This window comes from Sphaerodactylus townsendi, linkage group LG09 (genome assembly GCF_021028975.2).
Source record: "Sphaerodactylus townsendi isolate TG3544 linkage group LG09, MPM_Stown_v2.3, whole genome shotgun sequence".
Classification (NCBI taxonomy): domain Eukaryota; kingdom Metazoa; phylum Chordata; class Lepidosauria; order Squamata; family Sphaerodactylidae; genus Sphaerodactylus; species Sphaerodactylus townsendi.
In genome coordinates, this window is record NC_059433.1 from 88683654 (window position 1) to 88805258 (window position 121605).

Genomic DNA, 121605 nt, shown 5'->3' on the forward strand with positions numbered 1-121605 from the left:
GAGACGCAGTAGCTCAAGAACTGGCGAGCGAATCGCTTCTCAGCATAGTATAAAGGGCCTTGTTATTGTTGCTGTCTGTGACTTGTCAGTTTTGCGCTAAGCAAGAGATGGAGATGGACATTTAAACAAATATCCGATGCTGAATGGTAGAGCATTTGTTTTACCTAGGTTCAGTTACCTGCATGTGGTGGTAGATGATGAGAAAGACCTCTATGTAAGTGCGCTGCTTCCAGTCAGAGCAGGCAGTATTGACCTCGATGGGTAAACAGCTTGACTCAGTTTAAGGCAGCCTTATCAGAGTGAAATTTTGCCCAGAAAACCTGGCCAAGGCTTTAGGATGGGGCTGCTGTAAGGGATTTTATGAAGCCAAACTTGGGCAACAGGGTTTTTTTGGCACCTAAGCAAAATACACCCATACTCACCAGGGCCTTTGCTAAGAAGATAGTGGTTGCAGTGTTGCATCTCCTCATGTTGAATGTTATGTAGCTTGGTCATACAAATGGCCCTAGAATGGTGCACTGTGGAGCTTCTCATCCAGTTATCATGATAAGGTGTTTATAGTTTTACTTTAGAGACAAAACATTTGCATGACCTATGAGGTTGCATAAGCAGGGTGGCAGGGAGAACATTTTACATTTATACTGGTCCTTCTCAAATGATACCTGGGCAGCAGACCATGTTTGTTTTCTTGTAAGAGCTCAGACAGAGTTCTCAGAGATAAGTGCAGAAAACTGAAACTGAGAATGTTATGAGCAAATGATTCCACACTACGAAAGGGACCTTTTTCTTTTTTCCCACTGATGGGTTAAACAAGAGCAGCAGCTGTCCTTCAGTCATTTTTCATTTGTTTATCCTAGTTAGCAGTAAACTATTGTGAGATCTGGACGGGGGTAGTAAGGTAATCAGAAGCAACCTCAATTGGTCCTGAAAATGGCAAGAAAGCACAGACCACTGTTACGGATGAATCCTTTGGTTTACAAACAAGGTCTGCATCCATATCCCGGATGAGATAGGAAGAGAAGCAGCATTCAGATGTTTCGCCTTGGTCATCGGTGGCAATATCCTGTCAACCCAGTCCCTGCTGTGTGTGCCACATCTCTTCTCAGCACTGCCTTTGGAGCTGTGTGCAAAATACCTTCGGATCCTAAGGCAAACGCTTATTGGTCAAATTTGCCTTTGGTAGAAGTTTTAAATTGCTACTCTGATCTTTGATCAGTCTAGAAAGTTGCTGAACATTTCAAAACAATTCACTAGAAATATCAGTTAGAAAGAAGCGAGCTTCCATTATGTTTTGCCAAGCCCAAATGCTCATGTGTATTCTGTAGTTTTTCACTTTTGTGTAGCTGTCTCCCAACATCTGTTTTGTTGTAGAAAGCAAACTGCAGAGAGTGCACAGTCCAAGAGGGCTAGGTGTGTGCAGATCCAACAGCTGTGGTCAGAGAAAGACCCCTAACAGGACCACAGTAAAACCTGATCCTCAGCTGTCCAAGATGTATTATCATAAACAAGTGCTAAATATTTTTAATTAATATTCAGTTACAAAAAAGAAAAAACTAAAACAAGAATACAGATATATTTTACAGTATCCACACTGATTGTATATAATAAATTGAACAGTACAAGATGGCTGAAATGTAAAGTTTTGAATCTATATTATTACTTCAAACTGTTTCAGAACTACAAAAATTGTCTGAGTTCAACATACTCAGGAAACTTCACACACACACACACAAAGAATTCTCTGAACTTTTATACATCACATATAAAACCATTGTGTTCAGATAATTTCAAAGGAATGTGAGGTAAACGTCACACATGTTCCCATGGAGCCAATGTTAATAAATAGATCAATTGATTAGTGTTGTTAAACGAGATACTCAAATGCTTCTAAAGAGTGTTTTTCTAGGAGAAAGATCCATGTCGCAGCAATGTATTGTGTCCCTGTCTCCAGATTTTATAAGCATCGGTTTGAATGTTCACAGAGCATTTTTATATTTACAAGCTTTGGTCCCCATTCATTGAGGTAATCAAAATTTAGATCTTCCTCTATGCTGCAGGTGTCTAAGGAACTCACGCTTGCAGCTGAAGAACATAGGCCCTCTAGGCAATAGAAATGCATGGGGCCTGCTGGAAGACTGTGCACATCATTGTCTGCTTCCTGTATTGTCTGAGTCACATAATGTTTGAAGTTGGGACACTAGTAACCAAAGAACTAGAGTCTCTTCGGGATTTGTGAGTCATGGGTGGGTTTCTTTGTAGTCCAGAATGTGATTTGAGGAGTGAAGCAGCAGTCCCTGATGAAAGTTGGGGCATACTTTGTAGACGTTTCTTTAATTCATCTATATTATAAGCATTCTGGAAAAATGCAAACAAAAAAAAGGAAAATTACTAATACTAATGTAGCACTTTCCATTTGCAAAATGCTTAAGTCTTTGTTGGGAAGGATCCAAAGAATTACAAGAGGAACTCTACTTATGGAACAAAACTTCCCTTCCACCCTCTCAGTTTGTTGGTTTCCCCAAAAAGCCACTCCAGGATTGGCTGACATTCAGGAATATTATAGGATGTGACAGAAGCACTGCAGCTAGAAGGGGGAATCCATAAGCATCAGGACCCCTTTGTGACACAAGGGAAAGTGCCTTCTAATCATGTATGCCAGGGGCTGAATTCACTATGTTTGCCTCCCAAATGTGTTAGGAAGAAAGGTCACTACTAGCTCTTATTTTACAGATGGGCTTGCAACAGACAGAGATGGTGACCTGTCCTCAGTCCATGGAAATTTAAATTTGTCAAGTCCAACTTTCCAACCCTCAAACAACACTAATTCTCAAAAAAAAATATCATAGCATAGTTTTAGGAATGTCTACTTGGAAATAAATTTCACTAGACTCAGTGAGGCTTAGGCAGAGGCGTAGCTCCACGGGGACGGGGGAAGGACCACGATGCACCGGGCATGCACCCCTGTGGGGGTGTGGAGGGGGCGTTCCAGGGTGGGGCGGGAGTGTTCCAGGGCGGACACATCGGTGCACCGGGTGCTTTTTCCCCTTGCTACGCTTCTGGGCTTAGGACCCAGTAAATGTGCGAAGGATTGCAGCCACAGTCAAATAGTTAGCATGTAATACATATTACTTTTCCCCAACCTGCCAACATGCACTTTCTAAGAGCATCACAGGCACTTATAAAACTACCAACCCTGAGCTTTTCCTACCCCCTACTCCCTGCTGAAAGTGTGCAGATTAATCAGCAGATATAAACTACGAAAGTCATGTACTTTATGATAGAAAAGCGTTCATACCATAAATATAACCTTGACAGCATGCATATTTTTTTTCTATTCAATGATCAAACTAGATATTTGAAAAAAAAACATTCAGAGTTCTCAGTTGTCAGGAAGTGGCTAAAAAAGGGCCTAGGTTGATTTCAGAAAACAAGGACAGAGGGGAAATATACAGGAATGTTTTTCACTCAGAATTGCTTAAGCTCTGAAAACAGTCATCTCCTCCTTCAGAGGTGGTGATGGTGGCGGAAAATGCCATCGAGTTACTGCCAACTTGGATTTTCAACCCAAGAGAGGAACAGAGGTACTTCCTGGATGGTCTCCCAACCAAGTAGTAACCAAGATTGATCTTACTTAGCTTCTGAGATCTAATGGGATCAGGCTAGTCCAGGGGTAGGGAACCTGCGGCTCTCCAGATGTTCAGGAACTACAATTCCCATCAGCCTCTGTCAGCATGGCCAATTGGCCATGCTGGTAGGGGCTGATGGGAATTGTAGTTCCTGAACATCTGGAGAGCCGCAGGTTCCCTACCCCTGGGCTAGTCCAAACCATGCCGGTCAGAGCCCTTCAGATATAGCAACCAATAAAAACTGAATACCCTAAAGCTGAATGCTACATTTGGGGGTGAGGGGGTGTGTATGTCAGGAAATGCTACATTTTATAGCAAAACTAAGAATTCTCTCATTCTGCCTCTGACTGTCTTGGATGTTCCAAATATAGTGAGACTAACACCATTTGTGGGGTGGTAGACTAGTTTGCTAGTTTTGAGGCCCTGACAAATGCCTACCTGGCTATGTCAGGCCTGGAGCCCTCCAAGGGAATTAATAATAAAAACATGAGATATGAGGGAGCTCTGTAGGAACCCAGTAAGTACAAAACCTAAGATAAAACGGTCATTGAGGGGGGATGGGTGAGAGTTGGAGACAGATAAAAATCAAATAAAAATGGGATCTTATTTCAGGGAAGTGCTATTTGCCATCACCATTTTTACGAGACTTTGATTCTCCTGTACCTCCCTGCTCTTAGCTGTTGTTGTTTCAACCAATCAAACTCACAGCCTGTGCTTGGCCCCATTAGCCAAGTCTGGAAACATACCAAAGTTTCATAAGCTTCCTGTTTTGTTAAAATGTTTTCATGATGGGCTGCAATGCATACTTGGGTATGCTGCAGAGAGCACGGGAGCTGTGAGTTTCACACACATTACTGCCAACATGGAGGAAAAAACTAGCTATCAGCAATTACTTCATTTTTCCATCCCTCCCCTCCCCCAGGCAAGAGTTTATAAACTTTTTCTTAATTCTTTCAGAAGGTCTCTAATTTCTAAATCTTTGCTGCATATTTTAATATGGACTATGATGTGTTTAAGATGCTATAGTGATGCCATACCAGGTCATGCAAAACCATACCGGGTCATGCTCCCCTCCTCCCTCCTCATTATAATGGAATATATTTTCTCTAACATCTTCCCAACTTTCATGTTCCTCAGGAATGTAGTAAATTCCTCCTTTCCGAAAACTTGATCTCCCCCATTGACTCCATACGGTATAAGAGACTAATAAACCTAGGGGAAAAAGACATATTTGTTACATGGGGGCCTTTACAGTATACTAATTCAATTTCCATAATATGAAAACAACCTGATAAAACAAGAAGACATTTAATGTTTATATTTCTAGGGAAGAAATGCAGTGGTTAATTTAAGGGTACAGTAAACAAAGGTACACTCTTCAGGAAGGTTGTGAATTATCTCTATCTTACATTCAAGCTTCATTAAAAGGGTATTTTACTTACCTACAGGGATCCACTAGGACATTTAAATAGAAGGCATTTTGGCCAGTCTCTGGCCTTTCACCAATCCTGAGTAAATAAGACACCCAAAGTAAGTAAAACACTGTTTTAATGAAGATTAAAGAGGTAATATAATTATTTGAGCCATTATGTTTCTGAGACACATACAATGTTTTGAGGAGGTGGTAAATGTCATTTCAACACAGTAAATGTATTTAAAGTCAAGTTCAGTTTTGCATTGCATTATTCAAAGTTAATCTAATGAGGCAATCCTAGAGATGTATGTGGTGGTTCCTCAGGGACCGTGGGGGAAATGGCTGCTGATCTGAACTCCACCTGACACACCAGACAAAAGAAGCCCTAAGTACGCATATGGCTCCAAATCACAGCTTTAATGTCTTATGAAAAAAGACAGTAAAATCAGAAATGACATTAAAGGCATAGTAAACAAAGAAAAGGAAAAGTACCCAAGTAGATTCAGAAGAACAGTAAGCAGTCTGTGCTTATCCTGTTTTGTAGATATCATTTGTTTATGCAGACTCTGTACTGAAACCAGGAGCAATATCCCAAGCTAGGACCAGCCAGTGGAGGTCACTTTTCACCCCTTTCATCTGATAGGGGGAGGTGAGTAGGGAATCTATTAGTTGTCTTTAGCTCCTGGCTACCCTGATCTAGACAGATGTCTCAACAGCTATGAAAACTAAGAACATCTGACCCTAAAGAGTGCTTGAATGGGGCAACTTCTTAGTAAGCCACTTTTAATTCAGTATAGGTATTAGAGTATGGCTAGGAGACAGAAGAAATATAGCAAGCCATATAGCAAGTTTTCATTCTAATACATGGGCCAATCTTTGCCAAAAACCCACAAACAAACCTGAAGAGTGAGAAAGGAGAGCAACAAAAGAGAGAAAAACTTTGCCAGGTCTCCACAGAATATCTGCATTAGTTGTTAAAAATCAGTGCAGGAATTCAGAGGCTTCTATTATTCAAGTGTTGATAATTCAACAGGATCACAGTCTGGATTAAGGTAACGTGAGAAGGGCCAAATTCTCCTACCTAGAAAGACAAGCAGGCACATGCTGATGGCCAAGATAGAACCAGAACTGAGTCCCACTGGTCTTCCTGCTTTCACAGGGCCGACTTCACACCATTTTCCTTTATATCCTTCAGGGCACTGGCAGACATATTTGTCTCGGGACTGTGCTACGCAGGTACCTCCATTTCTACAATTCCAATGTCCACAGGGAGATGATGTGCACTGTTTAAGGCCTGTAAGACTGTCTGTCACTTCCACTTTGCCAGCAGGACACCTAAATGGAGAAACCATTTAAATTGTTTAAAATGAGAAGAATGTAAAATTTTACCTCAGATATAAGAGCATCTGTTGTTGGAGACTCAGTAGAGAAGAAGAGAGAAGAGTTTGGATTTATATCCCCCCTTTCTCTCCTGTAGGAGACTCAAAGGGGCTTACAATCTCCTTGCCCTTCCTCCCCTCACAACAAACACCCTGTGAGGTAGGTGGGGCTGAGAGAGCTCCGAGAAGCTGTGACTAGCCCAAGGTCACCCAGCTGGCGTGAGTGGGAGTGTACAGGCTAATCTGAATTCCCCAGATAAGCCTCCACAGCTCAGGCAGCAGAGCTGGGACTCAAACCCAGTTCCTCCAGATCAGAATGCACCTGCTCTTAGTGAGTAGTAATGAGTAGTAAGAGTAATGAGCAAAACTCTACCAAAACTATGAGGTTGAGGATCCTAATTAGGGCTCTGTTATAGTTGGTTTGTATGTAGGGGTGGGAGTTCCATCCACCCAAACCAGGAAAAAACCCTGGAAAAGACCTTGTTGGTAGTTTTCGGGAAGATTTCCACCCCCCAAAAAAAGACAGCAATAAAAGGAAGCAAAAAAAAAAATCTGATCTTGAAAAATGCTGAAACAATTTTTTTTAAAAAAAGGGAAAAGAAAGGCTCTTTTCCTCATCCACAGCCTAGCCAGCTCCAGTGTTGAACTGTGTGTGGTGCCTCTGAAATCCATATGGACTTTGGAGGCAGAGCCCACAATGTTGGACCTTGCCAGGCCGAACCCGACATTCCAAGCAGATCAACACTGCATCCAAATAGGCCCAGTCCTCAGTTGAATGCTGGGCTTGGCCTAGCCAGGCCGAATGTTCAGCTTTGTGCCTGCCTCTAAACTCCAGCGGGTGGTCAAAGCAGGCGTATTTCTTGGTTTTGGATTTAATAACCCAAAAAAGGTTTGCGATATGTAGTATTGGTTTTTGGTTTTTTTAAAAAAACCTCTGAGTCTACTCAACTCAAACCCCCAAAATATTGAAAAAGGCAGTCACTCTATTGGTATGGCCACCCTCTTAGAGTTATTTGCCAGAGAGATGTCCTCCAGTAGTGCGCTGTCTCTCCCCCCCCCCCCCCACCCCACCTGGGAACTTTGTGATGCCCAAAAAAGGTAGTGTAGTTTCATCTTGCCCTCCAGACCCACCATTTCCTCTCTCCGGAAACCAGCTCCAGTATTATTCTGTGTATTCATTTGTCACAGAATCTATGCAGGTGCAAGAAATGTTTGGGGAATAGATGACATTTACAAGGCTAGATAGACCTAGGTCAATTCCCCATGGGGAAAATCATCCTGGGATGGGACTGGGACCATAAAATACTAGTACCTTTTGATCCCGGTCTGTCACTCCCCACTGCAGCCGAGGTCTGGAGTTGAAACTGGGATCAGAGCCCGGGATCATCTCAGTGCCTCCTCTGCTCTTTGTTCTCAATTGGTTGTTGCTTTAGGGCAGGAATGTGAACGGGCGTTCCTTTTTTTGATTGTTTTTTTTAACGTAACGGCTATGTGGCTATGTTGTCACAAAGCATAGAGCTTCATGGCCAAGAACAGCACACAAATGTGCACCTATTAGTTGCATGGTCGTGGCTTCGTATGCAAAAAGGCGCATTCCTGCCCGCCCTGAGTCTCCCGTTCTGCTCATGCCCAGTAGACTTAGCTGTGATTGGCTGCCAGAACAAACGGAGACTTGGGGCAGGAAAAACGATTCCCCATGATACCGGGCTCATCCCATGTTCACCAGAAAATGCCAGAAAACATGTACCTTCCTGGACGTTTCTGAAAAACTCTCAATGAGATGGGTATTGCAGGGCTGACATGAGACTAAGCCAAATTTGACCCAGGAGCTGTGGGGAGTTCTCCCGTTGTCCCGGGACACCTACCAGGGCTATCACATGTTATTTCCCCCGTGGGGAATCGACCCTAGACAAGCAAATCTGTCACCACCTGCCCACTGGTGTGCAGGAAATCCAGTACAGCGGGCAGCAGAAGTGTTTTGTTCTTGTTGAATGATCAGGAAAGAGAGACAAATAATGCAATGCTGTATGAAGCATGAGGCACCCAGGCTGTCTGCCATTCTGCAGGAAAGTAAGGAATTTTGTTTGTTCACAGCAAACTGTTCTGGATGACTCTAGTTTAGCCTGATTCAGATATAGGCATTCATGTAACAAGCCCTAGGCATCTAAAGAGCAAATACACAAGTTCATAAAAGTAGCCCCAGAATAAACAGGTCACAGGAAAGGAGTTCCTTCTGACAAGAAGCTCTCAATCAATACAACTTCCCATATTTATAGGATCATAATACTTGATAAGAGTGCACGTTCTTGGCTAACTCATCATAATTTAACTTCAAACACCATACAAAGTTATCTGTACTTAAAATGCATAGTTCATTCTTGCTACTTTTTATCTTAACAAAGTCTATTTAAATACAGTATTACAAGTGTTCACCTTCAACCAGCATGCCCATCTTTGAATTATGAACTCACTTCTGAGAAGCAAGACATACTCACCATTCTGAGACACTCTCTGTTCTTGGGCCTCAACAAATAATATCTACTGACAAGGGGTTAGATATCTTCTAATATGATCAAAGCTACATAACTGTGTAGTATTTTGCTTCCAGTCCCTCTCCAAGGCTATTCTGTTCTGGGTCCCTGAACTCACTTTTCGGCATCTTTAACTGAGAGGCCAAGCTACTTTTCTTCAGTGAACAGATGCGTCCTTTTATGATTTTTTTGGGTCAAGTCTAGCAATTGTTCATCAATATTTCTGGCTATAACCTTACAAGATGAAATAATATTTGAAACAGATAACTAGAGGGCATACCTGCACTCATACTTCCTCCACAGGTCTACACAGTGGAAAGGACTGTAGCATGGCTGATTGCTGCAAGAGCTAGAATGGCAGCCAACAGTGATGCTGTGTTGCTCTACAATGAAAGTGTATTCAGTGCTTTTACCATCCGCCAGAAGAGGCTGGCCGTTCAGCCGAACATCCCGCATGCAGCCTGCAAGGAGACAGCCAAAGAGAAAAAAGTGGAAAAGTGGCATAGTGGAAGTGGCATACAGTCTCTTATAACAGTGGAGGGGCTCCATTTCTGCCTCAAGCCATGTCATGTGTGGCCCAACAGCCACCATGCTATTATGTCATAACTAGCATGATTGCTCTGCATGACTGGAAGCAGACCTGAGATGTCACTCCAATGGAACGGCACAACTTGGGAACTTCAATGAAAGGAAGGACTATTCCTGCCTGATGTGACATTATGCCAGAGGCATGGCAAGGGGGGAAGGCGTCCAGTGCACTGGTGCGTCCCCCGCCCCGCCCCAGAACGGCCCCGCCCCGCCCCAGAACCCATTGTGCACCCCCCCGGTACCCTTGGAGCTACGCCTCTGCATTATGCAAAGGTGTTCCATGGTGCAAGACCCAAGTGTGATCAAGCAGCAATAAGAACCAATCTCCCAATTTTTCCTACTCCTAAACAGATGGCATCACCAGTGCAATCTTAGATAGCTAATCATTTTAAGTAACTTGTTGCAACTGCATTTGATGGGCAAGAATGGATACAACAAAAGTTCAGAGATAAAGCACATTTTGCATGAGTTAAGGTTATGTGTGCTACATCTCCGGTTAAGGACCTCAGCACGGATGGGAAAAGAGCCTGAGATCTTGGAGAACGGTAATCAGTCAGAATAGACAGTGCTGGGAAAGATGTACCAATGGACTGGCTTGGTAGAAGGTGGATTCTCATAACAGAAGTGGGATAGAATTGCTCGGCTTGCTTCTGGCAGTGCCAACTGGGCACTGCTGGAACAATACACAGCCTCACACCTGATGTTAGTAGCATGCTGCTTTTCAATTGTTCCCTTTCAAGAGATCTCAGTCACATCACATACCTTGGAAATCACTTTCTGAACGGTTAGTAAGACGGTTTCCCAGCACGATGCTTGTCAAATCCACGTCTGACTGTCTGTTTTGTCCCAGAATAAAGGATGTCTCATGATCCCCTCCACCATCATTAATTCGTAAAGAAAATTCATTGCAATACTTTTCTAGGGTTAGTACAACCCAGTGGCCGTTATCTATGCGTACGCTGCTTAGCTGAAGCACGCGATCCTCTTCTTCTAAACTGAAGCTCACTCCAAAATGCCCACTAAATACCTGTGTAGACACAGAATTAAGAGTGTTATAACACTTGTATAAGACACACAAGAAACATTCATTAAAACAAAAATGTCTCATAATAGCACGCTGTTTTTCCATGGCTGAAAAAGCTTTGCTCAGATCCCAAGATTAAAGATAGAAATCATTATGGCCAAGGTTTGTGGCTTCTCATTGAAGTAGGTTTTTAAAAGATCAATTTTTAATCAACATACTGTGTGAAATGTTATCCTAGCGGATAATAATGGATGAACTGCTCACCTCCATTCTAATATATCCGTTTCCATCGGCAGAGGTCATACTGAGAAGAGTACAGGAGGACATTCTTGTGCGTACCATAAGCTGGACTTGTATTTTGTAAGAATAAAGTTTGTTTTTCAGTTCATAATGAATCCAGCTATCCCTTCCAAAAGTCCACTCTGGAAGAACTAGACATGAAAGAACACAGGAAATGTTGGGTGTAATACCAATGTAATTCTTCTCTCTCTCTCCATAAGTGCCTACAGTGGGTTTTAAAAGGTTCTCTTTTTTCCCCACATGAAAATATTACCATGCAAGAGGATTTGCCGAACTGATATTTGTCAGAGTCCAGACTGGTGGGCAACAGCCCTACATTCCCAGGCTTGGCAAAGCAATTGTTGAGTCCCGCTAGCCCACGATCAAGGCCTGGTCAAAGCCAGATGTCATCACTAATCTCTGCACTGACAAATTTAATTCACCTTTCTCACATCTTGGTCCTGTGTAGCCAGTGTTACAGTCACAGGTAACAGAGTTCCAGTCACCCACGCATTTGCCATGGATGCCACAGGGGGGAACTCCAAGTTTCTGGCACAGTCCATCAGTCAATGAGCAACCTGGTGCACTGTTTAAGGATTCTGCGGGATGCTCTAAATTGTACACCTATTAAAAGAAGAAACAGGCCAGAAGTACCAGGAGAAACAGCAGCGGTTACATTTGGCTGCTGGAGAGGGAGGCGGAACACTTAACTTCATTGTGATTTTACCTGGCTGTCAATGATGACATTTCGTATGCAGCCAGTAAATCCGCTGAAATGCTTTTGTGAAGCATGGTACGGCAGAGCTTTCTTAACACCACCCAGCTGAAGAGGTTGATGAACATTGAGAAATCTACCAAAAAGTGGAAAACATGCAAATCTTGAATATTTTGTTACTTGGAATCCCAGTTGTGCATGGCTACGTCATTAGCATAATCTTCTGTCATGTAACATAGTCATTCTTTTCAAGATACCAGCGTGATGTAACTTACAATATAATGAACAGGATCCACCACTCAGTGGTACAGTCCATACTCCTCAAGTATCAACCCATAAGTGCTCTACTTCTATTGCTTCCTGCGTCATTTCCCCTTCCCTTCTCTACTTAAGAGGTTGCTTCAACCTGGATGTTTTGATCCAGGATGGCATCCAAATTGGAGTAAGGTTTTTTTTTAAAGCATCCAAATTATGCATTCTGGGGTTTTTCCTTCTGATGTGATCTTTTCCAAACCTGGTTTGATATAACCCTTTTTTGAAAGATCACAGCACATTTGCACACCATATAGACGAGAATGAATGCATTTTGCAAGGTCCTGTCTGCTCTGCCATTATCCTTGCCATAGCCTGGCGTAACCACCATTTCCTGCCTCCATTACCAGAGGCCTTATCTTTTGGAATCAGCAATTGCAAGATCAGTGTAGAGCAACAGAAGGATAGCAATGCGTTGACATGATCTAGCTGGTCCTGTGAATTCCCACTTTCATTTTGCTTTTAATACAGGCTCTGGTCCTTTTTGTTGCAGAGATATAAAGCATAGAGATTTAATTTAAAAAAACTGGGAATTAAAAGGAAATAGCAGATTTTGGTAAACACATTGTCATTATGTTGTTGTCATACAGCGATCTAGTGACTGCTGATTTTTTAAAAAGTTGGTCATACAGGGTGGTGGCATGATGGAAAGATCCTCTTCATTTACAACAAGGAATCCATGGAGAATTGTCACCAAGGGGAAGCAATCTATGATACAGTCATGCATTTGAGCCAGCATAATCACACTACATTTCTAAACCAAAGAACAAAAACCAAGATTACAGGCCCACACCAGAGTTTTTCACCTGTCTAGGTTCATCTTTCATTAACTCAAAAAAGGGTTTACCACCATCCAATTTCAAATAATGCCAACTTCTATGTTAGCCAGCCATTATTTGCAAAAATGAGTCTCTTAGTGAGTGTGTATTGGAGGAGGACTGGAACTAGAGCCCACCCCTATTACATCCTGTTTTGCTATCTTTACTTGGCTACCAGGTCCAGGTTTCTTTCAGCTGTTTCAGGCAGCCTAGCTTTATGCACAGTCGAGATAAAATATCCTCTCTCTGATGTTGACAAGCATATTACTTTATTATGGAATATGCTTATGTACTAGCCAATAAGAAAATCCCTACGAATTATTTCGCTCAGCATTACATATGCTGGAATTTATGCTGTCTTAGCCCCAGAAATTGTACAATCACTTTCCATTTTATTGTGCTTTTATTGTTTCATTTATAACAAAAACAACTGCCCAAGCAGTGATATCGTAATAGGCTTCAGCCATATACAATAATCTTTACCTACCTACCTACCTACCTACCTACCTACCTACCTACCTACCTACCTACCTACCTACCTACCTACCTACCTACCTACCTACCTACCTACCTACCTACCATAAACGAAGAATACTTAAACAGTCATTGTAACATCTGAACTGGGCCTTCGTTACAATTACATGTTCTCCCTAATTTTTTAAATTTAATTTTTCAAAATACACAATTGATTGAATTGATTGAAAGAAAAGAAAAATACAATAGAAGTTATCACTCATAAGAGACACAGGCACACAATTTCTCTGTATTTTGTTAATGTTTTTTGTCATCCCCTATCACCTTCATACACCACATCTAAAGTTCCCTTTAAAACAGTGGTTCTCAACCTTCCTAATGCCACAACCCTTTAATACAGTTCCTCATGTTGTGGTGACCCCCAACCCTAACATTTATCCATTTTACACATGGAGAACACTGATGCAGAGAGTCTTAGGCGACCCTTGTGAAGGGGTCGCGACCCACAGGTTGAGAACCGCTGCTTTAAAATAAATTAATTAACCTTAGCTTACAGTCCCCATCAACCAGAACTTTACTTTGTTAACCAAGCTCTTATCAGCAGCTTTCATTTTTGCAGCTTCAATTTTTACCTCTCATTTCCTGGAGTTTCAGAAGAAACTTTACAGACAGAGTGATCTGCTTTTGACACTTTTTCCAGTTCACCATCGCTATTTGCAACTGAAACATTTAGACAGTGGTCCAAGATCAGCTGTACATTCTAAAGTGGGACACACACATATTATTTTTAATTGTCTTTACATGAAAATCACGGTATCGTTTACTACATTTACGGTGATCACATTTGCGACACTAATGTTCTCAATTAAATTTGATAATTTAATTTTTATTCTTGATTTGTTTTCCACAATGGACAAATATGGGTATCCTTCTTGGATTAACTGTCAATGAACCAGCCAAAGATGTCTTCTATGCAGCCCTAAGCAAAATTACATCTTTCTATACCTATTGAGCAAATAGCTGACCCTGTCTATACATATATCAGGGTCCCCAACAGAGGGCTAATGGGCATCACAGCACCTGCTGACATCTTTCCTGGTACCCACCAAATGTTTTCAGAAAATGGGCAGGACCACGCAGGGCTTTTTCCAAGCAAGGCTTCTGATTGGCTGTGCAGATTTTTAAAAAAGGTGCTTCAGCAACAGCTGCCACCACAACATCTTTACTGCAGTCTGTTCATTTTAAAAGACACCCTGTTAAACAGAACTCCTGCCTGATATATTGAAAGTTACTATGGAGTTATACATAATCTCACTGCCTGACATACTATAGTTGACTCCACCTACAGCTTCGTTGGAAGGAAATTTAGTAAGTGCACTTCCAATGTCACACATCTCAAATATTGCTACAGTTGTATGCAAACTTACTTTTTGCAATGAAATATTTTCTGTATAGCAAAAAGTAACTTGCAAAGCTTTCCTCAGACAAAAACCCTTGAAGAGACGACTAAACGCTAAAAATCAACAGCTAAGAGAAAACTTTTGGTTATATTCCACACTTGCCTTTCCATCATTTATTATTTTTATGTTATGCCAACGACGATCAGCTACATTGATCTCCTTCGACAGCTGCAGGAAGAGCGCCCCTGAGCCGTGGCTTATCGTTAATGATGGAACACCTTCCAAGAGCTCTACTCAAAACAAAACAGAAAGACTAATGATGGACGGTTCTCTTCCTTAACATAAACATGAACCATTCCAAATCTAAGCCTTTGTTGGGAGGGGAACTTAAGAACATTTTGCTTGTGTGCCAGCTGCAAGTTGAGAGCCAGCGTGGTATAGTGGTTAGAGTAGTGAATTCCAATCTGGAGAACCGGGTTTGATTCCCCACTCCTCCACCTGAGTGGCAGAGGCTTATCTGATGAACCAGATGTGTTTCTGAACTCCTAAATTCCTGTTGGGTGACCTTGGGCTAGTCACAGTTCTTCGGGGCTCTCTCAGCCCCACCTACCTCACATGGTGTCTGTTGTGGGGAGAGGAAGGGAAAAGAGCTTGTAAGCCACCTTGAGTCTCCTTACAGGAGAGAAAGGTGGGATATAAATCCAAACTCCTTCTCCTCCTCTTCTTCTTAACAGCTGCTATCACCACAATACATTTTCTTAACATTCAGTATATATATGATTACTAACAGCAGGGAAAGCACATAATATGTAGCAAAATCGAACAAACAAGAACACTTTTGGGTTTGTGTACATCCAGTGGGAACTGGATATGAAATTCCCTCAAGTCTATAAAGCAGTGTACAGAGACTTGAATGAGTATGTGAGTATACATACACAGCCTTGACACTGTTTACTCAAAAGTCCCACTTAGGTACAGTAAGTCATTGTGCTCTGGATCCTGTATATCCCATCTTGAGCTTCTCCTTCTCACTAAAGAATTACCAGTGTTTTCTTAAAAATAAAATTAGAGATGTGAAAGTCTGGGGGGAAACCCGGGAAAATACGATTTTCTTCCAATTTCCCCTCTGTCTAGGACTTTTTAAATTTTTCTGATGAGGTACTGGGGGCAAATCTCTGGTTAAATATTTTCTCTTATTAGATTGAGTAAAATGCTTTCCAAAGACAAGGCTTTACTCACTTGAAATGCATTGCATCAACACTTTTATGTAACAGTATCTATAGTATTAGATAATTCCTATATACACTGTAGAAATGCATATTTTCCAAGGATGTTTACTGTTCAGATGTGAATGGTTTTGGCCACAATGAATACAACACTATGAGTCTGGTAATATTCATGTTTTCTAAGGTATAATTTAGTGTTTTCTATGTTACAGCTGCCCTGACTTGGATAGCCCAGGCTAGTTCAATCTCATCAATATCAGAAGCTAATCAGTGTTGATCCTGGTTAGTATTTGCCTTGAAAACCTAACAGTTACCATACGTTGCCTGCTGCTTCATGGCAATAAGTAAATGTTATACTCGATTTCTTGACAGACGTATCTGCTGGCAGTCGTACCTACTGTGTTTGTATGCCAGGGTGGGCCATGGTTCAAATCCTGGCATCTCCATCTAAAAGTATCAGGCAGCTGGGGATATGAAAGACTTCACCCTGGGACCCTGGAGAACTGAGCCCATCTGAGCTGCACAGACAGTACTAGCCTTAGAGGTTGTTGGTATTTGGCAAGTGCCAGTCACACAACCCAGTAATGAAGGAGTTAATGTTGTGCATGCTAATTAGTTAGTGAGGTCAGAAGTCAGTGACCAGGTAATTGACCCCTATTGGTCAAGCAGACCAGGCATGAGATACATGCAGGTCTGCACAAAGGCAATAGGTACATATCCTTTGTATCCTGTGTAACAGACTTCCCTCTGTGATACACCTCTGAAGATGCCAGCCAGAGATGCAGGTGAAACGTTAGGAACAAGATCCACCAGACCACGGCCACACAGCCCGGAAAACCCACCACAACCAGTTGAATCTGACTGTGAAAGCCTTTGACAATATATATCCTTGGTTCACTCTCTGCACATGCTCTCTCTAGTAGCTTATTAGCCATGTGATAGCCAAGCAGAAGCTAGCTAATGGAGCTAGCCAGTTAGAAAGATATTTTCTTATTTTGTATCCAAGTTTATCCTTCCCTATTTTTATAGTTAGTAAACTTTGTTTACAGTAAGCAACTGCCTCTGCCTGTTTATTGCGCAAACTCTGCATTTATAAGAAGCGTGATATAATAATCACAACTGAAATTCACATCAAAGGTCCAATGGACTGATTCTGTATAAGACAGTTCCATGTGCTTGTGTAAGAGAGTCTGATTATTTTCTTGAAACACCCTCCCCACATTTTTTCGTAGCTTGACAATTTCCATAAATTTTACATCACTGGTTACAAGCATTTATGACAAAAAATTCATAGAAATTAAAGGGTTGGTTGCATGTACATACTAGAAAAGGAAGAATAAGTATTTAACCTAGTGCAATAAAGTCCTCCACTTCCCCAGGCTTCACATGTGCTACTGGCCCGTTGTAAAGCAGAAGGCCATCGGCCACTTCAGTAAGGAAATCCACAGAGATATGGCTCTCAAAGCAAGGCTTGAGGGGTGGGAACCAAGCGTAGCCGTGTCCTCGGAAGGTGTGCTGTGTCTGCTGGCATTCAGGCCCATGAAAAGCCACAGGGCACTTGCAGCTGCAGAAATAAATTGGAACGTTACCGCCTTCAGTCTCTTTCACATCAAACTCAAACATGTGCAGTCAAATCTCTGCAGCAGAAAATTGCCTCAGACTTTTAGGGAAAGGCCAGGCTGCCTATTACTCTCTCTACATCTTATCCATTTCTAATTTTATTTTACAAGACAATAATCGATAACTAGAAGAGATATCAGCACCCCACAACTCTATGTGCACTGAAAAACATTACAGAACTTTTATGCAATAAATATTCAAGCTAAAGGGGAAGGGGTTCCCAATTCTTCTTGATTTCAGTGTAGTGACTAAACCTCGTGTTTAAACAAAGGACTACAGATATCACTTTACATAAGAACATAAGAACTAGCCTGCTGGATCAGACCAGAGTCCATCTAGTCCAGCACTCTGCTACTCGCAGTGGCCCACCAGGTGCCTTTGGGAGCTCACATACAGGATGTGAAAGCAATGGCCTTCTGCTGCTGCTGCTGCTCCTGAGCACCGGGTCTGCTAAGGCATTTGCAATCTGAGATCAAGAGGATCAAGATTGGTAGCCATAGATCGACTTCTCCTTTACAAAGCACAGTGTTGCCATCTAGCTTTCTGGAAGTATATGACAAACTTGAGGGCTACTTCACATGATGCAATTTTTTAGCAAGCATATGCAGGGTTTACACTCAAACTGCAAGTTATAAAGGGCATATCAATGGCTTTGAAAGATGTGAAAGGAGAACAGTGATTTGACAGAGCTCTCTGCTGGGACACATGCTTTTGATTCCTGTATTGCATGAGGTGGCTACCAATCTTGATCCTCTTTGATCTGAAATTGCAAATGCCTTAACAGTCCAGGTGCTCGGGAGCAACAGCCACAGAAGGCCATTGCTTTCACATCCTGCGTGTGAGCTCCCAAAGGCATCTGGTGGGCCACTGCGAGTAGCAGAGAGCTGGACTAGATGGACTCTGGTCTGATTCAGCTGGCTTGTTCTTATGTTCTTAGGTGGCACAGTAGCCATTGGCCACATGTGAGCATCTCTTAATGCAGCAGTTCCCAACCTGGGGTACATGAACCCCAGGGGTACGCACCACATCATTTGGGAGTACATGAAAAAATTATGCAGTGGGTTTGCTAATATGGGGGTACAGTTTTAGGAAAATGGGTTGCCAAGGGGTACACGAATGAAAAAAGGTCAAGAACCACTGTCTTGGTATATTCATGCAGGGGCACATTGGCCACTCTGGCTAATTCTGACTCTTCCTGGGGCTGAGTGGAGCAGTCTGGGCCTGGCCAGACCAATGGTGAGGGGGGCCACTGATACCAGGATGGGAGCACCTGGGGGAGTCGTAATAGAGCAAGCAAAGCTGCTCTTTCTCCCACCCACCTCCTTTGAGAGTGCGGAAGAGGGGCATTTTTCCTCCCAGACCACCCTGCATTTATAACAATATAACATAACCAGGTTATTCTGTTTCAGAGGGCCAGCAAACACTTCCAGAAGAAGACACTGTGGGAAGAAGACTGGACTGAATCTTGTGGATACATTCAGCGCCAAAAAGAGAAGTTTGCAGCTAATGATGCACATATTCAAAAAGTAAATGCCTGAGTAGTGTAGTGTAGTATAGTATTGTCATCATGAACTCACTGAACAGGTCTATGGAAAGCCACCATTTCTCACCCTTACAATATGGGCAATAAGAATACTGATCACCCTACAACATCCGTTGTAAAGATTACCGAGATTGTGAATGTTAACCACTTTGAACATGCTAAGGTGTTATACAGGTACTGATGAATGATTACTACCACTTCTATCATTCTTCTACCATAGGAGCAGCAGTGGCGTAGTGGTTAAGAGCAGGTGTACTCTAATCTGGAGGAACCGGGTTTGATTCCCCGCTCTGCCACTTGAGCTGTGGAGGCTTATCTGGGGAGTTCAGATTGGCCTGTGTACTCCAACACACGCCATCTGGGTGACCTTGGGCTAGTCACAGTTCTTCTGAGCTCCCTCTGCACCACCTACCTCACAGGGTGTTTGTTGTTTGAGTCTCCTATAGGAGAGAAAGGGGGGATATAAATCCAACTCTTCTTCTTCTTCTTCTTTGACTTGCTGTTTAGGAAAGATTTGAACAATCATGACCCAACATACTAACCTGTAACCCTGGTCTGTGTCCATACAGGTACCACTATTGAAACACGGATTTATCTGGTATGAGGAACAGGAACGGTGCTTTCTCTCCCGAGCCTCACAGGAGCACTGGAAGCTGCTCATCACTGTCACGGAGGCCAGCAAAATACTCCCAGAAGAGGTTATTCGGGGAAGAGGACTGAATTCATTCCTGCTGATGCATCCAGTGCCGTGAGAACAGTTTGCAGCCAAGCACCCATCTATGCCTACTTGGCTGATGTTGATATTCAAGACAGTCTCCAGCTGTGGGTAAGATGTAGTTTCAGTGCCTGCTTTTTAATATACATTTTAAATAATTTAAACATTCACAAGATATCTAGGACAGCAACACCAGCCTGATTATGGGTGAATGAATGAAAATACAAGCTCTTTTGTCTTTGTCTCTAAATTTGAGTGCATACAGTTGCAAGTCTCCTTCTGTATATGAAGAATAATGCACTTTCAGTCCACTTTCACAATTGTTTGCAAGTGGATTTTGCTATTCCGCACAGTAAAATCCAGGTGCAAAGTGCACTGACAGTGGATTGAAAGTGCATTATTCTGCATGTGCAGAAGGGGCCTAAGAGAAACACATTAAGTACAAATTAATGAACAAACGGAGCAGCACAGTGAAGGGAGGAGATTTTGCTTAGATAAGTAGTATAGAGAAGGAATTTTTAATCATTTCCCCATCTGCTATCCCCCCCCACCCCCCCAAAAGGTAAACGTTGTGCCCCAGTGGACCTTTGAAGGATGGAAGGTTGAGTCAATCATGAGCCGGCTACCTGAAACCGACTTCCATCAGGATCAAACTCAGGTTATGAGCAGAGCTTGGACGGCAGGACTGCAGCTTACCACTCTGCGCCATGGGGCCCCTGCTATTTCCAACCTGAGACATTATTCCCAAGCTGCTTTGGTGTCCCCCCAGGGAAGATCAAACTATTTGGGCCACTGCAGGGAGACAAAATTAATAAAGAACAGGCAGAGATTCTTCAAACACTACATCTTCCCTCAAAACTGTCCCTGAAACAATTTTATTAAAATTAAAAATTTTAAAATAAACAGAATGCAAATTAAGCTGTGCAGCTTTGTGTGTAATGCACAAAGGCCATATTTTTTTTTAGTAAGAATGAACTGCTGGGTGGGTGTTTGCCTGGTTAATATCAGGCACCAGTGACCATTTCTGCCCAATGGCCATGTCAGCAGGGGCTGATCTGAACTGTAGTCCATGAACATCTGAAGCACTCGAGTTGGACACCCCCGGCCCACAGGAATGTAACAGCTCTTCTGGGAACATTGCTTCTTATGAATGATGGACTAGTGATAATTGGAAGATATTTGACATGAAAAAAAGGGAAGGAAAATGTATACCCGTGCTTTGGCTGCAGCAACGTTGCCATTGAGTTTTTCTGCTTTATAGTAGGATGAGCCGTGAACTGCAAACCACACATCTACTTCTCGCATTTCATCCAGGCTGTTCATGACACTGAAAATGTGGACATTTTCAAGCTGGGCTGGTATGATTTCAGAAAAAATCTTCTTCATTTGGTTGTACATACTTTCACTCACAGACGACTGATATACAAAATCTTCTGCAGTGATACCTATAATATATATAAATAAATTTCCTTTCCTAAGGTGGTGAAGGGGGAAGGAACATAATATCTGAGCATGTGTGTGCTCTGCCTATGCCTTAGCTGACCAAATGCAAATAAGAACATAAGAACATAAGAACTAGCCTGCTGGATCAGACCAGAGTCCATCTAGTCCAGCACTCTGCTACTCGCAGTGGCCCACCAGGTGCCTTTGGGAGCTCACGTGCAGGATGTGAAAGCAATGGCCTTCTGCTGCTGCTGCTCCTGAGCACCTGGTCTGCTAAGGCATTTGCAATCTGAGATCAAGGAGGATCAAGATTGGTAGCCATAGATCGACTTCTCCTCCATAAATCTGTCCAAGCCTTTTTAAGCTATCCAGGTTAGTGGCCATCACCACTTCCTGTGGCAGCATATTCCAAACACCAATCACATGTTGTGTGAAGAAGTGTTTCCTTTTATGAGTCCTAATTCTTCCCCCCAGCATTTTCAATGAATGCCCCCTGGTTCTAGTATTGTGAGAAAGAGAGAAAAATGCCCAGTTCTGTCATCTCAGGTTCCTTCCATGCAAGGTTCCCCCCTCCCCTTAAATGGAAAGCAGTTTGTGTCCCCCACCCCCGCCGTCCCAAAATTTTTGGGAGCTTCCATGGGGTTCCTGAGGCTTCCCTGTACTGCATTGGTAAGGGCACTGAACATTTTATTCCTGGTCTGAATGCATCCTTCATTCAATTTTCTGTATTTTATTATTACATTTTTTTCTCCTTCTGTTCTTTGTAATATGCCTTGAGTCTCGGGAGCAACAACACCTCCCAAAGAAATATTTGCTCTCAAACCCACCCTGAGTCAACTCATTAAAAAGAAAGAGCAGAGTATATTAAGTAATGCTGGGAGCCGATTTGATATGCCACAGTCTCTAACAATAGTAGGATATTTTGGCTGTTGGTTAATGGGGGAATGAGAAGGGACTCTCCCGATGTAGAGTGCATTACACCTGATGGTTGGTTAAAGTATTAGACTCTCTTAAGCCAGTTTTTCACGGCGAAATTGCACCAGTGTGAGCACGGGGAATACACCTGTGCATTTGAGGATTCCTCAAGGCTCCCAGGGCTGCAGGGTGTCTGCCCCTCTGTTGCCCCAGCGCTGCCCCATGGTATTGCCTTTGCTTCAAGGTGGTACTTTTTAAATACCCCTGTGTGACCCCAGTGCCATGAAAAACCACAGGAGCAGATCCATGGCAGAACTTTTGTATTTTTCCCGCCTTGCCATTCTGGCCTGCCCAATGCTTTCCACGCTGAAAGTGTGAGCCGGAAATGCAAATGGCAAAGATGGGTGTGTGTGTGTTTTGATCACATTAAGCAGAGGCTTGTGTGCAGCTTCCCAGCTATTAGCGTAAAAGTGCTCCTTCCTCCTAAATCAGGGGTCGGGAACCTGCGGCTCGCGAGCCGCAAACGGCTCTTTAGAGCCTGTGGTGCGGCTCCACGCCCCTTCCTGGGCAGCGGGGGAATCCGCCCCCTTCCCACGCGCAGAGACTGCCGCCCGCCGTGCCGCCGTCCCCACCGGGGGGAGAGAAGAAAGCGGCCTCAGCGCCACTGTCCCCCCCCCCGGGAGAGAAGAGAGCGGCCCTTCCGCCGCCATACACCGCCTCTCGGGGAGAAAGCTGCCGCCTTCCGCCAGCTGTCCTCTCGAGAGAAGAGAGCGGCCTCCTCGCCATGCTTACTTTAGGAGAGAAGAAAGCTGCCTCTCGCCCCCCCGGGGGAGGGAACAAAAGTGGTTTCCTCCGCGACTCGCCGGGCCGGCGGACAGAAGAGAGCTGCCTCGCTGCCGCTGCCGCCACTGGGAGAGAGAAGAGAGCGGCCTGCAAGATCGCTGGCCAGCTCTGGTGGGAGAAAAAAGCGGCCTCCGCGCTGCCGCCGCCACCGCCCCCCGGGGGAGAGAAGAGAGCGGCCTCTGCGCCGCTGTCCCCCCCCCGGGAGAAGAGAGCGGCCTCCGCCGCTGCCCCCGGGGGGGAGAGAAGAGAGCGGCCTCCGCACCGCCGTCCCCCGGGGGGGGGACAAAAAAAGTGGCCTCTGCGCCGCCGCCGCCGGACAGAAGAGAGCGGCCTCCACGCCGCCGCCCCCGGGGGGGAGAGAAGAGAGCGGCCTCCACACCGCCGTCCCCCCCAGGGGGGAGAGAAAAAAGCGGCCTCCGCGCCGCCGCCGCCACCGCCCCCCGGGGGAGAGAAGAGAGCGGCCTCTGCGCCGCTGCACTGAGAAGAGAGAGCGCTCTCCCCCCCCCCCCCCGAAGAGAGCGCCTCCGCATCGCCAGTCTCGAGAGGGAGAGAAGAAAGCTGCCTCCGCTCGAGAGAAAGCGCCCGCCCTCCCCCGGGGACCGAAGTAAGCGGTCGCCGCGATTTCACTGGCTTCAGGCGGTTGGGGGAGAGAAGAAAAACGGTAAGCTAAGCACACCGCCAGGTCATTGCCTGCCTGCCCTGCAGAGGCAGAGGCGGGAGGAGAGAAGAAAGCGGAATCCCCCCCCCCAAGGGTGCGGCTCCATGAATTTTCTTTTCCGGGGAAAATGGGCCCAAATGGCTCTTTGAGTCTAAAAGGTTCCCGACCCCTGTCCTAAATGGAGTCTTTCACTGTAGCCACTGCAGAAGGACTGCTCCCCACCCACACCCCCGTTCACATGCTTTCCTCCAGTCCTGCCTGGGAAAGGCAGACTGATCTTCCTTCCCCCCTTCTCTTTCTAAATCCATGGTTTCTCCCTCTGTGAAAGGAAATGTGAGAGAATAACGCAATTTGAGTGACACAACCAGTGGCCAATCAGAATGTGGGAAACAGGGCAAATGAAAAAAGCCCTGTGCCCGTGAAGAAACAGCTGGAGCAGCGTAAGGGCAGAAGCAGGGATATGTGAAGAATCACAGACTGGGGCAAAATTGACCCGTTAAGTTAGATCCAAGATCCACCCAGGTGCAATTTCGTTGTGAAAAAACGGCCTTATTTCATGATGAAAAGGTATTTGACCTAAGCCCAGTAGATATACAAATAGAAGGCTACCCTGGGTGGACGCCTGTCTCAACTGAAGAGATCTTTGATCTGATTCAACAATCTAAATCTGGCAAAGCACCTGTCCTGATTTAATAATACCAAAGATATTAAAGGCCAACCCTGAGTGGTGGGTCCCTTTGCTGGCGTCACTATTCACGTCAATTAACAGTTCAGGTAACGTGTGTAAGCCATGGACAAATGCTACAGTGAAATCCATATATTAAAAAGAGTACCCCAAGTGCCCTTCTAACTTTAGACCTATAAGCTTACTGTCTGTTATCGGTTGTTATAGAAATTAAAAATCTGAATGGACTGTCAGGAAATTCCTGGTCCTGAACAAACAGGATTTTGTTCTCGTTGTTCAACATCTGATCATTGTCTGGTCCTCACTCATCAACAAATATATGACCATCAAGTACGGTAGGCTTTCTGTCACATTTATCGATTTGAACAGAGCCTTTGATTCAATTGACTGAGCTCATTATGGAGGAAGTTAGAGTCTCAGTAAGAAAGGAAGGCTACAAATAAGGAGCAGCAGTGGCGTAGTGGTTAAGAGCAGGTGCATTCTAATCTGGAGGAACTGGGTTTGATTCCCCGCTCTGCCACTTGAGCTGTGGAGGCTTATCTGGGGAATTCAGATTAACCTGTGCACTCCAACACACACCAGCTGGGTGACCTTGGGCTAGTCACAGTTCTTCTGAGCTCTCTCAGCCCCACCTACATCACAGAGTGTAGGGGGGATGGGAAAGGAGTTTATAAGACCCTTTGAATCTCCTACAGGAGAGAAAGGGGGGATATAAATCTAACTCTTCTAAATAAATAAGTAAATAGGATAAAATACAATAGCATTTCTCATGATGTTAATGAACTCAACATCTTTTACCTTTGATCTGGAGAGATCCTGCATTGCGAGCCATTTCTTCTTTGATTTCCTTCACAACCACCTTTACAGTAGAGGTCACATCAGGCCAGACCCCATCTGTAACTTTCACTCTTAAGTTATATGTTCCGGGGGGAGTTCCTTTTTTTATACTGAGAAAGCCAGAGTTAGTACTGAGGACAAAATACCTAGGAAGGAAAAAAACACATCTTCCACTATCAAAATTCATGTTACAGTTCAATCAAATCTGCAATTAATATGTGCAAAGCTTTCTGCTGCATTTTCACACACTGCATGCTGCACATGTCTGCTAACTGTTTACTGCTGCGCCATCTGACTTTGATTTCCATTTACCTATTTCTGGCTGTTCATTCCTTATTAGAATAATTCCCATGTCTGTAAGCTTGCCTTTATGCCAGCAAGACAGCAACCAGCCAAAGTTTCCCAATCTCAGCAAGGCACACATCCTAAAAGTATTCAGTTGGTAGTTTATTATGTTGGCACTGCCTTGGTTTTGATTAATTCATGTGCTGCAAAAAAATTAGCCACAGATAGACCTCCCCACTTTCCCCACTTCTCAATCCAGCTTTTAAAAAATTGATGTTACCCAGTAAAACTCCAATAAACCAACCCTACAGATGCAGTCATTTAAGAGTAAAGTGAATTCAAGTTTCTCATCAGAGGTCTTTCAGGAAACATGAATACCAGAGGTAACATTCACCCTACGCTGTGATCCAAGAATTAAGTTTCCTGCTGCACTTCAAACAGCTTATAAGAATCGGAGCATAAACTTTCCCGTAAGAATGTGCATTGTGGTTTCTAATGGAGGAGGGAGATGTGAAGGAAGAAAAAGCAGCAACATACAGAGATATGCATCCATGGATTTTGAACAGTAGGCCTTTCTTTTTTTGCGCTCCCTTTTAAACTCCTCCATTTTTTTTGCTAGGGAATAGCAGACTTCAGAAATAGCATGGAGGCCAAAGTGGAGATCTGCGCTGGGAAGGGGGAAAACAGTGTAATTTGTGGTTTTGCGTGGCTGAATACATATGTTGGAATGATGTGTCCTATACTGCATTAGTCTAAGAATAGGTACCTATTTCTGATACTCATCAACATCATCCATTCTTAAAGTAAAATTTACCTGGGATCTTTTCCTTCAAAGCGGTATGTCTTGTGATCCCAATCGTCTTTATCTGGTGCATAAATCTGACCTAGTACAGTTGTGGGTAGCATACCTAAAATAAGAGAAAAAATGAGAACTTACACATGACATCTGTTTCTCCAGCCATTCCATAAACACATCTTGTCATTGATAGCTTGCTAGGTATTCGGAAGAAAGTTAACACCTGTACCCTGATACCTGCTTCTCAATCTGTGTGATGAACTTCTGAGCCAAAATAATTTATCTTGCCATATGTACCTAGAACAGTGACGTTTAAGTATCTGAGTGCATTATGCAAAATTTGTATATATCAGCTGGCATTTGTTTTAAGGGATGTCACCAGAGGTGGGATCCAACCAGTTCTCACCACTTCTCTAGAAGTGGTTACTAATTTTTTCTGAGTGCCGAGAAGGGGTCACTAAAACAACCTCCCTGCCCAATAGGGACTGGAGGTGCGTGTGTGTGGCGGTGCCACTGTTTGAATCCCACCACCATCGGAACCTGTTATTAAAATTTTTGGATCCCACCACTGGATGTCACCCTTCTCAGCAAAGAAAACACAAGAGATGAGGGGACTGAATGTCAATGCTGTGTAGGGGGCTGTGGGATTGTAAAATGGGGAGCTGGAAAATGGAAAGGCTGCATGCTGAACATGTACCCAGAGTACTAGTCAACTCCCTTCTGAATGCTGAGGCTTAGATCCAATAATGGAAATTGTCAAGAGGATAGGGTTGCTGCCTACCCCCACCCCACTCAGCAATCTTCATCACACGACTCCAGAGGCATAGGGCCTATAGGAACATGGGATCACTCATGTCCTCAGGGGCACACCTTTTGGTCACATGGGGGGGCCCCGCTGGGCTTGGCCCTGCCCTCGAGTCCCACTCTGCCTCTGTGCAGGCTGGCTTTTAAAAGCTGGCCTGCACGGAGGCGGGACTTGGGGGCGGGACCAAGCCCCAAACCTGCCCCCAAGTGTGGGGGGGCACTTAGAGAAGTTGTCGTCTCTGGGCACCATTTCCCCCCCATATACCTCTGCATGACCCAAAGGGATTCTCAGTGATTTGTCTCATGTGTACAGGAGGATGCATATACCTTGTGAACAGGAAATCATTGCCAGCTTACCATTGAAACTGAAAATGAGACACTCCATGGAGCCAGCAGCGTGAGGGTGGTCATTCTGGTCTCCGATATTAACCGTCAGTGTGTTGGTGGAGCTCATAGGTGGGTTGCCACTGTCAGCAATCAGAATTGGCAAGTGAAACACCTTGTGTTCTTCCCTGTCAAAGGTATATAGTGCAGTCAGCATTGCACTTCCGTTATTGAAGTCCTGCAAGTTAAAGTAAGTCACACTGCCAAAATTGCTGAGTAAGTGAAAGGAGAAAGGAGCCCCGTTAGATGGGCTGTCTCGGTCTTTAGCATACAACAATGTTGAAGTTTCATTTATCTGGACAACCTGAGGAGATGGAGTGTTTTCCCAAACTATTGGGCTGTATGGAGCATCAAACTCTGGTCCGTTATCATTTATATCCTGAAGAGCCACCAGAACTGTGGAACTGCCACTCAAGGGAGGCTGTCCCATATCTGTGGCAATGACCACAAGCTGGTACTGTGCCACAGCCTCGTAATCTAGCAATCCAGCCACCGTCACCCAGCCATCATTAGCTACAGAAAACTGACTTTTGGGGTCTGATTTGCTTAATAGGCGATATGAGAACCTTCCGTTCAGCCCAGAATCTAGATCAACAGCAATAACTTGTACAACTTTAGTGCCAACGGGAACATCTTCAGCTAGCCCCGCCACTTCATAAAACTGTGGATAAAACATAGGAGGGTGGTCATTGAAGTCCTCCACATAGATGACACAGTAAGCCACACTGAAGAAGTCAAGGTCTTCGGCTTTCAGGGTCAAGTTGAACACTCGCTCGTGAGGCTTCTCGAAGTCTACCCGTTTTCTCAGCCGAATAACACCACGCTTGTCTGCTTTGTCAGATTCAATAAAGAATTTGTGGTCATCATCTCCACCAACAATACTGAAAGTCACCATGCTGTTTTCTCCTTCATCTCTATCAACAGCTGACAGCTCAATAATTTCAGAATTAAGGCTTGCATCTTCGGAGACAAAGGCTGTGTAAATCTTTTGTGTAAAGGCTGGAGCGTGGTCATTTATGTCTGTCACCAAAATAGTGGCAGTTCCTGTTCCAGTAAGACCCCCTCCATCCTTGGCTTCAACCACCACCAGGTATTTGCTTTCTTTCTCCCGATCTAAGGATCCCAGCACAGTGTAAATGGTGCCAGTAACTGGACTAATGGAGAACAAGTTGAGGTTGATCTCATTTTGGATGTTCTGGGTAATGCTGTAGGTTAGCACTGCATTCTTCCCAGCTCTGGGATCATCAGGATCAACTGCTGACATCTCCATTATGGCGGAGTCAGCTGGAGAATCTTCAGGGATCTGCCCCACAAAGCAACCATCCGAAATGCAAAGGAAAAGAGGAGGATTGTCATTCACATCTGACACTTCTATGATAACATCAGCAAAGCCGGTGAGACCCTCGCCATCTTCATCTGTAGCGAGGACTAGGAAGCGCCACACGGATTGCTTTTCTCGGTCTAGTTTCTCATTTGCAGAGATTTCCCCTGTGTATTCATCGATGCTGAACTCACTTTGAGCCCCTTGTCCATGCAATGAATAGCGAAGAGCACTCTGATCAGCTTCCTGATCAGGGTCAATAGCGGAAATCTGAAAAGAAACACAGTGTCAGAGGAGGCTTTTTATTCTAGAGTGGTTGGCATACAGATGCAATAAAACATCAAGCCTCTTTAAAAGCAGAGAAAGGAAAAGCAAGGCCCAAAGCAGAACTACAGTGCTAGAAAAATAGCATTAAGGGCCATGGGTTTCTTGCTAATTGTGCAACAGTTTCTCACTTTCTTGCTTCTCTTGTTAACACACTATCCAAATACTGAGTTTTCTTTTAAGTTTCTGTGAAATCAGAATGTATTCTCATTTTACAGCACCAGAATAGCAAATAAACTGTCCCGCGCATTTGAAATGGATTTTAAAACCCTTGCAAATAATGGAAGCAATTTGGGCTCCTGGGGCAGCTATTCAAATTTGGGCTCCTGGGCCAGATATTCACACACACAAGTACCCAATTTTCCTCTGGACAATTTTTAGAATGATTGTTCTTTAGATATTAACAAAACAAACATTATTAATCTTTTAGAACTATTCTTCAGGTCATTACTGCTGAGTTAGAACAAAAAATAAACAGGGGAGACAATAAAATGTTTGGAAATAAGAAAAAATCTTGCTTTCTAGGTCATTTAAGATCAGTATATTTGAAGAATAACAAGATTTCTGGAAAAAATAGCATGGGAAACTGATATTACAATACCCTGCATTTGGTCAGTTTCAAATACAAAACCAACCCGTCATTTGCTATGTAAAGAATCCTGGAGTATCTTCAGTTGAACACTCCAATCTCCAAATAAGCAATCAGTTATTTGCATAAGCATAAGCATAAGCATTTTATTGTCATTGTGCACGCACAACGAAATTTACAGCAGCATTCCTCGATGCACACAAATTCAGACTCATACATCATCCTCACTTTCCCCTTCCTCCACCCATCCCTACACAGCCCCAAATACATCAATATGAAGTAGCGGAGTTTAGGCATAGCCACAGCTCTAGAGTAGAAGCTGTCTCTAAGCCTCTTTTGTCCTAGTTCTGAGGGGCCCTGTATCGCTCCTGCCTTCGGTGATGGGTACTGTGCTTCTTTAAAAAAAAGAGAGTGTGCGGGATGAGACGGGTCCCTCAGAAGACGGGCTTTTATTTAGGCTTCTGGAATTATAGATTTCTTCCTGAGGGAAGAGGGCAGCCGACAATCCTTTGTGCAGTAGTGATCACCCCTTTGGGAGCTCTTCCTTATTCGGCCACTGTGCAACTGGAGAACCATACACAGATGCAGTAGGTTAGGACACTCTCTATAGCACAGCGGTAAAAGGACACCAGAAGTTTTCCATCCAGTTGTTGCTTCCTTAAAAGTCTCAGAAAGTACAGTCTTTGCTGGGCTTTCTTAACCACCGCGGCAGTCTGTACGCTCTATAACAAGTCCTCTTTAATCATAACGCCCAGAAATTTAAAACTAGCCACCCGCTCCACTTGATCTCCATTTATAGTCAAGGGCTGAATTTCTGAGCTATTCCTTCTATAGTCCACTATGAGCTCCTTTGTCTTGTTAGTGTTAAGAACCAGGTTATTTTCCCTGCACCATGAGAGCAGTCGGTCCACTTCATTCCGATAGGCAGACTCATCCCCTCCAGAGATGAGCCCCACCACCGTTGTGTCATCAGAAAATTTGATAATGGTGTTACTATGATAGACAGGAGTACAGTCATATGCTCACATTATATCACATTGCTCACATTATATCACATTGTTTATTGTTAGACATGAACCAAGAAACTATGATTTGCTCTCTCCCTGCAGCCCTGGCTTCCAATAGTGGTTTGATCACTATTCAGTTTGCGGGGAATGCTCAAGCCATAGTTTGCTGGATGAGAAGTAATGGCAAACTATGGACTGCTAGAAAAGTGGAAATAACTCAGTAGTTAGGCATGCACAAGGGGAACAAATGCTTAAGCTGTGGAGTTTACTCAGAGTCCAAAACCAGTTTCTCATTACATCAGAACCATTTGTCCAATTGAGGACAATGGGATACAAGTATAATAATAAATAAATGAAAACATCTTACCCGTAAAACAACTACAGGAAGATCAGTAAGTTCCTCTAAGATGCTGCTGTGATATTCGTTCTGAGCGAAGACTGGGGCTTCGTCATTCTTATTAATTATATTGACAATAACTAGAGTGTGGTTCTCCCATTTGCCATCAGAGGCTACCAACTGAAGTTCATAATGCTGTTCTTCTTCATAGTCTAGAATCTGGACGATCAAGATGGCTCCAGATTCTGGTTCCACATCAAAATCTCCTCGCGTGTTCCCTGAAGTTATCTGGTATCTTAGCTTGGCATTTGATCCTGAACAGAAAGTACACATAGTTTCCACCATCTTAGATTGTGAAATCTAAATGAGTTTCCAGAGCACCAGGGCTGATCCCAATGAATGTTTCACAATTCTCAAAAACACAAGGGGTGGGTGGGAGGACCACATGCCTAATTCCAAAAGACAAAATACACACAGCAAGAACTCTAAAGAGGACTCCAAAGGCCAAGTATTTGCATGAGTCCTTGTCTGCAATGAGATCTCCTGATGTGGAACATGGTTGCAAAAATCAGTCACAGTTTGGATCAGAATGATAATACTAGGGAAAGGGAGGTCTAAATTTTCCCCCATGCCATTACCCTGATCAAAAATCACCCTTATCAGGCCTACAAAAACTGGGGTGCTTTAAATCTCAGCGGAGTGGGAAAAAGACAGGCACAATCTGGATTACTGTCTTCTTTCCTATATCAGGAGCAGCAGTGGCGTAGTGGTTAAGAGCAGGTGTACTCTAATCTGGAGGAGCCAGGTTTGATTCCCCGCTCTGCCACTTGAGTGGTGGAGGCTTATCTGTGGAATTCAGATTAGCCTGTACACTCCCACACAGGCCAGCTGGGTGACCTTCGGCTAGTCACAGTTCTTCTGAGCTCTCTCAGTGCCACCTACCTCACAGGGTGTTTGTTGTGAGGGGGGAAGGGCAAGGAGTTTGTAAGCCCCTTTGAGAAAGGGGGGATATAAATCCACCTCTTCTTCTTCTTGAAGCAAAGCAGGCAAGGCTCTGACACACCCAAGTCTGAACCCGAGAGAAACTTCATAATCACTGCAATAAAGATCATTCTCCTTTCTGCCTGTCTTTCTTTCGAGCTGGGCTGTTGCAAAACAGACTAAGATAATCACATTTTAAATAAAACCTTTTAAAAAAACTTGAACAAACTGCCTTTAATAACCAACATTGGAAAAGTGAGGTCAAATTCAAATGAATAAAAATAAGTGTTCCACAGAGGAAAAGACTAATGAGTGCGAAATTCTTCACAAGAATAGCTTCTAAGTCAACTCAAAACCTTCCTTCAGTTAAAAAAACTGAAGGACCTCATTAGCTTACAAAGGGATGCTTCTGCCAAGATTGCACAATATACAAAGAGCTGCATGTTCATACCTTCATCTTTATCATTTGCTGTGGCTGTCAAAACCACATAGCCAACATCCTTGTCTTCGTCTACATTAATTTCATACACTGAATGTGGGAAAGCAGGAGCATTGTCATTTATGTCACTAATAAAAATCCGCACATATGTTATATCTGAAAGAAGAAACCACAGACTATTTAATTCAATGGCTTTGGGATACGGCAACCTCACTAGATGGTTCTGAGCCCTTTTTTCACAAGGGGGCTCTTCTTACCAATGGGACTGAAGAACTGGAGTTCACCTAGTATGATCTTGCTTTTCCAGCATCAGTAGAGTTTGTCAAGACTGACAGAACAAACAGAAGAGGAACCCCTTCCCCTGGGCATTAATGTCAATTCTTTGAAACAGGTGAAAACCTTTGTTCTGAAGATTCAGGTCAATGCTTTACTTTAGATCAGGGTTGCCAAGCATGTGGCCCAGGGGCTGGATACGAAAGGGCTCATCAGGCCTGCAAACCAGCTGAGGCACCCCCCCTCTTGTTCGTGATTTGGACAGTGCAGGAAGCCACCCCACCCCACTTCAGGCTTTCCAGTCCAGGCATCCCCTTGCTCCCAATCTGGTCTGGTGAGCCCACTGCAGGCTGGTCAGTCCAGGCACAATCTCCCTGCTCCTTGTGAGCCCCCTGCCCCAGCCCCCCCAGTCTGCCTGGGATTTGCCAGATGAGGCAGCCACTCCCCCACCCCTCGTCCAGCCCAACCAAGTCACATTTATTTCATATCCGGCCCTGGTAACAAATGAGTTCGACACTGCTGCTTTAGATACTCAATCTAGTATATTCTTCTCTTTCACTCATTGACATATAACTGCTGAAATGTTTCTCAGCTTTTCATCCTCAGCCTGTGGTTTTTAAACCCCTTGAGATTACCTGTGTTGGGCTGCCCATAGATTCCAGGCCTGGCTGAGTCAGAAGAATCACAAGACTGGACTTCAATCAGGTATGATCCTCTCTTCTCTCTATCAAAAGATGCTTGGGTGGAAATGACTCCTGTTTTGGGGTCAATGGTGAAGTACTGGTAATCTTCACTAGGGTCCTTCAGTATTACATAGTGCACCTGTGGTTAAAGAATACTCCAAGTCAGGTTCTATTGTTTTACAGTCCTTGCATTCCATGTTCAAAACAACTCAAAGACAGGTCAGCATTATTACCCCCTATTTACAGATGGGGACACAGAGGCAGAGAGACTTGCCATTGGGGCTCATGGCTATGCACACTGCATGTGAAATGAAAATGGAACATCAGCAGGTGCCTGAGCATCTTATGTTGTACTCACGAAGAGTTTTTTTAAGTGAGCAAACCTCTCCATGAAGTCCAGAGTCCAGATCAGTAGCCACAACTTGTACGACAGAACTCCCAATGACTGCTCCTTCAGGGACTGAAACTTCATAAGTACCGGATATGAAAAATGGAACGTTATCGTTCACATCTGCAGAACAAAAAGGGATACTGAATGATCTTGAGCAGTCTTAACTTCAAATGTTATAATTATTCTTTTGCCATCAAGTTGCAGCCAACTTATGGAGACCCCTTATGGTTTTCAAGGCAAGAGATGAACAGTGGTTCATCTGGTAGCTGAGCTATCCCCTCCATTGCTAGCATCTGCATAGAAACCCTTGACTTTCATGGTTGTCCAAGTAATAACCAGGACTGCCCCTGCTTAATTTCTAAGATAAAAATGGGCTAGCTTGGTCATTCAGGTCAGGTCAGTTCTTCTAATATATTGTTTTAATCTAACAAAGCAATGCTTTACTAGTGCTATATTATTTTCACATGTGTGGAATATCATTCTATATGCTGTCAACCTTTATGAGCCCTATTTCATGACCACTCATGCATTCAGTAACAAAACTTTTTTTGTAGTTAACTTCCTTTCACTATGGCCAATTACACACAAAACACCTGCTGCATGATGGGGGCAAATGTCTATCGCAGCAAGATTTCTTGTATGGATGTTTTTCATCCAGCCCCGCTTTCACTGTCTAGTCTCCCCGCAGCAAGTGAGACCACTTCTCGCACGAATTTAATTTTGCTTTGTTGTCAGAGTGGGGAGATTTCCCAGTGAACACTTTGCCCAGGACCTCTGCCCATGGCCAGCCTGCCTAGCTCCACCCTCTCCACTTCTCCACTTCCACACCTTCACCCTTGCCCCATTCCATATTGCCTGCTCCTTCCTGTTTCTCTAATGCTCATTTTGATATATCGATCTTGAAAAAGAACAGCATGAGCAGGGTCTGTTTCTGGCTCCACCCCACCTCCCCTGCTCCACTTCTGCCCTCCCTGATGATTGGGAGGACTTTTACAAACTTTTTTTTCCAGACAAGCCTCTTTTTTTTCTCCTGCAGCACCAGAGAGAGTGGAGAGGAAGGGAGGGCAGGGGGAGAATATCAGCTCTATAGTATTGAGACTACTGAGTGTTAGATCTGGGCATTTAAGAGGAGTGGGAGCTAAGAGAACCAGGAAACTGATGCTTGTTGAGCCTAGCTGCGGGGGAGGACTGGGCTGCCTCCTCACATGTAAACAGAGAAATGCGAGGAGACCACACTTCAGCCCCACCGTGCAGTTAAAAGGCCCACAGGTAAGTGTTCCACGAGTAATTGGCTCATGTCACCCTCGCACAAACACACACCTACTACTTCATGCCACAGCCAATGGCTTGTAGCACCTTAAAGACCAACAAAGTTTCTGGGGTATAAGCTTTTGTAAGTCAAAGCTCACTCTGTCAGGCATAAAGAGTTGTTGAAACACAGGCCATAACTCTGAGAGATCAGGACTTCTTACTACCAGTACATAAACCTTTACACTTGCAGTCGCATTTTTTACTTCAAAAGGGGGAAAAAATTATCAAAATTCTGTATATGCTACAACTATGTATAAAAATGAATCCATTTAAAATTATACTCTTGCCTATGTTCATTAAAAGCAAAGTTAATATTTTAAAATAATATTTCTAGATACTTTGGCGTAGATTTAGTGATAACCCAGACTTTAAAAGGTCAAATGTAATCGAGTTTCGTATTTTATACATTTCTGTAACTCCTCAGTAATACTGAGGAATATTGTAATTCCTCAGTACATAAATCTATACAATCTATTGCCTGCAAAGATAACTGACCTGTTACATTAACATAAACAGTGGTGAAAGATGCTAAGGGAATCACCGCTACATTTTGAGCCTTAATTCTTAGTGTGAAAAACTTTGTGGTCTCAAAGTCCAGTGGCTCAACTACCAGAAGTGAAGCAGACATATCTGCTCTGTTTGGTTTGAGATAGAAGCGAACAGGCATGTTGGTCTCTGGAACCTGACCCTCCTCAAGGTTATACGTAATTCTTGGATCACTCAGAGAGGATGTAGCTTTGACAGTCTGGAAACAAAAAGGCAATTATTATGTAGAGGTATATTTAAGTTACAGATGCAATATGTCCTTGAATGGAAACAGCCCAAGAATAGGACAGCAAATGGTCTGTAAAATGTTCTCCCCACAAAGGCCCTGGCAAGTTCTCTACTGAATTTCTGAATAAGGGTGGGCCAAGAAAAATCTTGTTTGAGTTTGGGTTCATTGGATCCAGGAATTTTTGAAACCCCCCCCCCCCCCCCAAAAAAAAAAGGTATTGGCTTCTTCAGGTTTTTCTGAAGATTTTTGGGTTATTAAATCCAAACTCGAAAAATACACCTGCCTTCAGACTCCATGTGAGTCTGCTGCTCCAACACCCAGATGAAGTCCAGGGGCAGGAGAAGACTGAATGCTGGGCCCAGCCAGACCAAGCTCAGTATTAAATTGTGTGCTCAGTATGGCTCAGTGTGCTTGCCCCCCAGAGCAAGGGGGAACTGCGCTCCTGCCATGCCCCCGCACTGGCGCACCTGGTGCGTCACCCCCCGGTCCCCTTGGCGCTACGCCACTGCGGTATGGCTGGGTCCAGCTTTAAACTGCAAGTAATGTCAACTCTTTCTAAATTAATTTTAGTAGTAGAAGAGGAACAGTTTAGTTTTATACCCTGCCTTTCTCTCCTGTAGGGAGACTCAAGGCAACTTGCAAACTCCTTTCCCTTCCTCTCCTCTGAGCGAACTGTGACTAGCCCAAGGTCACCCAGCAAGAATGTAGGAATAGGAAAACAAATCTAGTTCACCAGATAAGAGATCGCCGCTCATGTGGAGGAGTGGGGAATCAAACCCTGTTCACCACATTAAGAGTCTACCTGCTCTTAACCACTACACCACTCTGGCTCTACATCTATGTGTTTTGCATATTAATGTTTTATGACTATATTTATAGTCATCTAGTATAGGCAGCATTGTTTGGCAGAAAGGCAGCATAACAACATATTTATAGACCATACAAGTGAGATGCTTCATGGTGAACCCTTGCATTGCAAGTCAGAATGGTGCAAATATGTATAAATCCATTATCATAATACTATGGCACATGTATCCATCTCCAGAATTACACTGGGGAATACTACTGTATCTGGAAATGATAATGCACACATTGCTCCCTTATAGCACATGAATTTCAGCCCCAAATCAGAGGAAAGAAAAACAGATCTTCCAACTTGTCACATTTACAGTTATTGTGGTGGGAAGGGGAACAATTGAATTTTTCCTGCCTTAACTGCTAAACTTGTTTAATCTAGTGGCAAAAAGGAGAATGTTACAACATATGCAATCATGTCCATGTTCTGACATGTATGGGAATAGTTCAGAACAATCAATCCCAAGATAAACATTCACAAGATATTAAAAATCAAAGCATACCACTATTTTGGTATCACGAACAGTATTCTCTGGGATTGTGACCCAGTACGTGTTTTTCTCCCACTGCGGCAATTGATTAAGTACATTAGTAACAGTGACAGTCAGCTCTGCGCTGCTGCTCCGGTTCCCTCCATCTGTGGCTATGATGTATCTATTTATCTGGAATGTCTGCAAAAGAAATTTGCCATAGCTATTCACTCAAAACCTGAACAGGCTGCAAAAGTAGGTGAAACAGACAAAAAGCAGGTGAAAGCTTGGTGTACCTGGGAGATTAAGCGATTCACATATATCCAGCCAGTGGTTGGATTAATTTGGAAATACTCAGGCTCCTGCTGTAATAAGGAATATGTGATGACAGCATTTACTCCTTGGTCATCGTCGTGAGCTACAGCACGGAGAAAGCTTGCTCCCACTGGGGTGTCTTCACGAAGAAAGTCTAGATAAGTACAGAGTTTGTTCTCAGCATACATAGTATTATAGGTTTAGAATTATGGTGCCATGTAGTTGACTGAAATTGTTCATGGGTGATTGTATGCCTTTAATCACAAGGAGTACAACATTTCCAGATTTTCCCATTGTCTCCAATTCATGGCAATTCCTTTGGAATGCTGGAAAAATGATGCCGGGTTTCACAAGATGAACACCAAGCTACCAGGCTGGAGGGCTGTCTTCATTCTTCAACAAATTCATTCTTCAACACCACTTCAGTGAGTATAATTTTAATGTGGGCTTGAAACCTGAGGCAGAGAGAGGAGGGACCTGCCACCAGGTCAGGTACCATGTTTCCCCAACAATAAGACATGATCTTATATTAATTTTTGCACCAAAAGATGCATTAGGGCTTATTTTCGGGGTAGGGCTTATTTTAGGGGAAATACGGTACCTTCACAATTCATTAAGGCGGGCTCTCGGCAGCCCCTTTGCTTCCCCGTCACATGTGATGCAAGCCGCATCCTCATTGGCAGGGAGCTCCCTGCTGGATCACACCATCCTGATCTGTAACTACCAGTAGAGCTTATTTTTAGAGTAGGGCTTATATTTCAAGCTTCCTCCAAAAATCCTGAAAAATCCTGATAGGGCTTATTTTCAGGGTAGGTCTTATTTTCGGAGAAATATGGTAACAATCCTACACTGACTCTCACAGTCAGACTACACCAACAGGTTATGCCTACTCACATTGGTAGTGGCTAGTCTCAAACTTCGGATCATTGTCATTCATATCAGCAATGGAAATCGTGATCTGACACACTCCAATCAATGGTTCTTGAGCTTGATCAGTTGCTGTCACAGAGAGAGCAAACTCCTTCTGCTTTTCTCGATCAAACCTACGAGTTGTAGTGATAACCCCTAAACAGAAACAATATTATGTAAGGAAACAGCTGAACCATCTCTGATTTTTACCACACTTTTCACAAGCCAAACATATTGATCACCTCTTACCCCACACTATTCAGGTTTACTAAAAGCTTTTCCCTCACAGACTCATAGTTTCAAAAAAGGGCTTCTTTTCCTTTCACTCCTTAGTTTTGTTTCTTTTTATGTCTTAATATCTTAGAAGCAGACAAAAACTGACTACATCAGACAAAAATGTGACGAAATATAGAAAACAGTTGACTTGAAATGAATTATGGTGAGTCTTCCATTAGCTGGTGTACAAGAGTGACTAGGAATATGGCTGGTAATCTCTGAGGCCTTCACTTCAATCTTATCCCAGCCACAAATTCACTTAGAGGCCTCAGGCAAGCCATTTTTTCTTGGACCCAGTCTCCCACCCCCAAGGTGGAGATAATAACCATTAATTTTTTCTGGTCCAGTACAACATGGCTACTCTAAGACCCAGACTGCTGGACTAGATCAATCAAGAACGGTTATTTCTACCTGAATCAGAATCTATGCTGAAACCTGGTGAAACGCCATCCCTGTGCATGAGGCCATACTTCACCTCCCCATTCAATCCCAGGTCGGCATCAAAGGCTTCCACCTGCAGGACATAGGTGCCTGGCGGCTGATTTTCCAACACCCAGGTGCTGTCACTGTAGTAAGCACACTGAAAGAGAAATAATTAGCTAATAACAGGGGATAGTCACAGAAATTACTTATCAACTGATGCATGTATCCATACTTTACAGTGTAAAATATCATGGGACTTAGAAGGGTGTAACTCTGTTCAGGGGGAACTGCCAGACTTCAAATTAGTCACAATGCAAAGCAAGTAGAAGAGATCAGACTTCAAAGTAATAGAGTTTGGCATATAATTACTGTTTCCCTAAAGATCTTTTTGAGGTTGGCCAAAGCTATACAATTTTGATCTGAAGAGAAACCAGAGTATAACTATACAATTTCATATTTCCAGTCGAGGAACACCATATTCCCTACCAACCGACCAAATCGTTACGAACAATTTTACTGCAAGTAAGAAAAGTTGTGGTCTGTCAGCTTACCTCTGTGAAAACAGGCTTGTTGTTGTTAATGTCATTAATTCCCACAACCACCTCTGCAAAGCTACTGAGAGACCTTGGACCCCCAGAAGAATTGTCATCTATAGCGGAGATATTCAACACATATTGTGGACCTTTCAGTTTAGGCAAGGGATTTCTGCGGAGTCTGAGGATCCCTGGATTCAGGATGGGAGGAAAAGTGAAATTACTGACCACAAAAAGAAAAAGCCAAAATGCTGTATTGGAACATACAGAGATATAACCAGAAGATTGGCAGAAGTTTGATTCAATATTTTTATTTAGGTTGTAGGGAATTTAACAGATAGTAGCTTTGAGTAGCAGACTTTGCCCTAGCTCTCTGACCCTTTTGGTCTAATTTCTTTGTGGCATCAGAGAGAAAGTTACCCATAGTGGTGCCAGAATGTCAGCACATCATATCCCTCTTGTTATTCTAACAGGGCAATATATCTTTGAAGGGTTATCCAGTGTTTCTTGGAATATCCTGACAGGTTTTCACTCCTTCTTCCCCTTTGGAAGGAGGTCTCTTGATGATTTCTGTTTGCCTGTTACATTTAATCAATATGTACCATTGGCTATGTGGCAATCATGATGATGTCATCAATATTATAAGCATGCCAGCATTTCTTTATTCTGGGCCACTGCCAACCCAGGATTTCTTAGGACGCCCAAGGAGCAGACTTGGTTAACCAAATACCTTTTTAAGAATAAAGTCTGACTCAGCATATTGCTGTTTGGCTAAGACTCCCTTCAAATTGGTACAAATTTCTTTGTCAGTGTAAGGCCGACTGAAGTGTGTTACACTGCAGCCCTACAGTCAAAGCTCTGCTCACAACCTGAGTTCAGTCAGTTTCAGATAGCTGGCTCAAGGCTCCCTCAGCCTTTCAACTTTCTGAGGTCGGTAAAATGAGAATCCAGCTTGCTGGGAGTAAAGTTCAGATGACTGGGGGAGGCCGTGACAAACTACCTGTAAACATGGGCTGCCTAGTAAACATCCAGATGTGATGTCACCCCATGGGTTAGGAATGACCAAGTGCTTGCAAAGGGGACCACCTTTACCTTTATTCCACAAAAGACACAATTCTTTTGCATGTGAAGGCAGGAACTGCAAATTAAGCAGAAATCACTGATACTTTGGCCATAATCACATGCAGACTGAAAAGCACAAGAAAACTGAGATATAATTATAAATCTGCCCTTCGTGGCTAAAAACTGAATACAAGCTGTTCTCTTGTAGCCTGCACAGCCATAGGGAACTGATTAACTTATTATGATTAACACAGTAGTAGAGAAGAGGAGTCCATTTTCCTGGATGTGCGCTCTAGCACTAAGCCAGGAAGCTACAATCTGGGCAACCATACAAGTGAATTTTTAGGAAGCCTAGAAACTATGATTTTGGGGAGTTTGAGACCAAAAAAGGTTTCCCTTTCAAAACAGTTACAAGGAAACAGAATTGCTATGAAGGTTGCTACTTGCTAGCTCATTAATGCAGTGCATGAACAGCTCAAAGAACATGCCCATAAAACTACAAATCCCATGGTATGTAAAATCTGTACAAAGTGGCAAAATTTTCCTACACATACACCAATGCATATACCAAGTAAAGTGGGCATGTGACAGATTAAAGGAAGAGGCCTACCTCTATGATTCTCCAATTCAAAATTGCCTTCTTCATTACCCCCACTAATTATGTACAACACTCCATCTCCGTCAGGATCCTTTGCATGGAGAGCAGCTACTAAAGTCCCAGGATCGGCATCTTCTGAGAGGAAAGTTCTGTAACTGATGCAGAAATCAGGAATTGCGTGGCATTTACTAGCACGGTTACCCCATGAATCAATGTTACGAAGGCTATTGTGGGTTTCTGGGCTAGCGAGACTCGAGATACAGCAGTGGCCCATATTCTAAATATATTGGGTTGGGACCACAAGAGTCCTTCCACAGATGGAAGGATTTCCTCCAACAGAGTATTACTTTCTCACATCTCCATTCCCATCCGCAGAAATGCTCACACAGATCCAAACCTCAGTATGCTTCAACCACTGCATTTAAATGACTTCCATTCCTCTGGCTCATAAAGTCATAGGAATGTTCTGCATGAATCCAACTTCTTTTATGCACCTGCGCTGTCTCTCTTGTTTGTTGCTATCACACCTACTCCCAAGGAGCAGAGTTGCATGCATGACTCTCCATTGTTCATCCTACTGAAACAACAATCCTGTAAGATAGGTTAATATGAGAACGACTGGTCCAAAGTCACATAGCAGTTTGGATCCTAGTGCTCAAATGTCATAATGGCTTACAGTATCTGAAGCCAGCCTAACAAAGAAAATATCTTTTTATATGTTTGTTGCTTTTTAAAAAATCACAACCAATTTGTGAAGTGCAGCTTGAAGAGGAGGAATTTGGATTTATACCCCACTTTCCTCTCCTGTAAGGAGACTCAAGGTGGCTTACAAGCTCCTTTCCTTTCCTCTCCCCACAACAGACACCTTGTGAGGTAGGTGGGGCTGAAAGAGTTCCAAAGAACTGTGGCTAGCCCAGGGTCACCCAGCAGGAATGCAGGAGTACTGAAACACATCTAGTTCACCAGATAAGCCTCTGCCATTCAGGTGGGGAAGTGGGGAATCAAACCCAGTTCTCCAGATTAGAATCCACCTGCTCTTAACCCAGAGGCTTACCGGGGGGAAACGGCACCTGGAGACATCTGTTCTTCAGGCGCGCGCCCCTGCTATGCCTGGGGTGAGGTCCAATCTGGCTCCCACCCCCTCCCCCTCCGAGCCAGCAGCCGGCAGCTCCTCTGTGGAGAACAGAAGCAACTGGAAGGCTCCATGCTGGGGCCTTTGCTTTTATAAACTTGAGGGTAGGCCCACACTCCCCAGAGGGGAGGACAGACGGGACTGCCGGCTCGGAGCCGGCAGCCTGGAGGGAGTGGGGCTTGGGGGAAGCCGGCAGCTGGGAGGGGGTGAGGCTGGGTGGTTCCTCTGGCTTCCTTGGCCCCGCCCATTTCAATGATGACATGGGCGGGGCCAAGGGTGCCAGAAAATGACAAGAAGACATCTTCCTGGTCACGTGGGGGGCTGATTTTGTGCCCCCACGTGACTAGCTCTGTGGCACCCTGTCCCTAGGCAAATACACCACAGTCTTAACCATTACACCACACTGGCTCTCAGCACTTGTACACCAGTATGAGGGATGCAGGCTAATTCAGATGCAATACTTTAAGGCCAAGTCCCTATCAACCATTCTTTTGCTTCCAATGAGTACCATTAGTATGGTAAGGCTACTCAGCATATCTGCTACACAGGAGGACTATATGCTGTTGAACAAAGATCTGCACAAAAGAGGAAGCTCTGCTTACATAGCCTGGGAGAAGACCGGGGCTTCATCATTCACATTTGCCATACGAATGCGCACCGAGGCAGTGCCTGTCCGAGGAGGATGCCCTTTGTCTACAGCAATGACCACAAATTCATACATGTGGTTTTCTCGTTCAAAGTTCAATCGCTGGCTGGAACTGACGGCACCCGTGGGCGTGACAGAAAAATCCTCATTTTGAACAAAATAGAGGACCTCCGAGTTGGAGCCAGAGTCGCAGTCAGTTGCAAGAACTACAGTCAGGAACATTTGAAAACAGAAATAATTGAGGACAGACTGGCTAGGCTGCACTATTAGATGCTCAAGGCTAGTCAACCCTCATTAAGTATAAGTGGCCTTAACATATAATCAACTGTCAAGACACACTTTTTTGCAGCAGGATTTGGAAGAGGGTTCATTGCATTCAATTCAAACTTACTGATTTCTCTCAAATAGGGGGTGGACATAAAACAGTTGAACAGTTAGCTGTTGTGGGTTTTCCGGGCTGTGTGGCCATGGTCTGGTGGATCTTGTTCCTAACATTTTGCCTGCATCTGTGGCTGGCATCTTCAGAGGTGTATCACAGAGGGAAGTCTGTTACACACTGTGTCCAGTGAGAAGGGAATGTTTTAGTGGGGTATGGGGAACCAATCAGTAAGTGTTTAAATGGAACTTGCTATGCAAATGTGTGGTTGATAGTATAGTATTGCAGGTGGGGTTTTTCAGTCCAGGGAGTGATTCACATTTAGCATTCCCTGCAGCAGCAGTATTGGTGAATGAAAATCCTGTGTTTGGGTGAAGTCCATTGTCCATGAAGTTAGCATACCCTTGACCTTTGCTCCTGGTGTTCTTAAGTACTGATAGCCAAGCTTTATTAATTTTCAAAATATCTTCTTTCTTATTGAAGTTGTCTTGGTGTTTATGAATTTCAATGGCCTACCTGTGCAGTCTGACATAGTAACCTTCTGAATTGTCCAGAAATTCAGTATTTTCAAATAAGATGTTTTGTCCAGTTTTGTTTAAGACATGTTCTGCAACTGCAGATTTTTTCAGGATGGTTAAGCCAACAGTGTCTTTCGTGCTCCTTAATGGAGGTCTGAATGCTGTATTTTGTGGTTCCCATGTAGACCTTTTCACAGCTGCAGGGTATAACAGTCTTTGTGTAACAGACTTCCCTCTGTGATACACCTCTGAAGATGCCATATTTCTGTCTCTTGAATGCTTACTCTCTGTCTACTGAATGCTTATTGCTTAAGATGCCCTGGGAATGTTTCCCTGTACCTGTCTGCCCTTATCTCTGCAGCTGCCGGGGGTGGGTGTGGGTGGGTGTGAAAGCTGCAGTGTTTTCATCCCCATTCTCACCGGCTGAGGAATGTGTGTACATGTGAGTGTGAAACAGTATCTTCCCGCTTCAGGGGAGCAAAGCGGGGTTATGGGCATGATGTATCTATGCTGGGGGATTTAATGCTTTGCCTGTTTTAATGTACTCAGTTCTGACAATATAAGTCAACAACTTTCCTATGCTTGCCATCAATAAATGAGAATTCTCCTTTCAAAGTATTGATTCCTCCATTGATCAGGTCTGGGGTTGTGACAGTTTTACAATAGAATGTTTCCAAGGGTTACTTATGAAAATATGATTCATTATATGACTGACTGGTGCCACTATTATTTACAAGCTTACACTGTTCTGTGTATTTTTGAAATTACACTATCATATGTGCAATATGTTCTAGAGTCACCTTTATATGGCCTAAGGAACACTGTATTTGTGTACATGTCATGATACACCTATTTTTATTGTTACAACCTCTAGTACTGTTGTACTTAGTTTTGTCTTTATACAGATGTATCTTGTCCTTATCCACTAAACAAAACAGAGCAGGAGATGTTATATTCACCTTGCAATAAAGATGTGCCTACAGGGATTGATTCAAGAATATTTTCTCGACTGTAAATAGACTGCTGAAATTCTGGAGAGCAGTCATTTTCGTCTGTGATGTGAACTATGACCTGCATGACATCGAGAGAGAGAAGGGAAAAACACACAACACAAAATACAAACAAGTAACAGAAAACGAAAAGACCATGATTGACTTCCAGTGCTTGAAAACATGTAGACTTATGCTAAGAAGAGAAAAGTAGTTTGTTTGAGAAGTGTAATCCATGGGTACCACATATGGTCTTCCATGCAAAGCAGCCTCTTGCTGCTGTCATCCCAGTCTTGGATGACATGCCACATCTTCCTCTTTCGCCATCCTATCACTCTGTCACAGCCAAGAGCTCTCACGCTCACAGCCCAAGGGAGGATGGCAAAGGAGCATTCCCACTCTTCTTTAAACAGACTAGAGCAGGGGTCTGCAACCTGTGGCTCTCCAGATGTTCATGGACTACAATTTCCACCAGCCCCTGCCAGCATGGCCAAGTGGCAGAGCTGATGGGAACTGTAGTCCATGAACATCTGGAGAGCCGCAGGTTGTAGACCTCTGGACTAGAGTATAGGTATAAAACTCAGGCCCTCCAGATGTTCATGGACTACAATTCCCAGCAGCACCTGCTAGCTTGGCCAATTGGCCCTGCTGGTATGGGCTGATGGGAATCGTAGTTTATGAACACCTGGAGGGCCTGAGTTTGACAACTATGGACTAGAGGATGCTCCTCCAGCTGCCAGATATTCTCTCCTTGTCAGAACTTGAGCCTGTATTAGGGCCAGAGTAGGAGACAGCCAACTCTGTCCAAGGAGAGCTTAACAACAATACTGTCCGACTTGCTCATTGATCTGAACAAAGGAGGACTTGTGTGTTCTTTGAAAGAGAATACTTTCTAATTCGTCCACCATCTTCACCTCCTTTGTCCCAATCTAACAGAACCTAGTTGTCCTTCCCCAGTCTGGGAACGGCAACATGGTCAAAGATGATCTGGTCTCTAGGCTCCAGCTAGGGGATGTTAGGAACATTTATCCCTTCATTCATGGGAAACTGTATATTTTATCCAAGTTATTAATTTGCACACAAGTCAAATAATGCTTCCTGGATCTGTTCTTGGCTGTGAAAACAGCATGGGATGAAAGCTGAAAGCCTGTTCCATGTCCGTCCATCCCCAACAATCCTGATCCAAATCAGGCCCTGATATCATTTAGGGAATCAGTTCCCAGAAACTGAACTGGACTGATGGCAATGAGAGTTGAGACAGAGGAACCCAGAATCAACTCAGGAAAAAGGTCATTTCTATCATTTGACCCATTGTCACTTAGCACAGAATGGATAATCTTCACTCTACCTCAGTTACACTGCTGAGAAAGCTCTCTGCTTCCACTGCTTTCACTAAAAAATGGTAGAGGTGATGATTGTTCTCGTAGTCTACAGTATGAATGAGACTTAGCTCTCCAGTCTTTTGTTCCATGTTGAACAGACCACTGGGATTCATCAGCAAAGTATAAGAAAGAGGCTGACTCTGGAAAGAAACTGCCTCAACAACAGCCACTCTGTATAGGAGAGATTAAGTTACAAAAGTATTGATTATTTTGAGGTAGGAATAAAAGATAATGGATAAGAACCAGTTTGAATTTAGTATAATTTGTCTGTATAGATTTCATCCCACAACTCTTGCTTTAAATTTTTGAAATGAGATTTCACCCCACTCAATGGATAGATAAGGACCTTTCAGATGTAAAGTTATATCCATCAACTTTATTCAGCTGCCAGTAGAGCTCTCTGCCAGCATAATCAGATTTTCACTGGCTTTAGAGGCTTCTGCTACTGGCAAATAACAGAGGAGAGCTCTGCCATTTGCTAAACAGAGCAGCTGGATAAACCCATTGTGATTTTGCAGGTACAAAGAGTGCTCATAAAACAAGAGAATATCAATGAAAACATAATAAATACGTAATAATTCCTGCTTATCCGTTCCCCTGTAGATCTTTACATGTTGTTCCAGATGAAAATTCTAGTCTCCTAGAACAGTTCCTTGTACAGAGGATGACAGTAGTCTAGATCTCCCAAGTTGAAAAGACACCGTCCTTTAGGAGGTTTTCTGGATTTTAAAAATCCCCTTGGGTTTCTTATCTACACAGCAGGTTTTTAAAAACAGAGCAAGACATTGGTTTATCCTCTCCCTCACACGCTTACATTTCACCTGCTGGGGTATTTTCTGGAACAAACACACTGTAGGATGTATTAGTGAACTGAGGAGGCCTGGTGCCAGACAAGATGGAGACAAACGCATAAGGGCTTTTGCTGCCATATTCATCAATGGCCAGAACAGTGACCACATACTCCTGATCAGGAGTTAAAGGCAAGCCCGTCGTCAAGATGACACCTGTGTCTGTATCAACATCAAATCGTTCTTCACCACCTGTTGTGTAGAAAGATTAAAAGGAATTATGAAAGAGGCCATCGGATACTACATTTCCCAAATTCCTGCCATTTCTTCCAATTTTTTAGAGCATATTGTCCAGATCAGTTGTTCTCAACCTTCCTAGTGCCGCGACCCTTTAATACAGTTCCTCGTGTTGTGGTGACCCCCAACCCTAACATTTATCCATTTTACAGATGGAGAACACTGATGCAGAGAGTCTTAGGCAACCCCTGGGGAAGGGTCGTTCGACCCCCAAAGGGGTCCTGACCCACAGGTTGAGAACCACTGGTCCAGATGCTTTTACTGGCACAGTCCTTATGAGAAGGAAACAGCTACCACCCTTTGTAACAGAACTGCAGAAGAGGGATTTATTAAACACATACAGTTTTTGAAACATATTTATTGTCTATCCTGTTCTAACATAGTTTTCTCACATCCAAAGGGTTGCTCATATCAACATCTGTCTAGCATCAGCAATGGCACATCCCCAAATGTTTCCACATCAGACCCTGCATCTGGATTGAAAAGAACTTAACAATGGATTTTAAGGAGATGCAGCAGGGATGGGTTTAGCCAAGGCAATTTACAACGCAATCCCGAGAAGGTCTAAGCGAGAATCCTACTTGAAGCTATTAAATAGGCCTCACTTCCAGGAAAACGCTCTCCCGATTGTGCTGCTAATCTATGCTCCGTACTTCAAATTTCACTATCACTAGCTACCCTCGCAAAAGACTCATTAACATGTAATGTCTATATTAAAGAATGTAAGTATCTTCTCCTTAAACAAATTTTAATCTTTAAATGTAATTAATGAAGTTGATTTACATATGTCCATTTTAATTTGAACTGTTATGTTTTTGGAATCCTTTTACATAAGGGGTTTGATACCTGGCAGTGCAATAAGATGTGTCAAAGGATGAGACTTCTCAGGCGGAAAGCTACTCACCAGCAATCAGAGCATATGATATTTCAGCACTGGAATTTTCAATGCCACTATAATGGGCCACGAGCTTGTAGACAAGAGTGCCTGCCCGAGCCTCGGGGTCGACACGTGCCAAATAGGGATATGGATACATTTCCCAAGATATGGGTTCCTCTTCAACAGCAATAATCACCACACGGCACAAATACCAGTCAGTATCTGAAAGGATCACAGAAAAATGTAAGCTTTCTTTAAAGAAAAACAAAAAACCAGAAGCTTATGGATACAACGTTAGGGTTTTTAAAAATCAAGGATGAAATTCACAATTTATACTTTAAGGGTTTAACTAAATGTGACAGATTTATTTGAGAAAACAGAGCACTGAATCAGTAACAGAGCACCACAGCCAGTCACGGTAGACAGGACTTACACAAAAACCTTCAGATTGGGTATAAGGCAGCTTCATATTACCACACAGAGATGAGATGGCTCACCGTTGTCCTTCTAAAACTTCCCTTCCCCTTAGGCACTTTCCCCTAAAAGCAAGTCTAAGTAGGAGAAAAATGGCACAGAGACAATTTCAGAGGAAAAATGAGGGAAGGGTGCTTACCAACTGCCTATTTTTAATCCCCCCCCCCTTTTACACTTGATCAGTACAACTCACAATTTAACATACAGGTCATGCTGCCTTCGGGTTTTTTAATTTTATATACAGCAAAAGAGACCAGATTAAACTATGCCAGTGATGGCGAACCTTTTTGAGACCGAGTGTCCAAACTGCAACCCACTTGTTTATTGCAAAGTGCCAACATGGTAATTTAACCTGAATACTGAGGTTTTAGTTTAGAAAAAGCAGTTGGCTCCGAGGCGTGGGTTACTCAGGAGTAAGCTTGGTGGTAGTTGGTGGCTTTGGTTTGAAGCAACCGTGCAACTCTTCCAATGGGTGAATCATGACCCTAGAAGGGTTTACTCAGAAGCAAGCCCCATTGCCAGCAACCGAGCTTACTCCCAGGTAAAGGATCACAATTTAGTTCTTTGCGTGAAAATCAGTGGGGTTTAACAGTGCTTAACAGGGTTACCTACACTGCTTCCCCAAAACTAGGTCTTAGGTTTAATGCTAATAATCGAGCCCAGTGGCCCAGGCCAGCCTAGATGGGGGAGGGGGGGGCGAACTCTGTTTGCGCGTGGCTACTGAGAGGGCTCTGAGTGCCACCTCTAGCATCCGTGCCATAGGTTCGCCACCACTGAACTATGCAATAATACACAAAGGGTAGCAATGAAAATTACAGAGGGGGGGGGGACTATGTGGTAAATAACACACAAAAAACCTTTCCATACCTAAAGGTAAAATAAACCTATAAAATAAACCTATAAAATAAACCTATAAAAGCAAATTACATATATGTGCCTGTCATGAAAGAAGCGGGGGAAGAAAAGGAACTGTCCATAGTGATGGAGAAACTATGAAATTGACCAGGCAGGGAGGGAACCACAGCAGCAGGTCTGTGGAGCAGAGACTTGATATTGGAGAGGTGAAGGTAACCAGATAACATGATAAGTCCAAACTGGCTACAAAATGTGGGACTGAGGAGTAACTTTTTATAGCTGTGTGTTTAGGATGAAGAAGGGAAGGGTTGGCAGTGCTGGAATGTGGGCCTAAGAAATGTGCAATCTTTTGAAGAAGAGAAGGCTGAAAAGAAACCCTTTGACTATATTTTGGAGGACGGTTTTGCACTGAGAGTCTCTAAAGTGCTTCCCTGGGGACATCTGGAAGTCAGATATGTATGTACCTATGATCAGGTACTTCTCATTATTGGGGAAGGCCTGGGATCTTCTTGTCTAGTTGTTTAGATAGGAAGGACATTTCTAGGATTGCCCATGGTTTATTGTTTTGGATCATTAGTTGACGTCCAATTATCTGGGAAGAGGCTCCAAGATCCTTGGTGGAAATGGCCCTGGAATCCTTCTTAGGGTGGTTTGCATGACTGACAGTAGAGCTGCCCTACATTCTGTTCTGCCTCTGCCATGACTCACTGCCTTTTGACAGCACTTTAATTTAGACTCCTTCTATGATTTCTAAGCCCCCACTGAGGTACACGCATACAAAATCAGGAACAAGCTGTAACAAAAATGGGGGTCAACCAGGGGCTGAGGGCCTTGCATATGGGGCAAAGAATGACAAAGTGTGGCAACACCATAACCAGCCTGTCTAATCCATAATGTGAAAATTGGCCCATAATAGGCCTTGAATTTATTTATGTTTCCTAAAGTTATCTATTCTAATGACAATTTGGATGAAAAAAAAAAACCCTAGCCTTGCACAAAGCCTATTAGCATCTATAGGACAGATGGGCATCTTTGCAAATTTGGTTTGATATGCAAAATCACCTTAACTTCCAAAGTGATGTTTATATGGAGTACTCCTATGCTAGTATATGCCTGTTCGAAAAAAAATTGCAAAAGGGTAACTCTATTGCAGCAAAATAAAACAGTCCAGTGACATCTTAAAGACTGACAAAATTTATTTCAATATTTTGTGAGTTACAGCTCACTTTTGAAGACTTACAGTTCACCTCTGAAAATCTTTAAGGTGCCACTGACTTTTGTTTTATTTCTCAAACAAGAATAGTTCATACTTCTACTTTAGTGTAATCTTTCAAAGCAAGCATCTACAAAATCAACAACTCACGAAAACAAATGCAATGGCTTTGAAAATCCCACCTTTTGCTAACTGCCAAATTATCAGCACAATTAAAAACAAAATTGCAGCTGCCAAATTTCTCAACTTCTCAAAGAATAATTGCTCAGCAGACTGGATTTATTAATGATTTCTGCATGGGTCAATGTCAAAACCAACCGCATCGTGCAGAGTGGTAAGCTGTAGTATTTCACTCCAAGCTTTGCCCATGACCTGAGTTCGATCCTGATGGAAGTCAGTGTGAGGTAGTTTGGATCAAGGTTGACTTGGCCTTCCGTTCTTCCAAAGTCAATAAAATAAGAACATAAGAACATAAGAACTAGCCTGCTGGATCAGACCAGAGTCCATCTAGTCCAGCATTCTGCTACTCACAGTGGCCCACCAGGTGCCTTTGGGAGCTCACATGCAGGATGTGAAAGCAATGGCCTTCTGTTGCTGCTGCTCCTGAGGACCTGGTCTGCTAAGGCATTTGCAATATGAGATCAAGGAGGATCAAGATTGGTAGCCATAGATTGACTTCTCCTCCATAAATCGAGTAAAATGAGTACCCAGCTGGGGGTGAAGTGTAGATGACTGGGGAACGCAATGGCAAACCACCCCATAAATATAGCTGCCTAGCAAATGTCATGTGACATCTCCTCCATGAGTCAGTAATGACCTGGTGGATGTACCTTTACCTGTACCAATGTCAAAGAGGGCTACTATAAAAGAGGGCTACTAAGAGGGATACTATAAAAACTGACAATTTATCCCTAATCCTAAGAATTCTTCTTTAGAAGTAAGTCCCAAGAAGTTTAGTGCGACTCACATCCACATACAGGTACATGAGGATGAAATTTAAAACCCTTCCAAAATTCCAATCTTGATCCTCTTTGATCTGAGATTGCAAATGTCTTAGCAGACCAGGTGCTTGGGAGCAGCAGCAGCAGAAGGCCATTGCTTTCACCTCCTGCGTGTGAGCTCCCAAAGGCATCTGGTGGGCCACTGCAAGTAGCAGAGTGCTGGACTAGATGGACTCTGGTCTGATCCAGCAGGCTCTTTCTTATATTATTATGTTCTTATTCAAATGAAGCTACTCTTACCGAAGGTCTTGTGATCCAAAAGCACACACCCATTTAATAGAGTAAAACACTATTCAGTATAAACTTGGAATCCACATGATTCAGGGGCAGATGCTGCATTATAAAAGCAGTTGTGCTAGGCAGATTCTGGGGTGCTAACAAGTATACCTTAAGGTTGGTGCAACCCTAAACAAGTGAATGGTATTACACTGTGAAGAATCCCACTTGCACAATTTTTCATCTATATCTCTTATTCAATGTATGTCAATATGGGGCTGTTGGCTGTATGTTTAGCTAAAATACATCTTAGGCTCAAACCCTCAATCTTCTATTCTAGTATTTCCACATTAAATATATTACCCAGTATGGTTAATCTTTGTTTGGATTCCTACTATGTTTGATACAACATAGTTAACTATGCTAAAGCGCTTAGCATTATCTACACATTTAGGTGACAAACAGATATTTTTTACTTTTTAAAAAGTCCATGGATTTTAAACTGGATTTAAAGCAAATGCCCTACAAGATGAGCGGTAGTGACCTTGTCCTACATGATCACTGGAATTATTTCCACCCCAAGGCCTTTAAGCTTGTCAATATGTTATTGGGCACAGGACAACAACAAAACAGAGCTCTGCTCAGGGAATCACAGTAAAGATCAGAGAGTTCTTTTGAACACCACACTGGTTGGGGTTTTATTAATTAAAAACCTGAATATTCATCATCACAAGCTGAGTGAACAAACTTGCACAAAGGCCTGGCCTGCTGCTTTTAATGGCAAATATCATTTGGGGCAATCCTAGACCCCCATTTGATTCACGCAGATTACAATTAAAGCCATCTGGAACTCTACATGGCATGCTGAGAAAAGAACTAGTTTCACCAAACAGCAAAAATGAGTTAAGAGATTTCTTGTAAATGTGAGGGTCCAATTTGTTAAGGCTCAGTAACAACCGATCTTTTGGGACAATTGGAAATATTATCTGATTAAACAGAAAAAATAAATTGATAATTAAAGGCTTTGAAGGTGAAGGATTGTTAAAATAACATCCAATAGGGAAAGAAGTGTGACTTTTATTAGCAGTAGTTCTAAAGATCCAATTTTACCTTGGTGGTTAAAGAGCAGGTCATTAAAATTTATTTTTAACTGTTAATATTTGATGCAGATGAAACCCAAAGTCCTTATGGAAAATGTACTTTGGTTTTCTGTGATTCTTTTTTGTGTCCTTTGTGATGTAAAGCTCTTTAAGTGCTAATAATTTTTTTAAAAAACAGAACTGATCCAGGATGGAAACCAGCAGAAGATGTTGAAAAATTGTATAAGTTTTCACTTAGAAAAAAAGAATCACACTCACTATGACATAAACTATTATTTCTGAAAGTTCCCCCTCTTGGAGCAGCAGTGGTGTAGGAGGTTAAGAGCTCATGTATCTAATCTGGAGGAACCGGGTTTGATTCCCAGCTCTGCCGCCTGAGCTGTGGAGGCTTATCTGGTGAATTCAGATTAGCCTGTACATTCCCACACACGCCAGCTGGGTGACCTTGGGCTAGTCACAGCTCTTCTGAGCTCTCTCAGCCCCACCCACCTCACAGGGTGTTTGTTGTGAGGGGGGAAGGGCAAGGAGATTGTAAACCCCTTTGAGTCTCCTGCAGGAGAAAGGGGGGATATAAATCCAAACTCCTCCTCCTCCTCTTCCTCCTCTCTTCTTCTTCTTCTTCTTCTTCTTCTTCTTCTTCTTCTTCTTCTTCTTCTTCTTCTTCTTCTTCTTCTTCTTCTTCTTCTTCTTCTTCTTCTTCTTCTTCTTCTTCTTCTTCTTCTTCTTCTTCTTCTTCTTCTAAACACCATCCGTCTTGGTAGTCGCTCCAAAATGAAACTAATCTTTCTAATATGCATTTGCCAAGCAATAGCATGCTGGGAAACATTTTTAACTGGGCGGCCCTGGGCGACCCAACCCAGTTATTTATCTACCAAATTGGCATCCTGTCCTTTCATCAAAGGGGAGCATATTTGAGATTCTATGATTGTATCTTGATTACACTCCTATGAAGTGGACTAGACCAAGAGAGACTAAGCAGGCCAAGACGCACACTCTGTGGGCTCCACAGCAGAGGTGGGGGTTGGAACCAAGGTCTCACTACACCAGCCTGGATAAGAAATGGGAGACTTTGTTTCAAATTCTACTTTAGATTAGGGCTCATATTAATATAATTATCTCAAGCACCTGTGGTTAGACTACATAAAATATTGAACAGATGAAGGCAACAGGTTAAATCTCATTTCATTTTTAAAGGTCAACAAACTGTGGTTTTTGTGCAAAAAAGCAATGACTTCCCTTAGACTGCAATACTCCAGCAACACTTTGTTGGCCAATGATAATAAAAAGTGCACCTGAAAGCATGCTTTACTATACTTGTGAATATTTGCACCATACCTTAAGCGCCTTGCCTAGGTCTTTGAAAATGTCTTAGGCATTCAAACCAACTGCCATGTTGCAAATTGTAAAACACAAGACTGAAGAAAGTCACAGAAATCTGTTATTTTGCACCCAAATTCACATGATGTGCTGCTACATGCATCTTTGTCTCAGCCTTTTCTGCCTTTGGCAAAAAAAAACAGGAAAGGCTACAAGCAATCAGTCATAAGCCTCCCAGCTTCAGGAAAAACAACAGTTCTGGCAAAGTAGTTCATAATTGTCCATCATGTAAACTTTGCAATCTTTCTTAGGCAGAGGCCAGGTGGGGAAGGGGCTACTTACCATTTATTCTGCTCAAAGCTGCCCTCCCATGCTATTTTTCTCCACATCAGGAGAAAATATGCAAAACTGCATCTCTTTCCCTGCCCAGCACAAATACAGCTGGTGGGAGCAACCAAGGGAAAAGGATTATTCATCTCCTCCCCACCTCAAGGCTGTAGCTTCACTCAACAGCTTTTCATTTGAAAAGAAATTTGATCAAAGTTATACCACTTATACCAGGGCTCTCCAACCTATGGCCCTCCAGATGTTTATGGACTACATTCCCATCAGCTCTCCCAATTGCCCATGCTGGCAGGAGCTGATGGTAATCGCAGTCCATGAACATCAGGGGGCCATAGGTTGGAGACCCCTGACATACATTATATTTGAATCTCAATCAATGCTTATCTACGGAGCAGCTGTGCTATATATCTGAATACATTTTTAAAAATAAAATGTATTAATTTTCCACAAAACATTTTAACAACAAAAGAAAAAAAATGCACGAAAAAAGAAAATAAGTTTAAAAAAGAAGTGTGAAAGTGGAATTGAGAAGGGGAGATAGGAAAAAAACAGAGAGGCAGATTCTAAAGCAGAAGGCCATTCACACTTACTGATCCTGGATGTTTTCAGATCTAAGATAATTCTAGCCAATGCACCTGTTGAATTTGAAGGCCTACAGAACTTCTGGAGAGTCTAGAGGAGAGGTGTCCAACTGTGGCACTTCAGATGTTCATGGACTACAATTCTCATCAGCCACTGATGGGAATTGTAGTTCATGAACATCTGATGCACCAGAGTTGGACCCCGCTGATCTAGAGTGAAACCCAGTCTGCACTGGTGCCAGTAAGCACCCCTTTCAGTAAAGTGCATCAGGGAGCTTCTGCAAGCTCCAACCAGTCGAATTGCCATGTTCCCCCTCTGAATCCATTTTACTGTGGTTGATCTGCATATCACCATTTCCTCCCCAATGGGGACACAGAGCAGCTCACAGCATCACTTCCCTCTCCTCCATTTTATCTTCACAACACCCACCCTGTGAGATAGGTTAGGTTGAGATAAAGATTGGCCCAAAGTCACCCTGCAAGCAACCATGACAAAATAGGGATTAAAACTTATGTTCTTAAACTCAAGTCTGTCAGATGCTACTCTGGCCCATATGTGGTAAGAGCCTACCTATGTTCAACACGCTTGTATTTACATTGACTGGCTTCTGACACCCAATTTTCCAATTATTAAATGCCTCAAACTGACATGACAAACCATCCCCTCTAGCAAGATAAAAAGCCCTCAACCCTAAGTTTCAATTACAGGCAGCTCTGCTACAGAACTGCTTCATTTTTTTTTAAATGTCCGGCATCCAATAACAGATCCCCTGCCTGATATTCATTTGGTGTGAGAACATCTTGCAAACTGTGTTTTAGGGGGTTTTTTTATGCCTCAGCTGACATACATGCACACAATTCAGGAGGATGCATGTTTGTGCATAAGTGGGCTACAATTTTTGCAAGTAATCTCTTTGGGAAGAATTGCTGCAGATTTCAGTGGGGCACTTCAGAACCACAGCCTTGTGGCTTGCACAGTATGCAAACACAACCAACTAATTAGTCAAGCTATCAGGTTCATTAATTCTGAGGCTTGTTAGTTGTAATGGTTAGGTTTTCACGTACTATGGATTGATATTTTTGGTAGTTAGAATGTTGTGTTATTTGATGTTATGTTATTATTATGCTGTAAAATGTAAGATGCTATTGTACTGTTACAAATTGTTACGATGCTGTTATGCTGATATGTGTTAGTTGTTTACAAATTGTTACGATGCTGTTATACTGATATGTGTTAGTTGTTAACCTGAGATGTTGGACCAGTGTTAGGATTTGTTGTAATTGACATTGCTTTATGCCTATTGTATTGATATGCTGTTATTTACTATGTTGTACACCGCCCTGAGCCCTTTGGGGGAGGGTGGCATACAAATTAAAAGTCAAATCAAATTAAAAAAATTAGAAATGTATTGGTTTATTTAATTGTACTCTCTTTTCTCTCCAACCGAAACCATGAGGCATTTTCGCCACCTCCATTTTATCCTAGCAGCAATAATGCTGTAAGGTAGATCAGGCTGAGGGGCCAGACAGAGAGAGTACGACTGGATCATGATCACCCAGCAAGCTTCAGTGGCACAAGTGGGGATTTGAACCCAGATACTACTTTTCACCAGGACACCACCCTGGCTTCACAGGGCAATCCTAACGAGAGTTAGACGATTCTGACTGTAGTGAGGTTAGGTGTGCAACTCTGCGCTCTCAGACCCCCATGAGTATTGTTTTCCCGGCCCTTCCGAAGCGGCCCCATCATGCCCCCCCCCCCCAACCATACCTTGCCCGTCCACCCGGTGCACCTTGATCTTCACCTCCGTTCGACCTCCTCGCTCCAGCGGCTGGCTGAGGTAGAGCCGCCCCGAGCCTCTGTCCAGCTCCACGGGGAAGGAGCCCGCAGGGACCGGGGAGACCAGCTCGAACCAGCTGCCGCCCGCCTCCTGGTAGAGGGCGTCCGGGACGGTGAAGACCGGCTCTCCGGGCGGCGTCCCGACGGGGATGCGCACTTTGTAGAGGGGGCTGGAGGGCGGCAGCGACCGGGCTCTGCGCGGCGACGGAGCGGCTCCCTCGTGCCGAGCCTCTCGCCTCCTCTGCCTCCTGCGGACGGCCAGGTCCAGGCGCCTGGTGGGGCTGCGCAGGGGCCGGGGGACGCCGTGGTCCTGGGCTGAGACCCAGAGGCTGAGGCGGCGCAGGCCCAGCAGGGAGCCCACGGCCAGCACCTGTCCGCTGCGCGGCACCACGAAGAGCCGCTGCTGCTGCTGCTGCCCGTGGCCGGCGCCGTCGGGCCAGGCGCAGTAAGTGAGGCGCGCGTTGGCGCCTTCGTCCGGGTCCGAGGCGCGCAGCCGCGCCACCTCCGAGCCCAGCGGGGCCAGCTCGTCCACCTCCAGCGGCACGGCCGGGCACGGCGGGAAGCGAGGCCGGTGGTCGTTGCGGTCCAAGACCCGCAGGCGCAGCAGCACCGCCCGCCGGGGACCCCGCAGGGAGAGCGTGTAGCCCGGCCGCGCCTCCCTGTCCAGCCGCTCCGCCGTGCGTAAAAGCGCCGCGCCCTTGGACGGCCGCAAGTGCAGCCAGAAGCGAGAGGCGCCGTCGCCCTCCAGCGCCCACTCGCCCAGCGGCTGGCCCGGCCCGAGCAGCAGGAGCCTCGCCAGCGGCACCCTCAGCCCCCGCACCCACGTCCCCGGCGGGCTGTTCTCGGGCACCTGCCCGTGGAAGCAGAGCGTGCGGGGGGCAGCTTGGAGCCGGGGGCGGCTGCCTTCCGACGGGGGCCTCGCCCAAGCCCCTACGCCGGCCAGAAGCAAGAGGGGCAGAAGCCGTCGCCGGGCAAGAGCCAGGCCGGGCACCGAGCCCCTCATCCTCGCGGCAGCCGCACCAACTTCTCCGGCCGCCCAACCTCTCCTGCAGCCACTACTTCGTGGCGGCAGGAGCCGACTGCACGTGGAGGGCGGCCCGGACTCAGCCTCTGTCTTTAGCCCACCAATCGGGAGAGAGCGGGAGGGGCTGACCAGGGGACCCCCGCCCCCGCAGACTCCGTCCTTCAGCCGTCCCCATTGAAAGAGGCGGCGTGGGATGGGGATGGGTGGGAGGTTGAGCTCTGGATGTTCTGGGAGAACGTGCAGGAAGTCGGGTTGCACCAATGCAACAGCCATCGTGTTTTCTGCTTACCTTTCGCATTGCCAGGCTGCTGCGTATCCATCGTTCTGCTCTGTTTTATCCTCGCACCGGCTAAGCTCGGGTGAGAACACGACTGGCACAAGAGCAAGCCCATGCTTTAGTTGCACCAGCACACCCACCTGCCCCAAAACAAAATTTCTGATCCTTCCGCCTTAGGATTTGCAGAGGTTGATATGCGTATCGATTATAATTTATTTTTCAAATGTGAAGACTATTATGAAGATACTAGCAGTAAAGCCCATTTTAAATTAAAACAAAATGGGCTCTGGATGGGGGAGGGCAGGCAGGCTGCCAGCCCCCCTGCTGCTTCTCCCAGCACACCCCCCCCCCAACTGACCTTTTGCTTCTTCCACCAGGTAAATCTTTGCCTTTGTTGTCAAGGAGGTGGTGGGGGAATGGGGAAGGTGCTGCCTGGATGGGTGGCCAGCTACTTGCCATGGACCCACCAGCACAGCTTGGCTTTTGGGGTGGGGGGGAGACTGGGTGGGCCAGATTTTTGTTTGGAGGGCTTGTGCAAGGCATCCTGTCTTGGGGGGTGAGTAAGCATAAGCATAAGCATTTTATTGTCATTGTGCACGCACAACGAAATTTACAGCAGCATTCCTCGATGCACACAGTTTCAGACTCATACATCATCCTCACTTTCCCCTTCCTCCACCCATCCCTACACAGCCCCAAATACATCAATATGAAGCAGCGGAGTTTAGCATAGCCACAGCTCTAGAGTAGAAGCTGTCTCTAAACCTCTTTGTCCTAGTTCTGAGGGCCCTGTATCGTCTGCCAGATGGTAGCAGTTTAAAAAGAGAGTGTGCTGGATGAGACGGGTCCCTCAGAATATTTTGGGCTTTATTTAGGCTTCGGGCATTATAGATTTCTTCCAAGGAGGGGAGAGGGCAGCCGATAATCCTTTGTGCAGTGGTGATCACCCTTTGGAGCGCCTTCCTATTCACCACTGTGCAACTGGAGAACCATACACAGATGCAGTAGGTTAGGACACTCTCTATAGCACAGCAGTAAAAGGACACCAGGAGTTTTCCATCCAGTTGCTGCTTCCTTAAAAGTCTCAGATAGTACAGTCTTTGCTGGGCTTTCTTAACCACCGCGGCAGTCTATACTCCCCAGGTCAAATCCTCTTTAATCATAACGCCCAGAAATTTAAAACTAGGAGTAGGAGATGGGGGGGGGGAAGGGAAGACAGGCTGCTCCTGGATGCTGTGCATGCCCCACCAAGGGATGGCTTGGCCTAGGGAGAAGGTAGTCAGGAAATTTCGGAAGTCTTTGCTAGGTCTGGCGGGGCAACTTGCTGTTTGAGGGGGGAGGGGGGAATAGGGAGGTTTGAGCCAGGCTGGAAGAAGCAGTGAATGGCATGCACTGTCCCACCAGTTTGCTCGTGGGTCTGGGGAAGGTTGGCAGAGGAGTGGGTGGAATGTCGGATGACCGTTTCACCAATGGGCACACAGGGGTGAGTCCTGCTCGCCAATTGGTGTGGTAGGGTCGTCATCACAACATTCCACCCCCTTAGCAAATTATGTATCAGGATTGTTATGTTTGCTTATTTTCTATCTTTTAACTTTTTTCTATATGTCTTTAGTTGGAAAAATAAAAGTTGTTTGATAAAAAAGGGAGCATCCTTTCAGAAATAGCTTCCCATCAGAAGCGGATATTTGGTTTACAATTTCCCCATGTTTGGTTAACCCAACTGCCAGCAGTTCTGTCACGGGAGGCAAGACCTGCTTCTCAAACATGCCATAGAGTCAACACATTCTGTTGTAGAACATAACGTTAAAAAAAAGACTGAATGCTGAATGAAGGTTTTTGCTTGTTTCTTTAATTAAAAATTCCCCAAGGCACATTTTCCAAATGGATTACAACATCAACAGCAGGGGGTGTGAATGTGTCAATCTTTTGCTTAGTATTACACTCATTTCTCTTTTATCAGAAACATAAAATGTATGATAAATTTCTAACTTAGGGTGCTGCTTACAAAATTTCTACATTACAATACCTCTAAAGTCTTCAGGGAACATCAGGAAAACTGTGGTATTTGACAGAAGTGATCAAATCCCAAACACACCCTTCTCCCCCATTTCTGGCTACTCAACAGCCAGCAAAAGAGATCTGCCATGTTATATTCTGCTTCAGTTGCTCTTAAGAGACATAAATAGTAGCATTATTTCAAAAATCCTTACTCTGTAGCTAGCAACCCTGATAGGCCCATCTTTTCTCCCTCACATGAATATGTTTTCTGGAAAGTCAAACAACTCCATAATAACTCTCCAAAGCTGAACACAACCTTGAAATCCTCCAGATTTCAGTTCTACAGCAAAAAATTAAAAAAAAATACATGAGATGCAGTCTGTAAAGATCACTACAGACATGAAGATTAAGCTCAAGCATTACACTACAGCTCAAATGAGATAAAATGGAACAACCAAACCAGGAAAAAATATTTATCTTCTGTGTGTAAAATGGTTCTCTGTGGTTCCCACATAACTGTTATGTAAAATCTGCAAAAGACCCATATTCATCACTGAAGTAATACTAAAAAAATGAAGTCCTTTTTAGGAGCTGAAATAAATACTGGATTCTGAAAGAAGGTATAGCAAAGTCAATGACTGCTAACCCGTAAATGCAGCAGTTATGAATGAGGGACTAGAAACTGATGCACAGGGTACCAACGTATAGTTGCTAATCACAGCAGCATGCCGCTGGGGACTCATGGAAATAAAAGGGGGGTTGCCCAGCAGAAGTTCCTGATTGATGGGGATTTTGGAGGACTAATCATAAACTGTCAAAAAGCAACCATTTACATCAGTATGCCTTACTATTATAGGTAAAAGGTTAAAATTTCCCTTACAGCACCAAAATAAACCATATCTGCTATACTTTACCACAGCAACAAAAGCCATTCAGTGCAGAGGCAGAAACGCACTGGAATAGTCCGAAAGGTTTAGCACATAACACACACACACAGACCTTACTGAAACAAATGCATCTCAAAAGCTACTTCGGTTCTTAGGCTAATCACAACCCCACTATGATTAAAACTCTATGGAGTGTTTTGGGCTAGTCCCCATCCGACCAAAGTGGAGAGTTCTTCAAGCTCAATTTAACAACAATTAAAACAAACGATCAGACACACAACCGTGACATATTTTTTAAAATCTTGCATCCAAGTTGTTTGACCGGCATATACAACCACCACTGATCAGCCAACGAACACTACGTAAAAATGCATGTGATAGAAGTACACAAACTCAATTGTGTGTGTTTATGTATTTGCTATCCCTGGCTCATCTCTCCTTTATGCATGGCAGATGTGTAAAGTGAGAACAGTTGTAGTCTTTGGATAAAATGCCTTCCGCAGGTAGCCAGGGAATGTTTTCAAAGCCTCCTCTTAAAGTAAAAACCCTTCAGTTTGTTTAAGGACTACTGTAACAAGCTCAGAAGGAAAAATAAAGGTCGCACAATCAGGATAAAGGGAATAAGAAACAGATGAAGATTCCAAATCAATATATATATATATTAAAAAAACCAAGAATGCAGTTATTAGCTTGATTTGCAGTGTGTGGATTTTAAAACCCCAATTTGCCAAAAAATATTTTAGCAAGGCTAACTGGGCAAAATAGTAAATGCCAGTAGATCTGGCTAAGCAGGCCATGAAGTTTTCCATGAAGTGGCTAAAATCAACAAAAATCTAAGCCCTCCGTTTGCTTGGAGAATGAGTTATCTATTTATTAGAACTTGCTGGTCTCCAAAAACAGACATCCAACAGAACTATTCATATAAAAAGACATTTGCCAGATGTTTCTGAGGATATTTTTATATTAAAAAGATGCATAATCTGTTTCTTTCATAGGATACAATCACACTCCATTAAAAACCCATGAGAGCTGGCAGCATCTTGAACAGCAAGTAGACCACAGCCACCAGTCATAACTATGAAAAGCTAGTATAAGAGAAGGTGTGGGCCCATCTGCTTCTACCATGACCTCAGTTAGCATCATCCACCACCCCTATCAAAGCCAAGGAGCTTTTATATACTTCCCTAATTTTAAAAAGCAGTTTAGTGGAAGCTTGAGAGTAGTTGCAAAAAGAGACACTCCCCCCCAACACACACACAACAAAGGCCTCCAGATATATGTGCATAGTGTCAGGATCATGCCCAGTGTGTTTACATGTCACTTGTTTTGCATTGTCCAGATTAAACAAGTCTAGATAATTTGCTGTCAGTTAATTGCTGTAATATTGAAAACAGAGCAACAACTCACACAAAAATAAGATTATTACAACAAAGGAAGTGGTAAGAGGTATTTAAAAATGTGGAAGACTGTTGTCTCTTGCAAGATTGATCAGTATTTTCCAAGGCCCTGGAGCACATTTCTCCATCTTGCTGTACTACACTCAGTCTACAGCATTCCAGTTGGGTCAACTTGTAGGCATTTGCATGTTCTCACTTGATGTGAGTGTGTCTCTATTTGCTGTACACACAATGTAGATAAAAGAACACTTTGTAAAATGACCTCATCCTGTTTAAGAATTTTGTCCCCTAAAGTCAGTCTTCAAACAGAAGGTCTCCACGACTTCTCAGGACTGGAAGGATATCACAGTGTTGATTTTATATACAAAGTAGGACCGGTTCCAGTATACTCGAGTGAAGTAATTCACGTATGGAGAATAGTTCATTTTAATCTCCTGACAAAAACGGCCATATTTTGAATAGCCATAGCTGTCACTTTCTTCACAATACACCTGGCACAAAACAGAAAGAATTTGCTTGTTTGTGTGTATATTTCACTTTGCGATTTACCTGACTTGCTCAGACTCAGAGAGGACTATAACATTTTTGAAAATGTAATAACAAATGTGTAATATATACAAACAATGCAGTAAAATTGTACTATAAAATTTCAAAAAGTTATGCAATAGTAGCAATATAATACAATGAAAATGCACTAAAATTACCTCAAATTTTACAGACAAAATTTTACATTACAACTATATTCTACCTACCCCCTTTATGAAAATTCCCTTGTAAATTATTCTGTTTTACATGTTCTGCAGAATGACAGAATAGAGGAGCATTCTGGAGCCACAGCAGTGAATGTTCAGATTTGGTACAAAACAACTGACTGATTCTATCAGACTAAATCATGCTCCTTTCAAGAGTCAACCAAGTTATTCTGCTGATAGCCAGATTTTGCTACTCACATGCCCATTAGCAATATCCACTAGGTCTTTGATCCTGCATCCTCTCACTGGCCCAACTTCATTGCAAATTGAATCCTCTATAACCAGGTAGGTTGCTTTGTATGATGTCAGTATCTTATAAATATCTTCAGCTGATCTTTTGGAATAGATCTGGAAAATCTGCAGATATAAATATAATAAACATGAAAACAATGAACAATGTGGATTATTAAGCAGGTTTTTGGGGGGATGTAACATTTGATATAATTTACAGACACACACCAAGGAAACAAGAGCAGTTAGGATCACACACTTATGAAGCCTCAGACTGAAATAGACTATTGGCCTAATAAGGTCAGTATTGTCTACTACTCAAACTAGTAGCAACTCTCCAAGGCCTCCAGATCTTTCATATCACGTACTACATGATCTTTGTAACTGGAGATGCTAGGGCATGGGCGCTCAACTCTGGCGCCCCAGATGTTCATAGACTACGATTCCCATCAGTCCCTGCCAACATGGCCAATTGAGTCTCTGCCACCAATTGGCCATGCTGGCAGAGGCTGATGGGAATTGTAGTCCATGAACATCTGGGGCACCAGAGTTGGGCCCCCCTGTGCTAAGGATTAGACCTGGGACCTTCTGTGTGCCAAGCAGATGCTACGCCACAGAGCCACAGTCCCTCCCCTTCAAAAACACAATTATTTTATCAATTACAAAGAGCTACTTTTCATTGATGACAAACACAGGCTGAATTATGCATGCAAATACATAGTGACTGGAGCCCAGTGGCTCAGATCCATGCAGTGAGTTACAGTTAAGCCCCACTTTAAATCAATTGAATCAAACACTTGAATGCTAAGCAACCTGTATATGGGTTCCTTTTTATTTCAATGGCACTTGCTTCCAAAACGAACATACTTGGAATCTTTCATTTTAAGATTTTTGCTATGGCCCTCCCAAGCAGCTACACTGTAGAAGGCGTCAAAAGTCCGGAAGATTTTGCCTCCCAGTGAGTCTATTACAGCATCTCTTGTGACATCTTAAAGACTAATAAAAGTATTGCCACTCAGGCTTTCATAACCAAAAGCCTATCTCATTCAAGCATTAATTGATGGATTATATATGTGGTGGGATACAAAGAGGAAAAAGAGAGAATAGGTATTGTAGAATGTGACTAAAAAGCCAAGCATTCCAATACACTCACAGGAACCTGCCAAATTGGAATTTACTAACTTAGTATGTGCTGATTAGCTCATATAGAAAGTGAACAACCTCTTTTCAAGGAGTATATGCACTACTGAACCTGAATTAATCACCAATTTCACACTAACTCTAATTGTACTGCGGATTCTTTTGATTGAAACTTGTTTTCAACACCTTTATTTAAAGTATTCTATCCCACCTGTGTTTGGTGACTTCCAGAAATAATTAAAACACAATAAAACAGAAAACTCTATACAAGATCTGAGTTGTGCCATGTAATATACCATATCTGTATTGAGGAGTGATGGATTCTTCAGCCTCCTTGTTAGAAACAACAAACAGAAGTGTTCTCATATCTGAATGCGTGTATAGTAACTCTCTCCATTTGACAGCTAAATGCAACACCTCATGTATCTGATGAGGATGGCTCTAGTTCATCAGGGACTGTGTGGCAATAAATTTGTTAGTCTCTAAGTTGCTTCACACTATCCTCTGATAAATACTGCAGAATGCTCCAAAACATCAGAAATGTTTTCAAGCGGACAAGAAGACACACTCACATTCTCATTTCTTTTGTGTAGGTCTTCGTCACTGTACACAGGCAGATTGGTCACCATCCATCCAGTGCACAGCTTGATGGCACCCATGAGCTGTGGGCTGCCAGCAAACACAGCGGCAATAGGCGCCTGCCTCCTGCAAAGAAAAACACACCCACTCACTCATGTTTTCCATACAGCTGAATTGTCTAAAACTGTGGTAAGTTCCGGTCTTCACAGCCCACATCAATCCCAGTATGAAAACTATGATCTCAGCATGGGAAATACTAGCACATTTTTGTGGTGTATTCAATTAAAACCACCCCTCAGACAACAGTATGGTTCAGATGTAACAGCAAACCATGTATGAGCCTTGTGTTCATTCACATGGTTCTCCTTTCCCTCACGCATCATTTGGAAATGAGCTGTTTCTGGTTTTGAAGCCATGGTGTAGTGGTTAGTGTCAGACTATTTTATTTATTTTTTAAATTATTTTGGATTTATATCCCGCCCTATCCCTGAAGGGCTCTGAAATCTGGGAGGGCCTATATTTGAACTCCCATGCTGAAAGTGAAATTAATCAGGTGACTTTGGGATAGTCACCCTCTCTTCATCTTCACCTACCTCACAGGGCTGCTGTGGTGAGTATAAAATGAAGAAGGGGGAGAATGAGTTGAGTTGCTTTGGGTCCCAATTGGCGAGAAAGACAAGGCATAAATATCTAAACAAACAACCGTTTTGGGTTTTGTGGGAAGCCACTGTTTTGCAGTTACAACAGACATGGAATCTATCGCGTATCCCAAATCTGGGAACAAACCACAACAAGAAAAAAAAATCAGTTTGGAAGTTCAGCAAACTATGGCTTCCCACCAAACCAGGAACAACTCTTCACCCTGTGATCTGTGAACAGAGGAGGTATTGTGGAGGCTTTACAAAACATTGGTACTAACTCCCAGAGGGCAAGATACCCAACCCAGACATCCCCCAAGGAGTTTGAACAAGCAACATACCCTACTGGCTATGTGATAAACAACTATTTAAAATCTTCAGTAAGAAGAAATGAAGAAACAAATATTGAATGGGATACTTACTTTATCCAGGTCATGAGTCCTACTGTATCGGGGTCATAAAATTCTTGCAGTTCTGAAAGTTCAGCCATTATCCTAGGAAAAAACTAAAAGGAAGCACCAAGGCTATGAACTGTGGGAAGACAAATCACAGAACTTTAAATCACGCAGGAAAGAGGACTAAAAAGAAAAACCTTTCTACCTTTACCATTAGATCAAGATTTCAATGCTCAGGATCATTTCCCTGTAGTGGCCTTTATGGCTGAATACATTTTACTCTTCGTAATATATTTTAAGAGAAATGTACCCTCTGACTTAAAGCCACTCCAGTAAAAATGCTTATCAGTTTATTAAGCAAAACCTTCTGTACATATAATTGTGTTAAAGCTTAACATTGAGCTGAATTCAGCTTTTTGTCACAAACCAATCACAGTGTATGTCACACTCATCCACCCATGTAATACATGTAATCATGTGTCAACAGTGACCTACTCTACACTGGATAAAGGGGCCAGTCCCAATGCAGAAAAACAATCATAATAATCAGTAATCAGTGCATGATTAGAAGGCACTGTGTTGATGATGTAAAAATCATTGTTCTCCTAAAAAAGAATTTCAAAGGGAGAATCCAATGGGAAATTGCTGCACTAAAACTCTTCATTTAATTCAACACTATCCCACCCTGGTCTTAACAAGGACTTCACATTTCTCACTCACTGTAGACACAAATATCTTGCATCTCTCATCTCTTACAGATGTTAATTAGTTGAGCTGTAACTCTGAAACTTTCTAATTGGATCTGCATACTACATTTTATTCTGCATTTTCCTAGATTGTTAGAGGTAGGCAATGTACATATTAACAATCTAGGAAAATGCAGAATAAAATGTAGTATGCAGATCCAATTAGAAAGTTTCAGAGTTACAGCTCAACCTCTTCTGCTACTATAAATGCACCAGCCTAATGAATGGACACTTCATACATCTGATGAAATTAGTTACGGCTCACAAAACCATAGGCTGACATAACTTTTTTTAATCCGTAAAGGGACAAGAGTCTCCTGTTTTGCAGTGCCATCTAGTGGCCACAATAGTTTTCTGTCATGTTTTGAGAAAATATTTTTAAGCTGGGGTACTTTGTTTTGAAATCCTACCACAAAAGGTAGCAGTACATACAATCACTTGAAAATCAATTCTCATATTAAGACCTCTATATCCATTACTCTGAATAATACTAAATACTATTGTTTTAGAACACTACAATAATATTTAGCATTTACATAGCTCTTTTATAGTCAAGTCCCAAATACTGGGATAGGCAGAGGCGTAGCTCCAAGGGGATGGGGGTGCGCGAGGCACCAGGCAAGCGCCCCTATGGGGGCATGGTGGCAACGTTCTGGGGGGGGGCAGTGGTATTCCAGGGCGGGGGTGGAGGACGCACCAGTGCACCGGGCACTTTTCCCCCTTGCTATGCCTCTGGGTATAGGGGGTGAAAAAAGTAATACTTTATTGGGGTCTGTGGGTCAAGACACTACCAGGACATGGTCTATTTACATTATTTCAGAAAAGGTTAGGCACTTGTACCAGGCTCCAAGACAAGATCCTTGGGCTCGGTTATCAGTGTTCACAGTGACAATAATCCTCACACCAGCCCTCCAAACAGAAGCCATAACCCTCCTCATCTTGCAAACAGGGAGAGGGGCTGGGACTGAGAAGGAATGAAAGTGACTTCTCCAAGGGCCCCCTGCAGGTTTGTGGCAGAGAATCTTCCAGAGTACAATTTATTCTCTTTGCCACCATACCAGTGTGGTGGGCTGGTCAGAGCACTGGAATAAGATTGGACAGACTCACATTCAGCCTCCCCTCCACCTTGCAAGCTTTCTGGGTGACCCTGGCCCTTTTTCACACCCTCAGCCTAACCAACCTCATATGGTTGTTGTGAGAATAAGAGAGATGCAGAGGAGAACAATGTAAACCACTTTGGATCCCCATGGGGAAGAAAGGTGGTGTACAAATGAAGTACACGAATTACCAAAACTACATTAACACTTGAGGAATGTGTGTCTATGATTCCTTACCTCTTTCCACAGGCTGAAGCCTATGATAGTAGGAACAGCCATACTCAGGATTAGAGCCTAAAATATCAAACACACATAAAATCAGAAAATGTATTTGGCCTTCTGTATCTCAAATGCCTGCACTATTCTACAGTGCATCCTTTAAAACTTCACTTCAGGTTTTAATCAAAGGTATGATGCTAAGCCCATATATATGCCAGGATTTGGAACTAGAAATTTCCTTTCCTTCCTCACACATGCACATTCACACACACACACACACAGAGTTCACTCGCTCTTCCTTCAGTCTGTGGAGGGGAGGAACCTTAGTGAGGTACAATGCCACAGAATCCACCCTCCAAAGCACCCGTTTTCTCCAGGGAAGCTGATCTCTGTGTCGTCTGGGGATCAGATGTAATTCCAGGGGATTTCCAGCTCCACCTGATGGTCAGCAAACCTCACTGGACACCTTACTGCTTTGAGTGACTTTACTTTTTTCCTTCCCTGTTTTGACATGATATTGACATCTGGTGAGACTTCCATTTGTCAGGTCCTGGAAAAGCCCTAGATGTTTATACTTTTGGGATGACTCCTTTTCCCAAACCTTCAATATCTCTTTTTTTTTAAAAAAATGCTTTTATGTAGCTTTGCATCAACATTTGACTAAAGAAAAGCCAGGAACTCACCAGCAGGATGGGGTGCACAGCTTTCAGTCGCATCCATTTGAAAAGGGTCATCCAGAGCTCAGGAGAGCACACTCCAAATGCCGCAAGCATGCAAACGTAAGGTGTCCACAGATACTTCATTCTAGAAAATCACCACACAGATTCAACCAAGACTATCATTATTGACAAATGATAAAATGCAACCAAGTTCACAGTTCTTTTTCTCTGAATATCCTTTCCTAGAGTTGGATAATGCCCCGCATCTGCTGTAAGGAAACCTACTGCTACTTTCCTGCATTCATCTGTGACATAGTTCTGCTAGAAGTACAATTAGCTTTCGGAGGCATTTGTCAGCAGCCTGAAGTGTTAGCAAAAGAAAACTGATAATGGCAAGAACAGAGGTCTGTAGTGCAAGACAACCCCCTACCTCTTGAAGAAAGCTTTTTGTACTAAATTAATTGTAACATAATTAAAGCTAAATTATGAGCCAACCTCTAGGAATTAGTTCTGAAGGTCTTTCCTGCTTGCAACTGTACATATGTGTATGTATATTATATGTACACACACAAAGGCAGAAACAAAGCATCTAAATACATACAGCAAGTTCCCAGCAATCCTCTGCCATTTCCAACAGACATAAATCTATCTTGAAAATCCTTACCCTTCCATCATCATTGTTAGTGACCCCAGTGAAATTGTGTGCAGTACATGATAGACAACTTCCGGCCTTTCTCCAATCCTTCCATTCTCAAGGGTAGATGACTCACTGATCAGTTCGCTACTGCAGCAGTTGGAAGAGAAAGAGACAAACACTTGATGAACAGGAGGAATACAGTCTGTCTGACAACTAGTTATAGCGCCACAGTAGGATCTGGAAGACGGGTTCGAATCTCAATTCTGCCCTAGATGCTTGATGGGTGATTTTGGCCCAGTCATTTTTGGCCTACCCTACATCACAGGGACAAAACTGCGGTAGTGAGATGTAAGCTGCTTTAGGTCCTCATTGAGGAAGAAATCAGGATATGAAAACAAATATAAAATAAATACAAAAGCAAACTGAACGGCTTATTAGTTTTTATGTTATTCATTATGCATTATCGAGAGATACACTTTTCTTCATAAGTGACGTTGTACTTTTTGGTTTAACAACCTGCTTTAGAAATAGCTTCAAACATGAATGCACAGTGGACTGGTGGACCAAAGCTGCAATATTGCCACAGTAACAAATACCACCATTATGTTCTTTGAGTGGAATGCTCCTAACTTATATGTATCTTTCAATGCCATTTTTTAAGATGGAAGGACAGAAGCTACAGGGCATTCACACAAGCAAATGCGTATGTATGTACCTAAATCTCACACATTATCCCTTCTCATGCTCACCAACCCACATACAGTTTTTCCAGATTGCAAACCCCTTTCACTGCAATGGGCCAAAGAGAAATTCAGCACCGGGTCAGTAAGACAGCATTGAAACAAGTAGCCTGAGAACGTTCGGACATCAGCTTACCTACTTCTGCTAAAAATGACCTGACCTACAGAGAAAAGGCAAATGGCGAGCACTAAAACATAGAAAGGCAACAGTGAAGACTGAGTGAGCCGCAGAAAGAAGTCTTGGGACGGGGTCTGAAGCGACTCTTGACAAAGCAGCCAGTTCATTGTGAAGTTCCTAAAAAGAAGGAGGTGGGGAAAAAGAGGTCATAAACTTGCAGAGTTCAGGGTAATCACCATCCACAGCATTTTCTTCAAAGAATCAAATGGCTCTCTAAAAATATGGGGAGATACGTTTGCTATAAAAGTGAGAAAAGATTGTCTCAGGGTGTTTCTGCACGCTTGAGGCTTCCACGCCGACAGAATTCTGCGGCGGAGGCGATGCGTCGCCGCGATGATCGCGGACGCTCCTGAGAGTGGCAGATGGCAGGCAGCTCGCATGGAGCACTCGTTCGTTGGTTTCCGCCACGCTGCCCTCCGACCTCCAGGGCTCTGAGGACATATGGGCTTCACCGCCAGCAGGCCACCAGACGGGACAGTGTGAGTTGACGGGTAGAAACATGAGTTCCCCGGGCGCTATTCGACCCCGCCAACGACGCTTGCTGAGGGAAAACAACTCCCTTTAAAGAAGAAGCTATGCTTCAGACGCCCTGGGGAGGGAGCGGAAGTTGGTCGGCGCTGCTGCTGCAGCAGCGCCGCCAGGCATGGCTCCCTGGGCGCGTGATTCCCGTCCCCAGGGCGCCATTAAAGGGCCGTGCGGAAACGGCCTCAGTATATTTTATAACTAATTGGTGCTTTTGCAAAACAAAACCCCAAAAACACTGTGCATCAAGAAATGTTATATTTTGTAATCAGTATAAATTATGCAAGTCCCATGATTTTACAGTTTATTCCGTGAGTCATTAAAATGGTTGCAAAGACATGCAGGTCTCTGAAACAGGGCTTTTAGGCAACAGCTCTGTCCTGAGACTTCTTCAGGGGTATGCTTAACAGTGCTATGGATAGAGTGTCAGACTGGGTTCCTGAGAGAGCTGGTTTTGAACCTGCACTCTGCCACGGAAGCCTGCTTGGAGACTGAGGGCCAGTCATACTCTCTCAGCCCAGCCTACCTTCACAGGGCAATCATGAGAAAAGGCAGGAGAGGAAAATTAGGTTTTAGGCCACTTTGGGTCCTTAATAGGAGGAAATATGAGGTGTAAATAAATACCTAAAATACATCCTAAGTACACTTTCACCCTTTTAAAGCCACTGAAGTCAAGGACTTAGAATGGTGCAACGCTGCACAGGATACCACTGTAAAGCAGTCAAGCAACCCTTACAATCATAGGGGCTACCAACTTGAAAAAGCTGATAGGAAACTCAGTTTTCTGGCTAATACCACATTCTATGATTTGTCCAACTGCAGTTCACAGAGATCTGTTTCCAGGAAGCTGTACAGCAATGAATACAGAGAGGTAATATAATAGCCTTAGTGAATCAAGTTGGAGGTCCTAGAAAGATGCTGCCAAGTAGGACAGTAATACTCGGGCAGAATCAGCATGGCGATCATTGTCTAACTCATACAAAATTCAAAACGTTAGTATCACTTTAAACTTACTTTGTTTTGTTTAAACCCAGTTTTATTTCAAGAACTTTAATTAAATGCTCATTTTCTTTATGAGGAACAAATGTCTGGAAAACAGATGGGAGTTTTTGTTAGCACTAATTTCAAGTTTCACACTCTTCTTTTCAGTCAATACAAGATAGTTACAAGCACATTACATCTCTAACAAAAGTCACAATTTGTACTAGGAGGCAGCTGCATTTATATAAGAATCCTGTTCTGCAGGTTTTGTGGGGGATTGGTCCATCAGTGGCTATTTGCCATAATGACCAAAGCAGACCTCCCCAATTCTGAGGCAATCAGTCTCTGAGTACTGCTTTTAAGAGGCAACATTGGAGGAAAGCATTGGCCTCTGTGCCCTTTTTATTGGGCCTCGACAGCAAGTGGTTAGTCACAAAACCTGCAGGAACAGAGTAAAATTCTGTGGAGGGGGCGGACTGAAGCTCAAGGGGAAATTGAAGAACTCACCATCAGCCCTCTTGTATAAGCTGTTCTGCAAACAAAGCAAAATTTGGGCAGGGCGATTTCTGCCTATTTCTCCTTTTTGCTGCAGCCCCTTCACCACTTCTCACTCTGTTACTATGCCCCTGTCCCGACTTCGGGTGCTTTGAGGAGTAGGGGAGGAAGAGAGCAGAAGGTTGCAGAAAAAAAAGGGAAATGTCTATTCTACCAACTCATTTTTTTTACAGTCCACAGTTTCAATCAAATATAATTCTCTTTCATGGTGGAGACTGCCCTGGAAAATAGTTGATCTGTTCATCGGTTTAGTCCATTCTCTCTTTGCAGAATACAAAAGGATTGTGTGGTTCCCCCCTCCCCACAGAAGGCTCATTTAGCTAAGACAATCAGATGAAGCTATTATTGTGTTAAATTAAATTACACAACTTTACCTTCACTACAAGGTTCAAAGTCACCGTTATTGTGGACACCAAATAAAAATAAAACACTTTCAGCATCCTGGAAAAAAGCGTCCCCTTTTTGGTATTCATCTGCAAAAAAACAAACAAAACATGGAAATGCCTGTGAAAAACAAAATGAAAGTCTTCCTCCTCCTACACACTCGGCTACCGCCTCCTCCAGAATCCTATAAGCTCTCTGGAGGCACAGCAGCTAATTTTGCTCTCTCACTTGTTACTCCCTTTAACATGCCTTGCCTTTCTAGAGAATACCCACCCTTCATCAAGCCAGATTATTTTATTTAGCCTAGTTTTTTTTGCATACTTAACAAGGCCCTCCCCTACAGAAAAAGTTTATGGAAATCCCTGTCTTGCCAGCAGGTAGCCTAGTTCCGCCATTTTTGTCATTGGCACAAGCCACTCACGTGGCACTAGAAAGAGTAATCAGAGGGAAGCATTAAGGTAGACCAATAGCCAAGCTAACAAACAAAACATGATTATTATTACCTGGAGGCATTTTGCAAGCAGTACAGCTGCTACAAGGCTCAGCAGTGGAGATACCAATAAAACTGAATTCTCAAATTGCAAAACGTAGCCCAGGAAGATAGAAAATAAGTAGATTTTGTAAACCTCGTGGACCTGTTGAGGAGAAAGACACGTGCTAGTAACAGTCATAGCTGCAATAAACATCAACCCTATGCATTTACAATTAAACAAAAATTAAAAGCATTTCATACTTCTATGCTTGCTCCACCACTGAGAATAATTGGTATATTATACATACAGTAGGTATATAGAACGTATGTATGTCATTGCAAAAAAAAAATAATAACGAAAGATAAAGCAACCATAAACAAAAATGCAATCATTCATTTCTTTTATTCTAAGGGAGGTCAGCATATCCCATCTGCAATAAAAGTATTCAATTCTAACGTGGAGTCACAAATCCTATATGCAGCATCAATTTGAATTAATGGCTTTACGGCTGAATTCGACAGTATACGAGCAAGTTTTCTAAGAGCCATTTTCCAGGTCCCTAATTGTGTGCCCGATGCAGTACTCTTTTTGGAAGCTGGAGAATATCCATTGTCTACAAAAGCTTGGTTGTATGCTATAAAATTATGGCTAAAAGTGTTTGTTTTTCCAAATGCTTCTGGTTTATTGCATTATCTGTTGTTTGAATCCTTTTCTAGCAATTGGTGGAAAGTGATTGAAAAGAAAGTCACTATGTTCGGGCTTTCACCAAACTTTTTATTGTGTTTAGGTTACGAGATGGCTCTAAAATCAATATACCAAAGATTCAAAGACATCACTTATGCAAAACTAAGAACTGGTACAGTAACTACTTGCTCTCCATTAGCTTTTGGTTTGGACTATTATGCACCATTAAATGTAGCTAATTACATGAACAACTTAACTATAGCTCGATATAGAAACTTATTCTCCTGAACGAGATTAAATGTGTTTGAATCGGAAATGCTGTCTGGCCGTTTGAAAGGTATTCCTTACGTATATAGGCTGTGTCTGTGTAATAATAATACGATTGAATCAATCATACACATTCTGTTAGATTGGCCTTGGTATTATTTACCTCGTAAGAAATTGCTATTCCCATGGTTAAATAATAGATTTTTCAGTTCTGAATTGTCAAAGGTTAAATACCTATTTGAGGACAGAGTTTTTAAATTAACTTTAGATGTTGCAAAGTTTTTATCTCAAGCCTCAAGAATTAGATCGACTAAGATAATGAAGTGATAATTTTGTATCATATGAAAATAGCACTGTTTTACGCTGTCTTAAATTCCACGCAATTATAATATTACTTGTGTATTTGTTATCTGTTTTTAAAATTGTATGGAGTCTATGAACTATGAGTAAATAAAGAGAGAACGTATGTAATTCAGAACACCATCTTTTAAACTAAATTGTTACAGTTTTAAATTGTGCATTATTGTGCATTGTGTATTATTATAAGAACATATGTAAATTGCTCTTATGGATTGCACCAATGGCTGGACTTCAGACACATGAAGCTGCTGTATACTGAGTCAGCCCATTGGTCTGTCAAGGTCAGTATAGTGTCTCCAGACAGGCAGTGGCCTTCCAGGTCTCAGGTGGAGGCCTTTCTCCTCACCTGCTACCTGTTCAACTGAAGATGCCAGGAATAGGATGGGAATAAAGACTGGCCTTTGATGCCAAATGAAAAGAGAAACTGGCAACCTGCCAACTCCTTTTGAATATAAAAGCCTCTTTTGACCAAGTCAGTCCAACAGCTCATCTAATTTAACGATGCTTGTTTTGACTGGCAGAAAGAATCTTTCCCAGCCCCAGCTACCCAAGATCCTTTAACTGCAAATGCCAGGGACAGACCTTGAGACTTTCTCCTCACAAAGAATGTTCTACCGCTGAGTGAGAGCTGTTCCTCTTCTACACACTAACACACAAATTGTCGGGGATCTGGGCCCATGTATTTAGGATCAGGATGTCAGAGTAGTTTCATGCATATCTATCTTATGCTAAAGAACCTCTAGAGTAAGCTCCCAATATTTTTCAACAAGAAATTGAAGCAATAATTGTTTTGCTTATTGAGTGTCTATCTCAAATATTGAGTGTCTATCTCATCAGGCCAAGCTTTAGAAGGATACAGGTACATATTTAGTTAATTAGGTTTTTTTAAAATGCAAAATACCTTTTCTGTCTGCGCAAGTGCTACGGTGTCTAGCAGGAAGAGACAAACAGCCTGGATGAACAATAGATAGTGACTGTATTCCCACATCATCATAAAAGTGTATGTTGAAGCGCTCACCAACAGGTAGGAAAATCTCTGCAGCAGAAGTAGGAAGCAAAGAGGAGTGTTGTAAAAAAACAGACACTCTAATCCCAGAGCAAATCTGAATTCAGCCCCCACCCCAACCCCCAGCCTAGAAAACTGTATGGCTAAATTGGGGTCTTAGGCTGGGGTCCAAGTCCAAAGGTTAAATTAGAAATTCTTGCCATCGCAAGAAATAAAAGTTCACATTACGGAGACCCCCAAGATTCTAACAAGAGCCCGAAGGAGTTCACGGCCACAAAGTATACATTACTGATGCATTTGATCAATATGTGGTCCTCAAAAATACCTGCTTGTCCCATTTTTTAATTCCACCTTTCCCCACAAGGAGCTCAGAGAAGTATATGTATGTAAAATTCAAGAAGATATAGCAGGAGGGCAGAACCCCATTGAGAATAAGACTCAACTTGTCTCTGAAAAGATAGTAGGGAGAGTTCTACATTAAACTCCTGCAGAAAGGCATTCTAAAACTCTGAAACAGCAAGAGAAGAGGCCTGGTTTTCCGAGGACAACCTGGCTATAGCATATGAAGGATGGCTCAGTGAGGTTTCAACAGTTCTTGACTGGCAAGTATTCATATGGCAGGTGACTCCTTCTAAGTTCATTAAGACTGTGCCAGTTACGGGCTTTAAAGGTTCAAACCAGAACCTGAACTTGGGCTTGGAACTGGCAGCCACGGTAGATTTCTCAAAATAAGTATAATGCAGTGGAACCAGCTCTCATTCATCCGCAAGTGAACAGCAATACTTCATGAGCCAAAAGTTTGTATGATAAAATATTTATCAGTACTACATTTTATACCAACATTTACAGCTTACCTCAGCAGAAGAATTGGTGCTGCTCTTTAAGTAGCCTGTAAGAGCTGCAACCTGACATGCAAAATATGGAAGTGCCCAATTTTCCCTTAATGGAATTGAGTAGTCTATTCTAGTTGTATCTGCCCTGAAAAACAAAAGCCAACAAAAAGTAACAGACACATTTACCAAGTTAGTTCTGGAAGAATAATACCGGTATTAAGGGACCAGATTTGACTACTGCTCTTAACAGAGGTGACATATTAGTCCTTGAGTCTTCAAATAATAAGGACTTTTTGGGAACTAATCACACTTGGCATTGCTACCTAATTCAATGTACTTTATATGGCTAGGAAGCAAATTCCATTCAAAGAGATGTTTTTCCTATAATCACTTACAATGAAAAAGCAAGTTTCTCTTCAAAAAAAGAATTCAAAGCACCTTCCAAGCATTCAGAATCATAACAAACATGGCTGGTGAATAGGCAAATATTCCTTTCATTTATTTTTCTAACATTTCCAATCACAGTATATCAATTAACAGAAACTTTCATAAAATTCATGTACAAACAGAGCAGAGAAAGCAGAGGAAAGGAAAAAATGCTTTCGAAATAGACTAATTTATTCAGTTCAAGACAGTAAAACAGAAGACTTAAGTGACGCATTATTTACAGTTTGCTTTACCTGTTAATAATGAACCAGGCGACTGTTAGCATTCCTGCCAGCCAAGTTCCACTCATCAGCCAGCTGGTTACAAACAGTGCAGTGACATAAATCCCCTGCAGTCCAAAAACTATGCCAATGTAAAAGTACACTGGCTCTATAACTTCCTGAAAATGAAAGAGAAGTCTTTTCTAAAAATAGGAAACAAGTCACAAACAGGTCACACAGCTGGGAATGGAAATAAAAGCACAACAAACCTTCTGAAGGATAGAACAGGGGTCCTCACTGTGATTCTCATGGAAAATACAGCATTCAGCAAGTATTTTTAGAAAGTGGGTGGGACCACTGGGGCTATTGGTTATTTGACTGCCTGTGCAGATTTTTAAAAGCATTGCTTCAGCTGCCACCTCAACACAAGGGTCAACATAGTATTGTTGAAGGTAAGCTGCAGCCGCCATTTTGTATCTGTGCCCACCCTGCTGTGCCAGAATATTAAAGAGGTCCACAGGCTCAGAAAGGTTAGGAATTCCTGGGGTACATTTATATATGTACGTATATTGTATATTTTACTGTAGCTCTTTTATTAATATGATTTTATGTTATGTTGTTAAGGCCTGTAACTATACCACTTAATAAATATTTACATTTACTGTGTGTTTGTGGGACGGTATTATATCAGCAGCCTATCTACTTTGAGAAAAAGAGAACTTTCTGTTGTAACCAAAAAATTAACACCTCATATATTAAAGCAGAATATGGAAGAACAGAACCTCACTTATTAAAAACACAAAACAATTCTAGCAATATAGTTTTATAAAACATTAAAAATTTAGAAATTTGTTCTCAGAGGAATTCAGTGCTTCTACAAAGATTTTGAAGTATTTGTTCATGTCCATTTGAAAAAATTCAAAAGGATCTCACATACATTCACTCAGTAATTCTTACAATACAATGTTATTGTTTTCCCCATATTACAGATTATAACGTAGCAACTTGTCTAAAGCATGCAGTGGTAACAGTCAAGGAGGGGTCCAAATCAGAAATTTGCTGGCTCACAGCTAATTTAGCCACAAATTTTGTGTGACCCTAGCCATGCAAGAAATGGAAAGACTGCATCTCAAACCCTGAAAAAACTTCAGATTAATTAATAAAGATATGAATGACAGTGTGGTGCAGCAGTCAGAGCCTTTGAATTTGGTCTGGGGGCCCAGGTTCAAATCTACGTTCTGCAGTGGATGCTTAGTCACTCACTTGGGCTAGTCACTCACTCTCAGCCTAAACTATCTCACAAGGTTATTGTGATGATAAAATGAGGAAGAATGATTTTCGTCACTTTGGGTTCCCATTGGGGACAAAGATGGGGTATAAATGTAAATAAAATAAATAACTATTTTTTTTTAAAAAAATAAGTTATTTTTGTTGCTACTCTAGAAGATTTCTGTTTGTGAACTACCTGCTTATCTAGGTCTATGGAGCCTTCTAATTTAATAACAGTGCCATCCACCTTCTAAGCCCACTGATTTCAACAGAAAAATGAAACTGCTCACGAGGGCACTGTTAGTTGTGCCTCTTTAACCTTGTCTCCCTACTTGGCCAAAACGTGGGTTCACAATCCAGAATGTAAAGTGAACCAGAATTTTCTGGACCCATGAAGCACTTTCATGGTACCATTCATCAGGTATTAGCTGCATCTCTATATGCTGGGATATTATTCTGAAGTAAAAGAAGCCTCTTTCGCACACAGCCTCAAGGGAGATACCTACCTCACTGCCAGATGCTTGATATAATGCACTGGCAATCAACTCAGGATATAAAGTCATTTTCTGCACTGCATTCATGGTCTTCAGTGACAGAGTTCTGTTGTCCCGGGTAAGATCATACACACCTGAGGACAAGGAAAAGAACTGCATCATCTAAGAAACTTATCATGGTCAAGAACTATTCCACTTTGAAAACTAACTTCATGACTATACAACTTCTTTCCATGGACTGAGATTTTAGACAATTTAAAATGTTAACAGCAACATGGTCCATAAGGAACTGCTATACGCTATCATCATATTTACGCAGAAGGCAACATTAGCCTGATTTACACCTCCTCATTGGAAGAACAAGATATTCAGGGTTTAGAAAGGATGTCCACAAACTGAAAGGAGTCCAGCAAAGAGCGACAAAGCCGGTGAGGGATTTGGTGAGGGATTATCCTCCCATGAAGATAAGCTAAAGGAGCTGGGAATCTCTACGTTGGAGGACTCTCTACATTGGAGAACAGATGCTTGTGAGGTAACATGATTGCTACTTTCTAAAACCTAAAGCAGTGACTCCCAACCTTTTTTCACTCATGCATCCCTTTGCAACCCATTTCCCTTAAGCTGTACCCCCATATTAGCAAGCCCATTATGTAAATTTTTTTCATGCACCTCTAAACAGTCTGGCACATACCCCAGGTTGGGAACCACTGACCTAAAGGGATACCATACGGAGATGTGGCAGCTATTTTTTCAGCTGTGTGGGATGATAGGACCTGGACTAATGGATAGCAAAAGAGGTTTCACCTAAATTTGAGGAAGAACTTCCTGAGGGTGAGGTGTGTTTGACACTGAAACAGTCTCTTTAATGAAGTGCTAAATTCTTTGTTGTTGGAAATTTTGAAGTATCGATTAGATTACTTGTCAGCAATATTATAGTTGCAGTTCCTACACTGGCAGGGCATTGGACAACATGACCTGATGGTCCCTTCCAATTCTGAGATTAAATAAACAAAAGGTACTTCCTTTTAGGTTTTGCTATGTTTGGGATCTAAAATTACTTGTGTGTTTAGATCTCATTACTGAGAACTTAGCTCTCAGCATGCAGTAGGTACATTTGTCTTACCTCTTTCAAAGGAAGGTGCCTTTAACAATTCTTTATAAAATGAGTAATAAACAGCACTATCGCCCTGAAAGGTGATTTCTCGCTCAAGCTCCTAGGGGAAAAAAATGCCAAAAAAAGAATTATGCTCACCATTTTTTTATTTCAGTTTTTTTTAAATAGGAGAAACTACTGAATATATTTTTAGCAAAACATGGGCAGAATGGACATCAGTCTTTCCAATTGGCTACACCAGTGTTTCCCAACCTTTTCGATGTCACGGTACCCTTGGCCTCACTCTTCATATCTCATGGTACCCCTGCCATCCCCTCCACCTTCCCCTCCCAGTGCCCCTGCTTGCCACCCGCACACTTTCACCTCCAAGGGTGAAGGGAAGCACTGGGGACGGGTTGGGAAGTGGCTGCTGACCTTGCGGCAGGCCCTGCCCCATGGGCCAGCTCCATGTCCTTGCTGGCACTGGTGGGAGATGCCACAAAAGTGAGGGGGGCTGGCAGCATTGTCGCGGTACCCCTGGGACATGCTCATGGCACCCCAGGGTACCACGGAACCCTGGTTGAGAATCGCTGGGCTACAGCTTTCTTTTAAAGTAAAAATGCCAGGATATGAAATTGGGTCCTTCTACAAAGGAGGAGGACAGTTTGGCTTGATACTCCCCTTTCTCTCCTGTAAGGAGACTCACAGGGGCTTATAAATTTCTTTCTCTCCTTCTCTCTGCAACAGACATCTTGTGAGGAGGGTGGGAGGGGCTGAGAGAGTTTAGAGAGAACTATGACTAGTCCAAGGTCGTCCAGCAGGAATGTAGAAGTGGATAAACAAATCTGGTTACCCAGATAAGAGTCTGCTGCTCCTGTGAAGGACTGAGGAATCAAACCCAGTCCTCTAGATTAGAGTCCACCTGCTCTTAACCACTGCACCATGATGGCTCTGGGCTATTGACAAAGCCCTTCGTGGCCCTGGACTCTCATATCTGCAGGATCACCTCACTTCCTATGATAACTATGATAACCTTCTAGAAGTACCCTCCAAAAGCATAAGATCAACAACTGCCGTAAATGTGCTTTCTCTGTAGTTTCCCCCACTCTGAGGAATGGCCTGCTTGAGGAGGCCAGAAAGACTCCCATGTTTGGCTTTCTGTAAGCTGTATACAACAGGATGGCAATTTTTATAAAGAAATAGGATGCATTGTAACAATATCCTTCAGTGGATGTTTCACAAGAGATATTGAGACTGTGCAATATACTATTAATATTTACTATCAACTGTTTTTATCTTGTTCTTACTGCATTATATTTTGGCAACCTTTAATTCAATTGGATATTTAAATTTAATGGCAGAGTAATGCATAAAATTGCATTTTTGTTAGAAATGAATATATGTGTCAATTGATTTTCAAAGTGAATATTGTTTTGCAACATAATTTATATGGTGATACTACATGGACAATATATGTTTTTCAAATACACACACACACACACACACACACACACACGCAATACCATTTCTTGCATTATTTAAAATGTCCTGCCTTGTTTCAAACTTCTATAAATAACATAATAAAATAAAATTTTAATGTAGTCAATGTATTGCCAAGTACATTTTGTTCTCAATGCTTCTACTTCCTTACCGGCCTGCTGGAGAACCAAAATTTGCGTTCGTGATATGTTGAAAGGTACATGGCGTACATCATGCCACTGACAATGGCTGCAATGCAGCCGAAGAAAAGTTTTGCAAACCGTGGAATTAAAACATCTGTGTAGGAAAGAAAGTGGAAGAATGTTAATAAAAGACGTTAATAAAAGACATTCAAAAACTCATCTTGCGCATAAGATCATCCTTTCAAAATCAAAGCAATGGTTCCCTTAATGTCAGTCCCCTTAATCCACCAATGATCTAGATTATGATTTACCTGCTGCCTGTAATTTCTGGTTTCTAACAATCTAATGCTTAGGGATGTGTTTTACGATGCATCCAGAACTTAAACATAATATTAATGCCAATTCACACATGTTGGTATCCCAACTTGAGGTCTGATAGATGAGTATCTGTGCTTGCACTGCTGAAACATGCTGGGTCTATACAGAAACAAATGTTCTACCTATACAAACTAGCCATGAGCCAGCAGACATCTATAGCTGCTTCTGGTCCAACTGATTTAATCATTATCCTAAAAATGAAAAATGAAATGAAATGCTTGGTCTCTGAATGCAAACAAACTGTGGCACATCTCTTGAAATGGGCACACTTGAAAGAACTTATATTCCCATTAATATCTCCTTACAAATCGTAGGTTAAACTTGATTGTATTTCACCTGCTCCTAATTCTTCACCCAGCTTCAATTATCTCATTCATTGCTTTTATTTATTCGATCTATGTATCCCACTGTTCTCCACAATGGGGATTCAAAAAGGCTTCCATCGTTCTCCTTTCCTCCATTTTACTTTCACAACAACCCTCAGAGGTAGGTTAGGTTGAAAGTGTATGAACTGGCCCAAGGTCACCCAGCAAGCTTCCATGGCAGAGTGGGGGATTTGAATCTCCCATGTCCTAATCTGACACTTTTAAGTATTGCTTGATCTTTCTGAGTTCAATAAAATGGACTCCGGTTTCTGCAGCTTCCTAATTTGCACTGAGACACAAACTACCCTTTACTTGCAAACAGGCATAACAAACCTATCAGGTATTGTCAAAGTCTTTCACGGCCAGAATCACTGGGGTGTTGTGGGGTTTCTGGGCTGTATGGCTACTGGAACACGGACATACAGGCTGGAAAACCCACAAAACCTCACTAACCTATCAGGTTTTAGATAAGTAACATAAATAAATAAATCATCTCAACAATACTGTGGGGTAGGTTGGACTGCAAGAGTACAAACCGACCAAACATCACCGTAAGCTTCTTGTTAATTTGAACTTAGATCTCCCTGTCTAATCAGACATAACCACTACCTTGAATGGAGGAGGGGGGGTTACCCATGTTTGTAGGCCGTCCCTCAGAGTAGGCTTACTATACTACAAATCTAAGGCAGCGTGAAGACGATCTAATTACAGGGGTATCCAGTTACGGACACCTGTTAGATGAAAGGTCCATGATCGCAGTAGTTCATTTAATAGTCCCAGAATTCTGGGGAGAAAAGTCTGGCAATCAAATCGCTCTCCAGTCACTTTACACTCAAGGGGGATATTTTGCAGCATTGCCTCGGTGGATTTCATTTGTGACAATGCTTGCCCAATCAACCACTTTTCTGCAAAGCAAATGCAAAACCAAAATCCAAGGAGACACCGCCGCTAATCATACACAATATATTGCAAACACATGCAGCTTCCAACAAAGGATTTTTGCTAATATTCCCAAAGAAGAATTGTGAGTTTTGTTACACACAGACACAGCCTTGACACATTTGCACCATTTTACTAGAAAAGAGGAGAAATGCCAAGTAGAAAAAGGACTCAACTTACATCTTGGAGATTTTTTGGGGTTCTGGCATTCTTCGTTTGCCTTTTCTGGAGCTCTATCCTCAGCTTCAGGGGCATCTGGCTTCTTCCGTTGCCTCAACTCTACAGTACCTTACAACACATTCAAAAGTTATTTATTTTATCTTTTTTCTTAAAAAAAACTATTCAGAAGTTAATTCTTAAATTTTTTACACAGTAACAGATTAGTATGGGGTTAGTATGTGGCAGATTAGTGTGGTGCAGGGACCCGGCACCGGAGGTGCCGCTCCCGGTGTGCCTCAGGGGTAGCTATTGTCCCAGCTGTTATTTAACATCTATATCTGCGACCCCTTGCTCAGCTAGTGCCGGAGCTTTGGGCTGGAGTGCCATCAGTATGCTGATGATACCCAGCTCATTCTGTCGATGGAGGGGGGAGCAGACGCCGCCCCTGCAGCTCTACAGCATTGTTTGGAGGCGGTTGCTGGTTGGTTGATGCAGAGCAGGTTAAAACTGAATCCAGCGAGGCGGAGTCCTTTGGCTAGGTAAGCGGGGGGGGGGGGGCTTCCAGGCGCCCGGTGTGGGAGAGGGTCTCGTGGCACCGGCCCCTCAGTTCGCAGCCTGGGGGGTCCACCTGGATTCGTCTCTTTCTATGGAACCCAGGTGGCCCATGTAACGCCAATTCGCGTTTTTCCATCTTCGCCAGGCCCGGCTGGCCCCTTCCTCTGGCGGATCAGCCACAGTGATTCCTTAGCGGTCACCTCCAGGTTAGACTATTGCAACTTCGCTCACGGAGCCTACGCCAGAGACTGATCCGGAAATTCAAACTGGTCAGTATCGCGGCTCGTCTGCTCCGCGGGTGCCTCTAGAGATCACATCGCCCGTGCTGCACCGTCTGCACTGGCTCCCAGTTAATTCGAATGCGTCTTCAAGGTATTGGTGTTAACCTTTAAGGCCTTCACAGCGGTCTGGGACCCTCGTACCTTAGGGACCGTCTGGCCCCTTATGTCCCACGTGGAGTCTCTGCGTTCGGCAGAGGCCAATCTACTCAGATCCCGCCCCCCCCTCTATGATGCGGCTGGCCTCCACCAGGGCCAGGGCTTTTACGACCCTAGCCCCTGCCTGATGGAATACTCTTCCTCCAGCTGTCCGAGACCCCTCGCGGGACCTACAAGAGTTCCGCGGGGCCTGTAAGACTGAGTTATTCCGGGCTTTTAGGGAGGCGGCTGCTGATAGAGTGCCGGTAACATTAACAACTAAGATCCGGCTGTGTCCCCTCTTAGGGGAGTTGGGGAATAATAGCTGAAACATCATCTGTTTTAATTGTTTCTGAATTAGGGCTGTTTTTAACCCAGTGAATTTTTAGTATTTTATTTGTTACCCACTTGTTGTATTATGATGTGAACCGCCCTGAGCCCTTTGGGGGAGGGCGGTATAAAAGTGGAATAAATAATAATAATAATAATAATAATAATTATGCATGGAGTAGAAAATGAACTAGGGGGGATACACTGAAAATGCTGGGGGGAAGAATTTGGATTAATAAAAGGAAACACTTCTTCCGCAACACGTGATTGGTGTTTGGAATATGCTGCCACAGGAGGTGGTGATGGCCACTAACCTGGATAGCTTTAAAAAGGGGCTTGGACAGATTTATGGCGGAGAAGTCGATCTACGGCTACCAATCTTGATCCTCCTTGATCTGAGATTGCAAATGCCTTGGCAGACCAAGTGCTTGGGAGCACCACCAGCAGCAGAAGGCCATTGCTTTCACATCCTGCATGTGAGCTCCCAAAGGCATCTGGTGGGCCATTGCGAGTAGCAGAGTGCTGGACTAGATGGACTCTGGTCTGATCCAGCAGGCTCTTTCTTATGTTCTTAGTAACAACAACAACAACCTTTATTAGGTATTTAAAATAGGCTCTAGAGGGTTACCAGACATTTATGAAGTACAAATCAGGAGTACATTCAAAACGCAGATAGAAAGACTGTATATAGCAGTAATTTGAAACATGTTTAGCGTTCATTATAGAGCCCCTTGGTGCAGAGTGGTAAACTGCAGTATTGCAATTCAAGCTCTGATTACAACCTTTGTTCAGCCCCAGCAGACGTCAGTTTCAGGCAGGTAAATCAAGACTGACTCAGCCTTCCATTCTTCCAGGGTCAGTAAAATGTGTACCAGCTTGCTGGGGGTAAAGTGTAGATGACTAGGGAAGGTAATGGAAAAGCACCCCATAAACATAGTCTGCCTAGTAAACATCATGATGTTATGTCACCCCATGGGTCAGAAATGGCCCATTGCTTGCACAGGAAACTGACTACCTTCATCTTTAGTATTTATCTTGCCACAGAAGGATTTCTTGCACATGAAACCTCACTTTCTCCAATGTAGGTGTATTACATATTAACAGAATAATAGACTGTGGAAGCATCTTCAGTCCCACTAAAAGTCACAAAGCCAGTTTAGTATGATGCTTTAAGAATCATCAAAGCGAGTGCTAGCCAAAGACTTCCTTTCCACTAAGCTGGATCCAATAACTCCCATGACAAATTGTTGAAGGGAATCACCGCATGCAATCCAGTATTGGCTAAGATACCACTGAAGGCCCTGCATGCACTCAGATGCTTTAGTGCCAACGCAGAATTTCATGCTTGGAGCAGCTGCCTTATTCATTTTACATTTTGGAGGGCATTGTACATACATCAGGGGTTTCTCATTGTGAACACAAGGCCTTACAGAAATTGAACAGAGGACTGGAAGGATATGTCAGACTATATAAGTTCCATGAAAAAATGCAGAGCTGCTCCTAGGGTGAAAGGAGTCACAAAACCAAACAAGCCTGACACTAGTGAAGACAGGAGTTATTTCCAAAGATGCCAGAACTACATTACTATAAACATTATGATACTGTAAAAACAAAACAGGACTGTTTACTTTCAGCTGGGAGTATCACTGGGAGAAAGGAGGGATTTGCCTTAGTATGCAAGAATAAAATAATTCTAAGACTTATAGCCACAGGGCTCCAGCAGTCAGGGATGGGCAGCTACCACACCACTGTACTACCTCTAGAGATTTCCAGGCAGTGCAGGAGGCGGCAAAAAGGAAAAAGCCCCAGCTGCAGGCAAAGTCCTCTATAGGGCTAACAGAGTTATGCTACCCTTTCAGGTGGCGTAAGTCCAAGCTGCACTGAGGCATTCCCAGTTCAAAAGCCTGGGTGGAAGCAGGTTACAGTCAGCTCTACCCCCAAACATCCTGGTCTGCTCCCCCTCCCTGTGCCAGCATCCGCTCAGATACCGGTGTAGCTCCATGGTGGCACCTACTTCTGGGTTTGGCTGCCGCTGAACTGTGGGGTGCTTGGACGTCAGCATTTTTGCTCTCTCCACCAGCATGTGAGCCCTTACAATGGCAGAGGGGGCCAACACACCAATGTAGTCCTGCACCACTTCCAGGCGCTGCTTTACATCCCCCTCTGGATTGGGCCATTAGTTTCTGATTTTATTTTAATTGGGTTAGGGGGAACAAACGTCTGATCAAGCGTTTTCATGCATGTTCATACAAACCATGCGTATTAAAAAGTACACAATCTGGCTTCAACCCTTCAGAGAGGTTTATTCCATTAGACAAATTTTCAACATTTGATCAAGCATACACTCTGCACCTTAACTGTGGTTAAAGTTTGCTCATGTTTTCCTACACAGAAATAATTTCCACATAAGCAAAAAAGTCATATAAATAGCTCAATTCAAAGGCTGAAGCAGCACGTTCTTATGTAATTTTACATCTAAACAATGTATGCTGAGTCCACCAAAAATTAATTATTTGAACAAGGACGACCTTCCTTAGAACTAGAATATTAAACCATGTGGAAAAATGTATAAAATCGTGGTTGCTGCACTAAATCTTATCAGTTTCAGTTTGTATATTCCTGGTTATATAGTATGATGTTTCCTAGCCTATCTTTTGAGGAAGTTTCACATCTGACCAATAATCTGCCAGTGTTTGACCACCATGACACATGACTCAGGAATCTCCAGGCTGAATTATTGTAATGTACTCTACTTTGAGATATATCTGAAAACAGACACAAACTTCAAGTGGAGTCTGCCCTTATGGTGGAGAGTTAATGGAAACATATAAACCCCTGTAAAGAAACCTTCAGTGGCTCCCAATTAATTTCCAAAAACAATGCAATTCAAATTGCTGGCTTTCACACTTAGCTTTAAATCCCAGCTACCAACTTGATCAGAGACTAGGGCTCATTCCGCACATGCAGAATAATGCACTTTCAAACTGCTTTCAGTGCTCTTTGAAGCTGTGCGGAATAGCAAAATCCACTTGCAAACATTTGTGAAAGTGGTTTGAAAACGCATTATTTTGTGTGTGCGGAAGGGGCCTAGGAAGACAACCACAGAAAGGAGCAGGACCTTTCCTGTAATAGCACTAAGGCTGCGGAACTTCTTTTCCAAGAAGCTTGTTAGGCCAGCTTGCCTTTGGGTTCCAGAAAATTTGAGATAGTCCATTATTAAAGCAGGTTTGAAAGTAGAAGGCTTTGCCGATCCAAGAGCTGACAAGTGACAGGACATTAAAATATATATTTTGATCTTCTCAAGACTTCATAATGTTGATATGATGTTTATTATATCTTGCAAGTATCCCTCTTTATTGCAAATATCCCTGTTTATTATAGCAACGTTGCTTTCTTGTACTGCTGTTGTTTGCAGTCTGAGGGTCCACATAACTATAATGGCAAGGTATATCTCTTAAGCCAATTAATAAAGAAAAGAAACAAGGTGGAAGATAAAATTACTGAGCGCCATTAGGGCAACTTCATGCATTCAGTGTGAAGCGCGCAGGGGGAAGTATGAAGCCCTTCGGTGGAACTTTTACGCACCATAATCTGCATTCTGGTGCGTTTTGCATGTGCAAAGGTCAGCCAAACTTAATAATCTCCCATAAACCGAAGCATTACTCTGGATTAAAGTGCGCGGAGAAAACCAGCATAATACTTGCATAACGAAAACTTTGGTCCGGAGATTCCACTCCAGGACAAAAACTATGCACAGGCAGGACACTGATACTGCAAATGCCAGCGTCCCAAGGCGCCTCCCAGGTTCCCTGCTGCACACACACGCAGTGCATGGATTCCTCCGTACCTTTCGGAATCCCCCCTCCCCCTTCAACCTCCTTCCCAGCCTCTGATTCCCGAAACCTGGTAGCTGTGCTCACCTCCCAGGGATGGAGGCATTGAAAAGGTAACACAACAAGTCCCAAAAGGCTCACCTTCCTCCATCTTCTGGCCCCGCAGCAAACCCCCTGCTAAGGGCTACAAGGTGCAACTCGGCTTCTCCAGGGCGAAAGGGGGCGGGAGGGGGTCCCTCCTTCCTTAGACTTGCTCAAACACACACCCCCAGCTGCAGGAGAAGCTGAAGCTGCCGCTCACTTCCTGTTAGCACCCCTGCGACCGATCCAGTGTCTCTTCCTTCCCTTCAAGGCTCGTGGGAACCCTTCTGTTCGAGGAACGCGGAAGCAGCCGGAAGGTGATTAGGGAGCGCACCGAGGCAATGCCAGTTCTTTCGATACAACATCCGCCCAAATCAGCCTTAGTTGCAATACAATAAGTCACGCTTCTGGGATGAGAATTCATCAATGATATGTCTACATAGAAGACAAGGTTGAGCTCTTGCTCCTCATCCTGAGCTCTTGGTTAGAAATTAATCATTGGAAGCAACTGTCGTGCAAGAATTCATGGATGTCTTTTATTTTAAGGGAATGGGTCTTTAATGCTTACACTAGGATCTGGGAGATTCAGGTTCAAACCCCCACTGTACCTTGTAAATTGCTAGAGCCAGTCACACAGACTTAGCCTAACCTACCTTAAAGGGTTGTTGTGTGATGAAACAGAGGAAAGGTGAACAAAGGTGGGGCATAATTTAAACAAATGTGCCCCCCCCCCCTTTCAGTTCATGTATGTTATGAGGTTGGTTTTAGCCCATGAGTGTCGTGCTTCAATGTATCTGTTAGTCGTTAGTGGAATATGTTTGTGTTAATAGCCACGAAGCAGCAGATAGTTTATGCAGAACAGTCAGACAATCTGTGCTCATGGAGAATAAGACCAGATTCCAAGTTTTCTGTGCTGCGTCTCAAAGAAAGCAGACTTATATACCCTTAATTTGCTTTACATTTAAATTGCCACCATAGTCTTTCACACACATTTTTATTCTGCTTTTCTTATGGGGATAAAAAGGCATAGTTCTTCCCTCATTTATCTTACCACAACAACCCTGTGAGATAGGCTAGGTGATTGACCCAAGGTCACCCAAGGGCCTAGTTGCATTAATACTGTTTCCCCAGTCCTGTTAAGGAGATATGGGCAGGAAATTCCCAGGTGACATTTGCATTCTCATTTATTTAGACACTCATTTGCATCAAACTATGCCATATGGAGGAGAGAGGGCGTTTTAGGGTTGTCAGTCTCCAGGTGGGGCCTAGAGATCTTTTGGCATTACAACTGAACTCATGACTATGGAGTTTGGTTGCCCTGGAGAAAATGTCTGTTTGAAAAATGTACTGTATGGCATTAAAACCAATTCTTCCCTCCACAAACCCCAAGCTCCTCAGGATCCGCCCCAAGTTTCTAGCAATTTTCCAATTCAGAAGTGACCACTTGCTTAAGACTAATCTTTGAGCCATATCTTGACCTGAAATATAATCAGGAAGTCAATATTTACCTGTTCAGGAAACTTATGTGCAACCCATCTCAAGAAAATAGTGGCTGCCCAGGGCAGTTTCTTGGCAGGAAAACAATACCACTGTGTCATATATGAATACTCATGTTCATCAGTCAGCAATGATGAGGCATATACAGTTTCATTCTGCAACCCATGGCTGCAAAACCAAATGTGACCCAGTACAGATCCTAATATGATTGTTTAAAAGCAAGAGAAATATTTAAGTTAAGGTACTGGGATGAGATGAGAGGTAGGGGGCAAGGCATGCTGTAATAGTTGTGGTGATGGAAAGGGACCCTGGCATCTCAGCTCAGGTGAAACGTCAGGAGAAAATACTACAGGAACATGGCCAAACAACCCAGAAAACCCACAACATCCTAATAGTAGTAATTTCTAAGCATGCTGAGTGGGTACTACATAGGGTTGCCAATCTGCAGGTGGTGGCTGGCGATCTCTATTTAAGATGTTGTAAAGCTGCTAGGAGAGAGAGTTGTTGTGTGGAACGGAGGTGCTGACACTTAGGTCAGCATCTCAATAAAACCTTCTTTCTTATTGTACTCGCCGTGTCGTGTCTTGTTTGGGTTCCCCTGCGCTGCCGAGAGCTGGGTATTGTGGGGTTAATAAACGTTACCAGGCAGCGCGGTAACACTAAGATTACAATTGATCTCCAAGGCCCCTCCCACACATGCAGAATAATGCACTTTCAATCCACTTTCAATGCACTTTGCAGCTGGATTTTACTATGCGAAACAGCAAAATCCACTTGCAAACAATGGTGAAAGTGGATTGAAAGTGCATTATTCTGCATGTGTGGGAGGGGCCTAAGTGACAGTGATCAGTTCCCCTGGAGAAAAAGGCCACTCTGGAAAGCAGACCCGATTACATTATACTCCATTGATGTCCCTCCCCACCTCCAACCCCAAATCTCCAGAACTGGCAGGCCTAGTACTACTGTACCTGCTCTGACACTACTTGAATATTTGGACACAATTACTGCTGAGCGCCAACTATTTTTCCTAATTTGGTTAGAATTTAAGCTGCCTGCCTCAAAAAATAAAACATTAGCTTACACAAATTGTATCCATTTCCTTTTAAGGTTCAGGCCAGTGTCTGATCTATAGTTGGAAAACATTTTCATTTTCTTTCAAGCACTTGTTTTCACAAGAAACACTAACCTTTACATTCTTTTGAAACACACAACATAAACACAGTATTTGCAAGGCTGTTTACAGAACAAACCATTTTGTTCCTCCATATCAGGGGAGCCATATTTAGGCAGAGAAGAGGAGTAGTTCTTTCCCTCCCCATTTTTCAAATTACTTCTCAAGAGATCATATGCTTTTGACCAATCCGCTGCCTATACATATGGAAGTTATTATCGCTGTAAACAACTGTAGGTCTCTTATCTACTGAACACATGCCAAACACACAAACCCCTTTGGCTCAAAACAGGCAGTGTATGTTGAGAACACTGCTGTCCTTTTTATGAGGTGTAAAAATTTAACCACACACAATAAATGTTCTTAAAATGCCCTGCTTCTCAGCAGTTTAATTCTAAATACTTCTATAAGAGATCCCTTTCAGTCTTTCCTGAGTCTGGAGCCTGTCTTATACAGAATCCAGTGTAGCTTAACCTTGGAAATATTTTATTGTAATTGTTGTTTAGGTTATCTCATTTCACATATAACTTTGTTTAGTCTCCTATTTAAAGTAGCCGTTGGGAGGCAGAATGTTTTAACCAGTTACATATGATGGCTGCTGTCCTATTCACATTTTCTAAGGAATGAGCTCCAAAAAAAAAAAATCAATGAATTTATTTTTGAATAAACATCCTTAGATTACACTGCACATTTTAACTGGCCAGTAAGTCTAGTTAAATGCATATTCCTATTTCTTTTAGTCATTCAATTTTCAAGTCACTAGATTTCTTTTAGTCATTTGGATTTTGGGTTTTCCTCCCCAAAAATCTCCTTCATTTAAATTCTAGTGAGCTTTCTTCTGGGTGTGAAAGATATAATTTGTGTGTGTGTGTGCATGGATTCACTCTGTAATGCTAAAAATATTCAAGTGTGTAAATATGTTTATCCATAAGTGCTTCCATAATAAGAACATAAAGGCCAACTGCTCTGCAAGTACATTTTTACTCTCTGGTCAGTTTCACCCTCAGCTTGCATCTGACATTTTGTGTGCAGCTAAAGGGATTCTTCCTGCTGCCGTTTGCTGATTCTCCCTGCTGCCATTTGCTCTGCAGGCAGTGGAGTAGCACCAACGGCGGGGGGGGGGGGGGGCACCCCAGGGCAGGGGCATTCCAGGGTGTGGCAGGGGTGTTCCAGGGGTGTTCCAAGACAGGGTGGGGGGCGCCACCACGGCAGGGGCACAGGACATGTGCACCCCCTAGTGCAGTTTCCCCTTGCAGGCCCCTGTCTGCAGGCTCCGATCCTGGGTGCCTTTTCAGCCCAAAATGTACTCAGCTGGTCCTGCCAATTCCAGCAATATATAGTTTTCCTATTTTTTTAAAAAATTGATAAGCTATCTTTATAGCTACGTAGACACAAATTAGCCGCTCAGAAGATCCATCTGCCTTCCACTGAGAAGGATTGGGTTGACCTGCCCTCCCAGGCTAAGATGCTCATGTTTGTGTCTGTGTAGCTATGGAGATAGCTCTTCAAAAATTTAAAAATTAGGAATATAGATATATACATACACAAATGTGTGTGTGTGTGTAACTGTTTACTATTGGTTTTTATTTTGAATTACGTATACAGCATTTGGGGTGTACCATAATCTTTTCAATGCTCAGGCCCTGACTATCACTCACTAATTTATTCCCACTTTACTTTTGGCATTGGCCTGTTTTCATCTCAGTATGCTTTCAAGTGCCCAAGTTGGGCCAGAGAGGTGGGGATGAAGCATTTAAAGAAAAAGAGAGAGGGTACTTAAAGACTAAACAAGGAAAAACTTTCTGCAGGGAAAGGGCAGGGCTTCATTCCAAGGACAAAAAGTATGTTCTGAGATAAGCTGTAGTAGAGGGAGGGGCCAACAGAACCCAGGCAAAGTTGCTGGATTGCCCTGGAGCCAAGGCACAGTCCTTCCTAAACTGCTCCTTCCAGGAAAAAAGATTCCTTTCCCAGCTACTGTTGAATGTCAAGAAGAAATTTATTCTTTCCTCAGCCCCATCTTTACTGTCAGACGTTAGTCTTGCAAAAAGCAGCAAAAGCAGAATTCCCATATCAAAAATCAAGTCTAGCCCATAAGCGTTTGTTGGGAGGTGGGGCTTTCTGGACTTGATAAAAACCCTATGGGGTTGCCATAAGTCAGCTGTGACTTGACAACACACATACACAATTCCAGACAGGTATACTCTGTTGCACATTAAGATGTTAGTGGATTGTATATTCCTCTGCCACAGAACAAAGCATGCCAGACCTTCTTTGTTGTGCATTGCTCTGCCTGAGTCCGATCCATTTGAAAGCTTGAAAGTAAAAAAATACATTTTGGCATAAATGTTCTTGTATCAAAGCACCATGTTCAAGAATGGTTTTGACAAAGGCAGTGCATTAAATGAATGATAATTCTCATATTCGCTCAGGACTATATTCTAATGTGGAAGCATACAACTTCCTCAAGTGCTGCATCTCAACTGACTGACTATCATCTTTCTGTGTTAATCTACTGTTGCCAACCTTCTGGTTAACCAGACTAGAACCTTCTTGCTGCATTTTCCACCTTTGACCACTAGTGGGTGGTGGTGGTGCACAGGCCAAATCCTGGTCCGTCAGGCAGGTCCTGGGTTCAATACAGTATGGGCTCAAACAGCTATAGAGAGCTGGGAAGGAGGCTGTAGTTGAGATTCGGTTAGATTGTCATGACAACCCTTTGTATGCAATACTGTCATCATAAAGTGACCTAATTTTAATGTAGCTGAGCAATACTTTTCCAGTATGGGCTGGTTTGATGGGATCAGAGCCTGAAAATGTGCTGAAAGTTCACAGTATGTGATTAATCTCAGATCTCACCATACTGAAGAAGGCAAATTTACCAGAAATGTTGACCATATAATTAAGACGGGTACAAATCAGAAGTGTTGAACAGGCAGGAAGGCATGGCATCAATATTTTAGCTAAGTTTCCTGTAATAAACATCCCCACTGAACCTTGCCATGTGTCACCTATTGCTCACACATCATTTGAAAACATTACTATCTCTCAACCCAAAATATTGCCTTCCAACAGGCAGTGCACCAGGTACACTTTCCATAATGTTATTAAGGATGCAGACGCCCAGTTCTCAGGCATCTTTGGAAATCTCAAACGTAATTTCCAAGCAATAGAAGTGGGGCAAGGAGTCATCAAGAAACAGAGGTGTGGCTGTGGGAACACTGGAGGACGTCAGGACTTGTTCTTTCACATACTCTGAATCAACGGTTGGCATGGCATTGTATGGCTTTGACGTCAAATCATGCTGGAGATTATTGTTGTTGTTATCGTTTCCTTTGGCTCCAGTGTTCTGCTGGCCAACTTCTTTCAAAAGAGGCTGAAGCTGCCAATGGGGAAACCACAGGTACAAACAGCTGTCTTTTGTAGACGTTGGGTTGGACCCAGTCGATTTCTGTGCCAGCCCAAGGAGGCGACAGGCCCACTTTTGATCTGCAAAAATACCATGCTGGGGATGAAGGGACCTGCGTGGACAAAAAGCTGTTCATTTCGGGTTCTGCAGTTTGGAGGAGAATCAAATGAAATCAACCCCCTCCTCCCTCTTATGCCATGTTGTGAACCTTGCTACAGTGATGTAGAACCACCCTGTTGCATAAAAACCCTTTCCGGAGAACTCTCCAGCATCCCTTGCCTATCGTGTACAGGCTTGCCAGGGAGGTAATTCATGATATTTTTGCTTCCTGTTTCTTGTGCCATATACAGTTTCTGTCAGGTTATGACAGTGAATCCTGTAACAATTACCAGTGGAGAGTAATTTAGATGTATGACACAAATTCTGACAGGTTAATAAGTTTAAAGAAAGCATACTTAACATGCCAGCTAAGAAATATGCAGAGACAGCATCTGCTTCCCATGTTATGATAACAGACAATATATAAATGTTCGGTGTTCTCAAAGCTGATGAGGGCCACCATTGCTGATGAGGGTAGGCCATTGCTGAGAACAAGTGTGGTATAGCAGTTCCAGCCCAGAGCTGGCATCCCTAGCAGCAATGCCTTTAGCTTTAAGAAACAAATGCCCACTTAGTGGCTATTATGGGTATTGCCAGACTTCAAGCCTTAGTTTCTGTCAGTAAAAGGAAGCGGGGGAGGGGTGCTGGGCTCATTCGAGAGCTGTTTTGGCCTTTAAGGAAGGACTCGTCAGGGTCCGGCCTGCCCATAGCCACCATGTAACTTGCTACCAGAGTGGTGCAGTAGTTAAGCGTGGTGGATTCTAATCTGGTGAACCAAGTTTGTTTCCCTGCTCCTCCACATGAGCAATGGACTGTCGTCTGGTGAACCAAGTTTGTTTCCCTGCTTCTCCATATGAAGACCGCTGAGTGACTTTGGACTAGTCACGATTTTCACAGAACTCTCTAAGCCCCATCTGCCTCACAAGGTGTCTGTTGTGGGAGAAGAAGGGAAGGAGTTTGTAAGCTGTTTTGAGACTTCTTATGATTGAGAAAAGTGGGATATAAATCCTGACTCTTCTTCTACTACATGACTTGCATGAATGACCCGTAACTGCCTGCTTGCTACTGTTCACCTGGAGTCCACAAAAGACAGTGGACTCCAGGTCCACTGCAGTCCACAAAAGACAGTGTGGAATAGTGGTTAGAATCTCAGATTAGGGTCTGGGGTGACCTTAGCCCGTCACACATTCTCAGTGTAACTTATCATGCACAATTGTTGTGAGGGTAACATGGAGGAGAGGAAAATGCTGTAAACGATTTTGGGTTCCCATTGTAGAGAAAGGCCGGATATAAATGAAGAAATACATAATAAAATTTGGTGAAGATTAGGGCAGATAGAGGTTTGGAGGGAAGATGAAAGGAAAGAGAAAAGTACAGATATGAGGGCTACCAGGAGGAGGAAAAGGAGCAATAGTATGGAGAGGGGGATACAAGGGAAAGTAAGGTACTACCTGCAAGTCCTTGCAGCTTCCATATCATGATTAGCATCTGGAACTTTTCAGAGTTTCTTCCAGGAAGAGGCTGCCAGAGGGAAGGAACCGGGTTACCAGCTGTGGGCTGGGAAATACCCGGAGATTTTTGAGATGGTGCCTAAAGAGGGATGGGTTTAGGGAGTGGAGGGTCTAAAATGGAGTATAAAGCCATAGAGTCCACCTTCTAAAGTGGCAATTTTCTCCAGGTGAACTGATCTCTGTTACCTGGAATCAGTTGTAATAGTGGAAGATCTCCAGCCATCACCTGCAGGTTAGAAACCCTAGAAAGAAAGGGGGATATGCAAAGGTAGGTTAGCTGATATATGGGAAAGGGAAAAAGAAACAGGAAGTGTGGTGAAGCTATGGGAGTTTTCAGGGAAGGGAAGTGGAAATCATGTGGAAGTGCAAAATGAAATGTCCTCCTGAAGCCTTTGCAGGTACCCTTTTTGTCATATACCTAATTCCCACGATGATGCCATGGTCCAGATCAAAAATCTTCACATTGGGTCACCCACAGATAGCAGGGATGCTTCTGAAAGTCATGGAAAATTCCAGGTTTACAGAAACATCCAAAACCTTAAAAAGGTTTGTGTGTGCGTGAAAAATCCCCAATTTATAAGAACAATGTCTGTACCCAGCACAGACATCACAGCTTTAAAAAACAACAACACAAAACATAGCAACTGCAAGATCTTGACAGTATTTTGGAGCCTCTAGGCAACTCCAATGATGGCTGAGATCTCAGCAACATGTTGCAAGATTTCACTGGGTTCATGTTGAATTTGCTGAAGTCAGAACTGGAGGGAAAGAAGAGACAGGGGCCACAGTGTGGGAGGAGGGTGAGCTAAAAGCGGATAGGATGGAAAAGTGAGAACCAGTAAGGAGTGAGTGGTGCTTCTTCTCCCCTGCACATTGAAAACTAAAGTATCCATTTGTTTGTTGTTAAAACACACTTGAGATTCCTGCATGTTTAGGGGAGATGCGATGGGTTGTGGTGGGGAATAGCATGCAATTACTTTGCCAGGGGGGTTCTGAAAAGTACAATGGGTAAGCTTAATGTTTGGCCCACTTCAGAAAATTTGAACAGCACCATCTTGCACAGCTAATTTAGAGGGTGTTGGTCATTCCTATGATGTCTTTGGAAATCCTTTCTAATAAGATAAGCAAATCAAACAGTAATAGATGCTATGCAAATTCTGTGAGCTGAATGAAGGGTGTTATTATGCCACTACTGCACATTCATTATGCAAGTGCCAAATATTTACAGTGTTACTAGGACAAAGAAAACCTTGAGATCACGCTTTGAGATAATGTTCAGTTGCCTGTGCTCCTTTTTCCTGGATACATCCACCTCAGAGAATAGGTTCAGGCATGTTCTCAGCCCTCCCATGTTTACATAGCTTTGCATTCATATTGTAACAGATTGGGCCTGTCCTAAAGAATGTAACCTGTTCAGCTACTGAAATTTACATATTTATATGGAATTAACGAAAATGCTAAGTTTAACCCTTGAGAGTAGTGTAATGTAGTAGCTAGCTGGAGTGTTACACTGGGATTTGAACGTCCAGGCTCAAACCTTCACTCAGCCATGAAAGCTTTCTGGGTGACCTTAGGTGTGTTACACTGGCCCATTCCACACAACACAAATAAAACTGTATTGTGATAAATATATAAAACCTTTCCAGCTGGAATTCTGCACAGCTTTTTTTCTTCCAAATGTTTGGAAGACTTTTTTAAAAAATTATTACTCAAAAGTGTTTTATTCCGAAAACTCTGAATAGCATTTCTTTTTGCCTCCACCATTTTCAGAACATTCCCTGCTTGCTGTGCAGAAAGCAGGGAACATTTTATTTTTCCGGCCTAGCTTTTAAAGTGCTCCCAGTTTCATTTTCGCTGCTTGCACCTGCCATTTTGTTTGCAGACATTCTCTGTGCCTACATCCATTTGGTGAAAGTTTCCCATGGAGGTCTCCTCTGCTAGCAGCTCATTCACTTGCTATTTCTGTTTTAAAAGTACATGAATCAAGGTAGTTTTCCCTTGTGATTCTGCACACACACACACATATATATTTGCTTGATTTGATTAAGGTGTCTTCGAAGCTATGACAGCACAATATGAGAATCGCAGTCCCTTGGAAGGCTAATCTACCTCCCATTAAAAAGCAATGGGTAGACCTGACCTCTGCCCATTACTTTTACTCATGCATAGACCTGCTGTCCTGAGGTTTTAATTCCTTTCTGCAGAATTGACCATTGTCTCACCCTTACATACCTCTCAGGATGGCTGTTGTAAAATTTAATCAGAGGAGACAATAGCAATATTGTAATTTGGTTTGGGTCCCGATTGGGGAGAAAAGTTGGCTATAATAAAGTTAATAAATATAAAATATGGTAGAAGAGAAGTGTAGCTTTAAAGAATCTCCACCAAGGAGTAGAACTTGCAGTTCTGAGGGTTGGTGTTTTTTTCTTTTACATTTTACAAAGGAAATTAGGGGCATAGAGAGGGACTGAGAGACCTACTTTTAGCCCCTAACACATTGTACTAAGAGCTGTTGGAAATAGCCTGTCCTCCTAGTGTTTGTGCAAATTTGCAAGACAAATAAATATAGCAAAGTATAGGTCAGAGTTGTATCTTGGACAGTAGAGGCCCATAACTTTGACCCACTACATCTAATATAGGATCCTGCCATTGGTACTGTTTCTGCCACATTTACAGTAGAAATTATGGAAAGATGGCAACATTTTTGTACTCCTGTTTATACCATTTCTTTGGGCAGTCTTTCAATACATTCACGAGGATCAACCAAAAATATATGGATTGCTTTAGAAAACAAATACAGGTATTTAAACATACCTTTTTTAAAAAAAAATCCATCCACTTCTCAAATAGTTATTTGATGACCAACAAGACTAGATTTGATGACCAAGATTTGATGACCAACAAGGAACTCGCTTTTTAAAAATAAAGAGTGTGAAGAAGTTAGAACTGGGACAGTAATTATCAGGGAGCACATAAGTACACAAAAATATTTATGCAGAAGTACTTCTGTGCCGATCCAAATCAAGCAGGTTTGTTTGTACACTACCAGTCACCAAATAATTAGAATGTGCGGATTAAAGAATTAAAATCATTCAACAATCAAACACATGGTTTGCTGATATAAGGTGCAATCTTGACATTAAAGGTTGTAATCCAACACAGAGAGAAGTACAGAATGAAATGAACCACAGCATAGTTAATTCTGTTTTGGAATATGGCAGACTTCTATACAGTCTGTCTCTACACAGTATGAACACTATCCAGAAAATGAAAAAGCTGGGGGAAATGGCATGCCCAGAGATGCTTACAAAGAGCAAATTGTTCAGTTCATAAACTGAATGCCAGCCTGGTGACCATATTGGTTCAAAATGTTCATACCACTTGAACTGTTTCCAGTGCAAAATTATCCTGAATTCCATGGCAAACCCATACCTGACTGGCGGTGGGGGGTGGAATAAACAATGTTTCAGCTAATATTTAAAGGCTTTTTTACCCAGCAGAACTGGCTTGCACACAACCCCTAACATGTTGACAGGGTGGTGTTGCTGCTAGGCAACTCTACACAGTTGCCTGGGGCAGCACATTTAGTTCACCAACCAGTGAAGGAACATTCCCTTCCCAGCATCTCCTTGATGCCTGTACTTTCCCTGCTTAAGAACAGGCAAGGGAGAAATTAGAGTTTTCATCTACTACTGCTATTGTGTGAGAGGGGGAAAGGGCCAGTAGCAAGCAAGAGTCTGTATGAACTGCAGGAGGAGATCTATGAGAAACCAGTGGGCATCTTAGGGAAAATGCAACTGCTCATTTGGAACTTGCACATGAGCTCCCTAAAGATTGCTGTGCAGGGAGAGGTGAGCCAGGAATGCAGCAACATCATTTCAGGGTGCCATGAAAGGAGAGTCCAGAATTGTTCCTTAGCTCCTGGGTTTCAGATATAAGGGGAATAAAGAAGGCCTGCCAGGAGAGACTGAAACTAAAAATCAGACAAATGATCAATACATATAGAGAAAGCCTGTGGCATGCTTTGGCATGCCGGTGAGGGATCACATGTTTGAATGCTTCTCCTTGGGGAGAAACTCCTTGAAGTAACAAAACAAACCCATAAGGCGAGGTCTCCATGTCTCTCCTTTTTATGCTAGTTATCCATGATCACAATATTTTGGACAGCGGAAGAATGTTCACAGTGTCCTCCATTCTGAAAAGATACAGTCCCAGACTGATTCTGCAACGTGTTCTTTCCTGAATGTTTGGCTTGGCCTTTAGCATTAGGGCAGAATGCAGCAGATGAGTAGAATTATAATGTATCTGGGTAGAATTATAATGCATCTGCCATGTTTAAATTAGCATCACAGCGCTTGGGCTTATACAGTTGCTGTATAAAGACTCTGATCCATCAAGCTGAGTATTGTCTACTTTGACAGGGTCTCCAGGGTCCCAGGTCTTTCCAGCACCTCCTATCTCCATTAACTTAAAACACCAGATCCTGGGGCCTTCTGCATGTTCACCACAGGGACCTAGGCCCTTTCCCCACTCACCTTTGCCCGAGGGTTGCTGCGGGGTTGTCGAGGGTTGCTGCGGGGTCGTCGAAAGGCGCCATTTGAAAAGGCGCCAGAAATTCCACGAGTCAAGGGGGCGCGAGAGAAGCAGCGTCGGGGCGGCTGCGTTCTCGCCGCCCCTGAAGTGGGGAGGGCAGCTGAACCCCGCGCTACTTTAGGAGAGTAGCGCGGGGCTTAAGGAAAGTGGGGAAAGGGCCCTAGTCCTGGTAAAGAGAAGCACACCATGGGAGTGGGGGAACAGAGTATGGCTTCCTCCAGCACTTTTACCCCTTTTCAAGGTTCACCGCTGCTAAAGCACAACCGGGCTTGGATTGGGTGGCCGGATTGGGGAGAGAAAAGGACTGCCAACTGCTGTGTAAGCCCCACCCACAAATCATTGGCTGGAGGCAGAAAGCACCTGCAGCAGCATTCCCTACAACAGCAGCCTTTGCAAAGCCTGATGGGAAGTGTAGTCCTTGCCCCTCCAGGAGGAGCTGGAATCTGGGCCCTCCAGGATGGCAGAGGACTAAACTTCCCAGCAGTCTTTGTTTTTTCTGGTTTGTCGTTGGAAACACACTGCTCAATTATATAGTAAGATTGATTTTATTGAAAGTAAATGTTGTAAACTGCTCAGTGGTCTAGAAATCTAATAAATAAATAAATAGATAAATAGATAACAACTTGAGATAACCAAGATAACTGAAACAACTTGAGATAACCAAGCCTGGGGGTGAGGGTGAGGGTGAGGGTGGGGGGGGGGATGAGAAAGCAAGCAACTCCACACCCAGTTTGGTAGCACTTCTTAGAACTGATTGTGACAACATTTTTGCGGTAGGGTGTAATTCTTCATTCTGCCCTTTACATTACAACATAAAGACAATGTACCTCACCCAAACTTCCTTAAAGAACATTTGTTTACAGTGACCGTTGTGAACATAAAAAAGGACACTGTTGCAATTTTGTTCAAATGAATAACCCACAAGGAATCACTGCAAGATAACTGATACAACTGGATGAGATTTCAAGTATAACTTCTGAATAATACTAAAGTCACTTAGTCGACCACCTATTTACTTCTAAAACTAATGCTATTGTCAAGGATTTTTTTAAATGGTGATGGTATTCACCAATGCTGAATATTGGCTTTTGGGGAGGGGGCTCTTCCAAATCCTAAAGGTAGGATTGGTGGGACTCAGCACAAGCTTACATAAGAGTACTGGCATTTTTTCATAAATGAAAAATCACTGCCTGTAGCTCATATTCTAGATAAAGAACTTAGAACTGCTCAAGTCTTTGACAGCATCCTGGGAAGTAGTAACTCCTGGACTGAATCTTGTCTCCTGAGGGGCACTCTTTGGCCCCCAGAGGCAAAAGAGGTCTTTGAAAGGAGCCGTGATTCTGGCCACAGGTCTTCACATACCTTCCAGTGTTTCACAATGCTCCACCCTCACGCCAGTGATCACCATGCAAGCCCATTTCCGCCAATATGGCATATTATGGAAGGCCCTGTTTCACCTCCAGTAGCCATTAACTCTGTCATCGCTTGCTCTTTACTAATTGAAAACCAAAAGTGGTATGTATTAAAGATATGTTATTTAAAAATCAACTTATGTTACCAGCAGTTTAAAATATACCTGAGCAGCTGCAGAGTGCGTGAGGAACAGCAGCTCACGGCTGTTTCCATATGGAGAGGATTCTCTTCATTGCTCTCATTGCTGCTGCCAATATGGCCGTGCTTCTATGCAGGGGAGTTTTCCGTGTGCTTTTCTCTATTTTTGGTCTGATGTTTCCCCTCCATGTGCACTTGACAGTGACTCCACATTAGCTCTCAGGGGGCATAATTACCGCCAATACCACAGCGATTCACCTCTCTCCTTTTTTCTTGTACACGTATGCGCTATAGCAGTATAACAATTCTGTTAGAAGTTGAGATACATATAAGGCAATCATTACAATGCTAGAATATCAAGCACTATAGTTCTATAGCAATTACTGGTTAAAAGAAAGCCCCTCAAATCCCTCTGGTGGTACAACTGTAAAACAAATTGGAGACTGATGCCCATGAAGGGCCGGGAAAATGGCACTGCTGTGCGTGGGATCTTTACAGGGCAAGAAAATGTGCCCTGTTCCTTGCAAGCAGCATGTTAATGTGCTTGTACGGCACTCTTTTCAAAAATATCTGTAGGTTTTGGAATGAGCATATCGAGGACGGAAAAAACTTGGAAGCAGAATAATTATAGCACTATGTTAAAAAAAGCTGTTTAGTTTGGAAGCAAGGCAGAGAAGAACATCCATGCTGAAGCAGCCTGTGTTACAGAGTGTTCAGACACAACACAAATGTGCACTAAAAGGAGCTGCATCAATTCCATCCCACTCTTAAGGATTTAGGACACTTTCAAATGCCACAGCAAACCTTGATCTGAGAGGCACAAACATGGCATGTTATCCTTAAATATTCCTTCCCTTTCCTGATTTACACAGCACTCTGGTACCAGGGCTTGTTCCAGGTTTTGGGCAGTGGACTGACAGTGCTGAGGGCTCCCATTCTGCCCATCAATAGCTTCCCCACCCCATGTCCATCTCTCCACCCCTCCACCTGCATGTCCCCCACCTGTTCTGCATCCTTCTCCTGCTTGCAAGCCATCCCACTGTTCATGCCCAGCAGTGCATCTAACTGTTAGGGAAAGGGGGCACAGGACTGTACAGCATTATATCCCATTAAGAACCTTCCCTGCTACAAACCCTGCCTCCCATGGGCTCCACCGCCAAATAGGGTTGCCAGCTCTGTGTTGCAAAACATCTGGAGATATTGGTGATAGATCCTAGGGAGATTTCAATGGGGTACGATGCTATAGAGCAGGGGTCTTCAAACTATGGCCCTCCAGATGTTCATGGACTACAATTCCCATCAGCCCCTGCCAGCATGGCCAAGTGGTGGGGCTCATGGGAATTGTAGTCTATGAACATCTGGAGGGCCATAGTTTGAAGACCCCTGCTGTAGAGTCTAGCTTCCAAAGTTGCCATTTTCTCCCGGTGAACTGATCGCTTTCACTTGGACATCAATTGTAATCCTAGGAGATCTCCACCTATCACTTGGAAGTTGGCAACCCTACTGCCAAATCTCCAGGAATTTCCCAACCCAGAGTTAACAATCCTATCTAAAACGGATGGTCAGGCAACCATAGGCTTTAACTGTCTTTATTGGTTAGGGACTGTCTTGGTACTGTAATATGCTACCTGTCCCTAGTGTGCTATCTTGATTGTGGTCTTTGCAGATGCTGTAGTAAAAAATTGCTCACAGGAGGAGTGACAATGGATATTTCCTCAGGGTTCAGGTTTTTTGCATGGCGTCTCTCAGCCATCACAACAAGTCTGTTTTCATGATGGGCACAAGCACTGCTGACGCAGCCCGCTATAGACCCCACCCCATGCACTGATTCAGCATACAGGGAAGAAGAACAGGCATGAATGTCCTGGGCCACCCCTGGCCTCCATTTAATTGCCTGGTCACCCTCCCCATGATCAACAACATTTTGAAAGTAGAGTTGCTGATCACGGTGTGTATGTTGCTCTCTGCAGATGACCAGGCGATCACACAGAAGCAGGGGGTGGGGCTAGTGGCTCATGTCTGAATGATGAGTCAATGCACGGGCAGTGTCAGCATACCCTGAGGTGAGGCGGTGTCCTGTCCATGCTCTCTCCAAACAAAGCAGACCTGAGTTTATTGATAAGAGAAATGGCAACTGGCTTCTGCCGGAACTGGTATTCAATTAGCATAGCAGTAAATATAAAGCTGAGCTAAAACCCACCCTCCACCCTTTCTTCCCTCAGGCAAAACCGAAACTGCTACTGGATTCAACAGTCTTCAAGGTCAGGGGATAAGATAACGATATTCCCCAGGTGCAGAAGCAATAACGCAGGACGGTTAGCTAATCACGCCAAGCAGGGTCTACAAGGTGCCAACATATTCCGGGAGACATGGCAAGACTGTGGGGCAGGCCTTGAAAGGCAGCTGCCAGGACCCATGATATCCAGTGGGGCCCACTGCTGCTGCCCCTGTCCCACATATATCCCCTGTCATCTGTCTGTGCCCACGCTCTCAACTGCCCAGAGTCATTGAGCATGAGGGTAGTGCACAGAGGTGGCACTCCTTGTGACAAAGACAGCAGTGCATCTAACTGTTAGGGAAAGGGGGCACAGGTTAGGGAACTGTTACAGGCAACTGGGCATGAACAGTGGGATGGCTTGCAAGCAGGAGCACTCTCCACAGCAGCCATTTTCTCCTGGAGAAGTGACCTCTGTAGCTTTAAGATTAGTTTTAATTCCTGGAGATCTCCAGGTGTCACCTGGAGACTAAGAATCCTAACTTTAGAGCCCGAGTCCTAGAAGGTCCTTGTTTGCATCCCTTTCTCAAAGTAACCTTCAATAACCAAGATTTAACATATCAATGATGTAGTGGTTAGAGTCTTGTACAGAGAGGTAGACCAAGGTTCAAATCCTTACCCACATCCAGTAATCTGCATTGGACCTCTCCCCCCACCCTGCCCCACAACCTAGTTATCACAGTTGTTGTGAGGGAGATATAAGGAGTGATACACTTAGGCTGTCACCCTCCAAAGCACACATTTTCTCCAGAAGAACTGTTCTAAGTAACCTGGAGATCAGTTGTAATTCTGGGAAATCTCCACATCGACCTTGAGGTTGGTAAACCTTGACATATGGTACCGTATACGCTGCCTTAAGTTCCTTGAATGAGGGGCAGGATAGAAATGAAAGAGCTATTGCATATCTTAAGTGTGTACAAAAGTTCACATTATCTGCTTTTTCTATTTTGGTAGTAAAATATTGTTGCATAACGCAGTATTGATTTGTCCTTGGCTCTTGTTCCACTGAGTTTAGTACCTTTCAGGACACGTGACTATGGTAATAAAATTACTCATAAAATAAAAGGGCTCATAAACTATTTTAATGGACTTGCTACTCTTTGAGAGATATGGTAGATTTGAAAGCACTCAGCTTACAAATTCAAGGGGGCACAACCACAAGATAGTACAAACTCAATATTCAGATCCCATTTCAAATCCCTCCTGTGGAGTTTTACTATGCAAGACTCAAAGGCATCTCAGCCCTGACAAAGTCTGTGTTACCAAATCTGCAAAATGTACTTCAGATGACAAATTCTGTGCTTTTCACCATAATTACCTGGCAATCGGGCCAATTCTGCAGTCATTTATCCCTGGCTCTAGTGAGACATAGCCTCCCTGTCAGTGTGATGTAATTCTATCTTGCATGAACTTCCTACAGTCTCCCATTATGGCTCTGACTGCCTGTCTGCTAATTTAGAGCAAAGCTTAAAGTCACTGGGTGCAAAGTAGTCCTAAAATTATGAAACAGTTGGCCACTGTCAGTAGGTGGTGATCTGAAATTATACTCAGGAAGAAGCTATATTGGGTGAGGTGATCCATCCAATAATTCCACCAGGACCTGCTTTCCTGTTGGCAGCAGTCAGAGCTTCTGAGAGTCACTACGATCCCCTCACATCAGCTAGACCTAATCCAAACATCATATGGTTTCCACAGAGTTTTTGGAGAACAGTGCTAGAGCATCCCGCTATGATGCCAGCATTTCTCGGATAAATCCTAAAGTGATGTCCTTGTGAGGATCGCTGCCCCCCCACCCCCATAAAGCTCCTGTCGGTGGCTGAGGGGTGGTGGTACTGGCAACCCTATGAGTGACCTGTTCACATCTGAAGTCGAACAGGAGGTCACTGATGAGAGATAAGCGTATACAGCATCTGCAGTTTACTTCCCAGCAGTTAGTTTTACCAAGCTGGGAAAAAAAGAACTTGAGGTGACCCACTGCTGAGAGGCGAAAGGGCAAAGGGTAGATTCAGTTTTGCCCACGCATGTGCCTCTTAATGTTAAATTCAGATATAAATTCAGATAGCTGGACCCAACCTTTATACAGAAGAGCCATCAAGGATGAAAGGAAGCTGATATAGAATAGTACAAAGTACGAGTAAGAAAGCGGTACCTCCCCTCTTCTGCCTTAAGCTCCTCTGCCCCCAGAGTCAATAACAGTAAGAAATTTAAGTTACTTTCATCCTCAGAGCCAATTTAGTGCAGTGGTTAAAGTGCCATATTAAAACTAAATTATTGTTTTAATTTAAATTATTGTTTTAACTAAGTTACTGTTTTAACTGCATGTATTTTTGTATTGTTATAGCCAATGGCTCAAACAATAAATACTTGACTGACTGACATATGAAAACATGGAAGAGATGAGTTTAAATGTTCACTGAATCTCACTGTCTCAGCCTCACCTGCCTCACAGATCTGTTGTGTGCTAGAAGAGAGTAAAGAAGAGTCTGGTGTACCCCTGAGGATAAAAATATCATAAATAATAATGAATGGGGAAGACATGTGATTAAGCAAGCTTGGCTGTTAATTGTGGTGTGAGAACTGTGTAGAAGAGATACTTCTGTGTTTAACTATGTAATATTTATTAACCAAACAAAGGTATCTACAAGATCTCCTGACTTCTGCTGAAGATTGTGGAAAATTGGCTGAAACTGAAAGCAGTCAGCCTGTCTGCTGACTCAGGGTGTTTCATACTGTTGGAAAACTGCTGGAAAGCAATTGTTGAAAGGCTGCAAGGCAGAATATCTGTTGCATCCCAACTGGCCCAGTTGGGAAGGTGAGATACATGACGGAACACTCTGACACAGCCTCACTGCTTTCCACACAAAGCTGCAGGGAGTTTCCTGCATGGTTGAACAGTATAATAAGGGACTGACCCAGGTCTTGAATCATGCAGGAATGGGTAAGTGGGCAGAGCTTTCCAGACACTTTTCAGTTCAAATATATCCTTGGGTAAAAACTAGTTGCCAGCCAGAGTAAGTTTTGTATCTAGTTCATGCACCCCATAGAATGAAGTAGAAAGAGGGTGATAGAATGCACTTCACCAATTCCATATAGAGAGTGTAGAAAGGAACAGTATGATGTAGTAGTTGTGGACGAGGATCTTGTAAACCCAGGTTTACACTCTGCTGTGGAAGATCATTGGGTGACGCTGGGCAAGTCACATACTCTTTGCCCATTGTACCTCAAAAGGCTGTTGTGAGGATACAGTGGTGCAAAGGAGAACAATGTAAGATGCTTTGGTCCCAACTATGGTTGCCAGCTCCAGATTGAGAATTACCTGGAGATGTTGGAAGTGGAGACTGAGGAGGGTAGGGTTTGTGGAGGGGATGATTTCAATGGGATATAATGCCATAGAATCCACCTTTCGAAGTGGCCATTTTCTCCAGATGAATTGATCTCTGTTGCCTGGAGAGCAGGTGTAAACAGGAAATCTCCAGTCACCACCTGGAAGTTGGCAACTGTAGTCTAGACAGGGAGTAATAAATAAAGCAAATAAATACAGCTCAGCTTTCAATGCACCTTTGTATTTAAAAAACCCCATATACTCTATGCTAATAGAAAACTACTCTTTTCCACATAAAGATGATAGTTCAGTCAATTGAGGTGCAGTGGCTGAGAAAGTTGTATGTTTCCACATTAGAATATAGTCCCAAACTAATATGAGAATTATTCATTTTTACTTACTGCCTTTTGTCAAAGTCACCATTTTGTGCATTATTGAACATGGTGTTATGATACAAGAGCATTTATGCCAAAATGTATTTTTAGTTTCAAACAGATGGGGGTGGGGGACCAGGGCTAGGTAGGCACTAGAACTCAAGCAGAACATTCCACAACAAAGCAGGTCCGGCATATTTTGTTCTGTGGTGGAGGAATATACAATCTATTATCATATTTATGTGGAACAGTATACAGGCCCGGTTGGAAGAAAAGTCTGACTGCTTTGCTGGCTTTTTATCTGTAGGAAATCTTATCCCAGTAATGCACTCCAAAAAGTCAACCTACTTGTCCAGAACAGAGCATTCAAGAACCTCAGGTCTCTGCCGTGAGCTCTTCTGCAGGTATGGATCAATAGTAACTTTTTCCTCTAATGAGATACAGCTATAATAATATCCAGGTTCGACAATAAAAAGCACCCCAAGTCAACCAGTCAAGTGTATGTCCTCAAGCTATTACAAACTGAATGCTGAGTTAGATGAATTCTGCCCCAGCTCAGCACTGAAAACTATCCTTATGTTCAGACACATATATATCTGACCTGTGGAAGATGCAACTATGGGGTACCTTAGCTTCTCCTGTAATGATTCCTAAGCAGATGCTAGCTCTGAACTTAAACAAATAAGATACATGACCTAAAGAAAATTAAGAATCTGAGGGCAGTCCTTTTTACATTAGAATCAGGAAATGTTGGTTAACCGATGTTCCTGGTAAATGGAAAGAACAAGGTTGATTAAAAATAAAAATCAATCATCGTACCAGTTACATAAAAATATATATAAATCTGGCATCGATCCCATGATTCACTTAGAATGTCATGGTCCCCTTGAATTACTGCTTACAAGCTCCTGAGAACTGTAGTGCAGAGTGCTTAAAAATCTCTTATTTGTTATGATAGTATTCCATTAATGCCTTTTTGTATGTCAAGGGACTGAAACGTCACTGTGTTTTATTAAGGCAATGTAATTATGGTAATACTCAGCCTTGTCTCAATAAGCAAGGCTCTCTCATCAAGGCTATTAAAATTGTATTTCTCTCAGGTTCAAAGTTCAGCTAGCTGATGTCACCACTGCTGCACAATTAGAGGCATCTGGGGGGTTGCTGTTAGAAACAGAGTGATAAATTTGTTAGATCTTGGTGTGACTGAACAAGATACCTCTTAGTTCCTACATGCCTGGATCATTTTGTGATTTTTCTCCCATTTTTCTTTAATCCTTTGGTGGTTATATAGGCACACACTGTATCGTTCCAGAATACGCCTAACAATATTTTTAAATAGTACTAAACAGCAGTAAATCTAAGCAGTGCTCAGCTATTCTGGGAACTTTTAGTTTAGTTTCTTCTAGGATGCTCTCAGGACCTCAATGAAGCCCCACAAACCTGACAAGTACCCCACATGCAAGGGTTCCTTGACAGAAATTCTTGTGAAAAGCACTCCTGAAGGTCAAAAATTTAAAAACGACTGCTCTGAGGAAAGAGCTACATGCAGTAGTAGCAAATATGTGGTCTAGGGGTTACAGTGTCAGATTGCCAGTTGTGCCTCTCAGCCTCAGCCTACTTCACAGGTTGTTATGAAAATAAAATGGAAGAAAGACCAATAATGATTTTTGCCTATACATATATGTCTGTCTGTGTGTGTGTATCTATATCTATATAATAATCCTGCCTCCCCCCCTTCTGTATTTTACAACTGTTTGGCCATGACCCATATGCAAATAAACAGATGGGGTAGGAGCAATTTCCATGGAAAAAGTGGCACATACTTCCTTTACCACAGGAATGAGTAAGCTGCGATCCATGGGCCACCTTTTCCCTGTGGCATTTTTTCATCTGGCCCCCAAGCTGTGCTGCATTATAATACTTTGCCAGAGACACAAACACACCCTGTGAGGCAGACACCGTGGCAGCATCGCTCCCCAACCAATTGAATTAGCCCGAACCAGAAATGATGAGGCACTGTTCTGGCAATGACAATCACTGCCTGGGGAAGAGACAAGAGACACTGATTTTGTAAAAGAAGGGTGGGGTGGGGAAGTGATATCAGAGAATGCTGTGAGGGACAGGAGAAAACCCTGTGAGCATTTCAGCAAGAGGGAAGGAAGTTTATTGTGGTGCGGATAGGATGAGATGGGAAGTTACTGTGTAATTGGGAATTAGATTAGTGAGGGTGGTGACTTTGCCAAAGAGTGGTGGAATCAGTACTCCATCCATGGTAGGCCAGCATAGTGGCAGAGATCCTGATGGTTGTTGGCTGAGGGAGATATGGTGGTGAGAAAAAGTCTTCTGAGAGAAGGCGGTTGAGATATGGTTATGCTCCGTCCCCTTCTAGCCTTCATCCCATCCTGAGGGACGACTGTAGTGGGGCTAGGAAATTACCTTCTCTGACAGTGATGCTGTGCAATGCCAGGTCCAGCAGTAATAAGACTGTAATGCTGTAAAATTATTTTGCAGCGCATGAGGTGGACCTGCCATGTGTGACTGAGATCTGGATACCAGAGGTGTAGACAGTCACTCTGAAAGAACTTATCCCACCAAGCTTCTTAGTCTTCAATCAGATCTGGACAAAGGGGCGGGGAATGGCATTGCTCATCCAGGAGGCTTTCTTCTTCATGGCAATTCCTATCCCAGTGATCAGCGACATTGATTGTGTGGGACACTGTGAAGAGCTTGGCTGTCTTGCTGGTGTACCGGCCGCCTAGCACACCAGCTAGGCGGCCGGTGTCTTTCGAGCTTGTTAGAGGTAGTGTCGGACTGGGACTAGTATCCTAGACTGATTGTTCCTGGGGACTTCAACATCCAAGTGGACTTGGTCTCTTTGTTACCGTGCTGCTCTTGGTAACTTTTACAGGCTCCGAGGTACCCAGCTCTCGGCAGCGCCCAGGAACCCAAGCAAGACCAGACATGGCGAGTATAATAGAAGGAAGGTTTATTGAGATGCTGACCTAAGTGCCAGCACCTCCGTTCCACAAGGACACTGCGCTGCCTAGCAGCCTTACAACATCTTAAATACATTTCCTCCCGTCGGGAGCCCGGGAGAACTCAAGACAGCCCACCACCATTCATTAACGAAATTCAAAATAACCAATCATGCATTTGCAACATGCAGGAACCAATCAGAGTTCGATAGGCATCTCCTTCTTGGGTTTCGCTCCAGAGTAGGGCGAGGCGATGACATATGTCCTGGCGGGAGAATCACAAAGGGTCCGTCAGGTGTTCAGGGTCAGGAAACGGAGCTTGATGACGATGGCCCCTTATCTGCCTGCTGACGGGATTTGGCAGGGCGAGGCACTTCCCCCGAGATCTTCTTTTGTGTGCGTCCATCAGGGACCTTTACACGTGAAAGGACAGGCTCAGGTGGGACCGAGGTGGGCTCCTGCCTTGAGCCAAGGAGGTTCCATGCAGTCACAGATACAGAGAAACTTATAAATCCTATTTCCTATCTAATACATTTGGCTTCTACCTAACTAACACAAAAGTAAAACATAGTGCAATCTTTACTTAAAATAAAATCCAGAAGCGGGATAAATTTGCTTCTGGCTCCGCTATCATCTTTGTCGTAGACGTAGACCAGGGGTCCCCAAACTTTTTAAACAGGGGGCCAGTTCACTGTCCCTCAGACTGTTGGAGGGCCGGACTAAAAAAAAACTATGAACAAATTCCTATGCACAAATGATTGTAAAATGTTTGATTTCACCTTTCAGCCTTTCTGTCATGGTCTATTTTTAGAACAGTGGCCAAAGTATGTCAAGTATAGGGTGGGCTCCAAATATTGTTGGGGAGGCTGTGGAATACCTTCCCCTGTAAAAAAAAAAATGCAGAACTTTCCCAATGAAACATTCCATCTAACCCAGGATCAGGTGTCTTCCTGGGTTTTTTCCTCCCTAACAGCCAGCGAGCGATTCGCCAGCCTGGCTGATGCCAATGGGAGTGAGGCGGAACAGAAAGCCTGAGAGCAACACATGGAGTAGCCGAGAGGGAAGGGCGGAGCAGGCGTTGCCACATGTAAGGTTTCCAACTCTGGGTCAGAAAATGCATGGAGATTTGGGGGTGCCATCATGTAACTGCAATCAACGGCGGTTGGGGCCAGTTCCTCCTCTCCCTCGAGCCCCCACTGCACATGAATGGAGCCATCGCTGCCATGCCTGGCGGGCTGGATAAATGCCTTCAGGGGGCCACATTTGGCCCCCGGGCCGTAGTTTGGGGACCCCTGACGTAGACTATGGACCTGGTGCTTCTATGGCAGCACTGGGACTCTCCCTAGTTAGTACAGGTTCAACACACACAGCAGGACACACGCTGGATTTGATTTTTGATATGGGGTGGTTGTGAATCTGGTCTCTTTAGATAAGATGCAATGGTCACATCAATTTGTCTTGAAGGCCCAACTGGGCATCAGTATCCCCCCCTGAGTAGGCAATTGGCTAATTTATGTCTCTCCACAAAGACTAATAGATCCTATTGGTTTCCAGAATGTTCATTAGGATCCAATGCCCCCCTGGCAATTCCCTTGATGAGTGGTAGAGGACTAGCATGTCCAGCTCTCCGAAGCCACTGATGAGATCTCCTCTCAGATGTGCTCTTTGTTTTCGTGTCAACTGAGCTCCTTGGTACTCTATGGCAAATGAAACGGGAACTAAGATGATTAGAACAAGTTTGCTGGCAAACTCACAACAAAGCTGCAAGAAAATCTAGGCAGTGTTGAGAGGAAGAGTTGCTCAGATTACGCAGAGGAAGGTTTGACATATCCACGGGGTGTAGAGAAAATGGCGCCCAGGCCAAGCATTGAAATTGTGCCCCCACCCTCGACTGTAAATAGAAGGCAGAAACTGAACTTGTACAGAGTGCTTGGGTGAAAGTCAGGCTCTGCTGCGGGGGCCCTCAACGGCACTTGCCTCCCCACGTCCCTCTAGGGGTTTCTACGATGCTGGATGTAAACAGGAGGAAGCTATGAGGGAATCCCGTTATTTTACAGCATTCAACAACTATAAACACTCAGCGCAGGGAAGGAAGTCACCTTTTCCCTTTCGGGGAACTTGCGCCTCGCAGTATGCAGAGAGCTGAGCTGCAACCCACGCACCAAGCCAGCAAGGAGGCAGCTGCCCTTCCAGTCACTTGCAATCTTCTGGGCAGCTCCTGCCCTTTTCTCTCTGCCACACCACCATATTCTCCATTTGCATCCCTTCATTCCTTACTGTCCCCACTTCCTTTCCCTCACCTTTCCCACGTATTCATCCTGCCTGCTTTCTTCAGGCAACTTCTTTTCCAGCATTTTTTGCTCCCTGCCCTATGATCTGAGGTTAAGTGGGAAAGGGAAAGAAACGAGCTAAGAAAAACTCAGCGCTGGGTGGAAGATCAAGCAATCAGGTGAAGTAAGAGAAGCCACTTCTCAGGGTCTGTCCTACATGCTGAAAATGGGGATTGGTGGGGAAGGTGCCGAGTGTGGCGCAGCGGCAGGTATATTCCAAGGCTGCATGCTTGCTACTGGGGGGAGGGAGGCCAAAATGCACCCCCCACATAACCCAGGTGAATCGCACCTGGGGAAAATGATCCCTCCTTCCCCCTCCACGATATGCCTCTGCTCATGCACCCACACACTGATGCTGTTTCTCAGCTTTAAGGTGCCAGTCTTCTCTGTAATTGAATCCTCAGAATGGACTGTACCAGCTCCAATGCAAGTTGGGGATACTACTTTGAATATTCTCTGGAGTAAAAACCTCCCTATACGTATAATACTAGAAATAGCAGGGTACGCACTGGGTTAGAATCTTCCTTCCAGATGTGCTAGTTTATTGTCTAGTGAATTGTTATACCCCCCCCCCCACCCTTGCAATCAGAAGAAGTGCAGTCTTTTCTGCCTTCCACCACTTCTGTACTTGTAGAACTGGAATTCAGTCTCTCACACAATACAATTAAACTGCTTTCATAGGACCAAGATGAGAATTAACATAATGGATGGTCGTATTCCTTGATTTGTTAAGCAAATAATAGAACAGACCCAAACCAGCGGCCATATTCTAGTGTACATTTCTAAGTATTATAGAAATCTCTCAAGTCACACACAACATTCTTCCATTTTTTTAAATTTTTCAAAGTGTGGTTCCCAACTGGACTGAATAAGAGCCTGATGATGCCTTAAAAGTCTAACAAAATTTATATTAATATAATAATACTATTACTCCAGTCAGAAGTCACTCCCTCGTAAGCATGAGGTGTAGAGGGGCAGTGGTTCAGGAGGGGCAGTGCTTCAGTGGCAGAACATCTGCTTTGCATGCTGAAGGTCCTGGGTTCAAATTCTAACATTTCCATTTAAAAGGACCTGGTAGTTCATGATATGGAAGGCCTCCCCTTAGACTCTGGAGAGTTCCTGCCAGTCTGTACTGATCCTGATGGACCAATGGCCCGATTCCGTATAAGTCAGCTTAATGTTTTCACATACCAGCCCTTTCCCCAAATTGGCCTGGTGGATGGACACCTCATACATCTGACAAACCCAGCCGTGATTTACAGAAGTTTGTGGTAGAAGCCATCTGGTTAGCCTTTAGAGCCCAACTAGACTTCTGTTTCATTTTGCTACCACCAGCCAAGCTGCTGTGTACCCTGAGTGCCCTGAACATCCTTGTAAACACATGCATATGGAGCGTCTTTGTCAACCCACTTTGCAGCTTACAATGCCACAGTGTCAAAGTCCAGACCTGATTCTCGGAATGAAACAGTGATTCTGTGATAATGAACTACTAAGGTGTTCAGTCCTTCTCATTAGTAAGGTTAGGATTAAGTCCATGTCCCAGGGGCACTGATCTGTATTGTTTGTGTTCTACTAGATGTCAAGGTTAATCCTATTTACTGAACTTCCAGACCATAAGAACAAGTTTACCCAGTGCTGCCAAAGGCAGTTGTGTCTGCTTCGTTCTGTATCATGTTTCTCACAGCAGTCAGTTGCCGGTTAAGTGAATAATAGTCCAAGTTGTTGTCAATGGAATATTCCACTGGGTGTTCTTTATGTTTACATTTGGGACCTTACTATTTAGAACCACAGCATAAAGAAAGGGAAATATATTCTGGTCCATCACAAGGGACAGCAGTGGGATGGGACAGAAATACGGCAAAAAGTGTGAGCAGGAAAGTCCCGGGTCCATATCTTACCTCAGCCATCAACTCATTGGACACTGGAAAGCCAACATACCGGTAACTCTTTCATCAGATCCCCCCCCCCCCACTTACAGAGCATTTCTCCCATCTCCAGACAATGCCTGCCTCTATTGATACTTAGATTGATATTTAGGTGGTTGTTCACCTTCCCAGGTGTCTTTTGCCTGCAGCTCATAGCATTACTGATAACAAGTGGTTGGATTTTGTACCCACAGCACCCACACAATGTTTACAATGAATTTAAAGCTGCTATTAACATATATTTTAATATGTTTTTAAGGTTCAGTAATAACAATACTTAGCATTTGTACGCAATTAGGAAATTCCCCACATTGGCTTAGTAGCACAAAGCTGCTGAGCTCTGGGGCTAGAGGTGTAGTTTTCTGCTCACCTTAGCAGCCCAGTACAAAGTTAAGTAATCAGGAAACTGTTTATCTAACAATGAACTTGAGCAATAAAGGGCAAGCAGCAGTATTTTTACTTTTTGCTTTGAGTGCAACATGGGGTAGAGAATAAGCAGGCAATCCCAAATCCTGGTTTTGCTTAGGGACTACAGCATGCCAGTTCTGCCTCTGTTTTTCCTTTTAACATTCCCAGGGTAATTAGTATGCTCAGTTTTCATCAGGTTTTTTTTGTGGGCGGGGGGGGGGGGGGGGTTAATTTACAAAGCCACATTTTTCTGTATGTCAGAGGCCTAAGGTTCACAACAGGGAAGGCAGCATAATATAGCTCGATCTTGTCAGATCTTGGAAGCTAAGCAGAGTTGATACTTGGAAGGGAGACCATCAAGGAAAACTCTGCAGAGCAGGGCAATGGCAAACCACCTCTGCTTCTCACTTGTAAACCACTTGCCAGGATTGCCATAAGTCAGCTGTCACTTAACAGCACTTTACGCATGCATGCACACACACACACATGATTTAGAACCCTGTCTCAACAAATGCTGGGAGATTTGAGGTGGTGGTGGTACCTAAAGTGTGCAGAGTTAGGGGAAGATGTGATGTCAGTTCCAAGAACAGCTCTAGCCTACCTCCTGTAGCCTCTATGGTCTTTACCATAGAGACTGAGAAAATCCTTAGAGCATCAGTATGTGGAGGGTATTTTTTTCTCGTTTCCTCAGAGGCAGGATACTGGGACTGAGGGTGGATAATTCCCTGTCCAGATAAATAGGAGGCATAGTGGGTAGTCCCCTAACTATGCAGAAACACATCCCTTGATCTGTGGTTGCTTGCTTTCATGAATGGCACAATACATCCACTTTACTATATAATATAGTAATTATTATAATATTGTGTATTCAAAACATTTTATGCACCTTATCTCTGAACTCTTTACAACAATCCTCTATAGTGGGTCAGTGTTGTTACCATATTGCAGTTGGAAGGAGAGACCAGTCCTAGGAGGATATCCTAGGGCAGTGATGGCGAACCTATGGCACGGGTGCCAGAGGTGGCACTTGGAGCCCTCTCTGTGGGCATGCGCACACAAAGTTTGTCATGTGGGGGGCCGAAAATCACCCCCCCACACACACACACATCTAGGCTGGCCTGGGCCACTGAGCACGATGTGCATGCACCACAGTGAGCAGGGAGGACTCGGCTGGCGGACCTGGTGCCTGTGCTCTGGGTGGCTGCTGCCTAAGGGGGGGGGGGGGTGCAGAGGAGGCAGAAATGCTAGAGAGGCCCAGAGCAGTGCATGCGGGACTTGCTGGAGGCTAGAGCAGGCTGGCCCCTGCTCGAGCGGGTGGGGCGGAGGAAGAGGGAGCCAACCGTTTTTTTCTAAACTAAAACCTCAACATTCAGGTTAAATTGCCGGGTTGGCACTTTGTGATAAATAAGTGGGGTTTGGGTTGCAATTTGGGTACTCGGTCTCAAAAAGGTTCGCCACCACTGTCCTAGGGCCACTTCATGGAGCCATGGCTCAACTAAGATTTGAATCTGAGGCTTCCTGACTCACAGATCACTCTATACAGCAACAGTCCCTTTTAGAAAGTTAGGACTTTCTTGGAGAAGAACTTAAAAGTTCATTTAGCTTGAGCTCCCAGAGCTTGTTTTGCTGACAAGTCAACACTTGAACATTCAAAAGAGATTGCATGTATTTTCCCCACAAGCCTTCTGATGAAAGGATGTAAGATTCCACAGAAGTCAATGGAGTCACATATTCACTTGGAAATGCTAAATGTTCTTCATGTTCTAGAACTGACAGTTTAGATCCAAAAATGAAGAGGAATGTATTGTAATGTCAGAAAATAAAAAGCTTGGAAATTTTGGTGCAGCCCATGCTAAGCCAATAGATCAGTTCTAAATCAGGGAGGGGCGGTGGCTTCAGTAGTAGAGCATTTGCTTGACTTGCAGAATGTTCCAGTTTCCATCTCTGGCATCTCTGGTTAAAAGGCTCATGTGGCTTGAGACCCTAAAGAGCCAATCAGAGGAGTAGACAATACAGACTTGAGAACAGTTGTGATCTCTGCCAGAATAAGATAGTGCAGTGTGATCCAGTTAGAATCCACAAAGTTGACCTCCATAGACCATGGACTGATGAGATGAAAAAGCTTGAAATCTTGGCTTTGAAAACCTGCAGTGTGTTTCAGAAAGTGACTCTGATCACAACTGTACAATTTTGCTGTATCTTTAATTAGCACTAAGGTATCTTTGGAAGTGTCTTGAGAAAACTTGTAATCTCTGGCTGAATAATGTAGCTCTGTGCGAACCAGTCTTCATTCAAGACTTTGTCTGATTAGGACCAATAACATTTTTAAAGGGTATCCCTATGGATAAACGCTTTTCTGTGCTGCACGCTTTCATCCCAGTAGACCCTAAATCACTCTACAAACTTTATATATAAACACCACAGTACAGCTATCTCTGGAATGGAACTCAGCTTCCAGCTGGCCTCTCATGGTGGTTCACAAATAAGGAAAGGAGATATTTTTGGCCAAGGGCATCAGGGTGGATCCCTCTTATTACAGAAATACATGGCAGCTTTCTAGTACAAGGCTGTTGTTTTCTGGGGACAGAACACCAAGATTGGAAGCTGCTGATCTTTTTGTTGAGAAACTTGTGTGCATTTAGAGACACTGAAGAAATCCCAAGATCAGAACTGCATGGGGGAGGGAGAAGACTTTGATTCTTCCTGTGATTTCACTAATTGAAACTGACCCACCATTACTTTTATTAGCCTTAAAAGATAAAAGCTGAGTGTCTGTGTTTCCTCCCAAAAAGGACTAATGGCAACTGGGAGAGGAAGCAGTTTCAATTAATGAAACTCTGCAGAGATTGAAGAGTTAACTCCCTATGATCTGAATCAAGGCCATGTGGGCTGAACTGCTCTTGCAGTTATAAGACGAAAGGGCTCATTGTGCACAAGGTGTTTGCTGCATGTTGGAGGCGAATGTCCATCATGGCAAGATTTCTTGTACAGACATGTTTCCTCTAGCCCCGTTTTCACTTTCCACTCTCTTCCCAGCAAGCAAATCCACTTCAGCATGATTTTAATTTTGCTTCACTACCAAGTGGAACAGATTTGCCAGTAGGCACAGCTTTGCCCCAGATCTCTTCTATCTGCAGCCAGACCGCCCTAGTCTTACTCCCTCCCTCTCCCTCATGCTGCTTTGCATGCTCCCCCTCCTCCCTGTTGCCGACTACTTCCCACTTCTTGTCCTGCTGTATCACTTCTATTGCCCGTGGTCTCCCTGCTCCTGCATCTTTAGATCTTTAGATTTTTTTAAAAAAAATCAATAACCATATTGATAGATCAATAAATCGATACTAATACAAAAATGTAAAAATAATAAGACTAGTCAATCAGTCCAAACACCCAATTTGCCCCTGCATTTGATCAACAAACTGGGAAGTTTCCAGCCGTGTAGTTTTATACGCAACAAGTGATTTCAGACCACATTGGGAAAACCCTGTCGGTCTTGATGCTTGGGTTTGCAGTACATTGGGAGACAGACCATCATGAACCTGGGGAGCTTAGCAAACGGCAGTTCATGTTGTCCTTTTGTGGTTTTGCAATTTGCCCACGGCTGTTGCTCCCCTCTCACTTTCCACCATAAAAGACAATCCGTGTTTGAGCAAAGTGTACAGATGCTGCATTCAAGACTTTTTGCTTTTTTCCCACCTTTTTGTGTCGCTATATCAATCTACTGATGAGATTAAAGATAAAAATTAAATATCATATTAACAATTAGAGCATGCATGTGTGATGGAGAGCTCTTAAAACATCGCCCCCCTTGACACTATGTAGACATGACCCCCCCAAAAAAATAATTTAAAAACCCTGACGGAAATACAGTGCACAATGGCTGGCGCAAACATACAAAATGATGCTGACGAGGAAGTCCAGGGACTACGGAGAGGCATAGGAAATGTTTTTTAAAAATCACACAGCAAATAAAAACAGTTTAATATAATTTTTTAAAAAAAATAATTGCTAGGGAGCAGCATGCAAATAAAACATTTTCAGGCAGGAAATAAAACGTTTCGAACTAAAACCCATGCAGAATTCCATGGAGAAAATGTTTTGTTTCCTGCCTGAAAATGTTTTTTTTGTGTATGTTGTGTGGAAAGAACCTTTGTCTCAATTTTCACCCTTTGGGGAATGCCTGGTGTTATTCAGAGTTGTTTTAGTCATTCTTCAGGGTTCACCTTCCTGTCTTGGGTCAATACAATCATATCCTTGAGAAAGGGTGTGTATGGATCTTGTACACATGCTGGTAAATGTATGCGCATGGACAATGAGGCACCAGGCTGTCATTCCTATACAGATGAGCTCATTCACAGTGCAGTCCTAGAGAAAGATATACTATTGTAAGTTCGTTAAAATCAATGGACTCAAGAGGGGTAACTCAGTTTAGGATTGCAATGCTAGAACTGTTAATAATAATAGATTGGTGGTCAGTCAGTCAGCATATTGTCTTTTAGAACAGTGCAGAACAGACTATGGTGTAATAATGGAATATTGCACACAACATGCAAAGTAGAACCTTCAACACTGTGCAATGGCACTTGGGCAATAATCACTTATAATGTTTACTTGTTTTTATCTGTGAAGTATCTGAGAACATGAGTTCCAGTGACTTCTCTTCACAAGTGAACACAAGTCCCACCAGTGCAATTCCCCATAGGTTCTGACCCACTTAATAGTACTTCAAAAATGGCATCAAACAACAGACATCATACAATACTTGTATTAAAAAGGACAACCCTGTTTGCATGCTTTTTATATAAAAGGGAAAAGACAAATTAGAAGACCAAAGCTTGGGAGAAGAGGTACATTTTCATGATCTACTCTAAAAGTCGCCAGGAGGGAGAAATGCAGATATAAGGAAGGATGGGGTCAAGACCGGGCTGCCAACTCTGGGCTGGAAAATTCCTTGACATTTGGGATTGGACACAGGGTAGATAGAATTGTGGGAGGGAAGGGACCTCAGCAGGGTATAACGCCAGAGACCCCACCTGTCCAAAGCAGCCATTTTCTGCAGAACTGATCTCTGTAGTCTGGAGATCAGTAGTAATTCCAGGAGATCTGCAGGCCCTACCAGGAGGTTGGCAACCCTATTTCCAGATAAAAGATATAGCAAAAGGAAGATTAAGATAAAAAATACAACAGTTGCTTTGCTG

At 43.3% G+C, this 121605-nt stretch overlaps 2 protein-coding genes across 2 annotated transcripts; both read right to left on the reverse strand.

Moving 5' to 3' along the window:
• Nucleotides 1-1506: 1506 nt before the first annotated feature.
• LOC125439508 (neural-cadherin-like) lies at nt 1507-58136 on the reverse strand. The gene is given in 34 exon segments (XM_048508607.1): nt 1507-2190; nt 2193-2355; nt 4684-4838; nt 6122-6375; nt 9231-9411; nt 10301-10565; nt 10827-10993; nt 11285-11465; nt 11569-11692; nt 13793-13920; nt 14723-14850; nt 17136-17350; nt 19492-19769; nt 20877-21109; nt 25007-25191; nt 26145-26238; nt 27288-28905; nt 30923-31206; nt 32325-32468; nt 33221-33407; nt 33652-33779; nt 35466-35715; nt 37104-37271; nt 37367-37539; nt 38280-38450; nt 38982-39150; nt 39545-39717; nt 41199-41341; nt 42921-43170; nt 44818-44929; nt 46196-46400; nt 47044-47269; nt 48219-48413; nt 57065-58136. Coding segments are annotated over 34 exon segments (8655 nt in total). The 3' UTR covers nt 1507-1954.
• Nucleotides 58137-60261: 2125 nt separating this feature from the next.
• DPY19L4 (dpy-19 like 4) lies at nt 60262-89243 on the reverse strand. Its single transcript, XM_048508208.1, has 19 exons — nt 89034-89243; nt 83780-83887; nt 81947-82071; nt 80326-80416; nt 79215-79336; nt 77473-77618; nt 76814-76937; nt 75855-75989; nt 73673-73804; nt 73160-73258; nt 72264-72337; nt 70686-70844; nt 69837-69956; nt 69197-69317; nt 68532-68588; nt 66479-66561; nt 65412-65544; nt 63667-63825; nt 60262-63207 (listed from the first exon to the last, which is right to left on the reverse strand). Exons 1-19 carry the CDS (start codon nt 89041-89043, stop codon nt 63043-63045), a joined length of 2163 nt encoding a protein of 720 aa, XP_048364165.1. The 5' UTR covers nt 89044-89243; the 3' UTR covers nt 60262-63042.
• Nucleotides 89244-121605: the final 32362 nt, after the last annotated feature.

Bases quoted from the DNA above. Each gene is read 5' to 3' on its own strand.
- DPY19L4 (XM_048508208.1), bottom strand. The intron at 80,417-81,946 runs GTAAGGAAGTAG...TTTTTCCCCTAG, and splicing joins TTTGGTTCTCCAGCAGGCCG to GAGCTTGAGCGAGAAATCAC. The intron at 70,845-72,263 runs GTAAGTTTAAAG...CCTTCTTTTTAG, and splicing joins CTGGGTTTAAACAAAACAAA to GAACTTCACAATGAACTGGC.